General features: G+C 34.6%; 20 protein-coding genes, 1 long non-coding RNA gene and 3 pseudogenes across 31 annotated transcripts; 12 read left to right on the forward strand and 12 right to left on the reverse strand.

The window, feature by feature from the left end:
- Nucleotides 1–2,545: 2,545 nt before the first annotated feature.
- LOC117133504 lies at nt 2,546–16,779 on the reverse strand. The gene is made up of 3 exons (XR_004457354.1): nt 16,769–16,779; nt 16,126–16,132; nt 2,546–3,221 (listed from the first exon to the last, which is right to left on the reverse strand). It is a non-coding gene; the product is annotated as an uncharacterized LOC117133504 (long non-coding RNA).
- Nucleotides 3,229–7,217, forward strand: LOC103864585 (F-box/kelch-repeat protein At1g64840-like). The gene has a single exon (XM_033289839.1). It carries the CDS (start codon nt 3,582–3,584, stop codon nt 4,776–4,778), a length of 1,197 nt encoding a protein of 398 aa, XP_033145730.1. The 5' UTR covers nt 3,229–3,581; the 3' UTR covers nt 4,779–7,217.
- Nucleotides 16,780–17,186: 407 nt separating the features above from the next.
- LOC103864586 (ADP-ribosylation factor 1) lies at nt 17,187–19,473 on the forward strand. The gene is made up of 8 exons (XM_009142348.3): nt 17,187–17,438; nt 17,533–17,571; nt 17,639–17,701; nt 18,289–18,307; nt 18,382–18,493; nt 18,795–18,842; nt 18,998–19,128; nt 19,208–19,473. The coding sequence occupies exons 1-8, from the start codon at nt 17,336–17,338 to the stop codon at nt 19,239–19,241; spliced, it is 549 nt and encodes a 182-aa protein (XP_009140596.1). The 5' UTR covers nt 17,187–17,335; the 3' UTR covers nt 19,242–19,473.
- Nucleotides 19,474–21,104: 1,631 nt separating this feature from the next.
- LOC103864587 (zinc finger protein CONSTANS-LIKE 3) lies at nt 21,105–22,281 on the forward strand. The gene is made up of 2 exons (XM_009142349.3): nt 21,105–21,733; nt 21,807–22,281. The coding sequence occupies exons 1-2, from the start codon at nt 21,170–21,172 to the stop codon at nt 22,110–22,112; spliced, it is 870 nt and encodes a 289-aa protein (XP_009140597.1). The 5' UTR covers nt 21,105–21,169; the 3' UTR covers nt 22,113–22,281.
- A 557-nt stretch (nt 22,282–22,838) lies between these two features.
- LOC117133503 (UPF0329 protein ECU05_1680/ECU11_0050-like) lies at nt 22,839–24,314 on the reverse strand. Its single transcript, XM_033289840.1, has 2 exons — nt 23,234–24,314; nt 22,839–23,146 (listed from the first exon to the last, which is right to left on the reverse strand). Exons 1-2 carry the CDS (start codon nt 23,462–23,464, stop codon nt 22,952–22,954), a joined length of 426 nt encoding a protein of 141 aa, XP_033145731.1. The 5' UTR covers nt 23,465–24,314; the 3' UTR covers nt 22,839–22,951.
- Nucleotides 24,315–24,565: 251 nt separating this feature from the next.
- Nucleotides 24,566–28,105, reverse strand: LOC103864588 (eukaryotic translation initiation factor 3 subunit B). 2 transcript variants are annotated; one of them, XM_009142351.3, is made up of 10 exons: nt 27,640–28,081; nt 27,265–27,502; nt 27,049–27,195; nt 26,763–26,891; nt 26,554–26,682; nt 26,365–26,448; nt 26,164–26,288; nt 25,892–26,090; nt 25,286–25,818; nt 24,566–25,204 (listed from the first exon to the last, which is right to left on the reverse strand). In XM_009142351.3, exons 1-10 carry the CDS (start codon nt 27,747–27,749, stop codon nt 24,754–24,756), a joined length of 2,145 nt encoding a protein of 714 aa, XP_009140599.1. In that variant the 5' UTR covers nt 27,750–28,081; the 3' UTR covers nt 24,566–24,753. The 2 variants fall into 2 exon arrangements, with proteins under 2 accessions (XP_009140599.1, XP_009140598.1); XM_009142350.3 differs by having other exon boundaries at nt 27,049–27,502; nt 27,640–28,105.
- Nucleotides 28,106–29,669: 1,564 nt separating this feature from the next.
- LOC117133688 (F-box/kelch-repeat protein At3g27150-like) lies at nt 29,670–37,777 on the reverse strand. The gene has a single exon (XM_033290485.1). It carries the CDS (start codon nt 33,734–33,736, stop codon nt 32,435–32,437), a length of 1,302 nt encoding a protein of 433 aa, XP_033146376.1. The 5' UTR covers nt 33,737–37,777; the 3' UTR covers nt 29,670–32,434.
- A 749-nt stretch (nt 37,778–38,526) lies between these two features.
- Nucleotides 38,527–46,362, reverse strand: LOC103864652 (annotated as a pseudogene).
- A 1,290-nt stretch (nt 46,363–47,652) lies between these two features.
- Nucleotides 47,653–51,490, reverse strand: LOC103864589 (receptor like protein 21-like). Of its 5 annotated transcripts, XR_004457355.1 has the most exons (8): nt 50,978–51,490; nt 50,697–50,852; nt 50,477–50,551; nt 50,319–50,387; nt 50,151–50,219; nt 48,652–50,028; nt 48,501–48,581; nt 48,170–48,373 (listed from the first exon to the last, which is right to left on the reverse strand). XR_004457355.1 is itself a non-coding variant. In XM_018658250.2 (7 exons), the coding sequence occupies exons 1-7, from the start codon at nt 51,432–51,434 to the stop codon at nt 48,316–48,318; spliced, it is 2,412 nt and encodes an 803-aa protein (XP_018513766.1). In that variant the 5' UTR covers nt 51,435–51,490; the 3' UTR covers nt 48,069–48,315. The 5 variants fall into 5 exon arrangements, 4 of the variants coding, with proteins under 4 accessions (XP_009140600.1, XP_033145732.1, XP_018513766.1 ...); XM_018658250.2 differs by having other exon boundaries at nt 48,069–48,373; nt 48,501–50,028; XM_033289842.1 differs by having other exon boundaries at nt 48,326–48,581.
- A 1,279-nt stretch (nt 51,491–52,769) lies between these two features.
- Nucleotides 52,770–54,862, forward strand: LOC103864653 (agamous-like MADS-box protein AGL61). Its single transcript, XM_018658503.2, has one exon. It carries the CDS (start codon nt 52,898–52,900, stop codon nt 53,438–53,440), a length of 543 nt encoding a protein of 180 aa, XP_018514019.2. The 5' UTR covers nt 52,770–52,897; the 3' UTR covers nt 53,441–54,862.
- LOC103864590 lies at nt 54,493–55,543 on the reverse strand. Its single transcript, XM_009142353.3, has 3 exons — nt 55,207–55,543; nt 54,903–55,052; nt 54,493–54,799 (listed from the first exon to the last, which is right to left on the reverse strand). The coding sequence occupies exons 1-3, from the start codon at nt 55,423–55,425 to the stop codon at nt 54,722–54,724; spliced, it is 447 nt and encodes a 148-aa protein (XP_009140601.1). The 5' UTR covers nt 55,426–55,543; the 3' UTR covers nt 54,493–54,721.
- A 1,608-nt stretch (nt 55,544–57,151) lies between these two features.
- Nucleotides 57,152–57,702, forward strand: LOC103864592 (probable steroid-binding protein 3). The gene has a single exon (XM_009142355.3). The coding sequence runs from the start codon at nt 57,232–57,234 to the stop codon at nt 57,532–57,534; it is 303 nt and encodes a 100-aa protein (XP_009140603.1). The 5' UTR covers nt 57,152–57,231; the 3' UTR covers nt 57,535–57,702.
- Nucleotides 57,703–57,946: 244 nt separating this feature from the next.
- LOC103864591 (L10-interacting MYB domain-containing protein) lies at nt 57,947–64,375 on the forward strand. Of its 2 annotated transcripts, XR_004457356.1 has the most exons (7): nt 57,947–59,293; nt 59,633–59,976; nt 60,052–60,495; nt 60,609–60,759; nt 60,837–61,234; nt 61,316–63,109; nt 63,178–64,375. XR_004457356.1 is itself a non-coding variant. In XM_009142354.3 (6 exons), the coding sequence occupies exons 1-6, from the start codon at nt 58,810–58,812 to the stop codon at nt 61,826–61,828; spliced, it is 2,334 nt and encodes a 777-aa protein (XP_009140602.1). In that variant the 5' UTR covers nt 57,947–58,809; the 3' UTR covers nt 61,829–64,375. The 2 variants fall into 2 exon arrangements, 1 of the variants encoding a protein (XP_009140602.1); XM_009142354.3 differs by having other exon boundaries at nt 61,316–64,375.
- A 332-nt stretch (nt 64,376–64,707) lies between these two features.
- Nucleotides 64,708–70,288, reverse strand: LOC103864655 (F-box/kelch-repeat protein At3g27150-like). The gene has a single exon (XM_033289844.1). The coding sequence runs from the start codon at nt 69,613–69,615 to the stop codon at nt 68,314–68,316; it is 1,302 nt and encodes a 433-aa protein (XP_033145735.1). The 5' UTR covers nt 69,616–70,288; the 3' UTR covers nt 64,708–68,313.
- Nucleotides 70,289–70,530: 242 nt separating this feature from the next.
- LOC117133505 (F-box/kelch-repeat protein At3g27150-like) lies at nt 70,531–76,701 on the reverse strand. The gene has a single exon (XM_033289843.1). It carries the CDS (start codon nt 73,174–73,176, stop codon nt 71,833–71,835), a length of 1,344 nt encoding a protein of 447 aa, XP_033145734.1. The 5' UTR covers nt 73,177–76,701; the 3' UTR covers nt 70,531–71,832.
- On the reverse strand, nt 74,106–76,744 carry LOC103864594 (annotated as a pseudogene).
- A 5,995-nt stretch (nt 76,745–82,739) lies between these two features.
- LOC103864596 (serine/threonine-protein kinase RIO1) lies at nt 82,740–85,519 on the forward strand. The gene is made up of 11 exons (XM_009142358.3): nt 82,740–83,231; nt 83,309–83,401; nt 83,473–83,552; nt 83,658–83,771; nt 83,935–84,008; nt 84,121–84,197; nt 84,290–84,373; nt 84,459–84,551; nt 84,639–84,746; nt 84,817–84,888; nt 84,974–85,519. Exons 1-11 carry the CDS (start codon nt 82,797–82,799, stop codon nt 85,361–85,363), a joined length of 1,620 nt encoding a protein of 539 aa, XP_009140606.1. The 5' UTR covers nt 82,740–82,796; the 3' UTR covers nt 85,364–85,519.
- Nucleotides 85,520–88,407: 2,888 nt separating this feature from the next.
- LOC103864597 (NF-kappa-B-activating protein-like) lies at nt 88,408–89,827 on the forward strand. Its single transcript, XM_009142359.3, has one exon. It carries the CDS (start codon nt 88,451–88,453, stop codon nt 89,594–89,596), a length of 1,146 nt encoding a protein of 381 aa, XP_009140607.1. The 5' UTR covers nt 88,408–88,450; the 3' UTR covers nt 89,597–89,827.
- Nucleotides 89,828–90,658: 831 nt separating this feature from the next.
- LOC103864657 (FBD-associated F-box protein At2g26860) lies at nt 90,659–92,383 on the reverse strand. Its single transcript, XM_033289690.1, has 3 exons — nt 91,457–92,383; nt 91,231–91,368; nt 90,659–91,138 (listed from the first exon to the last, which is right to left on the reverse strand). Exons 1-3 carry the CDS (start codon nt 92,324–92,326, stop codon nt 90,902–90,904), a joined length of 1,245 nt encoding a protein of 414 aa, XP_033145581.1. The 5' UTR covers nt 92,327–92,383; the 3' UTR covers nt 90,659–90,901.
- Nucleotides 92,384–92,690: 307 nt separating this feature from the next.
- On the forward strand, nt 92,691–93,875 carry LOC103864598 (putative E3 ubiquitin-protein ligase SINA-like 9). The gene is made up of 2 exons (XM_009142360.3): nt 92,691–92,922; nt 92,989–93,875. Exons 1-2 carry the CDS (start codon nt 92,758–92,760, stop codon nt 93,514–93,516), a joined length of 693 nt encoding a protein of 230 aa, XP_009140608.1. The 5' UTR covers nt 92,691–92,757; the 3' UTR covers nt 93,517–93,875.
- Nucleotides 93,876–94,163: 288 nt separating this feature from the next.
- Nucleotides 94,164–96,374, forward strand: LOC103864601 (protein MAIN-LIKE 1). 2 transcript variants are annotated; one of them, XM_009142362.3, is made up of 5 exons: nt 94,164–94,367; nt 94,455–95,111; nt 95,192–95,341; nt 95,526–95,918; nt 95,993–96,374. In XM_009142362.3, the coding sequence occupies exons 1-5, from the start codon at nt 94,284–94,286 to the stop codon at nt 96,242–96,244; spliced, it is 1,536 nt and encodes a 511-aa protein (XP_009140610.1). In that variant the 5' UTR covers nt 94,164–94,283; the 3' UTR covers nt 96,245–96,374. The 2 variants fall into 2 exon arrangements, with proteins under 2 accessions (XP_009140610.1, XP_009140611.1); XM_009142363.3 differs by having other exon boundaries at nt 95,532–95,918.
- A 3,086-nt stretch (nt 96,375–99,460) lies between these two features.
- On the forward strand, nt 99,461–103,392 carry LOC103864602 (disease resistance protein RML1B-like). The gene is made up of 4 exons (XM_009142364.3): nt 99,461–100,071; nt 100,189–101,281; nt 101,400–101,699; nt 101,789–103,392. The coding sequence occupies exons 1-4, from the start codon at nt 99,518–99,520 to the stop codon at nt 103,202–103,204; spliced, it is 3,363 nt and encodes a 1,120-aa protein (XP_009140612.2). The 5' UTR covers nt 99,461–99,517; the 3' UTR covers nt 103,205–103,392.
- Nucleotides 103,393–127,677: 24,285 nt separating this feature from the next.
- Nucleotides 127,678–131,231, forward strand: LOC103864658 (annotated as a pseudogene).
- Nucleotides 131,232–132,201: 970 nt separating this feature from the next.
- LOC103864603 (probable protein phosphatase 2C 21) lies at nt 132,202–134,517 on the reverse strand. 4 transcript variants are annotated; one of them, XM_009142367.2, is made up of 8 exons: nt 134,329–134,512; nt 133,966–134,089; nt 133,550–133,879; nt 133,230–133,479; nt 133,089–133,165; nt 132,949–133,001; nt 132,809–132,863; nt 132,202–132,733 (listed from the first exon to the last, which is right to left on the reverse strand). In XM_009142367.2, the coding sequence occupies exons 2-8, from the start codon at nt 134,080–134,082 to the stop codon at nt 132,521–132,523; spliced, it is 1,095 nt and encodes a 364-aa protein (XP_009140615.1). In that variant the 5' UTR covers nt 134,083–134,089; nt 134,329–134,512; the 3' UTR covers nt 132,202–132,520. The 4 variants fall into 4 exon arrangements, with proteins under 4 accessions (XP_009140615.1, XP_009140613.1, XP_033145859.1 ...); XM_009142365.3 differs by having other exon boundaries at nt 134,351–134,464; XM_033289968.1 differs by having other exon boundaries at nt 133,966–134,088; nt 134,321–134,446.
- Nucleotides 134,518–139,762: the final 5,245 nt, after the last annotated feature.

Here is a 139,762-nt window from a genome sequence, read left to right on the forward strand (position 1 = left end):
CTATTATTGTATGAGCAATCTTTCATCTTTGTTTCGTATTTCAAAATCCATATATATAACTATTTTACTAACATTCAAATATTAAAATAGATTGTACAACCAATGAATATTACAGTATTTTATTTTTTGTTTGCAAACTATCGACGAAGAGGTTATTTAGTGTTGTTTACTTTATACTTGGGATTCAGTTCCCATAGAATACAAATTTTGCAGAACCACAAAAACATATTTGATAATTATTTTCAATATGATGTAAATACCCATGTTTCTCGTAGCTTTTAATCCCCCCTCCTGGTGTAAAAATATTAATGAACCCTTAGTCTAGTGGTTTAACCATAAGTATTAACCAGTGAGCTTCCAGAAACTTTCTTAATTTTAATTTTTTTTATATAGTATTAACCATAAGAAACATAAGGGCGTTTAATTTTCAAAAGCCATTAAACTTGAATTTATGGTAAACCAGGGGGTGTCCGCGCTTCGCGCAGAATATTGTTTGATCTTGAGCCGTCATCATCTATGTATTTTGTTTACTTTTCTAGTGTGCAGTGCTTCTCACCATCAATGGAAAAAAAAACTCACCTATGTGTAGAGCTGGAAATTTGAATCATTCCCCGCGGGCCCCGCCTCGTTTGACCCACCGCGGGGCGGGTGCGGGTTGAACCATTTGAAATTTTTAAATCGCGGGTGCGGGTTCGGGGCGAGATTATATTGAGCGGGACGGGTGTGGGTCAGCCAATATTATCTGGTATTTATTATAGATCAAACATATTAGTTCCATGTTGTGCAGTTGTTTCTTACGGTGTTGTATGTTATTTCGGTCAATATTAATCCTCTTTTTCCTTAGATTTTGGCTAAGGTAATTATAAAACTGCATTCTCATTGGGTTGAGTCAGAGTTTAGTTGTCATTGATGTTGTTTTCCTCGTCGTTGGTTTGCCGTCGATAGTCTCTGCTCGTCTTGGTTTTTAAAATCTGGTTTTTGGTGATCTTACTTCTATGCTTTTTTTCATAGCTCGATGATGGCTCCACGGTTTATTGATTTCATTTTGTCTATTTTTATCTCTTTTTTTCTCTCATCTCGTTGCACCTTTCATCGCTGATCACGTCTTTGGTGGCTCTCCCTTTTGCCATATTTGCTACTCCAGGTTTAGATAGTGTTTTTCTCTATATATGCTTTGTGCACTTAGAAGGTTATTTATGTTCTCAAGCTTAAGCTTTAGTTTCTCGGTGGTTGGCTTCCATTCTCTCCCGCTCAGATTATTTATCTTCTTCTCATGTATCTCTTGGTGTAGGTGTGATGAGTTAGTCTTTTGGAGCTTTGGTTTCTTCTATTCAGAGTTTTGTGGTTCTTCGCTGGCATGGACGCTTTGTATGTGCTTGTTTAGTTTGTGAAGTGTTCCTTATCTTTTAGCTGGTGGTTGTGCTTCCGGTGCTTTAGACATGCGTCTTTTTGTTTCGTGGTGACTTTGTTCTTCTGATAATTATTATTTCTCTGATCCGCTTTTTTGGCTTTTTCGCTGGTGCTTGATCATGATCCTTTGTGTTCCGGAGATTGATTTGTCTCATATTTTATCTTTTTTACCTTTTTGTGACATCTGCTTATTTTAGCCAAGACATTCTATGGTAAGATGAGATATGTTATCTTTTTTGTTGACTTTTTTTCAGCTTCAAACATTTATTGAGTTAGTTTTAATATGGTATTTTGCTCTCTTTTTAAATGACCGTGGAAGTTTTATGTTTAGATTATATATTGCATTCTAATTTCTTCTTATTAGTTTGGTCATTTTATATTTTTAATAGTTAAATAAATATATAATTTGTAAATTAAATAATAGAAAATGGTAAAAAGTAATAAAATAACAAAAGTTTATGTTATTTTTAGTTGTGGATAATTTAAATATGTAAAATAAATTTCTATTTTTTTATTCATCTTGAATTTTTGTGAACAATAAAATAGATTATCAAACTTCATACGATAACAATTAGTGCGAAAAAATTAGATAGTGCATCATTAGAAAATACTTGGCAAAATTGCAATAATCTAAAGAAGAATGACCTAAAATGTAAAAAAAAAATATGGATAACACGTGTTGAAAACCCCTCATGTCACTTATGAGAAGAAGGAAAAAAGCCAACTATATATATATATAGATGAACAACAATAAGGTTTTCCATTTTTAGGAAATTTCCTAGTTAATCAATTTCTGAAAGTTTTTTGGGAAAATTGATAAAAGAGAACAAAAAAACAAAGTTGTTGTCTCTTTGGTATAAAACCAACATAAAGTTGTCTCAATAGTATAATTTTTCTCATAATCCCAAAACTATCCCTATATTTAATCTAATTAAACACAATTTAAAATTTAATTTGAATTTAAAAAAGAAGTTAATGGAAAAAATGAAAAAAAAATTGAAAGGCAATCGAAAAAAAAAAAAACGGTATAGATATGCATCATAGAGAACAAGAGTTTGTGAGAAGAATCAAAAGAAAAACTATGGGAAAACCGTAGATTGATGAAGAAGAGAAGGGAGAATCATTTTTTCTTTAATTTTTTCAAGTAAAATCGACCATAACACGTTTTAGGAAGTTAGAATATTTTTAGGAGATTTTTATAATATTTCCTTAACTGAAATTTCATTAATTTTCGCAAAAAATCAGGTATTCTTATCCGTAGAAGGCGACTTCTAAAAGTTTAGAAGAATGATAAAAATTTTGAATACATTTTCTACTTTGAGTAGACGTAAGAGTACATTGTAGAAAACACATTCCCTAAAATTTAGAATACTTTATAAACGTAGAAGATGCATTCGGAAGGAAAGTGGATACCTTTACGATTAGTAGAATGCACATTCCTCTTTTTTAGAAATTTAGTAAATAGTAAAATGGACGTTCTAAAAGAAGTAGATGAACGTGTTTATTTTAGAAATTGTTTTCTACTATACTATTTTATGTTGAAGACGCATTCTACTTTTAGTAGAACGTATCTTAAAAATCTTATTTACCAAGTTTTTGAACAAAACAAAATTAACAGCTTGTGTATATGGATGTTTTATTAATTGTTTATATTTTTAATAATTTTTTTGATTCTCAAAATTATTTATTTCATTAGTTTTCAGAAATACAAAGGGTAAAAAGGAGAAAAAATGGACAAAACTAGCTTTATACCAAAGGGACAACAACCTGGTTTTTTTATTCTCTTTTGGCAATTTTCCCAAGTTTTTTTTCTTTTTTTTGCTAAAAAGTTTTCTGAAAGTTTCCTTCAATAAAAGGAAATTACGTTTGTGAGAAGTTAACCAATCTCCACCGTTGTAGTAATCCCAAAAATCTGTAGAAAATAGAAATTGAGATTTTCTCCCACTTGAATCGTTCACAAACTAAGAAACAATTATCTCGGTCAACCAATCTCTTCTTTATTTTTCGTTGGTTTTCAAAATCGGACCGTTACGGAAAAGAACTCAGAGAAGTCGTTACCGCATGAAGAGCATCACAGTTTAAAAAGTGTTTACACATATCTTTCTCTTTTATCTGGTTTTAGGCTTCTTTACTTTTCTAGGGTTTAGGGTTCAAGTTTCGAAAATAACAGTATGTTTCCATTACCAAACATGGAAGAACCTGCCGCTAAAAAGAAGAGATCATCAGCGTTATTGCCAGACTGGTCTCAGCTCCCTAAAGAGCTACTTGAGATTATCACCGACAATGTGAACTGTTTCGATATTGTTCATGCTCGCTCTGTTTGCACCTCGTGGCGATCCACGTTTCCCTTTCCATCTTGCCTTTTACGCTCCAGTTACTCTCTTCCCACTTTCGATAAGCTCTCTCTCGAGACAAACGAAGAAGGCTCGTACATCCTCGGGAAGATCCCTTATTTCCTCTTCAGAGTCCCAGCTCTTACTGCTGAGTCGCCTTCCGAGTATTTCTTTGGAGGGATAGGACGAGATGAGTCAGAGGAGCTTCCATGTTCTATTCAGTGCTCAGTGAAGGTGAAGATTCAAGGATCTGACCCAACCTTCATGAAGATGAATGATTGCCAGATCTTTCCTCTAGGCCATCAGTACAGAATGTTTGGTTGGGAACTTAAAGATTACAGAGGTGTTGCGTTTCTTCCGCTCTACAAGGAAGGACGTGGAGGAGAATTCGTTGTGCTTCTCAACTACTATTATGGAAAGCTAATGGTGTTAACAAGTGTGGAAATGAAGTGGAAACGGTTTGAGAAACTCTCAGAGACTTTATGCTCGAATGTGGTCACTTTCAGAGGTCGATTTTACGTATCTTTTCTTAGCAGAAGAACCGTTGTTGGTATCGACCCTCATTCGCTGGAGGTGACTGACCTGATGCCCTTACCACAAAGTGGTTTAAACTTTCTGGTTCCATCTGGCGACGATGAGCTTTTCCTGGTTGAGGTAATGGTACCGTCTGGGGACTTCGATTTTAACCGGTTCACATGTAACGTTAGCAGGCTAGATGAGGAGGCTGGTAAATGGGTCAAGGTCAGTGATTTGGGAGACCGTGTTTTGGTTATTGCACGCTTGGGAAATGTCTCATTCTCGGCTAAAGAGCTTCCTGATGGGTGTGGTGTGAGTGGGAACTCAATTGTGTTCACCAATTGGCCACAAGATGTAACATTATTCTATAAATATGGACCATACAAAGGAAGTGCGGAAGAGCTTCCTGATGGGTATGGTGTGAATGGGAACATCAAGACTGTTTGGAGAACCTCAAGAGAGAATAGTGGGGTGATCCTCAACACATTTCCGGTTGTGGCTCTCCGGGTTGAGCGCTGAACTTGCTTTGGTTACCTAAGACATTCTCTTGCTTTTGTTTTTTTTTTCATATCTTAAACAAACTTATCTTTGAGTTTAGGTTTAGGTTATGTGATCTCTGATGTTAGCCATTCTTCTGGATTGTGTATCTTGTGACATGGTGATATGGTTAAGATAACACAAGTCGTCTTAATAAAAAAAAGATGTTTCAAAACTATTCCTCACAACCTTGTTGTTACCACACAGACAGCTTTGTTTATGGAAATAATTAATCGTCTCATGAAGTCTTTCAAACGTGTCTGGCAGTGTTCTTGGCCTGGTCATGTGTTTGAAAAACATCAGTTTTAGTCCCAAATCGTATGAAAACCTTGAACTCCATGTACTCGATCAGCAGCAGATGCACAATGGTGGATTGTTTGGACTTCCGAGCCACCTTCATGGCTACAACAAACATGTAATAATTTACATTGCATTATCGTAAGATGTGTCATGTCTATCTCTTGATTTATGCCTTGGACTTGGAGACTAAAGTTAAGCACACAAAACTAAAGTTAAAGACAAGTTTGGTATGTTTGAGATTCTGTTTTCGTTACATTTGTACGTATAGTAAATTTGACATTTAGGCGGCTGTGATTCAGCTCAACTTTCAAGAAATAAACAAGTGGAGAGGAAGAAAAATCAATAAACTGAAGCATTGTATTCGTCACAAAAAGAGTGATGATCAGAACAACACACTAATAAAATAATCGGCTATAGCCATGGTTTTTCGTGGCTATAAGCCAAATTTCGTGGTTGTAAGCCAATTTTTTTGTTGTATGAACTAAAAGCCACAAAAAGAAAATGTGGGGTTATACGTTCATACCAATTTCAAATTGTATCTTAATGTGGCTGAAAGCTCTGATTTTGCCACGACATGTTAGTGGTTAAATATGCTACGTTTTGTCATGAATATTAGATATATAAGAGCATCATTAGTGGTAGATACCTTCTTATTAGTACCTGATGTATATAATAATTATATCATTTATTTTTGTAATTAAAATTCAAAACAAAAGAAAACTAAGAGCAAGAGCATTGGAGGTTCAAGGGGGAGGTTCACACGTTTTACGAAAAAAAAAAATATTAAAAAAAGCAAAAGTGATGAACTCACCCCTTCTCACCTCTTCTGCATGATACCCTCTCTCCTAAAGTTCATCACTGTAGCGCGGGCCCCACGACATGTGGCAGCCCGCGATTGGTCAATTTTTTTTTTTTTTTAAAAAAAAAAAAAAATCAAAATGAAAAAAATAAAAAATTTAATAATAAAAAATTAAGAAGATAAACCCCAAAGGGGGGTTCACTGATGCTCATGCTCTAAGTTAATAAGAAATAAACACGTTGGCTTAAGTTTCTCAACTGTCAGAAAGTTAATTTTTATTCTCTTTCTACATTTCGTACTCGATTTTATTATTATAATAATTGTGAGAGATTGGATCAGAGCCTGCCTCTGCCCATGTTCTAAGGGCAACATCATCTGTCAAGAGACCACAAGAGTTTTTTCTCTACTATAATACTATTATGTTTTATACAGTTTAATTATCTAATTAATTTTTAAATCAAAAACAAAATTGAACAAATAATAAAATGATAAGTGTTTAAATGGTCTCTCACAAGCATATATATTGCTTAAGAAACTGTCTTAGATACTACCACTACTAGTGCTCTAAGAACATGCGCGAGATACCTAAGCAAGTGCCTAATGAATATAAAATTCAGAAAAAAAAAACAAAAAGTGGAGGAAAATGGAGAGAGAAACAAAGAGTCGATTGTTCCCGGAGAGACTTCAACAAATGCTTGAGAGACTTTTAGAATACATGGCATCTTCTTAGTAAACAATTATTGCATTAGTTATATTTTTAGTGATTATTGGCATTTGTTTAATAAAATACTCATTAAAAAAACTCATTATCGACTCTAACTATTGTGGATGGCCTAAGAGATGATTCAACTTAAGAATCACAGATGAAAAAATTGCATGTTAATGTTTTATTTTAAAAAGAAAGATTTTGAAACTATTGGGTTACAGAGTTTTAAAGTTTTGAAATACCCAACTAATATTTAATAATTATTTTTATTTTACTATTTTAAGAACTTTCTTTACATCTTTGGGATGAAGTGCTCTAAACGAGGTCAACAGAAACTCATAAACCTATTAAATAATATCACCGTATCCGTACATACCAACGGATAGTCCATTAATTCCCATCCTTAAGCACATTCATCTCAAAAAAAGAGGAAACAAAAACTTCAATACTTTTGGTAAACGAAAGGTAGAACGATGAAGAGAAACAAGAGCCTTTTGGTCTTCTTCATATCTATCTTCATCTTGGTGGAACTTAGCAGAGGGCAGAACAATAGGAAAACCGAAGTCAATGTGGGTGTTGTAACAGATGTCGGAACAGTGCTCTCGGACATTGAAATGCGCTGCATCAATTTGTCTCTCGCCGATTTCTACTCTTCTCGTCCCCAATTTCAGACAAGGCTTATTCCAAACATTGCGGACTCCAGAAACGACGTTGTTGGTGCTGCCGCCGCAGGTACCTTATATGTATATACACAACCAAATATATGTATTTTTTCTTATTTTCTTAACAACGTTCATTCTATCGGATTTGAATAAGGTTGGTTGAAACAAGGACGTAGTCTTTTTTTATTTTTATTTTTTTTGAACTAAATTTGGTCTTTTTTATTTGAGAAATATTTTAACAGTTTTTGTTTTCTTTTTGTCAATTTTAACAGTTATTGTTAGTTTGTTAAAATTCTACATGTGAAAATTAGGCTTAGTTTCTTCTCCTCAATATATGACAAAATTCTCTTTTTGAAAGTGACAAAAGATGTCTTTTTGAAAGAGACAAAAAATGTCTTTCTACTTTTAGATTTGTTTGGTGACCCTAAAAGCCGTTGTATTAGTTACTAAATATAGTTATATTTAAAAATGAATTAATTTTTAATGAAATTTTTTATATCATTGTCCCTTACTCCCTCCGTTCTGTTTTAAAAGACGTTTTGGAGAGAAAAAAATGTTTCAATATACTTGTCGTATTTCAGAAAACAATGCAAATGATAGTGACAAAAGACTATGGTTACCCTATATTTATTCTATTTCACGTGCTTTAGTATACAAAATAATCAATTAATGAAGGATAAGAAAGGAAATACACTTAGTGCATTAATCTGTGTGAAAGTATTTATAACGACATATAAAAGAAAACAGAGGGAGTATTTATTAATTGAGGAAGATTGAGAAAGAATAACCTTGCTTTTGTATGTTAATAACAACTAAACCAGCTGATGCCCTTAAATTACTAGATTATGCCCTTAGAGCATCTCCAAAAAGAAACTCTATTTTGAAGTTTCAAAAACTCTATATTTGAAGTTTCAATGTGTTCTTCTCCAAAAGTAAAACTTCAAACCTAACTTCAAAATTATTTATATTTTACACTATGGTCCTTATATTTGTCATAGTTGATGTAAATTCATAAAACTTCTATAAATAACTAGTACATATATATAAATATTACAGAAATATTAATTAAAAAAATCTTACACTAAAATATAAAACTATAAATAAAAGTACATAATTAAATATTAAACTGCAAGCAAATATTACATTATTCCATAAAATTATTTCCATAATGTTTCCATATATGATCAACTAGTGCATTTCGAAGTAAGAAATGATTCTCTTTATTTTTATTTGTAGATTATGAGCCAAAAATTGTTGAAATCGGATATCCTCACAATATGGCTACTGATAGTTTGATATCATCAAACGAAAAAATCCTTGATCTTTTAAACGAAAGTACAACAAGCAAGGAAAAAGGTCATGAGATGATTGAATTACGACTGCAAAATGAAGCAAAAAAGTTAGCTTTTAAAGAAGTAAAAGAGGAAAATAAAATATTGCTAAAAAACTTAGCTTCTATCAATGATGTTAATATTCGTGAATACATTCGATATGAACAAAAAAGAATCATACGAAAAATGCGTCAAGAGCAACAACAACAATCATCTTTGGTTACACAAAATTTGTTTGGACAATATTTTGGAGAATTTGGAGGTTCCGGAGCAAATTTACCATACTATTAGTGTTGTTATAATATTTAAATTCGAGTAATAATTATGTCTTCATGTGTCTTTTTAATAAGTTTGTATTATGGTTTTTGTAATATTCTTGTTGTTTAATTCTAGTTTTAAAATATTATAAATCTTGTTTTAAATTTTTTTATTTAATTTCAAATTTAAAATATTTATGAGATATAAAAGTTTTAAGGATTAAAACAATAAACAAAAAATATTAAAGAATTATAAATATGATGTATAATTGTAAGGATCAAAATGCAAATAAAAAAATGAAACTTCAAATTTGAAGTTTTGAAAAGTGAAACTCTATATTTGGAGTTTCACTCTTCAAAACTTCAAATTTGAAGTTTTGAAATTCCTTTTTGGAGAGCAAAAAACTCTATATTTAGAGTTATAGAGTTTCTTTTGGAGATGCTCTTAAACCGGTTCATATAAAGTCAACTTATCATTAATACTATGATTCATTAAAGAATAATCCCACGTTATTATTATACTGTCCTCATCGCTTTATATAATCATTTAGACCACTATAAAGAATCATAAACAACACACTAGAAAACCCTCATAATCATAAACCAGTCAAATACAAACGTAAGAAATTGTTAAATGTTCAAATGTGTAACTTGGTCTGGAGAAAGAACACAAAAATATGAGTTGAAAATATAATTTATGAACTGTTCTAATTGATCATACAGTTAGCCATACAAGCATGTTCATTAATACATTGCTACAGCTGAATAAATATTTCTGTTCTAGTTTATCGGTTCTTAATATTCTTTGGACCATGGTTTACATCAAACTAAATAGCATATTATATAGACATATTCATATTCATTAATATTTACAACATACTATTTATAATTGAAAAAGGAGAAGCAATTTTTAAAACTATTCTTGCTTTTATTTTAGTTACAGCTGTGTCATTTGATGATATGTCGCTTTCTCATGTTTTCTCAGCCAACATTTATAACTACCATTTTTCACTAGACTAATTATGAATAATGCCATTGGTACTACTTAAAAGTTAAAAGCATTGTATTGTACTCTCTCTGTATCATTTTAATTTTTTTGATAAAATGTTTCATTTTAATTGTTGGTTTAAATTTGTAAACACAAATTAAAAAAAAAAGTTGTATATTTTCTAAACAAAAATATCTTTAATGATACATTAATATCATATTTAAACCAATAGAAAAATAAACTGAAATATAAATAGTCATATATCATATAAAGTTAATAATTTTTTTATTAAAATTCTAAAATGACAGTTATTTTATAATGAAAAATTTATTTTACAATAGCAATTAAACTGAAACGGAAGAAGCATTATATAGTAGATTGGTGTTTGGAGTCATCTTGATCATGTCAACAATTAGAGTTTGAAGGTAAAAGTAATTAAAATCAATTTTTTTACGTGATTCGAGATTAGTATTGACGTACTTTTATTCTACTATAGATATCCATTTACTACCTTTTAGATTTAAAATGTATTATTATGTAACAATATATATATATATATCATGAATTATTATGTAACTTTTGTGGTTTAGTAATCGTCTCACCCTGATTCTCACCCTGCGCTTGTCTTGACCTAGTTAAATCTTAAATAGCAAACGGTCATGTTTTGACGAATGAATTAAAGGTTGACTTGACCGATGACAATCAATCATATATAATAATAAGTGGCGGTTAGGAAATCAAAGCAAGATTTTCATGCACGTAGAACGTTGACGAGACAAAACCGGTGGATTTGACTTATTTCTTTTATTTCAATGACTCTTTTCTTAAGCTTCTTGTTTCCAACTCCAATGGACCACGCATGGCCGATCTGGATAAATATATGATTTTGTTCCCAATTTTTTTGGGAGTTGTATAAACAAATATAAGTTTTCTAATTATTAAAAAAAAATTTTTTATCAAAGTTCTTATTTATAACCTCAGAGATCCGGTCCTGGGACCACGTGCTCATTAATCATTATCTTAACAATCCAATCGTTTGGGGTGGGAAAATATTTTTTCCATTAAGTGGCAAATACTCTTATACTTTTGTTTTCTACATATATAATAAATTATTATTTAAATAAAAAAATTATGGTTTCGAATTATATTTTTTCAAATTCGAACTTTTTATAATTTTTATTTTGATTTTCTTTTTTGAAATTTCGTTTTTTTTTAATTCTTTTTGAAAATTAAAAATTATGTTTGGAACTATTTTTAAGTATTTATTTATATATTTATTAGAATCATAAATTTCACATTCTAAAAATTCTATTTCACCATTCATCTCTAAATCTTAAGTCTATTAGTTAACCCTAATGATATAAAGTATCTTTTATCATTCATTAAAAATAAGGTTAAAGCAGTTAGTGTAAACATAAAAAATGATATTATGAATGTGGTATCTTTGAGAATTTCCATTTTTGCATAGTGAAAATAGAATATTTTCTTGCTTATTTGTCTTATGGGTTCTCCGATATACATTTCTATTTTCACCCAAATATATATATTCTATTTTTTCTTAAATACAGAATCTCTAAAATAGAATTGAATGTTTCAATATATTTGTTTTTCTCTCCAAAAAAATATATTCCAAATATAGTATATTTTGTTTTACAACTAGAACTTTTTATTTATAAGCCATATTTTTAGGTTTCGTCTGGATTTCTTTGGGAATTCCCGAATTTTTTTTTCCGTTGGGAATGCCGTAGAAAAATCCCTTGTTTTCTTATAGTGTTAGCAAAAGGAGGTTTGGGTTTTATGTAAAAAACAAACATTACGGGGCTAAAGAGTTGAGGGGTTTTTAGGTTTTTTATGGACCTTTGATGTCAAAGCGTGTCTTGAAGTTATTGAAAATTATTTAATGTGAACCTTGTAAGTGCACTAAAAGATCAACATCATCTTTTTCTTCTTCCTTTGTATTTAAATTATCTCCAAAATCTATATCAAGAATACATTCATTCTAGCAAATATGACATAACTAGGTAAAAATACTATGTTCTATATAAGAACTTGATCGAGAAACATTTGCTAATCAAAGTTTCAAAGAAACAAAACATTTGCTATCACCAATCCAACCAGAACACCTCACTGATAGTGAGAAACAAAATTTTAGGGGACGAACGATAATGCATGTTCATGAATGACCTTGAACCATAAAAATAATTTATAGATGATACAAGACTTTTGAAACATATGTAGGTTGAGTTGATTGCTATGATCTCGTGTTCTACAGATTACATTTCATGGTTGTACTGCAGGTTCTTCTATTTGAAGTAAGGGAAATTTTCTCACATAACATTTTTTAAGTTTTTATCACAAAAATAACATTCAATAAAAAAACAAAATAGTCCTTTTTTATTTTAAAATTTTCAATATTTATTTTCTTTTCTAAAATTTGAAACTATATCCCAAAAACTTATTATTTAACTCTAAACCTTAAATCTAAATTAATTTACTTTTTAATAAAACTTATTTTGTCATTTTCTTCATTGAACACTATTTTTATGACAAAAACTTAAAAAGCTATCCTAGAAAAAAATTCTCGAATTAATTATAGTTGTCAAAATGTTTGTTTCTATATTTCTTTCCTCGTCATGACATGCTTGTTTCTATATTTCTTTTTGATTAATGTTTGGTCAACCCTCCTCTAATCAACCAATGTTTTCTTCCTTTTGATGTGGTAATAGCTCTTAAGCTGATAAAGAACAAGCAAGTTGTGGCGATTTTGGGGCCGCAGACATCCATGCAAGCTCATTTTATGATTGATATTGGGCAAAAATCGCAGGTGCCAATTGTTTCCTACTCAGCAACAAGTCCCTCTCTCACTTCTCTTCGCAGTCCATACTTCTTCCGAGCTACATATGAGGACTCATTTCAAGTAAACGCCATAAGTTCTATCATCAAGCTGTTCGGGTGGAGAGAGGTTGTCATTGTTTACGTCGACAACACGTTTGGTGAAGGTATAATGCCACATCTTACTGATGCTTTGCAAGAGATCAACGTTCGAATACCATACCGTTCTGTAATATCTCTCAATGCCACTGATCATGAAATCTCTTTGGAGCTTTCTAAGATGATGACCATGCCCACAAGAGTGTTTATTGTCCACATGTCCACTTCTCTTGCCTCGAGAATCTTCACTAAAATTAATGAGATCGGTTTAATGAAGGCAGGATATGTCTGGATTCTTACCAATGGAATTGCCGATCAATTAAGTTCAATAAATGAGACGGGCATTGAGGCTATGCAGGGGGTTTTGGGTGTTAAAACTTATGTTCGAAAATTTAAAGAGCTTGAAAAGTTTAGAGCTCGTTGGAGGAAGATGTTTCCAGAGGTGGAGCTGAATGCTTTTGGATTGTGGGCTTATGATGCTGCCACCGCGCTGGCAATAGCCATTGAAGAAGCTGGAACAAATAATATGACTTTTAGTAATGTGGATCTTGGAAGGAATGTTTCTGAACTTGAAGCTCTTGGTTTATCTCAATACGGTCCAAAGCTTATTCAGATACTCTCACAAGTTCAGTTCAAAGGACTTGCCGGAGATTTTTGCTTTTTCAAGGGGCAGCTGCAACCATCAGTGCTTGAGATTGTAAATGTAATTGGAACCAGAGAAAGGTCTATAGGATTCTGGACGGAAGAAAATGGTCTTGTGAAGAAACTAGACCAAGAACAGCAAAGCGTGGGAGCTTTATCCACTTGGAAAGATCATCTTAAACATATTATATGGCCTGGAGAGGCTAATTCTGTTCCCAAAGGATGGGAGATCCCAACAAACGGGAAGAGGTTACGCATTGGAGTTCCAAAGAGAACTGGTTACACCGATCTTGTAGAGGTCAAAAAGGATCCTATCACAAATTCACAAAAAGTCAAAGGTTTTTGCATAGATTTTTTTAAGGCTGTGACCGAAGCAATGCCTTATGACGTCTCCTATGATTTCTTTCCTTTCGAGAAATCTGATGGCACACCAGCCGGGGATCACAACGACCTGGTCTACCAAGTGTATCTCGGGGTGAGTTTTGACCATCACTTCCCAACAGATTGTTTATCCTTATATATAGTAAAAACTCTATAAATCTATAATGTTGGGATTATGAAATTTTATCAATTAATAGAGTTTTTATTTTACAATTTTATATTTTTTAGAATTATATATTTCAATCATGTTTTATGTGAAGGAGAATAATTGTATTCAGGGTTTATAGCTAGATTGATGAAATTTTATAATTATTTTGGTTTTACTATTGTTATTATTAGATTATTTCCTGTATAAAAATAATATATATATGATAGAATGTGAAAATCATGTTAAGATGTTTTGAAGAGGGGAGAAAAAAATAAGTTATGAATTCCTTTGAAATAAAAAAGAAACAATATGCTGACAAAAAAAAAATTTATTCAAATTTTAGATATAATTATTATTATGATTTAAATATGACTATACATTACAAAAAAAAACACTTATTTATCTTATCGTATTGTATCATATATTGTGAACCGATGTAATTTGACAGTAGTAAAATTTATTAATTTATCGTGTTTACTATTTTATCGAGTTAGATATTACATTATTCATGTTAGTATGTTCTCTTTCCTTTACTTTGTATCAGAAATATGACGCGGTTGTAGGAGATACGACTATACTGGCAAATAGGTCGTCTTATGTCGACTTCACGTTTCCCTACACTAAATCAGGAATGGGGTTGATTGTCCCTGTAGAAGACCAAGTTAAACGAAACAGTATCAGTTTCTTGAAGCCTTTAACGTGGAAACTGTGGATGACTTCCTTTTTCTTCTTCTTCCTTATTGGCTTTACTGTTTGGTTTGTTGAACATAGAATTAACCCGGACTTTCGCGGACCAGCTAAGTACCAAGCTAGTACAATCTTCTGGTTTGCCTTCTCTACCATGGTTTTTGCTCCAAGTAAATTCTCTACATCTCAGTATATCATTCTGAATATATCATGAATTTCCTTATTAATGCTTACTCTTCCGGTTTGCAGGAGAAAGAGTGTTGAGCTTTGGAGCTAGGCTTCTTGTTATCACATGGTACTTTATTGTGCTCGTGTTGACCCAAAGTTACACGGCCAGCTTGGCGTCCCTTTTGACAACAAGACAACTTGATCCAACCATAACAAGCATGAGAAGTTTGATTGAGAAAGGAGAAAAGGTGGGATATACAAGGACGTCTTTCATCTTTGGAAAACTTACAGAAGCAGGTTTCGCTCGATCTAGCCTCATACCCTTTGATACCGCAGACGACTGCGATGAACTATTGAGAAAAGGACCAGAAAATGGCGGTGTCTCTGCAGCTTTCATGGAAGTACCCTATATGAGGCTCTTTCTTGGACAATACTGCACTTATCAAGTGGTTGAAGAACCCTTCAGCGTTGATGGATTTGGCTTTGTAAGTCTTGTCTCCATTAAAACTTCTGTGGAACTTTCTAAACTAAATGCTCCCATTTTTTTGGCAGGTTTTTCCAATTGGATCACCTCTGGTTGCTGATGTATCAAGGGCCATCCTAAAAGTGGCAGAGTCAACCAAAGGGAGGGATCTTGAGCAAGCATGGTTCAAAAAGAAAGACGAAACCTGCCCTGATCCTGTCACCAACCCGGATCCAAATCCTTCTACAAAATCTAGGCAGCTCGGTGTAGACAGTTTCTGGGTTCTATTTCTTGTTGCCTTTGCCATGTGTGTTTTCACCCTCGGGAAATTCAGCTTCTTTTTCTTCAAGAAGACTCAAGTGAATAATCTGTGGCAAGAGTTTAATCAACCAGACATGGATTCGTACCTCAACAGGGTGGAGAAATGTTCGTGTTCATCAAGCCGACACATGCCTGACAACAACACTCAGGAAGTAAACCAAGCAAATAACCAACCAGACACAAGTAACCCAACCAGTCTGTCTGAATGTTTGTTGTGTATGGACTATGGAGAACATCAATAAAAGATTCGTTAGTCCCAGGCAATTTTAATTTTACCACAAACTTGATATCATTTTTCCAATTTATTTTTATATGTTGACTGTTTTCATAAGTTCTCTAAATATTTAATAATCATTTATAAGATTTTATAAACTCAACTCCACATATACTAAATCGTAAACATCTATACTATTAAAGCATGATTCTATTGTCCTTTTTACTTTAGCATGCCATTTTTTTTACTAACATTACATGTTTCATTAACGGCAATCAAGTAATATTAATAACACATCTATACTGGGTCATTTTTTTCAGATCCAACCCACATCATATCTCTCTTGAGCCATTTGGACCGATTAAGAAATCAGATCCAATTCTCACATTTTTTTCCTTTGGGCCTTTGAGTCCAAGTTCAAATAATTTTTTTTCAACTATTTTTAATTATTATTTTTTCTTTTCTTAATATAATTTAAGCATTCATAAAAAAAATTAATTTTTTCATTGAAAAATATAAATTTTTATTAAAAGTATAAAATGTTTTTATTAAAATATTAAATACATAATAAAATTAATTTATCAGAGTTATACCAACTTAATTCATTAAAGAAATAAAGTTTAAAAATAGTCATTTAAAATAAAAAACGATAAATAAAGATAAAAAGTTTAAGTCTTTTATAAAATAAAATACAAATATATGAAAATATGACATTTACTAAATATTTATCAATTGAAAAAAAAAAAAAATAAACCCGCGCTTTGAAAGCGCGGATCAAAATCTAGTAATCATTAAACTCTAAACCCAAATGTTAAAATATTTTTGGTTAAATGTATTTTTTTAAATGGTAGCCAATACATAGTATTTCAGACAATTTATTTGATGTTAACCTACTAAAACTTAAACTTAATATATTGTTAATTTCTTAGGTTTAGTGAAAGTTAGGTTTCGATTGGTTTGCTACTATCATCCACAAACATTACATTTGTGAATAGTAGCAGTTGTTGGCGGTGTCACAGAAATTGTTAGAGTTATGATGGATAAATTAAAAAGTAGGTTTTCCAAAAAATATTTTGAAATATATATAATAAATTACAATATTAAAATTTTTGAAATTTAGATATTATAATTATAAATATATTTTATATTTTCTAATTTATATACACTGTAGCATAATTTATACTTTTAAGAACTTTAAACCAAAATATTCTATAAATATTACCTAACAACTATAATATATGTATATATATATATATATAACAAAAATTTGAAAATCTAATATTAATATTTATAAAAAGATCCTTTAAATTAAAACTTTTATCTAACTAAGAAATTAAATAAAATTTTAATATTATTATTAGTTACATTTAATTCATAATTTATACTATTTCATTATAATAATATGATTTTGAAAACGTATATTGTCGTCCTTTTCTGGGGGGATTGTTTTCAGTAACTCTCAAAGAAGAGAAAGATCTGAAGAAGGTCGAATGGTCGAGGAGAATCTCTCTTAGACCGTTTGATCTGATCCGAAGAAGAAGATGGGAATCCTGTTCACGCGGATGTTCTCTTCAGTGTTTGGCAACAAAGAAGCTCGTATCCTCGTCCTCGGTCTCGACAATGCTGGCAAAACTACAATCCTCTGTAAAACATCACTCCCACCCCTCTCCATTTATATTGTATTTGGTTTTGATTTAGATTTGTCTATTTTAGTGAATTTGATTTTTTTTAATTACAGATCGGCTTCAGATGGGGGAAGTTGTCTCCACGATTCCGAGTATGTACTCTGGATCTGGTTTTTTTGATAATTGTTAAATTTTGAGATTGCTATTATTGGTTTGCAGCTATTGGGTTTAACGTGGAGACTGTGCAGTACAACAATATCAAGTTTCAGGTCTGGGATTTAGGTTCGTTTCCTAACAAAATGTATGCTTTATTTTTTGTTAAGCATTTTCTGATGGACCCAGTTTGATACTCTTACTTCCATGTTGACTGGATCCATGCTTAGCAGATCATGCTGTGACACATTTTGATGTACTGGAACCCTTGGATAATATATCCTTCATGATGATGAGTAGTTTCAGTTTGTGTTCCATGATATTGAATAATCAGGCATAAAATATTCTATATATTTGGATATGGGTCGACAAAAAGCTCTGTATTTATCTAAGAAAAAGTGATGACTTGATCAGTACCACGTTTTGCTTGCTCTTTAGGTTGTTGAATGCTCTGCAGAAATGCATATATTGTTTGTATATACTCTTAGTTCCTGAGTCTTCCTTCCATGTTAACTGGCTACTTATGATGATTAGTAGCTGCTGTATATCTTCCATTACATTGCTGTGTGTTAATTTAAGGTGATGACTAACATTTTGCTTGTTCTTTTCTTGTTGATTACTCCTATATTGTGGTTGCTAGATTACGTTTCACATTTTAGGATAAATAAATTGGTTCCTCAGATGACAGTACATTAACTAGAGTTTTCCTGTGGCAGGTGGACAAACGAGCATCAGGTAACAGAAATGGCTCCATCAATATTGTAATGTTTACATTTTATATTCATAATTTCTAATGATTTTTGTGACAGACCATACTGGCGATGCTATTTTCCGAATACACAAGCAGTGATCTACGTTGTTGACTCCAGCGATACAGATCGAATCGGGGTGGCAAAAGAGGAGTTTCATGCAATTTTGGAGGTAAACTGCTGCTGAGGCTTCCTCTTCCTATACTGTTTAACTATTTTTATGATAATTTAGGAAGACCTTTCTGGCCACGTATTTATTGGTTTAGTTTCTTGTTAGGAATTGTTATAGACGCTTGAAAAGTTTTTCCTATCAAATAGCCCTGCTAATAGGTTAGTGCTGGAAGTGATAGAAAGGAACAAATGATCATTTCTCTCCATAGATATCACGATCTAATCTTAAAATCTTTCATTATGCGTCAAAGCGTCCATTTTCATCATCTAACTCTGGCTCTCTTCTGAACCTTGATTTACAGGAAGAGGAATTGAAAGGTGCGGTGGTTCTCATATTTGCAAACAAGCAGGTTAGTAATGGTAGCTCTTCTGAATAATTTTTTGGTTGATTCATCTGGAAGTTGTATTGATTCCTGTAAGTGAAGAAGAATATTTATTTTCATTCTCTGTAAGCATTTACGGTGATAAAACTTCTTACTGAGTTTCCCTTAAACAAATTGGACAGGATCTTCCTGGTGCACTCGATGATGCCGCTGTGACAGAAGCCTTGGAGTTGCATAAGATAAAGAGTCGCCAGTGGGCAATCTTCAAAACTTGTGCTGTTAAAGGGGAGGGACTTTTCGAAGGATTGGACTGGTAAGCACATTTTTCAGCACGACAATATTCGTTTTGTTTTTCAAATATTCATCTTTCTTGTCCATCTTTTGATCTTCAGGTTGAGTAATACATTGAAGTCAGGAAGTGGGTAGAGTCTTCTTCATACACTTTCTCGTCATCCCCTCAACATTGTATCTTATCTTCTTTACTTATGTTTAGTAATTTGCTTAGTTCTTAATCTTAAAGAGTTAATATCAACGACATGTTCACTTATTACTCTTTTTTTGTTTCCTTTTGAGAGAAAAAAAAAACACTCTACACGGATATGTGATTAGAACCCTTGAGAGATATAACATGTTTTACTTTATTAACATGTTTACTTTATCTAAGAAAATTTTCTGCAGATTTAAAGAATAGCCCCAAAAGTTATACTTTATAATCTAAATTATATAATAAACTTTTTTTATTACCAAAACACATTTGAGTGCTTAGCCGCTATAGCTCAGGGTAACACATTTTTTACTGTATTGACGACAAGTTAAGAACCTATTTAAGTTCTTAGGAGTGAGTTGACAATGAAGAACCGCTCCTTCCTATTATATGTGATGATCGAGATACTCACGAAATTGCCGGCGAAAATATTGATTCCCTTTATTTCCCAACTGAAAGTATAGTTCCTTTTTATAAGCTTCTTAACAATGGAATGATGCCTTTTTACTATGAAGAATCATATTGGTAATATTCTCTAGGTTGAGTAATGCATTGAAGTCGGGAAGTGGCTAAAGTCATCTTCATTTACTCAACGGCTTCGCCCTTTAAAATGATTTCGCTCTGTTAACCATGACATATATACAGCTTAGAGGTTTGTACTAGTGGTCTTCGTCTTCGATGTGTTACCACCCGAGTCCAAACATGATATGATGCATGTTGTTGACCCCGATTCTCAGAGTAAAATGTCTGCACGTTTAAGTGACCATTGTTACCAAACAACATTGTTAATCAAACGATGACTTAAATCAGGTTTTCTACGCTTATAAATACGAGTTTAAGAATTTGTAACTTATTGACACATTAATTAAAAAACTTATACAAGTGTTTGCCTCATCAAGTTTTTCTCCACTTTTCTTTCTTTTTCGAATTAAATTTGCCGGTTACAACATAATTCAATAGCTTAAGTTTACATTAATATAAACTTGTAAACTGGAGAATGTAAAACATACTTAAATGTGTTAATTGAACACTAAACAAATAATTTAGGAAACTACTTCATATGATTTTTGAAAATTAGGATTGATGTGAAAATGGGTCACTGGTATAAGAACTTTAAAAGTGTTTTAGCAGTTTTTTTAATATATTTTCTAAATTATATTGTTTGCAGTCCAGTAGAAGGATAATAAGAAGACGTTTAGATAGCAAAATCCACTATAAACCTAAAAATGATTTAAATTAAAACACGAACACCGACAGTTCTTGCCTTAAAGATCGGTGTGGCCTTTACACATGCTTCTGTTCCACATTAAATCTCAATGGACCACTTGATTTTATCAATCAGTTACATATTCTCTCTTATTTTTCACTCATCCAAAAAAGGTTTTAAAATTACCAAATGAATATAATTACACGAAAAAGTTTAATCAATATGTTTAAAAACACTTTGAAGTTACTGGTAATGCAGACAAAGATGGTACTACAATGAACTCATATCTAACAGCTACGCTGTCTAATTTTCATTTACGTCGGCAAACAAAATTTAAGCAAAGAGTAGATTTAATCATCTTCCACACCTCCATTTTCCTTGCGTGAGAGTCCGTGAAAAGAACACGAAACCGATACATGTACTTTCACATGATTATGCCCCACTTCTCCGCAATGTCTAAATTTTCAACTATTCGGCTAAGGTTTGCTGACATGTCATCACTCTATTTGCTACTCTTAGATCTCCATGGGCCCACTTGAACCCAGCGCGTACGCCACAAGCGCCACTTTCAGACCATGAAGAGTCAGGAGTCGTAGAAACTGACTCTATTTTATGATTCCTCAGTCTTTAATAGAGAGAGAAAGGGAGAAGAAACGTTAATCAATGGCGTCGAGACCGTGCGATTCGTGCAGATCCGCGGCCGCGACTCTGTTCTGCCGCGCGGACGCGGCGTTTCTCTGCGGCGAATGCGACGGAAAAATCCACACAGCTAACAAACTCGCCTCGCGCCACGAGCGAGTCTTGCTCTGCCAAGTCTGCGAGCAATCTCCCGCGCACGTCACGTGCAAAGCCGACGCAGCCGCGCTCTGCGTCACGTGCGACCGTGACATCCACTCCGCTAATCCACTCTCCCGCCGCCACGAGCGCGTCCCCGTCACGCCTTTCTACGACGCTCCTTCAAATGCTGACGTTAGCATGGAGGCTGCGTCTTGGCTCTTGCGCAACCCGAGCGTCAAGGAAGGAGGTGTAGAGATCCCTAACTTGTTTGCTGATCTTGATTACTCGGGGGTTGATCCGAAGATGGAGGCGTCGGAGAATAGCTCCGGCAACGACGGAGTCGTTCCTGTTCAGACCAGAGCTCTGTTTCTCAGCGAAGATTACTTCAACTTCGACATCTCAGCTTCCAAAACAACTTTCCCACACGGATTCAGCTGCATTAATCAAACTGTAAGGTCCCTCTCTCTCACGTGGAGATGAAACTAGTCAGATCTTGAAAACTTTGTGTTTTGTTAAATGTTAGGTTTCGTCAACATCGTTAGATGTACCGTTGGTGCCCGAAGGTGGAGCTGTGGCGGAGATGTCAAGAACGACGGCAGCACCAGCTCTGCAGCTATCTCCTGCGGAGAGAGAGGCTAGGGTTTTGAGGTATAGGGAGAAGAGGAAGAATCGGAAGTTCGAGAAGACTATTAGGTATGCATCACGTAAAGCATACGCCGAGGTGAGGCCGAGGATTAAAGGACGTTTTGCTAAGCGAACTGATTCAAGAGTTAATGATGGAGGAGAGGTCGGAGTCTACGGCGGGTTTGGAGTGGTCCCGAGTTTCTGAGTCTTTCTTCAGTGTCATGTTGTAAGAAACATTGATGATGGTAGCTAAAGTAACGGTTATTAGAGAAATGTTTAATAGTTGAAATGTTTTTTTATTAACGTCGAACAACTGATATGTGTCACTCCAAAACCATATCAAATCAGCAAATATAAATTATAAATTACTTCCATCATCTCGCAAAATCATAATATGGCAGAAGATTCAACGCCACCAGGTTTCACTGCGGTCCCACCAAACGGATCTCTATTTAAGATACATCAAACACTCTTTTTTGCTTATCTTTTTACAAACGGTAAATCTTTGAACCAATATAGACGAGGACAACTAGAGATCCGGGATGTTCCTAAGGAAAAGCATGTATTGGTACCATTTCCTGTTTGGTAATTGGGGCAAGTGCGAACCAACAAGGTTTAGGGTCTTTGTCGAAACAGAGATAGAGGAGCGATCAGAAACTCTTGCGAGAGATAGAGATAAGTAACCTTTATGCTACGGTATGTTTCATTACTGCAATCAGTGATCTTGCCTTTCTCCTGAACTGACCCAACCTTACTGAAAGTTTGTTATTCATTTTCTTGAGTTTACTCACTTTGCCAATTAACACTAATTGTTGAAATGCACTTGGGTGTATTGCCTTAAACATCACTGGATATTGTGCAAGGTTAACAGAAGTAGAAGACTTGGCCTCATGGTCTTAGTTGAATCAATTTATCAACGTAAGAAAACATCTGTCTCAAAAGTTTCTCAATTATTTTATTAATAATTTTTTAAAAAAAATAATTATTGCATTTTACTTATTAAAAACCAATTGATGGTCTCACTCTTCACAGCCTTAAACCCACTCAGGGCCCTTTGTATATTGGATTCGGTTTTCTCACTCGCTTGGAACGCCGGTTTGGCACTTGTGCAATTGCAGATGCATCAGCTGGATCCTTGAGGGCTTCCTCCAATTTCAAGCAAGACATAGCCTGTTCCAAGGGCTTTTCATCAGCTTCTGCAATCTTCTTTACTCCATCACCTGATAAATCTCTCAATTCCTGCAATCATAAGAAGAAAGATATAGATTAATGAAACACACATAATAAAAACATATATTAGCTCTCGAGAAGATGAAATTTATGTACCCTATCCAATACTTCTTGTGCTTGTTGTATTGTATCCTCGAACTCCTTCAGTTTTTTATTCATCTCCTTGGTTATTTTCTTCAGATCTTCATCCATTTCCTTGGTTACTTTCTTCAGCTCTTCCTTCTTCTCTTTCAGTACTTTCTTAACCTCTTCTTTCTTCTCTTTCAAAACTTCTTCCATCTCTTCAATCATTTCCTTCGATATCTTCTTTTGCTCTTTATCCATCATGAATAAATCTATTTTTCTTTGGTTGCTTTTCTCTTCCGACTTCAGTGTGGTTTCCAAGCTTTATATACAAGTCTTTTTCGTTGTTGTACTCTGCATGCACAAACGTAATTAAAAGGTAGTCGTGTCGCTTTGAATTTATAGATATCTTAATGATTAGTTTTGTTTTCCAGGTTCTTGGAACTCTCCATGTGCGAATAAAATGTTCTATTGCACCACACAAGCTTAATGAAAAGCAATCCGAGTGGTAAACAGTTGTACTATCGTTTTTCATATTAAGATTTCGTGATAATTAGTTTCTTTTCCAATAAGAAGATGAAATGTGGTCAAACGTTTCTTCTGTTTTAAATGTGAGAGCCTATCAAAGTCTCCAAATCCTTAATTCACTCAGACGCTTTGTATCTTGGATTCAGTTTTGGTACTCGCCAACTTTCCTCATCTTCTTTACTCCACTTGATAAATATCTCAATCCGTGAACAGATAATAAGAAAGATAAATTTTGAAATCCACATAAAAGAAAAACATATTAGAATCTCAAAAGGCAGCATAGAGACATTTGCAGATATGCCAAAAGTTAATTTGATGATCAATTGACAAGGAAAGTTATACTGAAATCCGAATGAAGTTGTTCATCATGTTACAATCTATTAGTATCATTTCATTAAAAGTTGGATGAACTTTAATAAAGTAATGAAGAAGATGAATGAAAAGCTGGAGAGAATATAAATCCTAAAAGCACAGAAGAGTATAAATTCCATGTTCTATAGAGCTAATATGTTTTTTTTTCTTTTATGTGGCTCACATATTTATGTCATTATCTATGCATGGATTGAGAAAGTTATCAGGTAGAGAAAATAGGATAGGAGAAGTAATATGATTAGTTATGCTTCCTCTTTAGCTTCGCAAGCTCTTCTTTAGTTTTGCTTTTCAATTTTTCATGCAGAGGTTGCATTGACGTACATAATTTTTTTATTGCACCATTTGTTCAAACTTGTGTTATAGAATTGAGTTGGCCACTAATTATTCTCCATAACGAAAGGTTATCTAGTGGACTAATACTATACAGACCGGCTACGGTGGGTTTTATGGACTAGTCTTACTCAATTACGGTTTCTGACCAATCAAGCCAGGTCCTAACGAAAAAGGGAATGTTTGTTTAACAATAAACAGAGTGCAATTAATATCCAAGGAACCAAAATTGAAAATTCTCTTAAAAAATTCAAGGAGAAGAAAAAAAGGAAACATTTTATGTCTAGAGACTAAAAAGAAAAGAGAAGTGAGAAGCGTTACATTCATTCTTGGACGATTTCTTCAGTGACATCGATAACATCCTCAAACTCGACTTCTTTAACTTCTTTGGCTTCCTCATCATCTTCTTCCTCATCACTAATCTCACCATCCCTAAGGTTTTGCCTCTCTAGTTTCTCCTCTTCGTGCAGCGACTTCCACTGCATCACCCACTTCTCCCATTCTTCCTTCAACGCCTTTCTCTTCTCCCTGTCTTGTTCACTCAAAAGCAACGACACGTCCTGATCCTCTGCCTCGTACTTCTTGCTGTACTTCCTCAGGTTCTTTGCTATCTCTTCTTCCTTCTCTGGAGACAAGAATGATGCCGGTCTTGGCCGCCATGCTAGCTGGAAGAAATGGTCCTTCAGTACACGGTAAAGCAACTTCCCATTGAATGACCAGACCGTGAACCCATTCTCCATCTCATGGACTGATGTCACTGCGGTTGCAACGTACCTATGAAAGAAAAAAAGAGAAAACCAATGTAAAACAAAACATGGAAACAAAGAGAAACAACCAATGGACTGTAACTAGTACCTTCCAGTTGGGTCCCATTCGATGTCTGTGGCCATGAAGTGTTCAGTTGTGGCCATAGTCTCCATCTCATCCACATTGAAAAATTCAAGCTGCCCATTGAAATTCTTTAACCCAGCAAGAATGATGTACTTCCCTGAGGGAGACCAGAAGAGTGCATTGGCTTGTTTGGCCTTCAAAGTACCGAGCTTTGTAACCCTTCCACCGTGCTGTGCAGTCTTCATCGTGTAGAAACTGACGTCTGGTCTCGGTTGGTCACCGTGTATCACAGCAAACCTGTGACCCTTAGGCTCCCACGCGAAGGCGATGATCTTGTCGTTCTTGTTGTCCAGCTCAAGGACTTCGATGGGAATATCCCTCTCTTTGATGCGGAAAAGCTCGAATCCAGAGTACGTGCTCTTCTTTGTCTTTGTGTATCGATCAACCTTGACTGCGAGATACTCTCCGCTGCTCTGCCAGTACATCTTGCAGTCGCTTACGCTGAAGAGATTCTTCTGCCTCAGCTCCACCTTGCTAGGGATTTGGACAAGAGCGACCTGAAGACAATGATATGTAAGTAAATTGCTGTTTTAGGGCTTTTTACTTGCATACGAAGTAATAGAAGCATACCTTGGCAGGCTGGTTCCCACCGCCTTGTTCAGGAACGAACAGTGAGAGGATGGAGTCAGTTGGAGACCAACAGATGTCCACCACATTATCAACCTTCATGGACTTCTTGTCTATTAGGCCGAATGTCTCAGTCTCATAGACAGAGATAGTGTTTTTGCTGAGCTTGGCAAAGTATTTATCCTCTTTTCCACCACCCCATCTGCAGAACAAGTTAACAAGATATCAACATATGTGGAAAGATACATTTTGATTGTATACTTTTAGGAAATTACCTGAAAACAGGCCAAGAGGCACCAGCAACACCACCAGGTCCTCCAATTGAAAACTCATCAGCACTACCCTTGAAGTCTCTCATCATCCTCCCGGTTCTCACATCAAACACCTTTATCTCTACTTTCTGAAAGTTTGAAAATAAATCAGAATCTCTTGCTTATATATAAAAATACAAATAAAAATAGGAAGGCTGCACTCACACTTGCATCTCGCGGGTTACTTGGTTCCTGACTGTGGTAAGTTACGAGGTATTTCTCACCTGGCGAGAAATCAACTAGTTTTACCTTCAATGGAATCAACAAGAAAAGAAAAATGTCAAACTTCAGGACAACGAAGAAAAAACAAAGGCACTACGTGACAACTGACAGTAAAGAGGAAAGGCAACGAACAATATTATGCTGATAGCGCATGAGACGAGTGAAAGTATCAGCACCGCCCCAAACAGCTGCACCCTGCTTGTGAAGTGTCACAAGGTACGTACCCAGAGGAGACCACTGCACATAGCTCTCTGTCCAATACTGCATACAAAGAGAACATAATACGTTCAGATGATGGTGAAATTGTATAGAGCATTGCACTAAACAGTCAAGTAACTTACAGGACGCTTATGAACAGGTTCAGTATTCTTCTGCCTAGGATCATTCCATAAAACTTCAGTATCAGGGCCAGAACGAATGACAAGCTGATCCCTCGCTTTTTCATCTGTAAGCCACTTTTGCAAGTTTTCCTGAAAACGTAACGAAAACAAAACACCTCAAAAAGGCTGCAGCGAATACACAAATCAACAAGAGAACATCCAAAACAAAGAACTAGCTGCACAGAACAGATACAAGACAAGTTTCACGGTGGAAACACTGCTAGTCATTAATGAAAACTAGACATACCCCAGGGACATACGGCTTGGTCTGAGGAGCCTCCCACTCCTCCTTCACATTCATCAACCTGTCAAAATCATCGAACATGTTCACAGCAAAGATGTGAGACTTGTCCAACTTGTAGCCATGAGTCTTCTCCTTAGCGTTTTGAGCTTCCTGCAAACCAACCCATATATCAACAACATACATGTGACATAAGCTAACATAAAAGGTTAGATAAGTAACCTGAGGGGTATTAAACTCAATAAAACAGTATCCCAGCGTCACACCGGTGTCCGGATCAACTGGCATCCAGAGTCCATTCTCCTTGATAACACCCAACTGGTTGTAAATCTTCTTCAGGACATTTTCAAGTTTCTCAAACTTTGCCTTCGGGACAACAGGGAGGTTATCAACCACGATGATATTACCGAACCCAGTGTCGAACTCTAGCTGGTCGTCGTGGTAAACACCTTCATCATCACTACACAACCACCACACAAAAAAAAAACAAGACAAATAATGAATCAGTTCCTGTCGTTCAGATATGAATAAGCATAAATAAGATTCGGACCATTAAAACCATTTCATTACAAGAGATCTAATAGAAAAAAGTCTCACCTTTGGATCCCAAAGTCTTCTCCAGGAGGGAGATGGATGGAATCGAGATTAACCTGAGACCAATCTATACCTAACTGAGCCGCACGGGAATCAATGTCAATGTTCGCCATGATTTTCAGAAGCTTAGATTCTCTCTATAGGTATCGAGAGAGAAGCGCTTCAAGAGAAGGAGAATAGTGCCTTAGGGTTTTTAGTTTTTTTTTTCTTTTTCTTTTTCCTTATGCGGTTTCTGATAAGAATATCTTTTTGGTGGATCAGAAAAGTAATGATGTATTATATCTTAAGCCCACTATTATAACGGTCCGTTTATATAAGTATTTTTTTCAAAACTAAATCTAATAAAATATAGTCCCAAAAATCGGTAAGACACCGCCTAAACGGTAAATCGCTTCTAACGCTATGTTTTGCCCAAATTTACGGGCTTAGTAATTTTACAAAAAAAATGTAAATAGATATCTATATATATATAAATATCTTCGCTTCTCTCCTGTGATGTCACGTCATCAAGTCGTGCGTTATGGAACTGACACGTGTTCCATTTTATATTTGGGGCTAAAATAAATGAATGCAGTCAGGGGTAATTGAACCCAGCACCTCTAGCACTGGTAATTTCTCTTAAAACTACTAGGCTAAAGTCACTTTTTATAAATATGTGGCTGCGAAAATACTTATTATCGTGTCGGCTGGAAGTCCATGCTTCTTCTGCTTGTGGCCAGGACCGACACTGAACTGACGTCAAGATGAATATCGTGAAGTTAAAAACTTTGCTCCAAATAGTTTTGCAATGTTTCCAACATTTATAACTTGATGCATATAATATATATCAAAATACATTTGTTGTACACACTTTTATTAGTTTTGCTTTTAAAAGAAGGTATTTACAGTTATAAATGTTTTGTGCCAGTGAAGTAATGGTTGAAAAACCTCTATACATATGTCATTTTAAAATAACACTCAACTTCTATATATAGTCAATACATATGTCCATGTTATATTCTAGACTAAATATTTTATCTTTTAAAAATATAGAAAACAGTTTTTTTAGTCTACAAGCAAATGTTGTAGAGCAAACATGCATTATACAAAATAATATATATTTAAAATCCATACGCAAAAACATAAAAAATTGTTATAGGCCTTTTTCTGACACATGCACACTCCACTATGAATAAGAATAAAAAAAAAACAGTATTGTCATCAAACTTTATCATAAATCCACATTTGTACATCTATAATTATGAGTTGAACAATTAGTTAATTTGATACAATACCAAAACAAGAATGATCGAAAAACAACTATACCACCGCCTACTAATAACCAAATTCTTGAATCTTAAAACAAATTTTAACTCGAGCATTTAGTGAATATCAAATTAACTAATATCCCGCCCGTAAGGCGGACCGACCCTAGTATTATCTGTTCAATAGCAATGGGCAAAAGATGTTCTAACCAAAACAATTTTCTTAAAATCCAATTTAGATGACTAAAATCAGTCTAAACCATTATAATCGATTTAAACTGTTTTAAAGTGATTTAATTTAGTTGAAATCAATCAAAATTAGAATAAATCTGGTAAATTAAATAATAATATTAGTACAGTTCCACAAATTGAAATATTTTTGTTTTATATATCTAATTTTGACATTTCATTAAAATGATTTTGTAATTAAACTCAAAACTAAAACATCTTAGATACAAGTGAAATGAAATGTATATATAATCTATAATATTATTTTGAAAAATGAATTGATTACTTGTCATCTTCTCCATGATTTTAGTTAATTTGATTACTTGTCATATTTTCCATGATTTTAATATAAGTCATTAGCTTAATTAATATTATTATTTAAAACTTTATTTTGATATCTATATATTTATCATGATATTTAAGATAGTTAATAAACATTAACCTATTCTACTGATATATATACTATTATTTTTTTTAAAAATTTAATATATAATTACAAATGATATTTAAGAAATTTAATTAATAAATAGATATTAACAATTTATATTAACAATATCTACCGATAATATCATCATTGCTTTTATCTTATTTTTAGTATATGATTTTAATGACTAATATTGTAATCAGTTTCTCTGATTTTTATTGGAAATATTGATCAATTTCAGATTATTATAAAATTCATATACAAGTATACTAATATATCTGAATTAATCGGCTTTTTGGTTTATTTGGTTTAATCATTGAATATACTGAACCATATCCATATAATGCGGGGTTTTTTAAATAACATACATTCGCTTTATTCGGTACTACCAAATCCAGACCAATTTCTCTACTTCGGTTTGGTTTTAAATGGTTTTGTTTTACCGGATTGAACACTCCTAGATATAGGTGTCAAAATGGGTAAAAGTTAATGGATCAACCCAAACCAATCCAAACCAATCCAAACCATGTATCTTAATGGATAGAATAATTGGGTCCAAATGGATTAATGGATTAAATGGGTTAATGATTTTAATGGATTGGGTTAAAATGGTTTGGATTGTAATGCATAATGAGTTATCCATAACTAAACCAATAACAATTTATAACAAACAAAAACTCAAATCAAATATATAAACGAAAAAACAAACCAAATTTCTAAACCAATTTTACTACACCAAATGTTTTTTTTCATATATATATATATATATATAACTCAATTTAATAAACTAAATCTAACCCAATTATTCACATATACATATATATATATATGGGAAATACCATAGGATAGCACTAAAAAAATTTCTGTCACAAATATAAACTCTATGGATCAAAATGACTAAAATGTTTCACTAAAGAGGTAAATATACACTTATACATCTAGGGTTAACTAATCTAAACCTTAGGGTTTAGAGTTAAGGGGTGGAGATTTGGGATTGAGATTTAAAATTTTATAAAAATAAAAAATAAATATTAAAAATTTGAAAATAATTTTTTTTAAATAGTTTCAAAAAGTATTTTCGAATTACAAAAAGAAAATTTGAAAAAAAAATAAAAAAAATTTTGAAATTTTTTCAAATTTTTTTTTTGTATAAAAAAGTTGAAATTTGAAAACATATAATCTAAAACTATAAAAAAATATTTTTTTATTTTTTTATATATAGGGTATTAGGGTGAGTCCTTTTACCTATTAAATGAAACATTATGGCCATTTTCCTCCTTGAGATCTATTTTTGTAACCAAAACTTGAAAATTGTCTATTTAGAAGAATTTTCCTATATATATATATATATTTGTTAACACCCAACTTTTAATATATATAAAACTATTATATCTTGATTTTTTAATAAGCCAAATTTAATCATAAATTTTGCCAAATCATAAAATCAAGTTTTCCACCAGAACGCTAAATCTCATTTCCCCACAGGAACGACAAAATCATGTTTTTTCGTCAAAACCGCAAAGTCATGTTTTTTCTGCCAAAACCGTAAAATTGAGTTTTCCGCCAAAACCGCAAAGTCGTGTTTTCCCGCCAAAACCGTAAAATCAAGTTTTTCCGCCAAACCGCAAAGTTATGTTTTCCCGCCAAAGCCGTAAATTCAAAATTTCCAGCCAAAACGACAAAGTCGTATTTTCCCGCCAAAACCGTGAAATCGAGTTTTCCCGGCCAACCCGTAAAATTGAGTTCTCCGCTAAAACCCTAAAATTGAGTTTCCTGCCAAAACCGCAAGATTGAGTTTTTCCGCCGAAATAAAAAAATTGAGTTTTCCCGCCAAAACTGCAAAATCGTGTTTTCCCGTGAAACCCGTAAAATTGACATTACTGCCAAAACCGTGAACTCAAGTTTTTCCGCCAAAACCATAAAATCGAGTTTCCCGCCAAAACCGCAAAATTGAGTTTTCTCGCTAAAATTGTAAAATTGAGTTTTTCCGCCAAAACTGCAAAATCGTGTTTACTCGTAAAAACCGTAAAATTGAATTTACTGCCAAAATCGTAAAATTGAGTTTTCCCGCCAAATTGCAATATTGCATTTTTCCGGCTAAAACCGTAATACTATGTTTTCTTGCCAAAACCGTAAAATTGAGTTTACCCACCAAAACCACAAAATTAAATTTTCTCGTCAAAACCGCAAAATTGTGTTTTCCCACCAAAATTGCAATATTGTATTTTCTGGCCAAAACCGTAATACTGTTTTTTTCTAGCCAAAACCATAAAATTGTATTTCCGCTAAAACAGAAAATCTTGTTTTTCCGCAAAAACGTTAAAAGCAGTTTTCTCACTAAAATCACAAAATTATCTTCTCTGCTAAAATAATAAAATGATTTTTACCACCAAAACCATATAATTGTATGTATCAAAAGTCTAAGTATTCTTTTTGTTTTCAACCCCAAAGTAATATTGTTACTTAGTAACCATTTAAGCTATATAATTATTGTTCATGGCTTAACCATTAAAACCATTCAATCATTAACTTAAATGAGTTATGGATTGACCCAATCCATTTGTCAAATGGATTGGATTGGTTAAAACCATAACCCATATAAGCTTAAAACCATTTGGATATGGTTTGGTTTGGGTTGGTTTACCTATTTTGTCAGTGACATTTTTGGCTGAAGAGGAAAAAAACAAAACCAAAATAAATAAATAATCATTACATAGACAACATTAGTATTTTTTGACAAACATAAGCACTTAAAACAAACAAAAAACAACAACATTTTTATCCCAAATGAAAAACAAAAAAAATCAGAAAAACACACACCAAACAACTTAAAACCAAATGCAACAACTTTAAGCACAAATGCAAAAACAAATAAGTTTCCAAGTTTTCCATGGAGAAAACTTTAAGCAAACATCACACAACAGTTATGAATAAACTGTGGGAGCTCAGCACCAACACACCAATGTTTTATTTCTTCCCAGTGCTGCTCTTCCACGTCTGGAGAAGGACGGCATGAGTGAACTACTGTCTTCCTATGCCAAGAGTGAGAAGTTCCAATCACCAGAAGTCTGTCTCCTATCGATTTAAACGCAATCCCCCAACCGAAGGCAGCGTTTGCGCTCACAGGGACAACACCAAGTTTCTTCCAATTATTTGTGTTTATATCATATACCCGAAGCTCGTTCAAAGATGTTTCTAACATGTATAGATTGTCATCAACCACAGCAATAAGGGGCGGAGATTGGGAATGCGCAATGACTGTCATGTCTTTTAGCATGTCAGGTATCAACTCCCAAGAATTGGTCGTCTCATCATAACTTTCTCCACAAGTGAGGTGTTTATCATTATCATCTCGGCCACCGAGGACGTAAAATTTTCCACGCAAGAAACATCCTGAGCTGAACTTCCTTGCTTTATGCATTCCATTAATCATAGTCCACCTTTTTGTATCAGCATTATACTTTTCTACAGTTTGCACAACAACAGGGTTTCCATTTTCATCCATTTTAATGCCTCCTGCAAAAAATGCGGTTTTACCATGGCTTGCAGAACCGTACATGGCCCTCGGTGTGATCATTGAAGGACCTTTGAACCACTTATGATTCTCTAGCTCATAGCGAAACACCACAATTCCATCTATTTCTCTCCCTATGACAATTAGTTGAGTACCCACACTAATTGTTTCCTTATCGCTGTGGAAAAAGCAATAGTCAGAAGAAGGAACTTTAGGAAGTCTCCGAAAGGTTTTAAAATCCTTATCAAACATTTCCCAATTAGATACAGCCCCTGAATGCAAAATCACATAGGGTTTCACAAGTCCTTTTTCTTGTCTCACCCTGAAAATTTCACAACTCTTTAATAACTGCAAGAATTTCTTGTTAAGAAACTGCAGTTTCCAGTATTCAAAGCATGGTAGACGAGCAATGATCTCAACCTCAAGCTCGTACAAAAGCTTATGATCAACGTAATAGGCATCATGAGTTTTTAAACCTGCAAGATTCTGAAATTCTTTTGCAATTTCTCCTTTTTCTTCCTCGTCGGAATCAGAACAAGGTTTCACATTCAAGTCAAGTATTTGAGGTTTAATGCCAACCATTGAAATATTCCTTGGTTCAGATCGGCTCAAGCTTGCTCCAACTTTAGGAGCCTGATCTTCTCTTAGCATTAGCACATCACGATTTATTTTAGCCATCTCTTTTGACATCAATTCCTGTGAATTTCAAAATAATACTATGAATAACAGCATTCAATTCCAAGAATCTAACAAAATTTGTTTTACTACATATAATTACAAACAATTTTAAGTATTTGAACTCCCAAATTTTATTTAAAAAACAATAATGAGATTCTGTTATATGAACTGGGAAATCAAAGAGATTCAAAAACTGCATTAAGTAATACTAGATTTTGACCCGAGTTTTTTTTAAAGCGCGGGATTAATTTTCTTTTAAAATTCTATAAATTTTTTAATTATAAGATTTTTTTAATTATAAGATTATGTGTTTTTATATATGATACCTATATACATTTAAAATTTATTGATTGTTTATGTTATAATTATAGATATTAGATATGCTATAAAAATTATATTTATATTTATGAAATTATTTTTAAAGAAGTTAATTTTTTAGAAAAATATTGTATTAATTTTAATTTATTCTAAAGTATTATATTTATATACTAAATATATTTTCTCATTACATAATCTAATATTATTCTTTGCAGATTTTTTTTTTCTTTTCAGATTTTAACTATTAGTTATTATTTACTTAGATGCATATATTTGTTTCAACCATATAAAACTCAACTATAAAAATTGTAAAAAGGAAATTTTATGATTTTGTTATTTCTCAGAATTAGGAAAATACACTACAAAAAAAAAACACATCAATTCATTTGTATCTCATAAATAAATTATATTAGTTTAATTTATTTATTACCCGCAAAATTAAGTATACTTCATATGATTAGAAATATCTAATTATTCAAAACAAAAAAAAATCTGGTCGAAAAAAGAATTGTTATGGGTATGATAAAGTTTTACCGAAAGTAAATTCTAATAGTTAACTAGCATTTATGGTTTTGTTTTGGTTTGTAAAGAAATTTATTTGTTACTATAAATATAAAATATCTCTAATATTTTGTAAATATGATAAAAATCTTAAGGCAGAATCCTAAACTTTTAAAATAGAATCCTGCTTTAATAGTATAGATAAACTCAAAAATTGCAAGCAAATAATTAATTAATGCTTCTATATAATTTATTGTTTTGAAAATTTAATATTTCAAGAGATTAAGAAAATATTTCCTTAGTCTATACAATAATGTGAGCCACTAGAAAAATGTAATTTAAATTTATGCAACACGACAGAAATGTACAAGCACTGTTCTAAAACATATAATTGCATGCCTTTTACGATTATAATTTTTCTATTTAAAGAACTTTCAAAATATCAAATTGGGAATATGTATTATTTCTTATAAGTAAATCAATATAATTTCAAAACTAAGCATATTATGACAAAGATTAATATATTTTGTGATAGTGATGCAATATAAAAATCTGATATGTAATAATATCACTAGTGATTAGATTTATCATAAAATTTGCATGTGTACCTTAAAAACTGATAGAAATTCTTTATTGAATGCTCTCTTGAATCCCAGTTATATTTAGTTAGTTGAAAAGATGCATAAGAAATTTTGACTAAGTTACTCAGATATATATAGCATATGTGTTTTGATTTTTAGCTCTACCCTATTATAATGTTTTGTTTAATATTCTTACCATATTAATATAATATCCTTATTCAACCTTCAACCATAAATACAAGTAATAAATTATCTGGAAATTTTGACTAAACTTTTATGAGTTTATTTAAATCTTTACCATACACGATAAGACTACTAATTAGTGATTGTTTGCAGTTTTGACTAACTTTTTGTTAATTGTTTGAGAATATTTATTAGGTTTTCAAAGAAATGTTTTGAATAATTTTTGGCTTTTAATTAAATTAATTATTTTATTTTATTGCAATTTTTTTTTAAATGTATGCATTATTAAAAAACAATAAATAACAAAGTTGATACTTGCAAAATAAAATAGTTTCATTTTAAAATAAAAGATTACTTTCCATTTATAATGAAAGTCCAGTTTGTATATTTTCTTTGATCAAAGTCTATTGTGTATATAACACATTAAATTTATAAATCGAAAGTCGAGTATTAATTTAATACCCTATGATTAATCTGATTCGAACCAAACTGTATTTGGTTACTCTGAGAATATAAAGAAAATTAATTTATGCTACAATGCAATGGATATTTATTGTTTCTCCGATACCTTTTAAGTAGCTTACAATGTTTACTTCTCAGAAGAAAAATTTGATGCTCCTATATCTTCAGAGAGTTCTTTAAATCGGCTTCAAGGAAATAAAATATTGCGAACTCAAATCATTGATCTTGGAGCTAATAAATAGTTACAGAGATCAACCCGCTAATATCGAACTGACATGTAATAATATTAAGAAATAACAACCTTATCCTTATTATTATTTGTAGATAAATAAGCACATATTTATAAATGTTGGTCTTTTTTTAACGTTGGGTAACACATTACATCATCATGTAATCTCTAAATCTATTACATAAGATGATCAACTACCTGCAACATATGCGATATTGATGAACAGCTTCACGAATAATGATTCCACGATGAAGCTCTCTCTGAAACACTTGAAACCACAGACGGCTCTGCATGTACGACATCCTCGATGGACAGGCTCTCACCGCAACAGGCGATCAGAACGAACGGCTCTGCTTACATTACTCTGGAACCTCCGAAAGCTTCGCATCCTATAATCTGCAAGAAATTGCATAATCTAGGATTCGAACCCCAAGCATGGGTGTAGAAGACTTTAAACCTTAACCAATAGGCTAGGGTGCTTCCACATAAATTTTGCTCTTTTATTTCTAACTATTTACAACTCCATTATTTTTCCGCACCTCTGTGTAAATAATAAATATTGGGTTTCGATAAAATGATATATTAAAATTACCAAAACTAAATTAGTTTATTCTCTGTTTTAGTAAAATCTTATAGAAAATCCATTATGTAACCATATAAAATAAAATAGAGATTTTTTAAATAAAAATAGATACAACCATAGTTTATGGTTAATTAAAAGCCAAATGACCTTACAAACTCTAGTTATCCGAACTAAAAAAATAAATTAAGATACAATTTTAATGTGTTATAACTTTTACAAACCTAAAATTTTGAAAAATAAATTGAAACCAGATAGCGATTTTAACTGAACATATGACATAATTTCCCGCCAAAGCCGTAAAATCCAAAATTTCCCGCCAAAACGGCAAAGCCGTGTTTTCCTGCCAAAATCGTGAAATCGAGTTTTCCCGCCAAAACCGTAAAATTGAATTTTCCGCCAAAACCATAAAATCGAGTTTCCCGCCAAAACCGCAAGATTGGGTTTTTTTCCCAAAATCGAAAATTGAGTTTTCTCGCCAAAACTGCAAAATCGTGTTTTCTCGTGAAAACCATAAAATTGAAATTACTGCCAAAACCCTGAACTCGAATTTTTCCGCCAAACCCGTAATATTGAGTTTTCCGCCAAAACCATAAAATCGAGTTTCCCACCAAAACCGCAAAATTAATTTTTCCCGCCAAAATTGTAACATTGAGTTTTTCCGCCAAAACTGCAAAATCGCGTTTTCTCGTGAAAACCGTAAAATTGAATTTACTGCCGAAATCGTAAAATTGAGTTTTCCCGCCAAAACCATAAAATTGATTTTTCCCGCCAAAACCGCAAACTTGAAATTTCCTGCCAAAATCTCAAAATCGGTTTTTCCGCCAAAAGCGCAAAATCGTGTTTTCCCGCCAAAACTGCAATATTGTATTTTCTGGCCAAAACCTTAATACTAGGGGTGTTCAATCCGGATATCGGTTCGGTTTAGGTTCGATTTTTTTCGGTTTTCGGTATTTCGGTTATAAGTACCTTTCTAAATCCATGTTTACTTCGGTTTGGTTCGGTTTATATTCCGTCGGTTTTTGGTATTGTCAACACAGTCATTTATTAAAAATATATTACATGTTCAAATAAATGAACAAAAACGTAAAAATGTTTCTACCATCAAATAAAATCATCAAATCTATAATTAAAATCAGAGCCTGAAATTTTGAAAATAAAAATATGAAACAAAACATAAACATGAAAGAAAAGTTTTTCCACTCTTCCATATTTAGTGTTCATTAAAGTCATGCTTTTTTGATTGAACACGAAACTCTGTTTGTTTATAGATAAGAAAAAAGTTGTGAAAATTTTCATTTTCCATCAAATTTATCATCTTCATATTAATTTAGTGAATACTAAAATAAAGCAAAAAGATAAAAATAAATAAAAGACTTAGAAAATAAGATGTATGAATTCCGATGTATTGTTATTTAATTATAGTTCAAGTGTTTTTACAAATTATATAAGGTTCTTTATTACTATAACATTATGGTAATAGTTATTAACACAAATTTAACTTATATAACAAATAGATTTTCATGTATTGTTATAAAATAGATACATATTTACATGTTTCTACTTTTAATCGGTTTTGTTCGGTTTATTCGGTTTAATCGGTTATATACCAAACCATATCCAAATCCTATGGTTTTTATAAAATTATATCCATTCGGTTTATATGGTATATACCAAAACCAAACCATATTGTCTATTTCGGTTCGGTTCGGTACGTTTCGGTTTTACCATATTGAACAGCCCTACTTAATACTATGTTTTCTTGGAAAAACCGTAAAATTGAGTTTTGCCACCAAAACCACAAAATTGAATTTCTCGCCAAAACCGCAAAATCACCTTTTTCTCACCAAAACTGCAATATTGTATTTTCCGGCCAAAACCGTAATATTGTGTTTTCTTGCCAGAACCATAAAATTGTATTTCCACTAAAACAGAACATCTTGTTTTCCCGCAAAAATGTTAAAAGTAGTTTTCGCACTAAAATCACAAAATTATCTTCTCTGCTAAAATAATAAAATTGTTTTTAACACCAAAACCATATAATTGTATTTATCAAAAGTCTAAGTATTCTTTTTGTTTTCAGCCCCAAAGTAATATTTTTACTTAGTAACCATTTAAGCTATAAAATTATTGTTCATGAGTTAGCCATTAAAACCATTAAGTCATTAACTTAAATGAGTTATGGATTTACCCAATCCATTTGTCAAATGGATTGGTTAAAACCATAACCCATATAAGTTTAAAACCATTTGGATATGGTTTGGTTTGGATTGGTTTACCTATTTTGACACCCCTACTCCTAGACTATCTTTATTTTGGTGATGTTTTATAGTCTTGATTATTTAGAATCCTTTCAGTGCCACATGATTTATTTTCAGTCCAAATACAATATGTGTTTAATTTCAAATACAAATTTCCTAATTTAATTATTACTATAGAAAATTGATCCAAAATCTACACATAAATAAAACTATGAAATGACGTAAAATAAAATAAAAATAAAAAAATAAAACTATGAAATAAAAGAATATAATTTAATACCTTAATTAACAATACGAATATTGAAGTTTTATAATTTATAATAACTAATTTATATCTAATTTAAATATTGTTTTAAATAAAAATAAACATTGGAATTAAATATTTTTAGGTAAAGTGGGGGACATCAACTAGTAATAGTATTTTAAGCAATCGACAATTCTCTCAAATAGTAAATTTTTAAAATTTTGTCATCATAACAACCCACAAAAAAAAGAAAATGATTAAAAGATGTTTCATTAAAGAGGTAAAAAAAATTCTACCTGTCGATTTATAGATATATCAATATAACTAATTATTTAGAAAAATAATAAAAAAATATTTTTTTATATTTTTCGAATTATATGCTTTCAAATGTATCTTTTATAATTTTTCGATTTTTTCTTTGAAATTTGAAAATGCTTTTTGAAACTATTTTTTAAAAATTTATTTTAGCAGTTTAATATTTATTTATTTATTTATTAAAATTCTAAATTCCGTCCCTTAACTTTAACCCTAACTTTATTTACTATTTATTGAAACATTTTTGATCATTTTCCTCTTTGGGGACTCTTTTAGTGAAAAAAAAACTTTTATCCCAAAAATTTCTCTTAAGCAATCTTCCTCCACAAAAAAAAAAAAAAAGTTCTAACATTTGTTATTGGTATGAAGTATCCCACATCGTTTATATGGCTATTGGCACGATTTTACTTGAACATGATAGGTTCTATAAGCATACAGCTCGAGTTAGGCTTAGTCTTGGTGGAAGGAAGATCTAAGACTGCTAGATCAGAATGTGATGATCTATGGTTTGAGTTTTTGACAATATAGTTTTTGAATTAGTTCTTTTGAAATAGATAATTTCATTGGAATACATAAACTATTGAAAGTATGAAGTACAAGCTGTAAGTAACTTAACCCAAAGCATTTTCCATGATTTCTTCTGTTACTGACTTCATTTGTGCGTAGGTTCTGCTTCATTGATGATGCGAGAACAACTTTCTTTGAGAAGACGAGGGAAGAATGTATTTAGTGGAAACATATGTGGCCAGCATTTCGCATCCACAGCCAAAGCTGCCTTACAACACATTGGTCCAACATTATCAAACTTTCCTGTGGACACTAATTTGAAGATTTCAGTTACACAGCCTTAAACACTGGTAAGTGATGACCAACATTTTGTGAGATTGATTGGAGAAATAAAATTATATTTTACTGGTAATGGTAAAAAGTAAATTTATTTTACTGGAATTTTTTAAACTAAATATTTTATCACACCTGACAAAAAAAAAACGTAATCAACTACTACAAATTAAATATGTTTCCAGCTAGAAAAATACAAAATTAATAATTAACATAATTGTTAATTTGTTTTGTGTCCATTAGTAGTTCATATTTTGATACTTGCGATCAATTCCAATTAAATAAAATATTTTAAAAAAAAAACTTAGTTCCGATAGGTTTTTTTTTTTTGGTAAAAGAGTTCCAATAGGGTATTTACGTCTGAAAACTATATGATTGTGATCCTTAGATCATGAGAAATGGTAGATACAATTGTGAATTTCTCAAAATATTAAAATATTAACTTTTAGTTGTAGCTAGGGTTGCCTTGACATTCCCCCCTCAGTTACATGAACCCACGCTCAAAACACCCTAGATTTCCACTTCATCGATAAACCTAGAGCTGTGAATTTTAATCAATACCCGCGGGCCTTGGCCCGTTTGATCCGCCACAAAATGGGTGCGGGACGAACAAATAGAAAAATTTGAATTGCGGATGCGGATACGGTTGAGATTATTTTAAGCAGAACGGGTGGATCAGCCGAATTTGAGTCACAGATACGCGGCAACATGCAAATTAAAAAAAAAAGTTTTTTTTAAGAAACAAAAATTTTCGAAAAATATATAAAATATCATAAATGTTTATATATCTATATTATTATTTGAGAAGTGATTTTGCTTATTTGTCATCTTCTCCCTGATTTTATAAAATTATTGTAGTCTATTTTATCCATGTACACTATTTTTTGCGAAGTGAATTTTTGCATTGGATCTCTCACAATAAAAATTAAAGCGGTTAAAGTTGTTGAAAACCTTAATGAATAATTAGCTTAATCATTAGTTAATCATAAAATAATTAAAATAAAATAAAAATTAACCAAAAAAAAACAGAAACATACTTTAAGAAAAAATTATAGTTAGTGTATATCTCAATGCTCCCATTGATGTAATAATGTCATACATATTTTAATGGTTTATTTAACGAACTTATATTATCAGGATAAACATGTTGTTACAGTTTTTATTTTCAATATGTTCTCACAAAACTCATTGTAATTCCTTCTTTTTATTAGGTTCAAAAACAAAGATGTGTAATTAAATATTAGTGAAAAATAAAATTTTGTATATAATTCATTATAGAATATAAAATTAATATTAATAATATTAGATTTATAGGTTAAATAATTGATTATAAATTAATATAATAAAAATTTCTAAAGTAAAACATATTTTGATAACTAAGATAATTATTATATATATTGTGTTGTTATCTGGAAATAATATTTTAAAATTAAATTTTTTAGTCTAATTAATATTACCTAGGAGTTTGGCCGGTTTTGGCGAAGCGGGTACGTGTATAAAAAATATTCTTTGCGGGTTATACTCTTATGCAGGTCAAAATTTCGAATAAAAAGAAAATGATTCGACCTGCCACGGAGCAGGCTGACAACGAATCCATCACTAGATCTGATTTGGTTGGTTTTGTCTGTCTAGCCGGCAAGAGTTCTCTCTGCTAGATCTGATTTTTCTCTGTTATGTTTTGTTTCATCGAGTGTGGTGGCTCGTCTATTCATCCGGTGTGGTGGACTGGTAGTTGCAGGGGTTGGGGTTGGAGCCTTGTCCCATATGCTTCATGCTGTCTTTTCTGTGCAGGTATGTTTCTTACAGATTTTATTCTCGGTTCTTATGAAAGGGATTAGACCTTGCTATATCTTTCATGTTCTCTGCCGCATTATGAAGCCATGAGTTTTGGTTGTGGAGAGGTCTCTCAACAGTTTTGAGAGGAGATATGCATTGTTTCTCTGTTACACGAGAGATGTTGAAAAGTAATTCCATTGGTTTTTGTTTGTTTGGCTCTCCTTCACAATTTCACTATTTTCCTTTGCATTTACTATTATCCACATGTGTATGGGGTTAATTTACGGTTCCTACTGGTATACCTTTTCTTTTATATTTTGTTTCTGGTCTGTTTGATTCATTATTGTAAGAACACTTATGAATGAAATATATGCATTAAAAAAACAAAAAAAAAAATTAGGGGGGGAATATGAAGGCAACCTATATAGCTAACTTTACTTTCTTTTAAAAAGAATTGAATAATCATATGGTGACAAGTGTGGTGAGAGATCATTGAGAGATAAAAGTTACTCAAAAGAAACCCTTTTTACTATCTTTGAGACTTTTTGATCAAATTTAAACGTTTTAGTGGTGAGAAACTATGTGAGACACCACAATTAAGGGCATCTCCATCTCTACTCCATTTTTTCTTTTAAAATGGAGTAAAAGTGAATATTGAGTAAGAAATGCTACAATCCAACTCCATATCTCATTCAATAATGAAATTTACTTCATAAATGGAGTAATCTATTTTTTGTTTGTTCATCACTCCATTATGGAATGAAAAATGGAGTAGGGTTGGAGCAATTTTACTCCATTTTTATTTTTACTCTATTTTGGAGGAAAAATAGAGTTTTTCATTGGAGATGTTCTAACGATGGCAATTCTATACTGCTTTGAGGACTTTAATCTCGTCACTTACGTCTATTCAAAGCATTATTTTTTCTTGATTCTTCTGTTTTGTCGTTGACATTGAAGTGAACTTGAGCTTAGTCAAATTGCAAGTTCAAGCTTGAATAATGCATTTTGACTTCGGACATAAAACAAATGACAACCAAAACCAGTCCATACAGAACATGTTGAATTTTCAACGAGGAGTAACATCGGTGATTGTTGCTTCATCTACGGAACAAGGAATAGACTTACTACTCGACTGACCTGGCTCCAATCCATGGGCTAAAGGGTTTGATCTTGGTCCGTTCCCAAAAAAAAATCCAGGTGGCCTAGGCACAAGCAGATTTACTGAGCTGTTTGTGAGCATTTGGTGTATAGTCGACAATGTTGGACGATCTACAGGATTTTCTTGAACACATAACATCCCAATATGAATATATCTAATGACTTCATCGCGTTTACAATCTTCTTTGATACCATTATCTACAAGCTCAATCAATGATTTGTTTTCCCAAAGTCTCCAGACCTGTTGAAGTTATGTAAATGCATATATTCATAACTATGATCACCGTTTGAAAGAATCCAACAAAATTTGGAACTTAATTAGTTTATGATTTCTCACGTATGTGACTAAGTTGTTAACCAAACCATCCATTTGGTAAAAGCTGCTGTTCTTTCTGCCACTAATGATCTCAAGAATCAAGACTCCAAAGCTATAAACATCTGATTTCGTCGAGAATTGGCCATGCGTCACATATTCAGGTGGCATGTAACCACTGCAAAAACACAGGTTAAATTGGCAGAAGAATGGCACATTAAAATAACTTTGTCAACTTCATTTAAGGATATTCTTACAAGGTCCCAACTACTCTTGCTGTATTGGCTACAGTTTGGTCCACTCCAAAGATCTTTGCCATTCCGAAATCAGCGATTTTCGGATTCATGTGAGCATCTAAGAGAATGTTACTTGCTTTGAGGTCGCGGTGTATAATTTTTAGCCGTGAATCTTGATGAAGATATAGAACTCCTCGAGTGATTCCCACAATGATGTTGCGTCTCACTGTCCAGTTCAACTGAACTCTCTTACTAGGATCTGTATATTCATATATAATCACACTTACCTATCTATAAGAAGAATAAATAACAGACAAGGGTATGCCAAAACTGAAGTTAACTTACCAAAGAGGAAATAATAGAGGCTTTGGTTAGGAACAAACTCATAGACGAGTAATTTCTCTTCTCCGTGTAGCGAAAATCCAAGAAGTCTAACAAGATTTCTGTGCTGAAGCTTTGCAACAACTACAACCTCGTTCTTGAACTCTACTTCGCCTTGTCCTGATGTTTTTGAGAGCCTCTTTACTGCAACTTCAGTTCCATTCATAAGCATACCCTTAAAATTAATTGCATATTAGGTATTAGGGGTGGGCGTCGGGTACCCGTTCGGGTTCAGGTCGGGTATTTCAGATTTTCGGGTATTTTGGTATAGAGGTGTAGAACCCGTTCAGGTATTTCTGTACTTCGGATCGGGTTCGGGTATTTTTAGTTCGGATTCGGTTATTTCGGATCGGGTTCGGATATTTAGATTTTGAAAAAAAAATTAAAATTTTCATTTCTCAAGTTTCTTTTATTTAAAAATATAACTTTCTGTTAACTAATTTTTTATTTTTAATAGATTGAATGGTTAATAGATTTGGACATAACATTTTAAAACTAAAAAGGCATTAACTTAGTTATTTTTTTTAAATTTTGGATGTAACTTTTTGTTAATTTTTGAAATAAAAAACTTGACATGCATTTTAAGTGAGTAGCAAATCATTTTTTTCGTAATTATATGTATATCATATGAACTTAAAGTATGTGTGGTATCAATATAAATATTTTATATAAAATGAGAGATGTAAACTAGAAATATAAGATTAATTATACATATGTTCGGTTATCTTCGGATTTTCATTCAGGTTTGGGTATTATCCGTTCGGGTTCGGGTATCCAATCTCTCCTTATTCAATACCCGTTTGGGTACTTTGCTACTTCGGTTCGGATTTCGGTTCGAATTTTTCGGATCGGGTTCGGGTGCCACTTCGAATATCGGGTAAAGTGCCCAACCGTATTAGGTATCATCATTTCATTGTTTCTCCACAAAAGAAGAAAGTAGGGTGGACATATAAGGTAAATACCTTGTAAACCTCACCAAATCCACCTTCACCAAGCTTGTTATGCTCTGAAAAGTTGTTTGTCGCAGCTTCAATTATTTTTAAATCGAATTGAACAGATTCCGCTTCATGTATGACCATCAAACAAGTTCCTTAAGCCGTGGGATTCTTTAATTTGAAATACCAAAATCAATCAAGACTTCTATAAACAAACAAAAAACTCACTTGGAAGTTCAATGTCTTGCTTTCGCTTTCTTCTCTTGATAGCTAAGCCTACGACAATTACTATTATGGCAACGAAAACAACAATGACTGTTGCAGCGATTTTTTTCCCGAGAACCCTTTATCTGCACCACCAGTTCACCATAAACATAGCTAACACAAAACCAACAAAAAAAGAAACAAGAATTGCCGGAAAATATTTCCAACGAAGACTTGCCTTTTGTTTTGGTTTTACTGGCCAGGTCGGCTTCAGAACGCTGCGGTGAAGGCGGCAGCGAAGGCGCCAATGATGGCCGAAACTGAAGATTAATATTATCAAAAACACCAGAGAATGGAAACAATTCCCACCGGAAAAAGCAACTTGGCCGCATTATAATACTGCCTTTCCTCCCATGGAGCTCTTTCTTATAGTAATCAACGCTTGTCTGTAAGCAAATTTTACAATCATTTGAAGATATATCTGGAGTGCATTGCATCAAGACCGTAATGTTCCCGTAAATCGGCACCGGCGATACATCCTTTGCATAGTATTTACTACTAGACAATGGCAACGGAGAAGAAGAATTAGACGAACTGTTTCTCACCGACGAAGAAGCTGATGTGATCATACGAGTCATTAACCTGTCCCACACACTATCAAACCCCTTCTGGTCTTCATTTTTTATGTAGAAATTATTATAAAATCTACTAAAAGGCTTCAAGGATAGGACCCCGAAGGACTTGCTAGAGTAGCGAACAAGGCAAAGGATCTCTTGACCGAGCCATGAGAAAGCGTCTGACTGGTTCGAACAGGCCTGTAGTAAACTGTCGAATGCGTCGTTGATACAGGAGGAGAAAGAGTCTGGTCCAGCACCTGGAGAGCACATTCCCATGTCGTAGACTATGTTGGGGCCTAACCCTATCGAACCGTTGACCCAGCCGTTATGGTTCGTGATGTTAGAAGCTAGAGTAGAGTTGATGAGACGGCGGTTCTTGTCATATGGACTACCGGGTTTGAAATTCCCAGCAGTATCATCACAAGTTTGTGCAGAAACATAAATGGCACTGGAGCTTATGATAAAGAAGCGAGGATTAATACAATGTCTTCCTTTCCCATTTTTTTAATATAATTTAGATCGTGTGTGTGTGTGTATGTTGTTGATCTTACCAATTTATACAGAACTTTGACCAAAAAAAAAAACCAATTTATACAGAACTTTGAATTCTACCAGTAAATATGCGCTGTATATATAATAAATAGGCTTACTTTGGATTTCAGTGGGAGACTGACTTTGCTACTTTGGATTTAAGTGGAAGTGGAAGACATTCTTAGATAAAAAAAGTAGGCTACATCGAATTTCGGTGGAAGACTTAGACACACCAAGTCAACATCATTATTTCATTGTTTGTTTCTGCTTATTACCAACATGGAACACTATTTCACCATATCATTCTTAGAGCATTCCCATTGCTCACATATCTCAACTTCTCACCCATTTTTTCTTTTCATTAATAAATATTGTCGATACTTTACTGATAATACATGGGATAGAGTTTGATCTTAGAACATCTCTATCAAGATATTCTATGCGTACACTAACATTAAAAAAGAAATAAAAAATGAGCGAGAAGGAAGAGGATCTCTAAAGAAAAATGTATAGATATTCTTGTCATACCAATGAGAGTCTAAAAATGCTGGTAACACTGTGCATGAACAAAGTCACCAGTTTTTGTTGGCAGCAACTTTCACAGATTATCCTAGATATATGAAGAATAAATATATAGATGAAATGAGCATATGTAAAGAATCGTATGATGACAGACCATACATTATTTGTAGGATGTTTGAGATGAAACTCGACTCTTTGATGAATAACTTAATAAAAAAAGAAACTCTTAGGAAAGACTGCATCATGTTAATGTTATTTTAGACATGATTTTCGTGTTTTGGTATTTTTATATTATTATCTAACCAATGGTTTTTACGTTAAATTTAATAATTTAATGAAGAAGAAACTCTTATGAAAGACTGCATCTTGTAGAAGTTATTTTAGACATGATTTTCGTGTTTTGGTATTTTTATATCATTAGGTAACCAATGGTTTTATGTTAAATTTCAGCAATGTACCATATTGAGTTCTAAAACCATGGTCTACTACATTTCTCACATTCTACTTTTCATGCATATTGATTCAAAATTTCCCACTACAGATAACATAGTCAAGATCATATCTGCAAAAATTCCTGATGAAAATGAAAAGCCACAGCTTTATAATATTATTAAAGACATGATGATTCATGGACTATGGGGAGCTGCTATTATGAAGCTCTCTTTAGAAAAAATGTGCTTGTTATCGTTTACTTTGAATTGTTTGATAAGACTTCAAAGTCTTTCCAGAAAACACTCAACGGAAGCAATAAACAAATTTATTTTATTTTTTTTGCTTGGACATGAATTAAAAGTACAAACACTTACACGAACACAGTAGACTCAAGATTAGGTTTGGATAGAAATATCCAAGAAATTGAGCTGAAAATATTTTAAAACAACATATTTTTTGCTGAAGCGATGAAAGCGTCGACAATGCGGAGCCATGCTCGACGCCAAGGACAATCAAAGCACATAAGTACAACGATACACACCAATGTGGTCACATAAACTGAGACAGTCCCATAATAGAATACAACTCTATTCATGTCAGCTTCATTTTCTTCCTCTCCTCCTCCTTTATTTGCTTCCTCTGAGCTCTTCTTAGCCTCACAACTTATATGGGTCGGTGGTCCACAGAGAAGTGGATTGCCTAAGTATCTACTCTCGTTGAAAGTGTTAAATTGCCTTCCTTGGGGAATGATTCCTGATATATTGTTGTGAGACACGTCAAACACTTCAAGAAATGTAAGGCTGGTTAGCTGTTGAGGAATGCTTCCGTGCAGCATGTTGTAAGAAAGATCAAGGCTCTCAATATCCTTCAGATTGGAGAAGCTGGATGGTATAGAACTCGACAAGAAATTGTGAGATAGATTCAAGGACCGCAGTTTCCAGAGACCTCCAAGCTCTGTTGGGATAACACCACTTAACTCATTGTTTGACAGATCCATCCCATACATATAATCAAGTATTCCTCTTCTGAACTGAGATGTATTAGTACCAGGATCACTTAACCAAGATTCTTCAGGACTATAAGAATCACTATATAAAGATTCTCCAGGAGTGTAAGAATCACTATACCAAGATTCTCCAGGACTATAGGAATCGTACCTTTGCTTTGTTGCAAATTTTATTTCAATTTCCTGAAAGGCAGAGGAGTATACTTGGAACTCCTCTACTAGAAATATCGATCTGTAATATTCAGAATGAAAAGTCAGTGTACGATAATATTGCCCATAGATAATATCACTCTCCTTTCCACCTCGTAAGACTGATGATTTGTAGAGGCATGAAGGTATGAAGCCATTGAGCTTGTTATCTGAAAGATCTAAAAGCCTGATGTTGCTGAGATCACACAGCTGCCTTGGAATGGATCCTGTTAAATTGTTCCCCCTCAACAAAAGAAACTTTATGTCTTGTGTGTTGACAAACTGGGGAATACTCCCAGAGAGTTTATTGTTCCGAAGATCAAGTATCTGGACACCTTCCAACAATGTGTCTGGAATTGACCCTGTCAAGTTGTTGTTGTTGAGGAAGAATATTCTACCTTGTACCTGTGACGACGGTAAGGCTCCCGACAATAGGTTTCCAGAGAGGTCCAGAAACTCAACGAGCAACAAGGAAGGTGGCATGGTACCTTCTAAGAAATTGTTTGCTAACAATAAGAAATCCAAATTAGAAAACTCAGATATCCAACTTGGAATAGCACCAGTGAAACAATTGTGGGACATGTCAAGCATTGACAAATAAGTAAAGCCAAGCAAACCAACTCCAATCTTCCCAGTAAATAAGTTGTTATCTATTCTCAACACTTCTAGTAAAGTGAAGCTTGTTCTTCTTGGAAGAAAAGGGCCGCTGAAGTTGTTGTGAGAGAGCTTCAGGTACTTTAGTTGAAAACAACCCCTGAGAAACCTTCTTGGTAGCTTCCCAGATAAGTTATTATAGGATAGGTCGAGGAATGAAATGTTCTTCATCTCGCCCATAGACGATGGAAAATTCCCTTGGAACCAGTTACTTGAGGCATTTAGATGTACCAGATTCGGAAGTGCAAGACCAATACTATCAGGTAATATCCCACCAATATTATTGGAAGAAAAATCAAAAACCTGCAAACTATGCACCATTGTGGGCATTTGAAAGATTGTGAATGAATTCTTCTGCAACAGTAAGACTTCAAGTTGTGTATTATTCAGCAACAGCCACGTAGGAGGGTTTCCGGATAATCTATTGCTGGATAGATCAACTAGACGCAAGTTCTTTTGGTAGACGAGAAATGAAGGGATTTTCTCCAAGCTGCAAGATCGTAGTACAGCAACTCTCAGTTGAAATTTTGGCTGCCAATTACCCTCCGTCTCTACTTGTACCTTATCAGATGTTGATGAAACTTTGAACACCTTGAGATTTGTGAGGTTGGTGAGTGGATTGAGAGAGAATACGCTTGAAAAGTTGTTGTTTAACAATGATAGATACTCTAGGGACTCCAAGCTACTGAAACTTGATGGTATATTTCCGCTAAACTGGTTGGATGATAGGTCGAGAACCCGTAGCTTTTTCAAGCTACCTAGACAAAGAGGAAGTTGGCCAACAAAATGATTTTCACTGAGATCGAGCTCCCGCAGATTCTTCATTTCACAAACAGCTTCAAAAAAATATTGATTTGAAACCAAAAAGATAATGAGAACAATTTTGTCTAAAGAATTCATGAGACAATAAAAATATAATGTTGTTCACATAAATAATATAGAGGTGAAGGTAACACACCTGTTATAGGCCCGCTGAAATTATTCCGAGCAAGATTCAGCAGTTCCAGTTTCGGCAAATTCGTTAGTTCTGAAATAAAGTAAGTTCATATAATGTACGTTAGTAAAATTCTGTTATATAAAGTTATCTTCTGCCGACCCAAAAAAAAAACGGTTACAATTATGTTACCTGAAATGAAGCCGTGAAGTCTATTTCCACTTAGATCCAGAAGTTCAAAGTTTTTCAAGTTTTTTAGTTCTGAGATAACGTAAAGGCCAAAAGATTGAATATCACAATATTATCATCCTACACTCTTTTTTTTTCCAAAGAGAAAAAAGAAAGCTTACCTTGTAATTCCATTGAGCCAGAAAATTTATTTAAACTTAGATCCAGAGCTTTCAGCTTTGTCAGGTGACTAAATTCTGCCATAATACGAAGAGATACAAAAGCAAGACTCTTCTAATTAATATGTAAGAAAATGATATTTGAAATGGCATAAACTAACTCAACAATAGGACCATCTCACAAGTTACCCCGGAGAAGGGTCATGGCAAATGGAAAACACACCTTTAATAGGAAAAGGGCCATCTCTGAAGTTACCCCGTAGAAACAAAGTTGTAAGTGATGTTGCGGCATTTAGAAAAGGAAAGATACTGTTATTGAGATCATTCCATGAGACATCCAGAATCTCCAGGTTCCTTAATCTCCTTAAACTTTTGTAACCTGCAAAGAAATATCTCATTAATAGACTATACAAAAATAAGATATAACTCATCTAACATTCTAAATTATTTGAAGTAACGTTTCCAGATACAGGTAAACTAAACACTGTAAAAAGCCTGGAATACCTTCAACATCATCAAAGAAGCCACTATATGACTGGACGTATCTTTCCCCGGATAAGTTCAGACTTTGAACCTCATCAAAGGGATTCAGAAAGGAAAGATTAAGGAGAGACTTAGGCTCTCTGAAGTACACAGAACCAACAGAAAGACCAATGACACGCCCGCTCGTACGATTGCACTTAATGCCATTCCACCGGCAGCAATCGCTCTTTGTGTCATTAGTCCAAGTTTCATAATTAGAGAGAACAGGTATTGCCTCCCCGTATTCGAGGTCCGGTTCTTCAGGCCGTGCTTTGAGGACCGATCCCACCAGGGATTCCGAACTCTTTGAGATCAGGTAATCCTTGAGCTCCAACAAAGCCTTCCTTTCTTTCAGAATGCAGCTTTTGTATCCGTGTATCTGCCACAGCAATAACATCACCCATATTAAGTAGTGGCCAAAGAAAAACTTCCATTCCATTGCAAATCAGATAAAAACCAAATAGAGAAAAATAAAATCCAGAGCAAATTGGGAGTCACGAAGAAGTATTTATTGATAAAAACATTGAAAAGGTGATGTGACAAGCGTTCAGTAAGTAACCACTATCGTTTACTTTGAATTTATGATAAGGCACAAGTCAAAGTCTTTGTGGCAAACACCCATAATCGTATAATATGAAAAACTCAAAATAACTCTCTCCCATCATTTTGACTTGATGAACACCACCGACAGCGACGGCATTATAGATTGTGGCTCTTCATCGATGGTTTGAACCAGAGCTTGGCTGAAACATAGCTGTTGCCCAAGAAAATTGATGAAGCCGAAGCTATAACATACAAGAGTGATTTACATTTACAGTCACTTTATGACTTTTTATTACTATAAAATACAACGATCCATGTTCATTTTTTATGCTTGTCTATTTGTTTAGTTACGTTTTTCATCATGATTAGAGGATTATTATGACAGCAATTATGATTATAAAATCATATACACAAGAGAATAATACAACTCCTAATACAAGAGAAAGAAAAAAGTTCACTGCATTGCCAAACTAAAATTTTATAACAAACACAAATCTTTAGGATTTTATTAACATACACAAATTTTATAACATACACAAAATCTTTAGGATTTTATTATACAACTCTGATTTTTTTACCTTTTTGGATTATTATACTATTCTCCTAATTACTGTATTCTTTTTGCATCATGATTTTTAGAGCATTGTATCATGTTTATAATAAATTTTGCATTTACGTAAGACAAATTTATTAAGACAATAAATTTGAACACTAGTGATTAGAAAATCATGCATTTCTGCACAAGAAAATAATACAAGAAGATGAAGAAGAAATCAGTGCATTGCCAAACTATGAATTTTCATATATCTACAAAAAAAAATTAAAACAAACTGACTAATTACAAGCTTGCTGTTACAAGAAAAATATATCATTTCTTACTTTTAGTTTATTTCATCCCTATGAGCTAACCTGTAAACTATTATAACTAAGGTAATTCCGATCCTTTCACCTAGTTGTAGATTATTATATTACTATCAAATTAGTTTTTTTTTTGCATCATGATGGGTGGATCATACACTTTTATGAAATATATCTAAGATACTGACTTTTAACAATTAATGATTAGAAAATCATGTATTTATATACAAGACAATAACACAATGAAAACGTTGTATTGCCAAACTTAGATTTTATAACATACAGAAATCTTTAGAATTTTATTATCTATCTTCAACATTAATAACAAACTGAATAATTACAAGCTTGCTGTTACAAAAAATAAGAAAATAAATTGCCAACTATGCAACTAGATTTCATAATAATGTCACACATACTCAAACATGTATATAAACACACAATTTCTCTACCAAATTGTCTAACAAAGCAAAACAACTAAAACCCCTTGACATAAAGAAAACTATGATGTCGAAGAAGAAAGAAACCCTGGGACGACAGAAAATTCCGATGGTTAGGATTAAGAAAGAGACCCACCGGCAGGTCACATTCTCAAAACGTAGAGCCGGTCTATTCAAGAAAGCTAGCGAGCTTTGCACATTGTGCGGCGCAGAGGTTGGGATCATCGTGTATTCTCCAGCCAAAAAGCCTTTCTCTTTCGGCCATCCCAGCGTCGAATCCGTATTGGACCGTTATTTGTCCCGCAACAATTTGTCCATAACGCAGACGGAGAAACCGCAGGGAAACGCTGCAGCGAGCAGCGGCGTGCTGAACGTGGAGCTGACGCAGATCGTGAGCCAGTTAGAGGAAGAGAAGAAGAAGGGTCAAGCGATGGCGGACATGAGAAAAGCGAATGCGGTGAGGTGGTCGATGACGAATTGGTGGGAAAGGCCAGTGGAGGAGATGAGTATGGTTCAGTTACGGGAAATGAAATCTGCGTTAGAGGAGTTGTGGAAGATTGTTGTGTCAGAGACAAGTATGGCTCGCCAGCTCGGTTTAAGGATGTGATAGAGGATGTGTTACGGCTCCCTCTCCTTCTTACATGAATATGCCCTTTGCTTTTTTCTAATGTTTACAATGGTTGTTTCGGATTAACACATATTATAAGCCAATATCTTCCTAGCTAGCTTTTTTTAATTATCTCAGATTGTTTTTGTTTCTTTGGCAACATGGAAAAATATTAATGTTATCCGGTTAAGGTACTTTAATGAATTGATTATATACTATAACCGACAATATAGCTTAAACTTATAAGTTATAATTCTTAAAAGTAACGGATCTAGTTTTCACCTGGCATCCATTGGGGGTTGCCTTTCTCACTCACTGGACCATTTCAACACCATCACCTCAATACTTTCTAGCTTGTGCTTCACTAAAAACGCCAACGCTGGCAGTCTCTGGTGATCGGTTGGTGGTGACGTGAAATACTCTGTTTCATCTAGCTACGTGCTAAGTTCCTCGGTTTGAACCTTAAAAATCCATATTCTGATCTTGCTCCCGGAGTGATTCATTTTTGATCAGGCAAGAGGCTGGGGACGGATTAGAATAAATTCAATCGATTTTGATCATGGGTCTTATTGATACTCCTACAATCGGAGCAATGAGTAGTCAAACATATATTCCACTAATCATCAGTCTGAAACCGATTTCATTACAAGAACAAAATATATTTTACAAAATTTAGTAAATACACAATCAAATATGGTTATAAGGTTTCACTCGTGCAAATGCTATTATCTAAACCTATTGAAAAATAGTTTAAAAGACACTCTATCATTCTATGTAGCAAGCTCTTTCAGGTGCGACAGCGGTTAATGAAAGGTTAACCCAACAATTTTTTTTTTGTGGGGGGGGGGGGGGGGGTTTGAATGATGAGAACGACCAACCATGCTCTATTGACATGACTGCGTTGTTTTTCAGTGTTGGGTTAGTATATCCCTAAGATATAGTGATGATATGGCTTGGAGGATTCATAAAAAGGAGAGGAAACAATAGCTGGTGCTGAAGTGGAAGAAGGCTCACGTGGAGTAAGTCTTGGAAAAGTAAAGCAAAAGAGAGGATACAGAAAAGAGACCGAGTATATACATGAAGTAGCCTTAAGAGGAAATCACAATTAGTACAGACAGAACAATGGGAAATGAATAATAAATGAACATACATTGATATATTTATACACAATACATGTACAAAGAAATGTATTCATATTACGCTTGAATCAATGTAAACATTTGTACTCCGTATAAAAATCATCAAATGCCAAAACACTTAACTTGCTTTTGTTCATATCAACTACAATGGCACTGGAGGCTTTTCCAACCACTTGGCACGAAACCCAGTTCCCTTGCAATCGCTACAGCAAGCAGAACCCTTAAACCCACACACAAAAAAAGAATCGAATATTCATAACTTGTAAGGTACTTTTTGGGTGGACAGAGAAAACGATTAAACAGTATCTGATTAGATAACTAACCTGGCCGGAGCAGATAACACAAGAAGTATTCCTAGAAGGAACCTGGCAAAGCATGTTATCACCGAGGATGAAGAATCCAGTACCCGCACACCATTTGCATTCAACATGACCCTTTGAATTGCACGATGAACACCCAACGGGTCTTGGTTGCTTCAGTGAAATAGAAAAACAAATCATTAAACACATTCCTTGTAACATCTAGCAACAAGAGAGACCTAACAATAAACTTGATCGATGTGAAGTTCACATATCAAATCGTCAAACAAAATTGCATATATATGGGAGAGAATAAATTAGCAGGTACCTGAGAGATAAGCCAGGCTTGTTCCATACGCTTAGCGAAATTGGAAGAGCTCTCGGGGGAATCAACCGCCGATGCTCTGACGGTGGCCGGAGAACGGCGAATCGTGGTTGAACTCGGACTGATCGCTACGAAACCTAGCTTCGTTCTCCTCGGGGATATCCATGGATTCACTATCGATTTCGGTACGATCCGCGACTCGCAACACATGCAAATCGTCATTTCTCTTCTTCTTCTTCTTCTTCTTCTTCCTCGCCGAGAGGTTTGAATAATTCAGCAGTAATTAAAAGACTTTGAAATTGTTTTTTGCATAGCAAATTGGAGGACGGTTTGCGGAGGAGAAATGTTTTGGAAATTGTGTTATTGGACCCTGGGCCCACAAATTACACAGTTCTGTCTTGGTTTTTTTCGATTCAATTTTGAAGTATCTTAACCGGTGGGAAAATCCCGGTTGAGACAACAAATGATTACTTATCCGAATCAATCACAGACGTGGTCTATGGATTTTGTTGAAGCTAATCTTGCTACAATATGAGTTAATATCTTGTGAAACAATCTACTTTTGCTCCACAACCTCACACTTTAGTTCTTTTCTCTTTCCCAAGATAACCTTGATGCTAATTAGAAAGATGCTAACATTAATGAAAGCTAATACTACGTTCTTTGTAACTAAATGTGGATCTTCTCTCCTTTTTGAAGAATCTCATGTCAATATCAACTCCGAGACGTCCTTGTAAAAGTCGTCCGAAAATTAATGAAAGCTAATACGTTCTTTGTAATCTACCATCTTTTAATTTGACGCCCAATCAACAGATCTGCAACAGAAAAGGGAAGATAAATGAATAATAAATTAATTTTTTTTTGTTCAGCCTAATAATAAATTAATAGTTTAATACTAAGCCACACACCACACAATCTAGCATGCTTAAACAACCATCAACCTATAACCTATTCATGAGATAGCATCTTTACCTCTATCTTACAAGTTACAACCACCAAGTTCACATAGTTTGGGGAGTCCAAACTAGTCTCCTTTTACCAGACACTAGCTTCATGAATCATGACTCTACCATGTCTCATTTCATTTCAAGACGTAATTAACTCGTGTTGGTTGCGAAAAGGTCGCTTTCTCACTTGTCACTTTCTTGGTGTGTTGAGTTACAATTACGGCTTCATTACTCATCCTTTTATTCCGGTCTGCAACAATCTTCTGTTTTCTGAAGAAATTTTGGTGAAGGTTTCTTGTACACTTTGGTTACCAGTCATTGCTTCTTTTGGTGTTGAAGTTTAAACTAACCAACCTCCTCTTTCTAGCGCTAACAGAAACTACAAATGTCAAAAATAAGAAATAGGAATAGTTGAAAGAGCAGGTTCATTGACACAAATGAAATAAGAAGGCTTTTCGGATAAATATGCAAAAAAATTAAGCAAAATATGAGATATACTGATATAGTGAAGTAATGTTTGACATGCTATACTAGATTTTGATCCGCTTTTGGTTTTCAATTTTTTTTGTAAAAAATATATAGTATAAATAAGTTATGTATTTTAATTTTTTTCTATAATATATTTAAACTTATGTATATTATTGAGTGAAAAAAATATTTCGTGAATATATACCTAATCCATTTTTGAATCTTTAAATTTATGGTTTTCCGAATTTTAATTTATGGACTAATATTTACACCTTAACAATAAACTTCAAAATATATACCTAATTTATATTCGAATTGACTTCCAGAAACAAACAAAAAGTGACACTATTTCACTTTATAAATGATTCGAAAGTGACGTAGAAAAAGATGATTCGAAAGTAAAATGTTAAGTGGAATAAATTCAATAAAAGATTATTCCACTAATTAGCCAAACAAAAATATAATTTCCACTATATTCGAAAGTAAATGCTCTCAAGTCGAATAACAATGTCATTTTCCACTATAAATATCCCTCCCACCTAATCCATCATCTCCCTCATCTTATCACTTGGATCTTTCCAGAAAAAATTCGATTCCGAGAGAGAGAGAGAGAATGGAGTTCACGGCAGAGCAGCTTAGCCAGTACAACGGGACCGACTCATCGAAGCCGATCTACGTGGCGATCAAGGGCCGAGTATTCGACGTCACCACCGGCAAATCCTTCTACGGCGTAGGAGGCGATTACGCGATGTTCGCGGGAAAAGACGCGAGCAGAGCTCTGGGGAAGATGAGCAAGAACGAAGAAGACGTGTCTCCTTCTCTCGAAGGTCTCACCGAGAAAGAGATGACCACTCTTAATGATTGGGAGAAGAAGTTTGAAGCCAAGTATCCCGTCGTTGGCCGCGTTATCTCCTAAGCTCAATCATATCCTTCCGATCTCTCGTGTGAGGATCTGTGTGTGTTTGTGTTTGATATGATCGTTTGATGACGATTGGAAATCTAATAATGTAATAAATTGGTGTTTCTTACTCTTTTAATCCTTGTATTACTGATTTTAGTTTTGTGATTGCTCTCTCTACGGATAGATCTGCGTGGTATCACTTATCAGATCAAAATTGATGACCTGGGTTAGGGATTCCCCCAAATCTTTGGTTGTATTCTTAATCCGGTTTAGTGAATTTAGAGTTATGGTTTAAATGAAATCGTCACAGAGCTCAAAGTTTTAGTGTGGCATGGAGATCGATTGTGTTGATTTGTGTAGTTTTCAAAATAGAGAAGATAAATTAATGGGGGTGGGGGTGTTCTTGGACTTCTTCTCCACGCTCTCTTATGGCTAGTTCTGCAAGCAACTAAGTTAAGACAGGAAATGAGAGACAAAAGAGTGTCACTATATTCTGCAGCAGAACTGTTGGCTTGAAATGTAAATCTGGCAACTTATATTGTCTTTTGGATCATTTAAAAAAATATGGGTAAAGCTTACTTTGTATGTTATTGTTGGCTTTCAAGATTTTGAGCTGGGTTAGGAGTTGTATGTATCTCATAGTCATAGACATGTCAGCTTGTTGTTGGCGACATATAGCTGTTAAAGAGATGTAACTGGGTTTGTAGACCAGATAAAAGCTTGAGCACAACGTGTTTACAGCTATAGATGTGTTCTAGATCACAGAAAACAAACAAAAGCTTGAGCACATCATTGATCAAACCATCATGCTCGTTTCATTGGATAGTTCCCAGTGCCACTCTCTGTAGGTTTAGTAGTTTTCTTCGTCTTCTTTGGCTCACCTAGAGTTAAACAATTAACAAGAACATGTCAGTAAACATCAGAAGTAAAAAGAGAATGCTCTGCTTTCTTACATCTAATATCTTCTAATATCTAATACGCTAATTAAAACCTATAAATTTCAAAAAACCAAACAAAATTGGGAGTAATTCTTCAAAATGTGTATATTCGTTGGACCCATAGAGCGCCTTAAAAACGAAAGGCTAAGCCCAAACATAGAAGGCGATAGATAGATAAACCAGAGGAGAGAAGGAGCACTGAGAGCCAAACAGAAATAATTCGGGATTAGGGTTAATCTCTCTCCCAAACTCCGCCCAATCTCTCTTTCTCTCTCTCACCGCCGCGCGCAACTATAACCGCTACCTATATATTCACACACACACACACACTGGTTACTGCTTCTCAGCTATCATGAGCGGTCAAACCTCTTGTAATAATGACCGAACGAGAACGTACTGGACCCCAACGATGGAGCGTTTCTTCATAGATCTAATGCTCGACCATCTCCACAGAGGCAACAGAACCGGCCACACTTTCAACAAGCAAGCCTGGAACGAGATGCTCTCCGTTTTCAACTCCAAGTTCGAGTCACAGTACGACAAAGACGTGTTGAAGATCCGGTACACGACTCTTTGGAAACAGTACAACGACGTCAAGAGCCTTCTTGATCACGGAGGGTTCTCTTGGGACCAGAGTCATGAGATGGTGGTCGGAGATGAGAGTCTGTGGAGTTGTTATCTCAAGTCTCATCCTGAGGCTCGTGCGTACAAGACCAAACCTGTGTTGAATTTTGATGATCTGTGTTTGGTCTATGGGTATACGGTTGCAGATGGGAGGTACAGTAGGTCAAGCCATGATGTAGAGTTTGAGGATGAGATCAATGGAGTTAACATTGGTGTGTTCTGCTCTTTCTTGATTTTATTACAAATTGTGTTTTGTCTGTAGGTGAAAGTAGTAGTGGAAGTCTTATTTAGTGATATTTTACTGCAGTGTTTAGTTAGTTTGCTGTTTAGTTGCTTTTAGGATCCGAATAGGAATCAGGTGCGGTAGTAATAGTAACAAAAACATATAGATACATATGTATATTTAAAGATTTTTGTTACTATTAACTGCTGTGTGATTTGTAAACATTCGAAGCCTTAATTTCTTTCTGTAACAAGTCCTCTTTGTATAACATTTAACCAAAAGAAAAAAGGAAATACTTACAATGAGTGATGCTTTCTATGTTCTGTAGGTGAAAGTAGTAGTGGGAGTCTTGTTATGTCAAGTAAAGAAACCTCGAAAACCGAGTGGACTCCGGTAATGGACCAATACTTCATCAGCCTTATGCTTGATCAAATCGGAAGAGGTAACAAGACTGGCAATGCTTTCAGCAAACAAGCCTGGACAGATATGTTAGCTTTGTTCAATGCTAGGTTCAGTGGTCAGTATGGTAAAAGAGTCTTAAGGCATAGGTACAACAAGTTGTCTAAATACCACAAAGACATGGGAGCTATCTTGAAACAAGACGGGTTTTCGTGGGACGAAACTCTTCAAATGATAGCTGCAGATGATGTCTTTTGGAACTCTTACATCAAGGTTTGAAACTCTCAAGTCTTGTAATAAATAAATCTAGATGTAATGAAACAGGCACTTATGATGTGATGAAAGCAGGAGCATCCACTTGCTAGAACATATAGGATGAGGTCATTACCAAGCTACAACGACTTGGAGTTAATATTTGCTAATCCAGTCCAAGGCAAAGATGATGCTGTGCCAGATGAGAATAAGGCGAGCCAAGCTCAGAGTTCTGATCGTACAAGGACGTTTTGGACACCGCCGATGGACAACTATCTGATCGATTTGTTATATGACCAAGTGAACAAAGGGAACAGAGTTGGACAAACTTTCATAACAAGCGCTTGGAACGAAATGATTACATCGTTTAATACCAAGTTCGAGTCTCAGCACGGCAGAGACGTTCTGAAGAACCGGTATAAACACTTGAGGAGGTTGTACAACGACATAAGGTTTATTCTCGAGCAAAACGGGTTCTCGTGGGATGCAAGGAGAGATATGGTTGTTGCTGATGATAGCGTTTGGTGTTCATATATAAAGGTATGCAACATTCTTTCCCCTTTTTAAGATATAAGTTATATTTGCTTATAATTCAAAAAAAATAAGTTATAGTTGCTTGTGTGGTCTAAATTAATAAAATGAAACGTGTGTAGGGACATCCAGAAGCTCGACCATATCGAGTGAAAACTATTCCAATTTACCCAAATCTTTGCTTCATTTTTGGTAAGGAAGTGTCTGATGGGAGATACACACGCTTGGCTCAAGATTTTGATCCTACTCCGGCAGAAACTGTGCGCATAAACGGTAAGTTTCTCTATATATATTGGCTTTTGATTCATTAAGTGTTCATTTGTGTTCTTATTTATCTGAATCCATGGCAGAAAGTGAAAGCGAAGATGGATTCAAGGAAACTTTCCAGATGGTGGTGCATGCCGCCGGTGAAGAGAAAGATGATTACCTCTGTAGCAGCAGTGGTCCTTCTCCTGTAGAATGGACAGCGGTCATGGACCGTTGTCTTATTGATCTCATGCTTGAGCAGGTCAATAGAGGAAATAAAGTTGGTGAGACATTCACAGAACAAGCTTGGGGGGAGATGGCAGAATCCTTCAATGCAAAGTTCGGATTGCAGGCTGACATGTTTACTCTGGAGAATCGTTACATATTGATGATGAAAGAGCGTGACGACGTCAACAACATCCTTAATCTTGATGGCTTTGTTTGGGATGGAGAGAAGCAAACCATTGTTGCAGAAGATGAACATTGGGATGCATATATTAAGGTAAGGAGGCTAATCTAATGATGTTTTCTTACAAGGTGTGTGTGTGTGATTCTGAGAGATTTAGTGTCTGGATTTTGGCAGGAACATCCAGATGCAACTATATATAAAGGCAAAACCTTGGATAGTTACGGTGATTTGTGCAAGCTATATGAACATCTCTCACACGAAGGGTTCAACTGTGAGAATCTCATGATAGAGTTGGATAACTATGGCCATGAGATTGATATAGTTGATGACTTTAGTTCTTCTACTCAAAAGCAGCATTGTAAGCGAGCCAACCCAACTCCACATCTTGGGATAAATGCACGCAAGGCTCAGAAGACGGGAGGAGAGATGATGAGGAAGCCTCAGAGTGAGACAGAAGGTGAAGGCGGTGATTACGTGGAGGCCATGCCTCAGGAGGATAATTTCACAAGAATACAGAACGCTGTTGATGCACTGCAAGCTTTACCAGACATGGATGATGAGCTTCTGCTGGATGCTTGTGATCTTTTAGAAGATGAGAAGAAAGCAAAGACGTTCTTGGCATTGGACGTCTCTTTAAGAAGAAAATGGCTGGTGAGGAAGCTTCGGCCTCCTTCGTCTAACGTTTAAGCAGTTTGTGTCTCTCTATTTCTACCCAAATTTGTAAGCGCAGCAGAATAGTTTATGTAACGTTGTAAAAGTATGTGGTGATCTTAGATACACAATCTTTAGGGTTGGGCAAAATATCCGGAACCAAAAAACTGACCCGAAAATCAAGGTCCCGAACCTGATCGGACCGGGCTAAATAACTGAATGGGTTCTAAATTGATGTATCCAAAGAACTGGTATCTAATCCGATCTGAATCGAGAATAGAATGAGTATCAGAAGATATCAGAAATATAAATATATATCTATAAATATTATGTATAAATATATGAATAATTATTTAAATTAAATATATTAGTTATTTTCAATATTTTTGTGTATTTTCTGGATAAAATATGATAGTTGAATAGAAATATTCAAACAAAACCGTATTTAATGAATATTTTTGGTTATTTTTTGGTACATTTAGATAGTTTAGATATAAAATATCCGAACCGAATCGGATAATAAGGTTACTTTGGATACTATTATCCGAACCCGTTTCAGATATATTCGGTTATTTTCATGTTCCATTACATCAGAACCGAATCCATCCAGATCCAGAAAGATCCGACTCGAACCCGACCCAAAATTTTATAACATCTAAATGAGGTCTAATTTCCAAACCTGGAAACATAATACCTGAAAAAACCGATCAGTACCCGAATGGATACTCGAATGCCCAGACCTATATAAGATAACATAACTTTATTTAGTGAAATTTAACGTGTGGTGAAAGTAAAGAAAGAGAGCATAGTGCCTTGGATGAAGACAGAGGGTTTCAAGGACAAGTCTAACCCGTAAACCCATCTCTCTCTCACACACACAGATGAGACAAAGAAAGCATGCTGGTAGTTAGTTGGGTGTGCTCTCTCAAGTCTCATAGACGACAATAAAAAGAGAGAGAGAGAGAGAGAGAGAAAATGAAAAGCGATCAAACAATGGCGATAAAACACCTCACTGCTACCGCATATGGCGCTGTCTACGGAGCTATTTCCGGCGGTATAATAGGAATGGTCATGACCCCACTGCTCCAGCCTCACTTTCGAGTCCTAGGCCTCGCCCCACTGAGTCAAAATGTGTTTATGCTTTCAAAATGTGTGTTCTTTGGTTAAACCAAACCCTGTTTATGTTTTGACAGCTTGCTCCTAGCATCAGGTGCTGGGTTGGCATACTCTTTTGTGAGACAAGGCTTGAAAGTCCGACCTGCAAACGCACTCTTCAACGTTGCTGCTTTCACTTTTGTGTCAGGACCAACGTTTCAGGTGATTCATCCTTCATTAGATTATATACCTTCTTCTTACTTAGCACGGTTTTTTTGTTTTTCCTTCAGCTGAGGGAAACAATCAGAGCAAGAAGTGGAGATTCCACCAGGGGCAAGGCTTTTGATACTTGATCATATCAAAAGCTTTGAATACAAGCTTCTCTACTCTCACATGGATCAAAATATAGGAATTGAATCCAACCATGGTCTGCTGTTTTGAGTGCAGGTACCTTAAGATGAGGAAAGCACTAATTTGACCCCCTACCCTTTTGTCTAATATGGTGGTGATGTAGAATCTTAGATGTTGTTTGTAATAATAAACTTGCTAGTTTGTAATAATAACCTTAAGACTTAACCACCTATGAATGTTCGAAGCCAAGAACATAACTTTTTTCACTGAAATTTTATGTCTGCTTAAAGTAAAAAAAAAACAACTTTATTGAAATATCAAGCATCAACGAACCTCTTAGTCTAACATCCAACGATTTCTTCAATCGTTTTCGCCATTTGTGGAGTGAGAGGATTCTTCCAATCACCAATGATACAAGAAATGAATAACCCAAGGCATTGGTCTTTTAGGAAAGTCCCATCTTCATGCATCTTTCACCCAAAGAAGATTACCTCTGTAGCAGCAGTGGTCTTTCTTACAAGGTGTGTCTGAATTTTGGCAGGAACATCCAGATGCAACTATATATAAAGGTAGAACCTTGGAGAGTTATGGTGATTTGTGCAAGCTATATGAACATCTCTCACACGAAGGCTTCAACTGTGAGAATCTTATGATCGAGTTGGATAACTATGGCCATGAGATTGATATGGTCGATGACTTTAGTTCTTCTACTCACAAGCAGCATTGTAAGCGAACCAACCCAATTTCAAATCCGGGGATAGATGCACGTAAGGCTCAGAAGACGGGAGTGGAGCTGATGAGGAAGCCTCTAAGTGAGGCAGAAGGTGAAGGCGAGGATAAATTCACAAGAATATAGAAGGCCGTTGATGCACTACAAGCTTTACCAGACATGGATGATGAGCTTCTACTGGATGCTTGTGATCTTTTAGAAGATGAGAAGAGAGCAAAGACGTTCTTGGCTTTGGACGTCTCTTTAAGAAGGAAATGGCTAGTGAGGAAGCTCCGTCCTCCTTCGTCTAACGCCTAACGTTTAAGCAGTGTGTGTGTCTCTCTATTTCTACTCAAATTTGTAAGCACAGCAGAATAGTTTATGTAATGTTGTAAAAGTATGTGGTGATCTTAGATACACGATCAAAAGCAAGAGTTTAGGTTATCTAACTTGCATTGTTAGATATGAATAGTTCAAGGCATTGGTATTTAGGACAGTCCCATCTGGCCATCTTTAAACAACATAACAAACAATCATTAACTAGACCATATCGAATTCAAACCGAAGATTATGCAATCAAAACTGAATAAACCAAAATTTGCACTATTCCAAAAACGGGTCCAATGGTTAAACTTTCAATTGTTAACAAGGATAAATAAGATCCAGCCTGATGAGTTTATTTGTATATATTATCGACATTTTTTTTTATATATATTTCATCATTTTATACTTCACTTGTGTCAGAATCACCATTGTTCCATTATACATATACAATGTTTTTTGTTGTTATTATATAATTTTTTCCGATGGACCGGATCAATTTTTATTAAAAATTGTGGAACTAAATTATAGTTAATATATCATGGATTGATCGGATTGGACATAAAACAAATTATGACACAAAAACTTTATTTTTTTCCACCAAACACATTTTGAAAATAATAAACAGAGTTTAATTATTTTGACATTTATCTTCCATATGGTTTTGAAAAGTTTCAGATCAACCATCGAATTAATACATGTCATTTTAATGCTTTTAGTCGTATGTTTAAGTAAAACTTACATTTTTGTAATTTACAGTCGTTTAAAGAAAATCAAAATATAACATATAAGAAAAATCTAACATATAAGAAAAATATAACATGTACGGTTGCCTCATTTTTGTAATTTAAAGTCGTTTAAAAAAATTAAAATATAACATATAAGGTTTCTCCATTTTTGTAATTTAAAGTCATTTAAAAAAATTCAAAATATAACATATAAGAAAAAAATCTAATTTTTTATTATATGGTTAAAGTGATTGTTTAATCTTTTAATAATATAAAATTAAAAAAAAATGAAGAAAGATGCAAAAATTGTTAACAAATCTTTATTATTTATAGTCATTAATTACCACATATATGTTAATCATATTAGGTAATTTTGTAGCTTTTACTTAAAGAAAAAATATACGCTTCTTATATTTTGGGTTAATATAATGTTCTATAGTAATTGAATTTGGACCAGCATTTTTTTTTCAATTGATTCTTAAGATACCATGTAAGCTAAATTGATATCTTAATTAAATAACATTTAAATAAAGTCTTTTTTTAATTAGTACAACTTTTTAAATGATGTTCAATTAATATATACGGGATTGTGAGCCAATGGCTAAACTTCAATACTTACAATCCAATTCAATGGCCTAAATGTCATCATTATTCTAGAAAATCAGACAATACATTATTATTTTATCTTTCAAGTTATTCACATATATCTTCTTTTCTTCTACGTTCAAACTTCATTTTCAAGAAACTCCCTCTTTGACATTAAACTCCTTAATTCACTACCTTCATCAATAAATATTTCTCTCTCTCTGAAATTCAAAGCACATATTTGGAAACACTTCCATGTGTACAAGTACAAGTTCGATATCAGTGGTGGTTACTCTCAAAATATAAAGAAATGTATTTATGTTACAATGCAATAGATATTTACTGTTTTCTGTTAACCTTTTAAGTAGCTCACAATATTCACTTCTCAGAAGAATAAAATCTGATACTTCTATAGCTTCAGAGACTGCCCTAAATCGCCTTCAAGGAAAGAAAATATATAGTGAAGTCAAATCGTTGATCATGGATAAACGATTATGACTTTTAAAAATTGAGATTATCTAGTAACTAGTTACGGAGATCAAGCTGCTAATATCAAACTGACAAGTAATATTAAAAAGATTAACAATCTTATTCTTATTATTATTTATAGATAAATAAGAACACCTTTATAAGTGTTGCTTTTTTTATTTTTAATTATTTATAACTCCATTATTTTGCCACTCCTCTTTGTAAATAAAACAATATGGTTCACACAAAATACAATACAATGATATATCAAAATTACCAAAAGTAAATTACTTTATTCGATGTTGTAGTAAAATCATTTAGAAAATCCATCATCTAATCATATTAAATAAAATAGGCAATGTTCTATAAGAACAGAAACTACCATGGTTTATGGTTATAAACCAAATAACCTGAAACTCTATATATCCAAACCAAGCAAATGAAATTAGATATTATTTTAATCTGGTATATAACTTTTGTAAACCAAATTTTTTGGAAAGATTAACTGAAAAACCATATAGAGACTTTAACTCATCATGACTAGGTGACATTTATAGCTTACAGGGACAACACCAAGTTTCTTTCAAATATTTGTGTTTATATCATATACCCGAAGCTCATCAAAGATGTTTTTAACAAGTATAGATTGTCATCAACCACATCAATAAGGGGCGGAGATTGGGAAGGCGCAATGAATGTCATGTATTTTAGCATGTCAGGTATAAACTCCCAAGAATTTGTCGCCTCATCATACCTTTCTCCACAAGTAAGGTGTTTATCATTATCATCTCGCCCGCCGAGGACATAAAATTTTTCACACAAGAAACATCCTGAGTTGAACTTCCTTGCTTTATGCATTCCATGAATCATCATCCACATTTTTGTATCAGCATTATACTTTTCTACAGTTTGCACAACAACAGGGGTCCCATTTTCATCCATTTAAATTAGTGATTGTTTGAAGTTTTTGAGTAAGTTTTTGTTAATTTTTTGAGAATATTTATTAGGTTTTTAAAGAAATGTTTTGAATACTTTTTGGCTTTAAATTAAATTAGTTATTTTATTTCATTGCAATTTATAAAAAAAATATGTATGCATTATTAAAGAACAATAAATAACAAAGTTGATACATGCGAAATAAAATGATTTAAAAGATAACTTTCATTCTATAATGAAAGTCCAGTTTGTATATTTTCTTCGATCAAAGTCTATTTGTGTATATAACACATTAAATTTATAAATCGAAAGTCGAGTATTAATTTAATACCCTATGATTAACCTGATTCGAACCAAACTGTATTTGGCTACTCTGAGAATATAAAGAAATGAATTTATGTTACAATGCAACATATATTTTATTGTTTCTCCGGTACCTTTTAAGTAGCTTACAATGTTCACTTCTCAGAAGAAAAATTCGATTCTCCTATAGCTTCAGAGATTCTTTAAATCGGCTTCAAGGAAATAAAATATTGCGAACTCAAATCATTGATCTTGGATAAACAATAAAGAGTTTTGAAATTGAGATGATCTAATAAATAGTTACAGAGATCAAGCCGCTAATATCGAACTGACATGTAATAATATTAAGAAATAACAACCCTATCCTTATTATTATTTGTAGATAAATATGCACATATTTATAAATGTTGTTTTTTTATTTCTAACTATTTACAACTCTATTATTTTTCCGCACCTCTGTGTAAATAATAAATATTGGATTTACACAAAATACGATAAAATGATATATTAAAATTACCAAAACTAAATTACTTTATTCCCTATTTTAGTAAAATCTTATAGAAAATCCATTATGTAACCATATAAAATTAAATAAGGAATTTTTAAATAAAAATAGATACAGCCATGGTTTATGGTTGAAAAGCCAAATGACCTTAAACTTCTAGTTATCCGAACTAAAAAAATAAATTAAGATACGATTTTAATGTGTTATAACTTTTACAAACCTAAAATTTTGGAAAATAAACTGAAACCAGATGGCGATTTTAACTGAACATGACATTTATGGCTGAAGAGGGAAAAAGAAAAACCAAAATAAATAAATAACCATTACATAGACAACATTAGTATTTTTTCACAAACATAAGCACTTAAAACAAGCGAAAAACAACAACATTTTTATCCCAAATGAAAAACAAAAAAAATCAGAAAAACACAAACCAAACAACTTAAAACCAAATGCAACAACTTTAAGCACAAATGCAAAAACAAATTAATAAGTTTCCAAGCTTTCCTTGGAAAAAACTTTAAGCAAACATCACACAACAGTTATGAATAAACTGTGGGAGCTCAGCACCAACACACCAATGTTTTATTTCTTCCCAGTGCTGCTCTTCCACGTCTGGAGAAGGACGGCATGAGTGAACTACTGTCTTCCTATGCCAAGAGTGAGAAGTTCCAATCACCAGAAGTCTGTCTCCCATCGATTTAAACGCAATCCCCCAACCGAAGGCAGCGTTTGCGCTCACAGGGACAACACCAACTTTCTTCCAAATATTTGTGTTTATATCATATACCCGAAGCTCGCTCAAAGATATTTCTAACATGTATAGATTGTCATCAACCACAGCAATAAGGGGCGGAGATTGGGAATGCGCAATGACTGTCATGTCTTTTAGCATGTCAGGTATCAACTCCCAAGAATCTGTCGTCTCATCATAACTTTCTCCACAAGTGAGGTGTTTATCATTATCATCTCGGCCACCGAGGACGTAAAATTTTCCACGCAAGAAACATTCCGAGCTGAACTTCCTTGTTTTATGCATTCCATTAATCATAGTCCACCTTTTTGTATCAGCATTATATTTTTCTACAGTTTGCACAACAACATGGTTTCCATTTTCATCCATTTTAATGCCTCCTGCAAAAAATGCGGTTTTACCGTGGCTCGCAGAACCGTACATGGCCCTCGGTGTGATCATTGAAGGACCTTTGAACCACTTATGATTCTCTAGCTCATAACAAAACACCACAATTTCATCTCTTTCTTTCCCTATGACAATTAGTTGAGTACCCACACTAACTGTTTCCTTACCGCTGTAGAAAAAGCAATAGTCAGAAGAAGGAATTTTAGGAAGTCTCCGAAAGGTTTTAAAATCCTTATCAAACATTTCCCAATTAGATACAGCTCCTGAATGCAAAATCACATAGGGTTTCACAAGTCCCCTTTCTTGTCTCACCCTGAAAATTTCACAGCTCTTTAATAACTGCAAGAATTTCTTGTTAAGAAACTGCAGTTTCCAGTATTCAAAGCATGGCAGACGAGCAATGATCTCGACCTCAAGCTCGTACAAAAGTTTATGATCAACATAACAGGCATCATGAGTTTTTAAACCTGCAAGATTCTGAAATGCTTTTCCAATTTCTCCTTTTTCTTCCTCGTCGGAATCAGAACAAGGTTTCACATTTAAGTCAGGTATGTGAGGTTTAATGCCAACCATTGAAATCTTCCTTGGTTCAGATTGGCTCAAGCTTGCTCCAACTTTAGGAGCCTGATCTTCTCTTAGCATTAGCACATCTCGATTTATTTTAGCCATCTCTTTTGACATCAATTCCTGTAAATTCAAAAATAATATATGAATAACAACATTCAATTCCAAGAATCTAACATAATTTTTTTACAACATATAATTACAAACAATTTTAAGTATTTGAACTCCCAAAATTTATTTAAACAAACAATAATGAGATTATGTTATATAAACTGGGAAATCAAACAAAAGCTGCATTAACTAATATAAACTCAAAAATTGCAAGCAAATAATTAATTAATGCTTCTATATAATTTAATGCTTTGAAAATTTAATATTTCAAGAGATTAAGAAAAATTATTTCCTTAGTCTATACAATAATGTGAGCCACTAGAAAAATGAAATTTAAATTTATGCAACACGACATAAATGGACAAACACTGTTCTAAAACATATAATTACATGCCTTTAACGATTATAATTTTTCTATTTAAAGAACTTTCAAAATATCAAATTGGGAATATGTATTATATCTTATAAGTAAATCAATATAATTTCAAAACTAAGCATATTATGACAAAGATTAATATATTCTATGATAGTGATGCAATATAAAAAATCTGATATGTAATAATATCACTAGTGATTAGATTTATCATAAAATTTGAATGTGTACCTTAAAAATGGATAGAAATTCTTTATTGAATGCTCTCTTGAATCCCAGTTATATTTAGTTAGTTGAAAAGATGCATAAGAAATCTTGACTAAGTTACTCAGATATATATAGCATATGTGTTTTAAATTTTAGCTCTACCATATTTATACTGCTTTGTTTAATTTTATTACCATATTAATACAATATCCTTATTCAACCATCTACCATAAATACAAGTAATAAATTATCTGGGAGCTTTGAATAAACTTTTATGAGTTTATTTAAATCTTTACCATACACGATAAGACTACTAATTAGTGATTGTTTGCAGTTTGGACTAAGTTTTTGTTAATTGTTTGAGAATATTTATTAGGTTTTCAAAGAAATGTTTTGAATACTTTTTGGCTTTCAATTAAATTAATTATTTTATTTCATTGCAATTTTTTTTTAAAAAAATGTTTGCGTTATTAAAGAACAATAAATAACAAAGTTGATACTTGCAAAATAAAATGGTTCCATTTTAAATTAAAAGATTACTTTCCATCTATAATGAAAGTCCATTTTTTATATTTTCTTCAGATCAAAGTCTATTTGTGTATATAACACAATAGATTTATAAATCGAAAGTCGAGTATTAATTTAATACCCTATGACTAACCTGATTCGAACCAAACTGTATTTGGTTACTCTAAGAGTATATAAAGAAATGAACTTATGTTACAATGCAACGGATATTTATTATTTCTCCGGTACCTTTTAAGTAGCTTACAATGTTCACTTTCCAGAAGAAAAAATTGATGCTCCTATAGCTTCAGAGAGTTCTTTAAATCGGCTTCAATGAAAAAAATATTGCGAACTCCAATCATTGATCTTGGATAAACAATAAAGAGTTTTGAAATAGGGATGATTTAATAAATAGTTACAGAGATCAAGCCGCTAATATCGAACTGACATGTAATAATATTAAGAAATAACAACCTTATCCTTATTATTATTTGTAGATAAATATGCACATATTTATAAATGTTGTTCTTTTATTTCTACCTATTTGCAACTCCATTATTTTTTCGCACCTCTGTGTAAATAATAAATATTGGGTTCACACAAAATACGATAAAATGATATATGAAAATTACCAAAACTAAATTAATTTATTCCCTGTTTTAGTAAAATCTTATAGAAAATCCATTATGTAACCATATAAAATCAAATAAGGAATTTTTAAATAAAAATAGATACAGCCATGGTTTACGGTTGAAAAGCCAAATGACCTTAAAACTCTAGTTATCCGAACTAAAAAAATAAATTAAGATACGATTTTAATGTGTTATAACTTTTACAAACCTAAAATTTTGGAAAATAAACTGAAACCAGATAGCGATTTTAACTGAACATGACATTTATGGCTGAAGAGGGAAAAAACAAAACCAAAATAAATAAATAACCATTACATAAACAACATTAGTATTTTTTTCACAAACATAAGCACTTAAAACAAACGAAAAACAACAACATTTTTATCCTAAATGAAAAACAAAAAATTCAGAAAAACACAAACCAAACAACTTAAAACCAAAAGCAACAACTTTAAGCACAAATGCAAAAACAAATAAGTTTCCAAGCTTTCCTTGGAAAAAACTTTAAGCAAACATCACACAACAGTTATGAATAAACTGTGGGAGCTCAGCACCAACACACCAATGTCTTATTTCTTCCCAGTGCTGCTCTTCCACGTCTGGAGAAGGACAGCATGAGTGAACTACTCTCTTCCTATGCCAAGAGTGAGAAGTTCCAATCACCAGAAGTCTGTCTCCCATCGATTTAAACGCAATCCCCCAACCGAAGGCAGCGTTTGCGCTCACAGGGACAACACCAACTTTCTTCCAAATATTTGTGTTTATATCATATACCCGAAGCTCGTTCAAAGATGTTTTTAACATGTATAGATTGTCATCAACCACAGCAATAAGGGGCGGAGATTGGGAATGCGCAATGACTGTCATGTCTTTTAGCATGTCAGGTATCAACTCCCAAGAATCTGTCGTCTCATCATAACTTTCTCCACAAGTGAGGTGTTTATCATTATCATCTCGGCCACCGAGGACATAAAATTTTCCACGCAAGAAACATCCTGAGCTGAACTTCCTTGCTTTATGCATTCCATTAATCATAGTCCACCTTTTTGTATCAGCATTATACTTTTCTACAGTTTGCACAACAACATGGTTTCCATTTTCATCCATTTTAATGCCTCCTGCAAAAAATGCGGTTTTACCATGGCTCGCAGAACCGTACATGGCCCTCGGTGTGATCATTGAAGGACCTTTGAACCACTTATGATTCTCTAGCTCATAACGAAACACCACAATTTCATATCTTTCTTTCCCTATGATAATTAGTTGAGTACCCACACTAACTGCTTCCTTACCGCTGTAGAAAAAGCAATAGTCAGAAAAAGGAATTTTAGGAAGTCTCCGAAAGGTTTTAAAATCCTTATCAAACATTTCCCAATTAGATACAGCACCTGAATGCAAAATCACATAGGGTTTCACAAGTCCTCTTTCTTGTCTCACCCTGAAAATTTCACAGCTCTTTAATAACTGCAAGAATTTCTTGTTAAGAAACTGCAGTTTCCAGTATTCAAAGCATGGTAGACGAGCAATGATCTCGACCTTAAGCTCGTACAAAAGCTTATGATCAACATAACAGGCATCATGAGTTTTTAAACCTGCAAGATTCTGAAATGCTTTTCCAATTTCTCCTTTTTCTTCCTCGTTGGAATCAGAACAAGGTTTCACATTTAAGTCAGGTATGTGAGGTTTAATGCCAACCATTGAAATCTTCCTTGGTTCAGATTGGCTCAAGCTTGCTCCAATTTTAGGAGCCTGGTCTTCTCTTACCGTTAGCACATTTCGATTTATTTTAGCCATCTCTTTTGACATCAATTCCTGTAAATTCAAAAATAATACTATGAATAACAACATTCAATTCCAAGAATCTAACAGAATTTTTTTACAACATATAATTACAAACAATTTTAAGTATTTGAACTCCCAAAATTTATTTAAACAAACAATAATGAGATTATGTTATATAAACTGGGAAATCAAACAAAAATTGCATTAACTAATATAAACTCAAAAATTGCAAGCAAATAATTAATTAATGCTTCTATATAATTTAATGCTTTGAAAATTTAATATTTCAAGAGATTAAGAAAAATTATTTCCTTAGTCTATACAATAATGTGAGCCACTAGAAAAATGAAATTTAAATTTATGCAACACGACATAAATGGACAAACACTGTTCTAAAACATATAATTACATGCCTTTAACGATTATAATTTTTCTATTTAAAGAACTTTCAAAATATCAAATTGGGAATATGTACTATATCTTATAAGTAAATCAATATAATTTCAAAACTAAGCATATTATGACAAAGATTAATATATTCTATGATAGTGATGCAATATAAAAAATCTGATATGTAATAATATCACTAGTGATTAGATTTATCATAAAATTTGAATGTGTATCTTAAAAATGGATAGAAATTCTTTATTGAATGCTCTCTTGAATCCCAGTTATATTTAGTTAGTTGAAAAGATGCATAAGAAATCTTGACTAAGTTACTCAGATATATATAGCATATGTGTTTTAAATTTTAGCTCTACCATAATTATACTGCTTTGTTTAATTTTATTACCATATTAATACAATATCCTTATTCAACCATCTACCATAAATACAAGTAATAAATTATCTGGAAGTTTTGAATAAACTTTTATGAGTTTATTTAAATCTTTACCATACACGATAAGACTACTAATTAGTGATTGTTTGCAGTTTGGACTAAGTTTTTGTTAATTGTTTGAGAATATTTATTAGGTTTTCAAAGAAATGTTTTGAATACTTTTTGGCTTTCAATTAAATTAATTATTTTATTTCATTGCAATTTTTTTTTTTAAATGTTTGCATTATTAAAGAACAATAAATAACAAAGTTGATACTTGCAAAATAAAATGGTTCCATTTTAAATTAAAAGATTACTTTCCATCTATAATGAAAGTCCATTTTTTATATTTTCTTCGATCAAAGTCTATTTGTGTATATAACACAATAGATTTATAAATCGAAAGTCGAGTATTAATTTAATACCCTATGACTAACCTGAATCGAACCATACTGTATTTGGTTACTCTAAGAGTATATAAAGAAATGAACTTATTTATGTTACAATGCAACGGATATTTATTGTTTCTCTGGTACCTTTTAAGTAGCTTACAATGTTCACTTTCCAGAAGAAAAAATTGATGCTCCTATAGCTTCAGAGAGTTCTTTAAATCGGTTTCAATGAATAAAATATTGCGAACTCAAATCATTGATCTTGGATAAACAATAAAGAGTTTTAAAATTGGGATGATCTAATAAATAGTTACAGAGATCAAGCCGCTAATATCGAACTGACATGTAATAATATTAAGAAATAACAACGTTATCTTTATTATTATTTGTAGATAAATAAGTACATATTTATAAGTGTTGTTCTTTTATTTCTAACTATTTACAACTCCATTATTTTTCTGCACCTCTGTGTAAATAATAAATATTGGGTTAACACAAAATACGATAAAATGATATATTAAAATTACCAAAACTAAATTACTTTATTCCCTATTTTAGTAAAATCTCATAGAAAATCCATTATGTAACCATATAAAATCAAATCAGGAATTTTTAAATAAAAATAGATACAACCATGGTTTATTGTTTAAAAGCCAAATGACCTTAAAACTCTCATTATCCGAACTAAAAAATAATAAATTAAGATACGATTTTAATGTGCTATAACTTTTACAAACCTATAAATTTGGAAAATAAACTGAAAACAGATAGCAATTTTAACTGAACATGACATTTATGGCTGAAGAGGGAAAAAACAAAACCAAAATAAATAAATAACCATTACATAGACAACATTAGTATTTTTTTCACAAACATAAGCACTTAAAACAAACGAAAAACAACAACATTTTTATCCCAAATGAAAAACAAAAAATTCAGAAAAACACAAACCAAAAAACTTAAAACCAAATGCAACAACTTTAAGCACAAATGCAAAAAACAAATAAGTTTCCAAGCTTTCCTTGGAAAAAACTTTAAGCAAACATCACACAACAGTTATGAATAAACTGTGGGAGCTCAGCACCAATACACCAATGTTTTATTTCTTCCCAGTGCTGCTCTTTCACGTCTGGAGAAGGACGGCATGAGTGAACTACTGTCTTTCTTTGCCAAGAGTGAGAAGTTCCAATCACCAAAAGTCTGTCTCCCATCGATTTAAACGCAATCCCCCAACCGAAGGCAGCGTTTGCGCTCACATGGACAACACCAACTTTCTTCCAAATATTTGTGTTTATATCATATACCCGAAGCTCGTTCAAAGATGTTTCTAACATGTATAGATTGTCATCAACCACAGCAATAAGGGGCGGAGATTGGGAATGCACAATGATTGTCATGTCTTTTAGCATGTCAGGTATCAACTCCCAAGAATCTGTTGTCTCATCATAACTTTCTCCACAAGTGAGGTGTTTATCATTATCATCTCGGCCACCGAGGACGTAAAATTTTTCACGCAAGAAACATCCTGAGCTGAACTTCCTTGCTTTATACATTCCATTAATCATAGACTACCTTTTTGTATCAGCATTATATTTTTCTACAGTTTGCACAACAATAGGGTTTCCATTTTCATCCATTTTAATGTCTCCTGCAAAAAATGTTGTTTTACCATGGCTCGCAGAACCGTACATGGCCCTCGGTGTGATCATTGAAGGACCTTTGAACCACTTATGATTCTCTAGCTCATAAGAAAACACCACAATTTCGTCTCTTTCTCTCCCTATGACAGTTAGTTGAGTACTCACACTAACTGTTTCCTTACCGCTGTAGAAAAAGCAATAATCAGAAGAAGGAACTTTAGGAAGTCTCCGAAAGGTTTTAAAATCCTTATCAAACATTTCCCAATTAGATACAGCTCCTGAATGCAAAATCACATAGGGTGTCACAAGTCCCCTTTCTTGTCTCACCCTGAAAATTTCACAGCTTTTTAATAACTGCAAGAATTTCTTGTTAAGAAACTGCAGTTTCCAGTATTCAAAGCATGGTAGACGAGCAATGATCTCGACCTCAAGCTCGTACAAAAGCTTATGATCAACATAACAGGCATCATGAGGTTTTAAACCTGCAAGATTCTGAAATGCTTTTCCAATTTCTCCTTTTTCTTCCTCGTCGGAATCAGAACAAGGTTTCACATTCAAATCAGGTATGTGAGGTTTAATGCCAACCATTAAAATCTTCCTTGGTTCAGATTGGCTCAAGCTTGCTCCAACTTTAGGAGCCTGATCTTCTCTTAGCATTAGCACATCTCGATTTATTTTAGTCATCTCTTTTGACATCAGTTCCTGTAAATTCAAAAATAATACTATGAATAACAACATTCAATTCCAAGAGTCTAACATAATTTTTTTCACTACACATAATTATAATCCCCTATAAATTAATTGAAAAACATAGTTTAAGTTGTAACACTGTTATCTATGGTATGGTGTCATCACCACAATTCAATTCACAGCCCCAGTTAAATGCACTAAATTTCCTAGAGAAATTATATGGACCGTTGCCATAAATATTTGTTCGACAATTCTCTTATATCTATGTTTCAAAAGTATTGATGTTAATATATGCATCGTGACTATTTGTGCATAGTCGGTTTACACATTATGTAGTCATAATTTGATTTGAAAGTTGGTTTTCACAGGAAAAAAAAACACAAACTTTGTTTACTGAAGTACAATTAACAATAGAAGAACAATTACACATACAACCTTACGTGATTCGAGGACCATTACACATTAATTTGAAGATCGACACCTATTTAAAATATGCACGATATGTTATATAACTGTATGACAGGGCTGAACAAACCATTAATTTGATGAATCAACGTCATACTCCATAGACAGAAAAAATCACAATTATAACTAATGGAGTTCACATAGTATTTTCGTGTTTATGTAATTAAGGTAATAAATTATGTCAATACTAATATTTGGAAATACAAGAAATAGAATTCATTGCTAAGAGGGTCTTTCTTAATATGGCTGAAGGAATATTTACGTGATGAATTGAAAAAAATGCTACTCTCTTGAATAAAAATGTTACTCTCTAGGAGGCGTCGCAGCCCTTATATAAATATTTGATGACACTTTCTATCATATTTGTTTAATTTTATATTATTAAAACAAATTAAAAAAATACCATTAACAAGATAATAAAAACTTCAAATCTTCAAATTTTCATTTATGTTGTATTTTTAATTTTATAAAACGACAATAAATTACTAAAACTGTTAAAATCTCACATTAAAAAACTTGTGATTAATATTTTAAATTTTTGTTATAAAAAAACTACAAATGATCATAAAACCATATGAGTATGAAGTATCATTTAATAGATATTTTGATTAAAAATATAAATATTTTTTAATATCATTAAAATTAAACTGTATACCATATAACATAGTTAAAATTTTAATTTCAAATTTTGCATTGAACAAGTAATGAGAACTTAATATTTTTAATTTCAAATTTTTTATTCAATTTTATAAATTATTATAAAATACTAAAATTATTAAATTGTTACATTGAATTTTTTGTGATCAATTATTTATTAATTTTGTTATATCAAAGATACAAATGATCATAAAACCATGTGAGTAGGAATTAAATGTAATAAATCAATATTAAAAATATACTACACCTCCATGTTAATGTTATATACAATATAAAATAAATAAAAATGATTTTTTACATGAAATTATTATAAATAATATTGTTTTGATTTATGTATTTACTCCAATTTAATTATATACGTAGTAGTTACAGTTTTTTAATTATTTAATATATATTTATTATTTTATTATTTCATAATATATAAATAAATGCAAAATAAATAACAGTATGTGAAAATTGTATAAATATATAATATTCATTCCGCGCAATCCTATATAATAGGTCACATACATAGTAAAATGTGCTTTGGCTTAAAAATTGTTGCATACCCAAAATCAATATGAACCACCATCATTTTCGTTTAAATTTTTTTCACAATAAAAATATAAGGTTGGCCAAAAAGTCCCATCCAAAAAACTAAACCAAGGCCGATCCAAATACTAGTACTGAATGTTAACCAAAATTGGATAGATATACGAATGGATTTAAAAATTTTGTATCTAGAGAACTAAAACTGAAAACCAAAATATTTTAGGTATCCGAATATATCCAAACAAGATTTATATACTTAAATATATTTATTATTTTAAAATTTAATATCCAACAGAATATAGAAAATATATAAGCCGCTTTTAAAGTACTTGGAAATATATATAAAAAATAGTTATAAGTACATGTTTAAAATAGCTAAACGATACTTATAATACCTAAATTACTTAAAATATCTATTGATTTCCTATCCAAATATTTAAGTTAAACCAATTTTTATGTTAAGTTTAAATATTTTGGCATACATTATTCAAAATTATATGTTATATATTGTTTTTATTTTTAGGTTTTGAAAAATTTAAAGTATATATGAACTTTTATTTTTGAAAAAAAAAATTAAATAGGTTATCCGAACCCAAATCCAAACTAAACACACAAAGATCCGAACCGAACCGAACCAACCCTCAAGGATCTGAATCGAACCAAACCCTCAAGGATTCGAATCGAACCAAATCTTCAAGGACCCGAATCGAACCAAATGGTACCCGAATATCCACATCTAATAAAATGTAAAAACAATTATTGATAACAAAATGTATATTGTTTATAATATTTATGTACAATATATTTTAAAAAATATTATTTTTAAAAAAATTCTCCACGCGCAGAGCGCAGGTTATCATCTAGTTTTAAGTATTTGAACTCCCAAAACTTATTTACAGAAACAATAATGAGATTTTGTTATATAAACTGGGAAATCAAAGAGATTCAAAAATTGCATTAATTAATATAAACTCAAACATTTCAAGCAAATAATTAATTAATGCTTTTGTATAATTTAATGTTTTGAGAAATTGATATTTCAAGAGATTAAGAAAAAATATTTCATTAGTTTAAACAATAAAGATAGCCACTATAAACAAAAGAAAAAAATAAAATGTAATTTTAATTTATGTAACACGATGGAAATGGACAATCAATGTTTTAAAACATATAATTACAGGTTTTTTACGATTATAATATTACTATTTAAAGAAATTTCAAAATATTAAATTGGGAATATGTATTATTTCTCGTAAGTTAATCAATATAATTTCAAAACTAAGCATATTATGACAAAGATAACTATATATTATGATGGTGATGCAATATAAAAATCTGATATGTTATAATATCACTAGTGATTAGATTTATTATAAAAAATTTCTGGTGTACCTTAAAAACTGATAGAAATGTTTTATTGAATGCGCAATTGAATCCCAATTATATTTAGTCAACCGAAAGGATACATAAGAAATCTTGACTCAGGTATTCAGATATATCATATATGTTTTGAATTATCTACCATAATTATTATCCTTTGTTTAATTTTCTTACCATAGTAATGCAATATCCTTAGACAACCTTCTACCATAAATACAAGTAATAAATTATCTGAAAAGTTTGACTAAAATTTTATGAGTCTATTTAAATATTTACCATACATGATAATACTAATAATTAGTGAATATTTGCAGTTTCGACTAAGTTTTTGTTAATTATTTGAGAATATTTATTAGGTTTACAAAGAAATATTTTGAATACTTTTTGGCTTTCAATTAAATACTTATTTTAATTCATTGCAATTTTTTTCTAAAAATTATATGTATGCATTGTTAAAGAACAATAAATAACAAAGTTGGTATTTTCAAAATAAAATGGTTCCATTTTAAATTAGAAGATTACTTTCCATCTATAATGAAAGTTCATTTGTATATTTCTTCGATCAAAGTCTATTTTTGTATATAACACATAAAAATTTATAAATCGAAAGTCGAGTACTAATTTAATATTGTATGATTAACCTGATTTGAATCAGACGGTATTTGGTTACTCTCAGAATATACAGAAATGAACTTATGTTATAATGCAACAGATATTTACTGTTTCTCCGATACCTTTTAAGTAGCTAGCTTACAATGTTCACTTCTCTGAAGAAAAATTTGAAGCTCCAATATCTTCAGAGAGTTCTTTAAATCGGCTTCAAGGAAACAAAATATTGTGAACTGAAATAGTTGGTCATGGATAAACGATAAAGAATTTTGAAATTGAGATTATCTAGTAACTAGTTACGAAGATCAAGCCGCTAATATTGAACTGATATGTAATATTAAAAAATAACAACCTTATTCTTATTATTATTTATAGATAAATAAGCATATATTTATAACTGTTGCTTTTTTATTTCTAATTACTTATAACTCCTTTAAATTGCCACACCTCTGTGTAATTAATACAATTTGGGTTCAAACAAAATATGATAAAATGATATATTAAAATTACCAAAATTAAATTAGTTTATTTCTCTGTTTTAGTAAAATATTTTAGAAAATCTACTATGTAACCATATAAAATAAAATTGGCAAAAATTTATAAAAGATACAACCATGGTTTATGGTCAAAAGCCAAATGACCTCAAAAACTCTCTAGTTATCCGAATTAAGCAAATAAATTAGGTACGTACCTTTTGTAAATCTAAAATTTTGGAAAACAAACTGAAACATGACTTGTTGATATTTATGGCTGAAGATGGAAAAAACACAAAACCAAAGCGAGAAGTTTGATATTATGATTACGACCTTCCTCTTAGTTTAGATTAATCACATGTCTGCAACCTAGACGCTATGATACGACTTTGTAACATTTTAGCCTCGTGTTATTGAACGAAGCCTTATCCATCAACTATTAGTTGTATTGTAAGTAACTGAACACAAGCAACTTTAACAATTTCACGGCCTCTAACTAGTATGTCTCGTGGGAGACACTTACTCATAAATTCCACTAGATCAATAAAATTTACAAGAACAAATAACTTATAGAACTACGATGGTTTAGACTATCAAGAGAATATATTAGTAAAAGACCTCTGAACTAGAACAAGAATATGCTCAAATATGTTCTATATGTTTTGTCATATATTAACGCGTCTTCTTTCTCCTATACAACTTCAAAACCTGATCTCTGTTGTTGATCACAAACTGTGTTGAGCACTTGACCTAGGGCATACCATATGTACATCATCGAGTAATTAGAACTCGTCGTCTAGACCCATTATTATCTAGTGTATCATGGAGGCCCAACTGCTTTAACGAAAGGGCTGGAGCCTAATCCACACAACCCAAATCAGTTTTAAAATAACAAAACCAACAATCATCAACTAAACATCGATTTCGAACCAAAGGTAGATTTGTGCAATCAAAACTGAATAAATAAAAATTATCTTTTTAACGAAAAAAACATCTGAGCATACCAAACTAGGGGTGGGCACTTTACCCGATATCCGAAGTGGCACCCGAACCCGATCCGAAAAAACCGAACCGAAATCCGAACCGAAGTAGCAAAATATCCGAACGGGTATTGAATAAGGAGAGATTGGATACCCGAACCCGAACGGATAATACCCGAACCCGAATGGATATCCGAAGATAACCGAACATATGTATAATTAACCTTATGTTTCTAGTTTATATCTCTCATTTTATATAAAATATTTATATTGATACTACACATAATTTAAGTTCATATGATATACATACAATTCCGGAAAAAAAGATTTGCTACTCACTTAAAATGCATGTCAAGTTTTTTATTTCAAAAATTAACAAAAAGTTATATCCAAAATTAAAAAAAAAAATAACTAAATTAGTGTCTTTTTAGTTTTAAAATGTTATGTCCAAATCTATTAACCATTCAATCTATTAAAAATAAAAAAATAGTTAACTAAAAGTTATATTTTTAAATACAATAAACTTGAGAAATGAAAATTTTAATATTTTTTTTTTCAAAATCTAAATATCCGAACCCGATCCGAAATAACCGAATCCGAACTAAAAATACCCGAACCCGACCTGAAGTACAGAAATACCCGAACGGGTTCTAGACCTCTATACCGAAATACCCGAAAATCCGAAATACCCGACCCGAACCCGAACGGATACCCGAACGCCCACCCCTATACCAAACCCTTTAACAAAATGAAAACATCTGAACATACCAAAATTAGTTTTGTAGAATGAGTAATCGCTATTTTTGTTTGTGTGTACTACTCATATTCTATATTTTCCCCCAATAGAATGCAAAACCAAATCTAACCAAATAGAATTTGTTACGGGATAAAGCCAAATCGACCAAACTTTCAAACCGAGCACGAACCAAAGACCTAGACCAATTTAATTGAAAACCGGTTTAGGCTAGCTGATAAATAAAGAAAAAAAGGGTTTCGATATCTTCCTCTGAATCTTTCTCGCCGCTTCTCTTAACAAACAAAACAAAAAGATGGAGGAAGTTATAGCAGAGCCGCCTCCGACTATCTCTCCGGCGATTGTGGATTACGACGAGCAGATTGAAGACGAAGACGAAGAGTCCGATCTATCTATCTCGTCAGACTCCGACATAGGCGAAGCTCTAGACTGGCTAGACGGCAAAGACGACGACGAGCTCATCGGCGGCGGCTTCTCTCTCCACGCTCGTCGTCCCAACGCACACGGCGGAAATGGAGCTAGGCCTAACTCAGGCGCTCTTCAGCCTCTCTCGAACAAAGCTCAGAAGCTCTCTAGCCATGTCCGTGCTTCCCCTTTGGAGGCGTGGGAAGGTAGAGTCGAAGTTGGGATGTCGAACTCTGTGACGACTGCGATTCGTGGGAGTCTCAGAGACACGGAGATTGGGAGGAGCAGGAACACTGATAAAGCAGACAGGGCGACAGTTGAACAGGTGTGAAAGTTTCTTAGTTGTTTAAAAAAAACACAATCTTGTCGGAATGTGCTGATGTTGTTTTTTGTTTTGACCAGGCGCTTGATCCGAGGACACGTATGGTGTTGTTTAGGATGCTTAATCGTGGTGTGTTTAATGATGTTAATGGATGTATATCCACAGGCAAAGAAGTATGTCACTCATTTTTGATAATTATTATTTAAGTAGCACCACCAACGTGTAACAGCGCTCTCTTATATAGGCTAATGTTTATCATGCTACAAAATCTGATGGTGCGGAACTTGCAATAAAAGTGTACAAGACATCAGTTCTGGTCTTCAAGTGAGTTTAATACATGTTAGTTCAAGTGTTTTAAAAGTTTTGGACTTTGAGACCATATTGTTATTGACCCTTTGAAACACTGTTTTTAACTTTTGATGATTCTAGGGATCGAGATAGATATGTACAAGGAGATTACCGTTTCAGACATGGCTACTGTAAGCATAATCCCCGGAAGATGGTGAAGACCTGGGCTGAGAAAGAACACAGAAATCTTAAGAGGTAAAAAAATCTACATACAGTTCGTCATCGATGTGTGCTACATTGTAAGACATGAGTGAAATTAGAATAAGGAATTTTGGTAGTATACTTGGTACATATGAAACATGATAACTGTAGGTTAACATATCTTGTTTTCCAAACATAATCCTTAGTTCGTTTGCAGGCTTCAGGCAGCAGGAATTAGATGTCCAGTTCCCATACTTCTACGACTTCATGTTCTTGTCATGGAGTTTATAGGTTAGCGCTGATTCATTATATGGTGTTTTGGTTACTTGTTCAAGAGTTCTCTTCTTTTTCAGATAGCTAGTCAAACTAAGATTTTATTTTATTTTATTATATAAATTTGCAGGAAGAGATGGCTGGGCTGCACCGCGTCTCAAGGATGCTGCACTATCACTAGACAAGTTACGCGAGTCTTATCTAGAGGTATGCGAGTTGCTTAATCTCTTTATTGGTCTCATTGCTATCATATGGGAAGTTTGCTGACATCTTTTCGTTCGATTTTTTTGTGTGTACAGTTGATAATCCAAATGAGAACATTGTATCAGAAGTGCAAACTGGTGCATGGAGATCTCAGTGAGTATAACATTCTTTATTTCGAGGTGAGTTTTGAGTTAATTTGTTCTTAAAGTACCTCTTTTGGGTTTACATGACTCACTTATTGATGTTATCTTGATCTTTTCTCAGGGGCACCTTTATATAATTGATGTTTCACAATCTGTGGACCTGGACCATCCTCTTGCCCTCACTTTTCTACGGGAAGATTGTGACCATGTTTCAGTAAGTGCTTGACGATTTTAACAATACTTGATTTGACTGGATAATGGTGTATCTCATGTATGTTTTATTTCGACATTTCACGTGCAGGATTTTTTCAAGAAACATGGTGTTGCTGTGATGACCATAAGGGAGCTATTTGACTTCATAGTCGACCCAACGATTTCAGACGAGAATGTTGATAGCTATTTGGAAGAGGTATGTAACGTTTAACCAGTGGAAGCCTTCACGTTTACGCTAAACTAATGAAGTGCGTAATATTTGTCAGGTCCAACGGAAAGTGATAGAGCGAGGAGAGCTATCCGTAGAGGATGAGATCGCGGATTCAGTATTCATGAAGGTAAGTGAAAGTATATATCTAGTCATTAGAAATAATGTCTGAAAGATTATTTCAATCTTATTGTTTTGGTCGTTATGGTGATCAGTCATACATACCGAAGTCTCTGGACGCTGTGAAGAACCCGGAAGCTGATGTGGAGAAGATAACAAGCGGGCAGGACACAGGAGACATGTTGTACCAAACAATAACGGGGCTTAAGGATGCTCTTCCTAAAGTAGATGAGCAGCTAGTAAAGGTTGATGTTGAAGATAAGATAGAGGAAGGAGGAGGTGAAAAAGAAGAAGAAAGTGAAAACGAAGAAGAGGAAAGTGAAAGTGAGAGTGAAGAAGAGTTGGGTCCTGAAGACAAGAAAGCAGCAAGGAAAGAGCACAAGAAGAAAGTAAAAGAAGAGAAGAGAGAGGCTAGGAAGAACAAGACACCCAAATCTGTCAAGAAGAGAAAGAAGAAAATCTCTAAACCCCACAAGACCCGTTAGTTTATTTATGTTCCAGATCGACTCTATTTACTTGTCCTTTTGTTATTTATAATTATTTTATGAGTTTCTTTCTTACAATCTAATAGAATTGTGAGAGGATTTGTGTTAGATTCTTGAATTTGAGTATAAACGTGGGATCGTTTCTCTTTTCTTTCATGTGGTTAAAATAGCAATATATGCAACATATAACCATTATAACCAGACAGTAGTAGAATCAAACACATGATATAAAGTCATGAAGATATTTCGTTCAAGAGCAGGTTCACATTCAAAGTAAAAACCTAATTGTTTAGGACATTAAGACAAGCCCAATAGCACTCGGTAATAAGAGTACACCGTAGGTTGCTTGTACACAGGATCATTCTCAAGGAAGAGACTACAGAAGGAGGAGGAGAAGGAGAAATTGTTGTTGTGGAGTGTTTCCAGATGCCTCAAGGTCGAATTATATATGCTAGCTGTATTGGCCCAGGAACAGACGTGTTCTCCTGTAAATTCGAGCTGTATCCAGCTTCGGGTAGGCGTTTGTCTTCTGAATCAAAACTCGAAAGAGTCCGTGAAGTAAGCGATGAACTACCAGGTGGGTCTGTTATGTTTGTTCCTTCATTCACGTGCCCTGACTACAAGTTTTTCATAACCATCAAGAGAGGAGACTTGCTAGGATCATGAAGAAGCTACGACTTCTTCAATATAAGCCACGCACTTACCTACTCTATATGTTTGTGCTTAAGAGTTTGAAAAGGAGCTTTTGAGTGTTCTTTTGGAAAAATTACAATCGGAAATGTATATCTAATGCAACATCTACTTTTTTTTATTAGGTTTCCTTTGTAAACTATATCATCTAGCACTTTAAAATTTTATGTGTTGATGTGAACCTAATTTCATATTAGTCCTATGCGCAAAGGAATAGGAGAAACGTTATGCTATCTGAATCACAAGACAAATCAGAAATGCTTGAAGAACTGTAAAAGCATTTGTCAATACTCTGTAGTTGTGTACCCCAAAGGGCCAAAGCCAATTAACAGATGGTAACTTCAACCAATAAGAGATAAAAGCTAACCAAATAAATAGTGACCTGCAGGATGAAGGTGAGACGATCAAACAAACCTGTGAGTAGACGATGCATTGTGGTATCCCAGTCCAGGTGGGTCCAAGCCAAACAGATTGTCCCACCACTCGTAACCAAAGCGTGAAAGTATAAGGACATGCAAAAAAGAGGTGATCCCGCGCCTCATCCGATTCTCCACAGCAAACAAGTCTGATTCTATTGCAAGTCTGTCGCTAAGTAATGAAAACATAGAATGCCTTGAGAAAATCAGACGAATTTATTCCACTGAACCTCTACCTTGCGCCCACGGAGCTGATGCCAAGTTTCAGCCGCTATAAATTTGTCACTATATTCATCTTCTCCACACTTTTAAGACAGACCATCAGCTTCATATGCGGACGGAAAAGAGGGAAGCGAGTAATATCTTGAAAAGAGGGAAAAATCATGCTTCTCCGCCAAAACCGAGAAATCATGTTTTCTCGCCAAAACCGAAAAATCGCGTTTTCCCGCCAAAACCGAGAAATCATGTTTTCCCGCCAAAATCGAAAAAATACATTTTTCGCCAAAAACCGAGAAATCATGTTTTCCCGTCAAAACCGAAAAATCACGTTTCCCCCCCCCCTCCCCCAAAACTGAAAAATCACGTTTTCCTGCCAAAACCGAGATATCATGCTTTTCCGCCAAAACCGAGAAATCACGTTTGCTCGCCAAAACCGAGAAATCACGTTTGCTCGCCAAAACCGAGAAATTGCGTTTTCCCGCCAAAACTAGAAAATCACTTTTCCCGCCAAACCGAGAAATTACATTTTTCCATCAAAACCGAAAAATCACGTTTTCCCGCCAAAACCGAAAAATCATATTTTCCGTTGAAACCGAGCAATCATGGTTTCCCGCCAAAATTGTGTTTTCCCGTCAAAAACGTAAAGTTACATTTTCCGCTAAAACCGTAAAATTATAGTTTTCCGAAAAAAATGTAAAATAATATATTCCCGCCATAACTATAAAATTATGTTTTTTTTTTACAATTTTGATTTTTACGTTAAAATGGTGTTTTCTCAATAAATAGTAAAACTATATTTTTTTTCCAAATCATGAAAATATGTTTTTAAAAAACCCATGAATACCCATTGTCCATTTGGTCTTTGCCTAATTAGATCATAGACCAATTGGTCTTTTGTCTAATTGGACCATTTACTATTTGGTCGCGTCCATAGTCCACCCAAACTCCATTGGACTGGTCTAGTCCATGGGTGGACCGCCCATTTAACACCTCTACCTGTGAGTAGACGATGCATTGTGGTATCCCAGTTCAGGTGGGTCCAAGCCAAACAGGTTGCCCCACCACTCGTAACCAAAGCCTGAAAGTATAAGGACATGCAAAGAAGAGGTGATCCCGCGTCTCATCCTATTCTCCACAGAAAACACGTCTGATTCGGTTGTCGAGTACGATGACCTGTTGCAAGTCTGTCTTTTACAGCCAGCTAAGTAATGAAAACATAACGAAGAATGCCTCGAGGAAACCAGACGAATTTATTCCACTGAACATCTGCCTTGCGCCCACTGAGTTGATGCCAAGTTTCAACCGCTAGAAATTTGTCACTATATTCATCTTCTCCACACTTTCGAAACAGACCATCAGCTTCAGATGCGGACAGAAAAGAGAGAAGCTAGTAATATCTTGGATCGCTCCTCTAAAATGTTGGTCACAATATGATAGGTTTTTGAGATTGCTAATTTTTCAAAAGAAACATGATGCAGTTGCGGTAAAAAAAACTAATTTATTTTGAATAAATTTAACATATATTAGAAAAAAACGTTCAAAAGAATTTTATATATTCACCTGATTCGAATTGGTGGAAAATAATTTAGGTAATGGGTTTTCAAAATTATAGGCAGAAGAAATAAAATCCCACTAATTTACAATAATAGATGTTTAGTAAAAAGTAAAAAACCACAATTAAATAAAAAGCCCACAGTTAAAAAAAAAGGCCAAATGTTAGCTGGAGTTATAAAATACTCACGTCGTGGCCCTAGGGATCAAGATGTCACCTCCTCCGAATCAAGGGCAAGTTTATGAAGGTCGGCGTAGAGGATGGGACTCCTCATCGGGGCTGAGCTACGAGGAGTACCGGAGGCTCAAACGCATCAAGATGAGGAACACGCCGAGAGATCCGAACGAGGACGAGAGGGATCATGATGATGATGATAACCTGCCGAAAGCCAAAGGCGAATCTGATTCTGGTAAGTCGCAATCTGAAACTGATCGATCTAGGAAGCGTAGGGGGAGGAGATCTTATGATAGCGATAGCGAATCTGTAGAGAGTGATTCTGCTGATGAGGAAGATAGGAGGAGACAACGTAGTAGAAGGAAGATTAAGAGTAAGAGCTCTAGGAGATCTTCTTATGATAGCACAAGTATTAGGAAGAAGAGAAGATACAGTGATTCTGAATCTGAGATTAGTGGTGATGAACAGCAACACACCAAGTCAAAGATCAAGAGGCGGAAGAAGCTCCTCTCAGGCGACGAGGAAGATAGGGGACGTAGAACAAGTAAGAAGAAGAAAACAAGCACAAAGAAGCGAGGACATAGGAGTGCTTCTGGGGAAGAACGTAGCAAGAGGCGCAAGAAGCTGTCAGGCGATGGTTCTGACACTGATCTGAAGGCGAAACTTGAAGAAAAGGTGAAGGATACTGAGCTTGGTGAAGAGGAGGAGTCGAAGAAGTTCAGAGAGATGGTTAATAATGAATCAAAGAAGAAATATTTAGCTCCTGAAGATGAAGAAACTGAGGTGGGTCCTAAAGCTGAAGGACATAGGGGCTACGGTCCTGCGTTAAGACCCGGTGAAGGAGACGCTATAGCACAGTACGTTCAGCAAGGGAAACGTATCCCACGTAGAGGAGAAGTGGGTCTTAACGCTGATGAGATTCAGAGGTTTGAGGATCTTGGGTATGTCATGAGTGGGAGTAGGCATCAAAGGATGAATGCTATTCGTATCAGGAAAGAGAACCAGGTTTACAGTGCTGAAGACAAACGTGCGTTGGCTATGTTTAACTATGAGGAGAAAGCCAAGCGTGAGGCTAAGGTCATGTCTGATCTTTCCAGGCTGGTGCAGCGCCATATGGGAGAGGAGTTGGGTCCGAACCATGACCCTTTCGGTGCTGGAAAGGCTGTTGGAGCTGACGACTGAGTGGGACATACAGAAGCTGCTGCTCCGCTCTGCTTTTGATGCTTCATCCTACTTCTTTGTCTCTCACCAATCTTTGGTTATGTTTTTTTTTAATTGTCTATATGCTGCGTGAAGCTTTTCTACAAACGTATGTTTCTTCATCTTCTAGTTTGCGACCGTGTTGTAGAGACGTCGTTTTGCTATCTTGTTTTGGGTTTTAATATTGAAGGAGAAAAAATAAAATAAAAAAAAGGACAAATGGAACCAGACAATGAGACAATCAGCTAGGGTTTCCAGATGGATCATTCTCAAGGAAGAGACTACAGAAGGAGAAGGAGAAACTGTGGTTGTAGAGTGTTCGACATGCCTCAAGGTCGAATTATATATGCTAGCTGTATTGGACCAGGAACAGACGAGTTCTCCTGTAAATTCGAAGTGTATCCAGCTTCGGGTAAGTGTTTGTCTTCTAAATCAAAACTCGAAAGAGTCCGTGAGGTAAGCGATAAACTACCAGGTGGGTCTGTTATGTTTGTTCCTTCATCCACGTCCTCTCAGTACAAGTTTTTCATAACCATCAAGCGGGAGACTTACTAGGATCATGAAGAAGCTACGACTTCTTCACTCATAAGCCACGCACTTACCTACTCTATATGTTTGTGCTCAAGAGTTTGAAAAGGAGCTTTTGAGTTTTGTTCTTTTTGGAAAGATTACAATCGGAAATGTATATCTAATGCAACATCTACTATTGTTTAGTAGGTTGCCTTTGTAAACTATATCATCTAACAGTTTTAAAATTAATGTGTGATGTGAACCTAATTTCATATTAGTCATATGGGCAAAGAATAGGAGAGACGTTCTGCTATCTGAATCACAAGACAAATCAGAAACGCTTGAAGAACTGTGAAAGAATTTGTCAATACTCTGTATTATTACCCATTTCGTCTACAAAATATTGCAGAGCTACTTTACACTTGTTTTACTACTAGAAATTTTAGGTTCTGATGATTCTCTGTTTCCAGATATTTCTACTCTTGTTTTTATTTTTTAAACTTATTAAAACAAGCCTAATAACTCGGTAATAAGAGAACAACGTAGATTGCTTTTAGTCAGAAAAACAGGGAACAGCCAAAAGAGTAACTTCAACCAATAAGAGACAAAAGCTAACCAAACCGAAAATAGTAACACTTGAAAAACATTTAAAAAAAAAGACAGTAGTGTAGAAATGTGTTCCAAAAAAAAGACAGTAGTGTAGAATCAACACATGATATAAGCTCCTAACTGTTCTTGGACAACAAAACAAAACAAGCCTAACAATTCATAATCACCTTAATCATCAGAACTATCTGTTGAGGAACAAGTTTCCATTCTGCTACAAGGCGTGATTGTTGAGGACTTCAAGTGACGAGCATTTTTGATGATAAAACTCACGAAGTCTCTCTCTTCTTGCATTCCCCTGTAGTCTGCAAACTCGAAAGTTTCAAGGCTCTCCAGCACACATGTAGGAACAGCACTCGGGTCATTGTTCCAGCTAATCGGCTCATACTTCTTGAAACGTCCACCACTCTGAGTTAAACAAAAAAAAGAAAGAAAGAGAGAACTATATATGAAGACTACAACAAAGAATACAGAAAATTAGTCAAAAGGAAGAAACTTACATAGACGTAGAGTTTGAGGACTCGCAGCTTAGGAGCATCCCGGAGCAACCGAAAAAGCAACTTGGACCAATAATCAAAGCTTATACCTAACTTCAGATGTTCAAGCTGACTAAAGAATATACCATCATGATACATATACTGCACACATGAGATGCAATGTAATAACAAAAGGTAAGTAAAATTACATAATAGAGAGTGTGTACTTGAAGTTGATAGAAGAATATACCCTTTCCTCAAAGTCGAACAAGACGCAAAGCGAAAGGCGTTTGACAGATGTGATCGATTCAAAGACCATCTCAAGATATTCATCAACAGTGATATCTGCCTCTTCAACCTTAGGCATATGAGCGACAAAGTAAGAGTACCTCGCGTTGTAATCCTCAACATTGAAATACTTCAAAGAAGGGGTTACTATAACAAACTCATCAGTCGAAGAAGTTCCACCATCTAACGGTAAGGTTAGCCTCTGCAGGGACGGACTGATAACAACTATGGCTTTCGCTTTGTCACGACCACTTCGTCTAATAACCAGATCTTCAAGAACAGGGCAGTAGGACAAAAGCAGTCGGAAAGTATCTTCTTTTGAGTAAGTAACACATCCAAGATGCAGAGTTTTCAACGAAGGTAGAGAGACAGTCCGAGGAACATCCAACAGAATCATCTCGCCGTTGAGTTTCAAAGTCACTAGGGACTCGCAGGTAAACAAGCTGCTCGGCAATAACAAACAAGGCTCTCCCGACCAACAGTATACACAGTCGATATCTAGCTCAACGATGCGGCGAGAAACCGTAGTGGCAACCCACTGAGTGATCTCCTCAGGTTGAAAAAATGAATAATAACATTTGAGGAGAAAGCTCTCTATGACCGGAGCTTTGAGTAACGGCAGATTCTTGTTAATGAAATCCTTAATGGCAAGGTATGATTCGTACTTGTTATCCACGAACTCGAGTTTAGGCACCCACGTCCAAAGAAACTCCCATCGTTTAGACAAAAGGCTAGTGGACACAGCAACTTTTGTCGGAACAAATGTTAGTATCCACTGATTCTGTCCATCACCTTTTACAAAACAATAGAAAAGAGTTGAAATGTTGAACATGACAAAACCCCAGAGAAAGAAAAGACAGAGTTTTGATCGCTAAAACAAGACAGAACCCTAGAAACGTCTGTATTTTTACTACACGGGAAGAAGACAAAGCTAACAATTTGAAAACATAGCCACACAGAGGAATGAAGCTAAACCCTACAAAAAGCCTGAAATGTTGGGGAAGAAAATAACCTGTTAAGCTTAGTGGAGAATACGATCTCTGCTCAGGAGAAAAGACAAAGTCAGAAACACTCGGATAACTGTGAAGACATTTGTCGCCTTAAAATTCAGAAAGAGAGAATGACGAAGAAGAATGAAGTGAAAAGCAGAAGAAACTGTAATGGGCTTCAACAAACGGAACCAAGACTATCAGCTAGGGCTTCGAGATGCAGAGCTCTTTGGATTGACCAACGACGCTTGTCTCTGAGACCTCTCTCTCGAAAATGGTGAGCGGAGAGTCCGACGACGACCGACCGATTGTACGCACCAACAGAACAACTTCGCAAAAGAGGCAACGTTCTCCGACCGAACGCACTGCGACGCTGCTGGATCTGGATGTTACAGACTGTCCCATTTGCTTTCATCCTCTCACCATCCCCATCTTCCAGGTTACATTTCTCAATCTGTTTCTACCTCAACCGCACTTCTCCTCTCACATTCTCTTCTTTTTATAGTGTGATAATGGCCATATAGTATGCTCTACTTGCTGTGAAAAGTTGAGCCAGAAGTGTGCAACATGCTCCTTACCCACTCTTTCCCGAAACAGAGCCATGGAGCGGGTTATTGAACTACTTAGAGTTCCATGTCCCAATGCTGGTTGCTCTGTGGTCGTCTCTTTTTCTGAAACATCAGCACATGTGAATCATTGTCCTTTCACCCAGCGTACTTGCCCTTTTAGCAGCTGTGACTTTACTTGCTCCTTCAAGGATTTATGTAAACACAGCGTTACTGAACACAGCATTGCGGCACCTAGCGTTGATGGCGTGTCCTTTTCCTTGAGCATGTTTAAATGTGGAACGGTCATGCGTTTGCTTATCTCAGTGGCTAAGAGGATCATTCTCAAGGAACGGACTACGGAAGGAGAAGGAGAAGGAGAAGTTGTGGTTGTGGAGTGGTTCGACATGCCAGACGGTCGGATTTTCTATGCCTGCTGTATTGGACCAGGAACAGACAAGTTCTCCTACTGTATTAGATTCCGGTGATTACTTGTCGTTTAATTCAAACCTCCAAAGAGTCCGTGAAGTGAGCGATGAACCACCACGTGCGCATTTTATGTTGGTTCCTTCATGTATGTTGCCTTGCCGCGAGTGTTACATATGCATCAAGCCGAAGACTAACTAGGATTATCAAAACGCTACTACTTCATCACTCATCATCAGCCACACTGATGCTCTTAGGTCTTAACTAATGTATGTTTTGTAGAAGCTGAAAAATTGGCACAACATGTTTTGTACTTTAATCGCTATCTAATGCGTGATAATGATCTAAATTTAAGTTGTGTGATATTTGTCCTGCAAACGAACTTTATCTAATACGATCAAAATCGAAATTTATCTTCGCACTTGCTCTCCTCATCTAACTTCTGATTTCTTCCTCATTTCGTCTTCCAACCTCTTTTCTCACTACTCATTTCTCTGAGTTTGTAATTAGTAGTAGAGCTACCAAATTTTACAACTTCAAAATTACAGAAAATACTGATAGAGCTGAAAGAGCGACATGAACTTATGCAACCTGAAGGGTGCTGGTTCACATACTCGGTTTAACTCAGATAGCTCACTTTTGGATGTTATTTTGGTTTTGGTTCGGTTAGTCTAAATTGAACAATCCATTACCATGGTTTGCATATTCGGTTTAACTTAACCAAACCAAAATAACCGGTTACAGCTGATATGACCCAGACACCGAGTCGAATCTAGGGTACAATTAGCTTTCCATCCCCAAACTACTACTTCTTCATCTGCAATTCTCCATGGATATTGATGTCGGACCCGTTGATCCATCTGTCCTTTACGAACAAGAACTCCATGTTTCTTCTGCTGTCTGGGAAGCACAGGTTCCTGTCCGAACTCCCTTTTATCTTTCAATTTTCAATTCTTAGTTTTTTTTCTATTCAAATATCTTCTCTTTCCTTCCCCCATAGGAACGAGGTCTCCTCCGTTGCCAAGAACACACTTCACTCCTCCACCAATGGAAGCTCACAGACCAACAAACCAAGCTCGTCGACAAAGCAGGCTTCGGCCTCTTCCGCAGAATCGGCCCAATGACGCTAAACAACTCCTTAATCTCCGCTCTCGTCGAGCGGTGGAGAAGAGAAACCAACACATTCCATCTCCCCTTAGGCGAAACGACGATCACCCTCGACGAAGTATCCTTAGTCCTCGGCCTCCAGATCGACGGAGACCCCGTCGTGGGTCCCAAAGTAGGCGACGAGGCTGCGATGGATATGTGCGGGAAACTCCTCGGGAAGCTCCCGTCTGCAGCCAACAAGGAAGTGAACTGCTCGAGGGTGAAGCTTAACTGGCTCAAGAGGACGTTCTCCGAGTGTCCTGAAGACGCTTCTTCCGACGTTGTGAAGTGTCACACTCGGGCTTATCTTTTGTATCTGATTGGGAGTACGATCTTCGCTACTACCGATGGTGATAAAGTCTCGGTGAAGTATTTGCCTTTGTTTGAGGATTTTGATCGAGCTGGGAGGTACGCTTGGGGAGCTGCTGCGTTGGCTTGTCTTTATAGGGCGCTTGGTAACGCGTCGCTTAAGTCTCAGAGTAATATTTGTGGATGCTTGACTCTGCTTCAGGTTTGGTTTTTGCTCGTTTTAATGTAGAGCCTTTTGAGTTCTTGGTTTTGATTGTTTCGTGTGTGTGTGTGTATGTGTAGTGTTGGAGTTACTTTCATTTGGATATTGGTAGGCCGGAGAAGGCCGAAGCGAGTTTCCCGCTCGCTCTTTTGTGGAAAGGTAAAGGAAGTAGATCCAAAACTGATCTCTCTGAGTACCGGAGAGAGCTTGATGATCTAGATCCAACCAAGGTAACAAACACCTCATCAGTTCATCTTTTAAGAATGTTTGTAGTTAGGGGCCGTAGACGATTTAGTAAAGATTTTAATAGTTTGGGGCCTGAATTTTTTTTTTTTCAAAAATTTTGGGGGACTGAGACGAATGTTTCATCAGGCTTGGCCTAGGACCGGTTGTTGATTTTTGAGTGTTGTGAAGATGCAGATCTGTTGGTGCCCGTATGAAAGATATGAGAACATGATCCCTCCTCATGTTAAAGCCAAGCTGAGTCTAGGAAGATCGAAGACGACTCTTGTATGCTTCGAGAAGATTGAGTTGCATTTTCCTGACAGGTGTTTGAGGCAATTTGGGAAACGACAGCCGATACCTCAGAAAGTGAAACGCCGTGACAGGAAGAACCGGCGGCATGACGACTTGGACACGTCAATGACTGCAGCGTGCGAGGAATGGGCTGAGCGTGGAGACCATATTGTGGATGGCCCTGGAGGTGGCAATGTGGTGGATGATGGAGCTTACATGGAGTGGTACGCTCGGATCAGTATCACGAAACTAAACAGAGAAGCGTTTCTCGAGAACCAAGTCATGAATATGGTAAGAAAAAAAGGACGAGTCATCTTGTATTTTGGAACTAGCGGAAGTTGATTTTGTATTTGGTTTTTGTGTAGATTGCTTGTATGAGGGAGTTTGAGGAAGCTGCTTCAGGGATATCGATGGAGAGATTGTCTCCGGTAGAGAGGGAAGTGATGGAGAGTGTAAAGGATACGTTTTCTAGTAGTTTGACGTTTGGAGGATGGCAAGAGGTGGCGGTTAATAGTAGTTATGGGAAGCGCCGGCGTCGGAATGAACAAACTTCGACGATGAATAATTTTGGTGGTGGTAGTGATCTTTCATCTCTACTGCTTCAGAAGGATTCATGAAGCTCTTGTTGCAGTGTTTATGCATATGTTATTGGGCACTAGGTGCTAAGAATATTACAATTTCGAATTTTTTATTCAAACTGCATTGAAATAAATAAAAGAAAAAAACACACAAGGGCAGTGACCATGATAAGCTTATTTCTAAGAAAGGAACATGAAAAGTCCAATCAGAACCAACTTCGTAATCTGGGATCCAAATATAACTTTGCCGCTAATATAGACTTGGGCGGCTGAAAAATGAGAGTGAAACCTTTCGATTTCACAGCTTCATAAACAGTGATGAAAAGAGGGTCTTCAAGAATGTCTTCTGAGAGTACAAGCAAGGTTGTTGGTTTGCTACGATGAGTCAATGCATTGAAAAGAATGAACTTTGCAATTTTTTGAATTCTGACACGCATATTTCCTTTGGGGATGATATCGACATGGAGACTGGAACCTAGATATTCTGTGATGAGATGTTGAGGGAGGGCATCCTCATCAGCAAACACCTTGGTAAAATTAGGAGGAGGAAGACCTCTAAGCATAAAAAATGCATCGATATTGGCAGCAGAGATGACAGGTTCCAAATCTTGAAGTGCTGCGGAATCCACGGCGTCCCAGATGGCATGTGTAGTATGAACCCGTGATCTGACGAAGCTTCCGGGTACGTCTAAGGTCGGCATTGGGGTGTTGATGATTCTGATGGTGGTCTTCCCCTTTTTGTCAACATGTTGGCCGCCTTGCAAGACACTTTCATAAAGCCACCGTGGGCTTTCAGTACAAAGGCTTGGTTCTACTTGCTGTTGGTATGCTAAGAAGATATTTTGTTTTCTATGGTGCAAAAGGTAAATATTATAGACTGCATCTTCCTCTTTGAAGTCCTCTGAGAGTACCATCAGATTTGAAGATGGATGATCCAGTGCACATATTAGCATGTCCACTGACATTCTATAATCTCTCGTGTCTGCAGGTTCGAAACAGAATCTGAATCCAGCAGACTCATAATCCTCCTTATAATCCTTCTGTATCTGGGATTCATGATTCGCGTACACCCATATAGACACGGGTCCCGAGTAACCCTTATTGAGAAGGGTTGACTTGATATTCTCATAAACCACATGGGGATCGAGACATGGAATTGGGAAATCATTGAGGTCCTAGAAGACACCTGTGTGTGCGGCTGCGAATGTATTGGCATAGTGAGCAGAAGGCAACACCGGCGGCAAATAGGACATGGTTTCTGGCTAAGGGCTGAGAGAAACTTCTGTGAATGAAAAGATAGAAACAACCTAATCTGTGGCCGCGGCAGATCTCTATTTGCTCTTTTCTTCTTTTTTTCTTTTTTAGGGTTAGCTATAAACCATGTCTCTATATATGCGTTGCTTCATATTCTTTGAATCATTACAATTTCGATTTATACAAGAGAAACTTTTTCAAAAATACTCATAATTGATTCGTTATAAATACAAAATTACTAAAAATGTATAGTCAATGTCACATTTAATTATAAACCATATTATAATTGTTGATATGTTATGTAATTTTTTATTGAAAGTGTTTATAAAGAGAATATATAAACAGAATTAAAAAATCACTTTGCAAAAGACTAGGGAATGTCGATAAAGAATTTAAAAATCAATCATTTAACCTCACCTGATTTTTTTAACATTTTCATCTATCTTATTAAAAAAGAAGCACAAATAAAAAATACCTTTAAAACTTACAATTTATTTACAATGCAATTTCACTGAATTAATTATTTAACCTACCCTAAACAAACAAAATCAATATATTCAAAATCCAAACAAACTAGACAAATCAATATATTCATACTTTTATCCAAATTTTTCGTGGCCTTTCTAAAAACAAAATCAATATATGAAAATCCAAACCATAATATATTTCTTAGTCCCTACATATAATCAATGAGGAATCTTTATTATAACAATAAGATTGGGAAAGTAAAACACATAAAAACAATTATAATGTTACCTATTAAAATCACATAATTTGTTTCCAAACTCATTTTTTCCTTTGACATGTCTATCAATCTACTTTAATTTTGAAAATTTAATGTATAAAATCTATCCAAAAAACCTACACCTTATGTATATCGATAAATTAGTTCCAAAAATATCTACATCGGATATTATGAATTATTAGCATCCAAACTATTGGCTAAATTTGTGCTAACCAATATATTTTATATTAAATTCACGTGATTTCCTTTGTAAAGTGGTTGAGGTATATTTTCTACTCTAAGGTTTTATATCCCTATTATATATAGTTTCACTCGATTTACACCGAAAAAGAAGATAGAGAGAGAGAGTATTCCAAAAAAAAGTTCAATAATAGATACATTAAAAAAAGTATTTAGTTATTAAGGTTTTTTTTGCTAAATAACCAAAAAAAGATAAATTAGATTTTGGGAAAGAGAGTAGAGAGAGATAGGAAGAGAAAGTATGAGAAAAAGGGAGGATTTTGGTTAGATTTTTAATTTTGTTTTTTTTTTCTTAGCTACTTGGCCTAATTTTCCTAGTTATTAACTCTGACGCAAAGACACGTTTTGTTATTAGGTTTTCCGGACAACAATCGGTTATAAATAGGTTTTGAACTAATGTACCATTAACAGTTTAATATTACTAAAACTATCAAATGAAATATACACAAACTAATTAAGCCCATTGTTAATTTCTTATCTGTTAAATTAAATTTATATTTTCATTTTATTTTCTTACAAATTATAATCGTTACTTGTTTTATGTTATAAATTTGATAGAAGTTGAACAATCATTTTATTTTCTTACAAATGTTATAACTAATGTATCATTTTTAATATATACTAACTCGTAGCTGTCTATTGTTAGTACTTTTAATTCTGAAAATTTTGTTTTCTATATATCCTAGACAAAAGTCTAATTATATAAATTCTGAATTTTTTTATATGATATCCAATATAGGTGATATAATTTACTGTAAAACGCAAATAAAAAAATTATTCGATGTAGTTCAAAAAGTGTTATCTTTCAAATGTTATATTATAACAATTATATAATACGGCTAAATTTTATAGCTATAACATTTAATACAAACAAAAATTGAAAATGAAAAATAAATACACGCGCGGTTCTGCGGATCAAATTTTAGTATTATTTCAAATTCACAAATCAGTAGCACTATTAAAACTTTTTGAAACATTTTAAAGAATCAGTCAAAAGTCAACACATAACAACGAAACGCGTTTCCTATTTTTTACTCCATGTATAACGAAACGCGTTTCCTATTTTTTACTCCATGTATAACGAAACGCTTTCAATCTGTGATCTTGAAGACTTGAACCACTCACGAAGTCACGAGTTACAACATTCTCTCATGGCTTCTCTTCCTGCTTCTTCTCTGTCTAAAACCTTGAGATACCACGTGTTCCCGAGCTTCCACGGACCAGACGTCCGTAAAACATTTCTAAGTCACGTGCGCAAGCAGTTTAACAATAGCGGGATTATGATGTTTGATGATCAAGGGATCGAAAGAAGCCAAACCTTAGCCCCATCCCTCACACAAGCTATTATAAATTCGAGGATATCAATCGTGGTGCTCTCAAAAAACTATGCTTCATCAAGCTGGTGTTTGGATGAATTGGTGAAAATTCTAGAGTGCAAGAGAGTCAATGGACAAACAGTGATGACCATCTTCTATGGAGTAGATCCATCAGATGTACGGAAACAGGCCGGTAATTTTGGGAGGGCTTTCAACGACACCTGTGTAGGTAAAACGGACGAAGAGAGGCAGAGATGGACTCAAGCTTTGACCGATGTGAGCAACATACTCGGGGAACACTTCCTAAACTGGTTTGTTTGTTTGTTAGTGTTACTTTCGCAACATATGAATATTTTGTGTGGTCTGAATATCTACATCTCATTGACTGTTTCCTGAAACTATGGTTTTTTTTTTTCCAATCTTGGTAGGGACAATGAATCGAATTTGATTGAAAAAGTTACGAGAGATGTTTCGCACAAATTAAATGTATCACAATCGAGGGATTTTGAAGGCATGGTGGGACTTGGAGTTCACATCACAGAAATTAATTCTCTTTTATTTCTAGAAGACAATGGAGTGAGGATGGTGGGAATCTGTGGCCATGCCGGCATTGGTAAAACTACAATTGCTAGAGCTTTACATAGTCTACTCTCTAGTACTTTTCAACTTAGTTGTTTTGTAGAAAACGTTAGGGGGAGCCATCACACTGGCCTTGATGAGTATGGTTTGAAACTTTGTTTACAAGAACTACTTCTTTCTAAGATTTTGAACCAAAGTGGTACTAGGATATTCCAATTAGGTGCAATAAAAGAAAGGCTTTGCCACCAAAAAGTGCTCATCATTATCGATGATGTCGACCATCTAGAGCAGTTGGAGGCTTTGGCTAATGATACTACGTGGTTTGGTCCTGGAAGCAGGATCATTGTGACCACAGAAGATCAAGAACTTCTGAAGCAACATGGTATCAACGACACGTACCATGTGAATTTTCCATCGGATGAAGAAGCTCTTGAGATTTTTTGTCGATATGCGTTTAGACAAAGCTCTCCGTTTAATGGTTTTAAAAAGTTTGCAGAAAGAATAACACGGCTTTGTGGAAATCTCCCACTCGGTCTTCGTGTTGTGGGTTCATCTTTACGCGGGAAGAGTGAGGACGAGTGGGAAGTTGTAACGCAGAGGCTAGAAACAAGTCTTGATCGAGATATTGAGAGAGTACTAAGAGTTGGCTTTGAGAGTTTACACGAGAAAGATCAAGCCTTATTTCTACAAATTGCATTCTTCTTCAATTACAAAGATGATAATCACGTGAAGGTCATGCTTGATGACAGTAACTTTAATGTCAGTCACGGGCTAAAAACCCTAGTCAATAAATCTCTCATATTTATTTCTATCAAAGGAAAAATAGTGATGCACAAGTTACTACAACAACTGGGAAGACAAGCGATTCATAGACAAGACCCTTGGAAACGCTACATCTTAATAGATGCTCCGGAGATTTCTGATGTCCTTGAAAATGATACAGTAAGTGCATTACTTTGTGTTTAATATATATTTATGACATGTCCTAGGCTATATTTGGTGACACTTGTTACCTACTGTGCTAACATTTTTATTTTTCTACTTGGTCTTTGGATAAAAGGGCACTAGAAGTGTGACGGGTATATCATTTGATATATCTAGACTAAGCAACGACGTTTTTATAAGTGAGGGAGCATTTAAAAGAATGAAAAATCTGCAGTTCCTCAATGTCTACAACACAACATTTCATGGTACAAAAAGCTTGCACATACCTAAGGACATGGAATTTCCACGTCGTCTTAGGTCACTACGTTGGGAGGCATACCCAAGAAAGAGCCTCCCTCCTGAATTTCACCCGGAATATCTTGTCGAACTTATAATGAGAGAGAGCCAGCTCCAGAAGCTCTGGGAAGGAACTCAGGTTCGTTAATCATAACCACTATTGTTAGTTCAAATTAGGAAACTCAAAATTTAAAACTAAAAAAATATCTTAATTATGATGTCATTCAGCCACTTACAAATCTCAAGAAGATGGACCTGGAAGGATCTTGCCATTTGAAAGAACTCCCAGACCTTTCAAAAGCTACAAATCTTGAGCGATTGGTTCTGAATGATTGCGAGAGTTTAATAGAACTTCCCTCCTCTTTTTCAAGTCTCCATAAACTGAGAGTGTTAAAGATGGTTTACTGCGTAAAGCTACAAGTTGTTCCAAACCTCAACTTGGCATCTCTTGAAATGGTTGACATGGATGGATGCTCAGGATTGAGAAGCTTCCCAGATATTTCTAGAAACATCACAACACTTGTTATAGCATACACATCAGTAGAAGAATTGTCAGCATCATCCATCAGGTTATTGTCTCGTCTTTGTCACCTTGATATAAGCGGAAGTCGAAACCTCAAGACGTTAACACATGTCCCAGAAAGTGTAACGCATCTAGACCTGAGCTATACTAGTATTGAAATGATTCCGGACTGCATCAAATGTCTTCATGGTCTACAACATCTTTATCTAGCTGGCTGTAGAAAACTCAGATCACTGCCAGAGCTTCCAATTTCACTCATGACCGTACTAGCAGAAGGTTGTGAATCGCTAGTGGCCGTATCTTGCTTTCTCGACACTCCAAATGCGCAACTCAATCTCAGTAGCTGCTTTAAACTGAGCCGAGAAGCACGGAGAGCAATTATCCAACAACGGTTTCTGCGAGGGTGGGGATGCTTACCCGGAAGGAAAATCCCAGCTGAGTTCAGTCACCGAGGTAAAGGAGATCATTTGGTGATCGGTACAGAGGGTAAGAGTCCATTTTCTGTATCATCTGGGTTTCAGGTTTGTCTTGTGATCTCCCCTAACCAGCATACTGGTGAAGGAATGTTTCCGGAACTATTGTGTCATCGTATAGGCAGAAGCGGTTGGCCTGTTGAAAATCTCCATGTTTACTATATCCCCACGTTTCGGACAGAACATATGTTTATATTTCAATCTGAATTGCTTGACAAAGACAGATGTCTCGATGTGGACAACGAGATACTGTTTCAGTTCAGCTGCGAGTTCCACGACATCATTGAATGTGGTATCCGGATCAATGCAGATGAAGCAGTCAAAAGTAGCGGTGAAGACGATGACTGTAGCTATGAGTATGAACACAGTGAAGCGTCTGAATGCACTGAAAAATATGACACAACATTTGGACTAACCTGTGATAAGGTATCCAAAGAAGAAGAAGACAATGCGAGAGGGAACAACCACACAGATTGCTGGAATTGGATAGTCCTCTGTTTTGATATCTCTGATATCTTAAGAAACTTCGGAAGATTGGTTTGGGAGAGAGTACAACCGAATCATGATGCGTTCAAAACAAAAGATAAGATAGATGATGAGGAGGAGGCCACTGATCAATCCAATGTGTTGGATGACTTCACAATCTAGTTCGTACCAGCAAGAGAAGATCATTGGTGTGAGATGTCGTCCTCTTGGACTTGGAAACTGGGACCATTACAGTAGTTTGTTGTGCTTTTGACCGAACATATATCATTCACTGTAATTGGCAAAATTCTAATTTTACCACAAATTTGATATCATTTTAAAAATTTATCAGGATAATCATTTTTCATAAATATCTTATATTAACATCATAAATTATTTATAAATTTTAAAATTATTTATAGAATTTTATAAAGTCAACTTCGTCCCCTAAATACTAGATCCTAACCAAATAGGATATTCATCGTATAGTATTTCAAGTAAACTTTCATAATTTTACTCAAAAATAATTGAAATGTGTAGAAAATTTATGGGGTTTTTGCCAAAACTAACCCACAACTTGATTTTAATCCCAAACCTATACTCAAACTTGAATCAAATGCAAAACTAACCTAAAAGCCTAGTGAAATTACAGCTCAGCCCCTTGTGACCAAACAAAAAAACAGAAGCCATTTTTACGAATATAGCCCCAGTAAATCGTCTGAGTCGTCTGAGATGTTGGAAGTCGTCTGGACGACTGAAGTGTAAGTCGTCTGGTACCAGTTTACTTTAAAAATAATTTATAAATCTTGTAAAAAAATATTTTGATGCTTAAAAAATAAAAATCAAGTAATTATAAACAGTTTTAACTGATATAAATTAAGATATGATAAAATTGATTTGTTTTGAAGATAGATGAGTGGAAGTAGTGAATCATGAAATACTTTGGTTTAGGAGTTTGGCAAACATATGTTGTAGTATTGTATGTATTGTTAGGGTTAGATTTTGGAAAACTAAAATGTTTTTTTCAAAAATTAGTTTTCACTTATATGTGTTTATTTCTGTGTATAGTAAACACTTTTCAAGTTTGATTTGGTTTTATGAAGTGTTTAATTAGATAATTAAGTTTAGGGGTTATGTTTAGGGTGTGGACGACTTATATTTCAGTCGTCTGTTGAATAATTTACCCGGACGACGTATATTTCAGTCGTCCAGACGACTTACTTGTAAGTCGTCTGGAAAGTTTCAGTCGTCTGTTGAATAATTTACCCGGACGACGTATATTTCAGTCGTCCAGATGACTTACTTGTAAGTCGTCTGGAAAGTCTTCTATTTTAGTTTCCCGCTAAAAATATTTAATTTCCCGCTAAAAATATTAAACTCTTCTGGACGACTTACATGTAAGTCGTCTGTTTTAATTTCTTCACCAGACGACTGAAATGTAAGTCGTCCAGGAAGTCGTCTGAGTCAAAAATATTTAATCTAATTGGATTTTTTGTCTCCCTATATAAAGAAAAATTTACACATTCTCTCTCCTCCTCTCAAATGGCTGCAACAAAAATGTAATGTTCATCATTCTAAAACTCTCCAACCTCTCTCTAATCTCTTTGACTTGAAAACACCAAACTTTATATAAATTTTTCAGTTTTGTCTCATGTATTTCTTACTAATCTATCTCTTTTGCAGGTTTTTAATCAAGTGGTACTCATCTTCCACTAATTTAGAGGTAGATCTATTAATTTTAGATATGTATTTTTGTGTGTTCTATAAATGTAGATTTATCTAATCTTCCACTCATTTTCTCTATTTTTAAGTCATTTGAACGTTTTTGGATATGCAGGTTTTTCAGATCTGGATTTGATGTGCAGGTTTTTCAGATCTGGAAGACTTCTGGGACGACTTACCTGTTAGTCGTCTGGAAGTCGTCTGGAAGTCGTCTGGACTTCTTGGAAGTCTTCTGACAAAGTCGTCTGGACTTCCACGAAGTCGTCTGGACTTCCAGGAAGTCGTCTGGACTTCCAGGAAGTCGTCTGGACTTCCAGGAAGTCGTCTGGACTTCTAGGAAGTTGTCTGGATTTTTCTGAGCGTTTTGGTAAGTTCTTATGTCTGATTTTTCTTCATTTGGTAACTTCTTGTTGTATAAAGTTCTTACTTTTTTCCCAAACTAAAACTCTCCAAACCCACTCTAATCTCTTTGACTTGAAAACACCAAACTTTATATGAATTTTTCAATTTTGTCTCATGTCTTTGTTACTAATCTATTTTTTTTTTGCAGGTTTTTAATTAGATGTACTCATCTTCCACTAATTTAAAGGTAGATCAATTATTTTTTGATATGTATTTTTGTGTGTTCTGTAAAGGTAGATTTATCTAATCTTCCATTCATTTTTTCTGTTTTTAAGCCATTTGAACGTTTTTGAATATGCAGGTTTTTCAGATCTGGATTTAAAATGCAGGTTTTTCACATCTGGAAGACTTCTGGGACGACTTACTTGTTAGTCGTCTAGAAGTCGTCTGGAAGTCGTCTGGAAGTCGTCTGGACTTTCTAAAAGTCGTCTGGACTTCCTGTAAAGTCATCTGGAAGTCGTCTGAACTTCCTAAAAGTCTTCTGGCAAAGTCGTTTGAACTTCCTGGAAGTCGTCTGGACTTCTTAGAAGTCGTCTGGACTTCTTAAAAGTTGTCTGGTCTTGTCTACTCAAGTGGAATCCAAGCTTGTCTTTGTAGATGAATGATCTATAATAGTTTTGTTTGTGGTCTGTTTTGTGAATTGCATGTATACTCTTTTAGTTGTGAATTTTTTGTAAAATCAGTAATAATGTTTTCCAAGATGTATTAAATGTGCTAACAATGTGTTTACACATTTACAAATCAATGAAATAATAGACTTCAGTAGCCTTTTTCTTATCTTTGGATCTCTCATATGCAATAATAAACTCCAATGGCCTTTTTCTCATCATAATAAACAAGAATGTTGGTAAGAGATGGAAACAAACAATAGTAACTAGTCAAAGCATATCATATTTTTTATAAGTTTGCATTGAAAAACTTAGTCAAATTTAGTAAAACTAAGGAAGAGAACATATTTTGTAAATATGAGTTTTACATATCTTGAAGTTACTTATCACTCTTAAAAATACAAGTTATTCAAAAACTAATGTAGAAGACTTAAAAACTAGTGGAGAAGACGCGGACGACTTCAATCTAAGTTGTCTAGACGACTAAACTATATGTCGTCTGGTCAACGCAGAGGTTATTTTTGCAATTGACTTTGAAATCTGTTATTTCGGACGACTGAAAGTTAAGTCGTCTACTATTGTTTGGTTAAAAAAAAACTCCAAAAAAGCTAGACGACTTACATTTCAGTCGTCAGAAGTTAGTTTTGCATTTGACTGGATTATTTCAGAAGTTTAACTTTTTGGACGACTTACATTTCAGTCGTCTAGTGAAAATTAAAATAATAATATTTTTTTAAAAGTAGACGACTTAAAGTTAAGTCGTCATAGGTTAGTTTTGCAATTGAAAAAAAAACTTCAAGATTTAATTATATACAGACGACTTATAATTCAGTCGTCCACGAGACGACTGAAATGTAAGTCGTCCAGGATTTACGAGGTTTGACCAGAATCTCGGAAAAAAGTCCTGGACGACTTACAATTAAGTCGTCTGGTGGACGACTGAATTATAAGTCGTCTGTGTATAATTAAATCTTGAAGTTTTTTTTTTCAATTGCAAAACTAACCTATGACGACTTAACTTTAAGTCGTCTACTTTTAAAAAATATTATTATTTTAATTTTTGCCAGACGACTGAAATGTAAGTCGTCTGGGGAAGTCAAACTTCTGAAATTATCCAGTCAAATGCAAAACTAACCTATGACGACTGAAATGTAAGTCGTCTAGGTTCTTTGGAATTTTTTTTGAAACCAAACAATAGTAGACGACTTAACTTTCAGTCGTCTCAGGTTACAGATTTCAAAGTCAATTGCAAAAATAACCTCTGCGTTGACCAGACGACTTCCAGGTAAGTCGTCTACAGCCAGACGACTGAAAGGTAAGTCGTCTACAGCCAGACGACTTCCCAAGTAAGTCGTCTGACGAACAGATCTGGAAAAAAACTCGATGTCATACCTTAAATTGGTGAGATAAGTTCCTTAGCATACATAAGGCTTCTCCAAGCCCACAGAATCACAAACGAAAGTCACCCACCCATAATCGTTAGCTTCTATGACTCTATGAACCATAAAAATTTTAGAATCAAAATCTTGGGTTTTTTTAGCTCATTGTTGAGAGAAAGTGAGAGATATGTTGTGTTTAGTTCACAAGAATGGAAAAAGAAGAAGGGTAAATCGATTTTGGGAGCATTAAGAGCTTCAAATTGGTTGTTCATGGTGGTTGTGGTATTGATGACAATGGCAATCTTGTAATTACTTGAAGATGATGAGGGTGAGAGAGTAAAAATGTCATTTTCGAAAAAAAAAGAAAAAAAAAATTGATGGCATTTTCGTAAATTATTTGAACTTGTGGGGTGAATAGGGCAAAACCAATTTTCAAAAAAAAGGGAGGTTAGTTTTGTGTTTGACTTTAAGTTGTAGGTCAATTTTGCAAAAATCCCAAAATTTATTGCAACATGTGTATAGAACATATATCTTCTCTATTAAAAGAGAAGTACCATTTTTATCTACAATAAAATAGTCATACTAGGTCTATATAATCAATTACATCTATTTGATTATTTACATTAATTTATTAAATATATAATATTCCTAATGTATCTAAATAATTATAAGGATATTAATAATAAATTAATTTTAACTGTAATATTTTATTTTATTTTTAGTTATAACCAAATCTGTTGAGAAAAAAATCTAACAAATATTACCAAATTTTTTAAAATATTTTTTTTAATAAATGCATTGATTAATTTTGTAATTAGTAATATAATAATAGTAAATTTGATTTTAGTTAAAAAAATTTATAATAAAATTAAATACAATGTATCTATACTATTAAATTGAAGTGCATTTTTTACATCATCTTGATTTTGTTTAGTATTTAAAGATTTTGCCACTGATACTTAATTATCATTATATTTAATATATTAATAGCACATATTAATAGTTAATAAACGTTATGTTGTAACATTTTCTATATTCCATACGATGACCAAAAGTGAATATTTGATTGCCATATTATATAAATGGTTACATTAATACAGTTTGTTTCATTAGTCGACAGATCACCTATGTAATGTCTATTAATATTATCATAATTCATTAATTTGTATGTTACTTATATAGTTACCATATAATATAACCACACTATAAATCGTATAACATATATCATCAAATGTTTTATTCTTTTTCAAACTAAAGTTCTCACCAATACATATTATCATAAACATTCAATTATTTCGTACAAATGGTTTTGAAAACTTGTGTCGAAAAAAACCCATTATAATCTACATGAGACCGTAGTCTATGATAGATAACATGTCATATTTTAAAAGTATCCTGTTTTTTTCAAAGATAGTATATAGTTTTCATATAATAAAACAAAAATAAAATCCAAAACCTAATAAAAATTGTTAAATTCTATATATCCGCAGAATTTATTGCTACATTATAAAATAAGTAAACAAAAAAATCAAAATCAACCATTTATGGTATATTTCTGTTTTAGATATCCAAACTAACAGAATCCCTTTTCGAATTAATTTTTATGCTTACAATATTTCTTTATGTTGTATAACAGATTTTTCTCATACACTTTTGGAATATTCATGCTATATACGAGTATAAATTATGAAATTTAAAGCATCTAAATAATAACGGGTAAAGTGTTGTAAATATCTAATCTATTAATTTAAATCCTATTTTTATCTACTGATAGAAGTTGTCACTTAATTTATTTTTAGACTCTTTCATAAATGTTTAGATAATATAACATGCTACTTAGAAATGGGACCTACTTACTTAAATTAAACCAACTTCGGCTAATAAAGCTGAATATACGGTGTGTACAATAATAATACAAAATTAATTTACTCTTATACTAACTCAACCCACGAAGAGTTATTATATACCTTTGATGTCCAGTTTATACATTTGTTTAGATGTTCTACATGGGACTAATGTGAAGATGATCTATATAAAAAACTTTAATATAGATAATCAATATATGCCATTTTACTATACATACGGAATAGGTTGTATTTTGTGTTCTAATCAATTGTATTTATAGACTTGTGTTTAATATTTTCAATGTGTACATATTATTTATTTGTATAAAGTTTAGTGATTATAATTAGTTTATATTAAAGTTGAGGACTAAAACGTAAATTACACAAAATTTTAAAGATAAATTTGAAGTTTTTTTCTTGGAGTAACTTACTCTCAAACTCTTATTTTGAAGATTATAACTAGAAAACAAACTAAATTCAAATTCATAAGAACCGAACTATTACTATATTTCTATTTCTTGAACCAAAAACTTATATCCACAATCGAATCATAACCAAAAGGAAAATCAAATGCGAACCGAAATTTATAAAATATCATCAAATTTTAAATTTTATTTTAAAACCATAAATTATAAATATAAATATACATAATCCCGCGCAATCGCGCGGGTCAGAATCTAGTTGTATATGTTATTAAGCATGATTTTGGATAGGTAACGTATTATAATATATGTTACCTATACTAGTAGACTATATATAGTTTCTTTACTAAAAAGTATAGCAATCATATCATAAATTTCAATAGACAATAGGTGAGCGAATGTGAAGGTTAAATAATATAACACGAATTGGGATTGGTAGATATGATGGGTGGGTTGTTCCAATTATACATTTAATAAAATTATTATATTATAAGTATATGATAATGGTATAAAAAGTAATATTCCAAAGAAAGTCAAAGGTATTTTCACAAAGAGATCATGTTTCACAAAGAGATCATGTTTTAATTATATTGATATACTAGTTTAAGACCGCACGAGAGTAACCATATGAGAGACGACGGCGACAGCGTTTCTCCACCATCGCTCAGCGAGGCAACGGCGAAGGGGATTGAACCAGATCCACCCGATGACCGATCTCGCGTCAGCCCTCCCTTGGCTGTGGGGACAGGCCCAGTTGGGAATCGGGAAAGGGTTTCCTATTCTTCGGTTCTTGTGGAGAGCTCGGCGGGGCCGGCTCTGAACCCTAATTTTGTTCTGAAAGATGGTGTGGCCGCAGTTGATATTCCTGCAGAGCTTCTGGAGGACTCTGAACCCCTATGGAAGTGTTGTTTGGTAGGGTACTTTATGAATGAAGCGCCTCATATTGGTACGATTCACGCTACTGTTAATCGGATTTGGGGCCAGCCAGGAAGGAAATCAAGGATTGATGTTCAGTTTATTGGTAAGACAACGGTTTTGTTCAGGATTGAGGATGCAGGAACGAGAAACAGAGTTCTGAGTAGGAAGTTTTGGCATATTTCTGAGGTTCCGTTGATGGTGGGGGTTTGGACTCCCGAGACTGCAAGCTCTCCTCCGGACCTCTCCGCGATGCCCCTTTGGGTTGATTTAGCAAATGTTCCAGGGTACCTATATTCAAAAAAGGGGCTCAGTTTCCTGTCGCGCACTGCAGGAAAGTTCATTAAACTCCATCCGCACACTGAAAGATGTATACGTTTGGATGTTGCTCGCGTCTTGGTGGAACTAGATTTGACCAAACCTTTACCAAGCAAGATCAGTTTTAAGGACCAAAAAGGCACTGACACCCTTGTCTCCATCACCTACCCTTGGCTTCCTCCTCGGTGTAGTGTGTGTGCTAAGTGGGGACACAACGAGCAGAACTGTATGGGGATTAAGAATTCGAATCCTAAGCCCCAGCAGGAAGGGAACGGGGGGGAGGCGCCAAGTGACAGTGTGGTGTTGGAGGGTTTCTCTTCGAAAGATGTCCCTGATGCTTCTGGTGCAGTGATCATGTCTACACTGATGACAGAGCTTGAGCTGTTGTCTGCAACAGATAATTTATCGGCTGTCTCGCCTCATGGTAGTGGAGTCCCTCACAAGGTATTGGGTCATGATGAGTGTAATGTGGTGGAGACTGTGGAAGTAGTCCAGGGGGACTTGGTTGCGCCCCTGAGTGTGGCTATGACACAGGCTAGGGAAGGTACAAACCAATTTCAATGTGTTTCTCCAAACGGGTTCCATGTGCTACAAGATTTACGCGAGGAGGGTGAGATAGATAGTGAAGATGAGGAAGTGTTGGGGAGAGATGTTGCAGTTAATGGGGAGGAAAGCAGAGAGGAAATAGAGCATGTTGCTCATAACACTGAGGAGTTTCCAGTTTCACGTGAGGAGGTTCCGGATTCTGTTCTGAAAACCTTGCAGAGACATGGCAGTTCTCAGCGTAACCGTGGTAGAGGTCTGAAGAAAGTGTTTGCTAACTCAAGGAGTATGGTACAAGCAGCGACTCTACATCAGAAGGGGCCTCATCAAGTTAAGAAAGCTTCCAACCGGAAGCTCTGATGTCGTCCATTTTCGCTTGGAACATGCGTGGGTTCAATATGCCACGCAAACAAAAGGCAGTCAAACAATGGGTTAGAGCTGCAAAGCTGTCTATTGGATGTCTGTTAGAAACAAAGGTGAAGGTTGGAAATTTCCAGAAGGTGTTTGATCTGACTTTTCCAGGATGGGGATATTTACACAATTATTCTCATCATGGTTTGGGAAGGATTTGGGTGTGTTGGTCTGATGAAGTTGAGGTGTGCCATGTTTTCACCAGTGCACAGATGATTACGGCATGGGTAAAGTACAAGAGTTCGGGTGATACTTTTTTGTGCACTTTTGTCTATGCATCAAATTGTGCTATTGAGAGAAGGCAACTTTGGAAGGAGATGGAGTGGGTTAGTAATGCAGTGGCGGGTACTACTAATCCTTGGATTATACATGGTGATTTCAATGTCGCTCTATCCGTGCAGGAGCACTCTAAGGCACTAGCTACTCGGCCTGGTCTTAGTGCAATCCGCGAGTTTCAAGAGGTGGTCCAGTCGTGCGACTTAATGGACTTAGCCCAAGTTGGTCCTTCTTTTACTTGGACGAATTGTCAAGATGATAATCCTATTAGCAAGAAGCTGGATCGAGTTTTAGTGAACAGTTGCTGGATTAATGCGTTTCCACTTTCTTATGCAACTTTTGAGTCTGGTGGGGTATCGGACCACATGCGTATGCACACGCAAATCCGTGAAGTCCCCCCTCGAAATATGAAGCCGTTCAAGTTCTTCAATCATGTTGCCACGCACCCTCGTTTCCTTGATGTCGTGGCTCGGGTTTGGAATGAGACTGCTTCCATCTTCCATTCTCGATCAGCTCTCCGTCTGTTTCATGAGAAACTTAAGTCCCTGAAGTTCGAGATGAGAAGCCTCAATAGAGATCTGTTTGGCGATCTACCTGGTCGTGTGAAAGCAGCCTATGAAGATTTGTGTGTTAAGCAAACAGCAGCGATGCAGAATCCAGATACGCCCTCGTTTGAAGCAGCATCGGATGCGTGGGAACATTGGCACCATATTTCTGGTATAGAGGAGCAATTTTTCTACCAAAAGTCGAGAGTGCAGTGGCTGGGGTTGGGAGATAGAAACTCGCGTTTCTTCCATAGAGTCACGCAGAGTAGGAATGTGAAGAATACCATCAGGAGGATTATTGCTGAGGATGGTAGGATCCTAACATCCCTCCCCGATATTAAGAAAGAAGCAGCCACACATTTTGAGTCTTTTTTAAATGGATCTCCACACAGCAGCTCCCGGATGTCCCAAGAGGATCTTTCAGAGCTTATAGGCCATCATTGCTCCACTGAGGATGCTCGTAAGCTTATGGAACCAATCCGAGCAGCGGAGATTAAAGAGGTACTGTTTTCCATGCCTAGTAACAAGACACCTGGGCCTGATGGTTACCCAGTGGAGTTCTATAAGGCTGCTTGGTCCGTGATAGAGAAAGATTTTGTAACAGCTGTGCAGTCTTTCTTCATATATGGTTTTATGCCTCGTAGCATTAATGCCACACTTCTCTCTCTTGTGCCGAAAACTACTGAAGCTGAGAAGATGTCCGACTTCAGGCCGATTGCATGTTGCAATGTAATCTACAAAGTCATATCCAAGTTAATTGCTACCAGGCTCAAAGCTACTCTTCCGGAAGCCATTGAGCTAAACCAGTGTGCTTTTGTAGAGGGACGACTGCTACTGGAGAACGTCCTACTAGCTACTGAGCTTGTCAAGGACTACCATAAGCCATTGATCTCATCTCGCGCAACAATAAAACTGGACATATCTAAAGCTTTTGACACAGTTAGTTGGTCGTTCATTGAAGATACTCTGCGTGCCATGCGGTACCCGGATATGTTTGTTGCCTGGATTATGCGTTGTATCGACACAGCGGCGTTCTCGGTCTCCGTAAATGGGGAGCTTGAGGGTTTCTTTGCTAGTAGCAGGGGGATTAGACAGGGATGCTCATTGTCTCCATATCTCTATGTCATCATTAGTAATGTGCTATCGAAGCTTCTAAACAAGGCGGCCGGGGAAGATCTTATTGGCTATCATCCTCAGTGTAAAGATGTGAATTTGTCCCATCTGAGTTTTGCGGACGACATTGTTGTGTTCACAAATGGCTCACCCTCATCACTTCGTCACACTCTCTCTGTCTTCCAGCAGTTCGGGGATTTATCAGGGTTGAGAATCAACATCGCAAAGTCTACGGTGTTTGCAGCTGGCCGGGAGAAACATGCTTTGGAAAATGAAGCAGCAGTGGTGGGGCTGTCGATCTCTGCGTTGCCTATTAAGTATTTGGGCCTTCCCCTCACCTCTAAAATCATGTCTAAGAATGATTATGAGCCTTTAATATCAAAGGTTAGGAAACGCTTTCTCTCCTGGACAAGTAAAGCTCTTTCCTACGCAGGTAGGCTTCAGCTCATTAAGTCAGTAATTGCGAGTATGACCAACTTTTGGTGTGCTGCTTTCTGTCTTCCTCAAGCATGTATTGATGAAATAGAGAGTATGTGCTCGGCTTTCCTATGGAGTGGCTCGCCCCATGATTCCTCCAAGGCCAAAATCGCCTGGGAAGAAGTGTGTTACCCGTATGCAGAAGGTGGTTTGGGTATACGACGGGTGCGTGAAGTTAGTACTGTGCTCATGCTAAAGCTTATATGGAGGCTGTTCTCGTGCACCTCTTCTCTGTGGGGAGACTGGGTGAAGAAATATCTTTTGAGAGGGGAGACATTCTGGGATGCAAAGGATACAGGGCTGGGATCATGGGTTTGGAGGAAATTGTTACGGCTTAAACCTTTGGTGAAAGGCTTTCTAAGAATGGATATTAAGGATGGATGCAGTGTGAGGTTCTGGACTGATATATGGCACCCACTAGGCCGCCTGATTGAGATCACAGGAGAGGTCGGTACGCAAAAGCTTGGTATAGCAAGGGAGTCTAAAATCTGCGAGGTCTTGCGTGATGGTGTATGGAGGTTTCGAACCTGTCGTGATCAACACATTAGAGATGTAGTTCTGAGTGTCTCCGGCCTTCCGCTCTCTCTATCAGCAGTCCCTGATGGTGTGTTGTGGAAGTATGGAGAAGATAACTATAAGGATGTGTTTGTAGCGTCGGAGGTCTGGCAACAGCTACGTGGGCGAAAGGAGGAAGTAAGGTGGAGCAAGCTAGTCTGGTTTCCCCAAGGAGTTCCCCGCTATGCATTTATAACCTGGTTGGCCATTAGAGACAGACTAGCTACGGGTCATCGTACTAGACAATGGGGGCATGTGCAATGGTGTGTTTACTGTGGTGAGCCGGATGAGACAAGAGACCATCTTTTTTTCGCTTGTCCATATACTTTCACACTCTGGTTACAGGTTGTAGGCAATCTGTTTGGTTCAGACCCTGACCCGGACTGGGAAATCACGCTGCAAAGTATGCTTTTGGGTTCTTATGATCGGCTTACTTCTATCTTATTGCGTCTGGCCCTGCAAACCTCTGTTTACTTCATATGGAGGGAGCGGAACGACCGGCGACACAACGGGACGGGGAAGACTGTAGATCAGCTGGCTCGGCTAATTGATAAGTCAATAAGGAATAGGATTACTGCTGCAAACTACCGCTCGAATCTAAAGCTATATGGACTGATGCAGAGATGGTTTAGTGCTCATCTATAGTCTAGAGTTTATGCAGTAGCCTTTAGTAGCCTAAAAACTCATTCTTTGTACATATATTCTTTTAAAGTTGATCAATAAATTTAACATTTCATCAAAATCAAAAAAAAAAAAAAAAAAAAAAAAAGTTTAAGACCGCACGATGAATATTTTATTTAGACATTATTTTATTTATTATTATTTGTTTAATATTTCTTAGATATTATAAAACAAATTAATAAATATATATTAATAATTAAAAACTATTAATTGTTATGTGTATAATTAAATTGACAAACATGCATAAATTATATAACAAGTTCTTTCAAAAATGATTCAAAATTTCAAGTCAAACACAAAAATAATTTATGCATTTTTTAAACTTTGTTTTGTCCTATTCACCCTAGAAGTTCTAGTTATTCACTAAAATGCCATTACTTTTTTTTCCGAAAATAATGTTTTTACCTTACCATCCTCATCTTCACCAAATATTTACAATTTTGTCATTAACATCAGTCCTTCAATCACCATGAACTACAAAATTAAGAGTGTTAATGTCCTAAAATTTCGATTTTTTCTCATCCTTTCTCATTTCATATCTATACAAAGTTTACAAACCACATATCTTACACTTTCTCTCGAAATTCATCAAAAGAATTGAAGATTATTACAAATTATGTAAGGTTCATAAGTTCACGATTCTTGGTGATTAACGAGTGGGTATCTGTTGTGGTGAAGCTCTGGGTGAATGGAGAAACCACACAAGTCATCTCACGAGTTCAAGGTATGAAATCGCGAACCACATTTTATTTTTCAGATATGTTCAACGAAGAAGACTTCTTTTCTTCATCGAGAAGACTTCTTGAGAAGTCTTTGGTCAATGCATAGTTAGTTTTGCAATTGATCTTTTGTGTGTGTTTTAATAGAAGACTTCTAGGAAGTCTTCTAACTTTCCTTTGTAAACAAAAAATTTCGAAATTTCTAGAGAAGACTTCTTTAAAGTAACATGTTCATCCGAGAAGACTTCTAAAAGACTTCTCTAGGAATTTTGAAAAAAATTCAATTTCAAAACTAAACCAATATTTACAAATGAAGACTTCCGAAGATGTCTTCTGTAGAGTAGACTTCTTAAGAAGTCTTCCTCCGTAAATTTGCAATTGCAAAAATGACCTAAGGAGAAGACTTCTTTTGAAGTCTACACAAGGTATACTTCTTTGAAGTCTACTTCAAAGGTATACTTCAAAGAAGTATACTTCAAAAATGACAAGGTATACTTCAAATAAGTATACCTTGTGTAGACTTCAAAAGAAGTCTTCCATGGATGATTTCAAAAGAAGTTTCTACGTAAATATTTATTAAACTTCAAATTTATCCAAAATTAAAATGAATTTTAAATATTTTCTTGCTAATTCATGTTTATTAGTCAATATTTGGACTACTGAGTCGAACTCATAACTTAATTGGTGATAATTATGAAGTTCCAAACATTGATGTTTAATAATGTTTATAGCTAAACGAATAAGTCTTTTGTAAGTCTTCCTCATAAGTGTTAACTTTCAAAAGTGTTAAGTAACTTCAATAATATCAAGTTATGTTGTTTAATGTGTCTTTTCAGATCATAAGATATAATTTTTAACTTACATGAAATTTAAAAAATTTCAACTTTCACTTAAAATTCAAGTTTGATCTTTTGTGAATTTGACTAAGTTTTTTTGTGAATTCTTCTCTCTTAGTTTTAGTAAATTTGACTAAGTTTATGTGTTGTTGTATTTTGTTATGAGTGGGTGATTGGTTAAAAAAAATCTTTTGATCTTTAAGTTTACAAAAGAATTCACAACTAAATGGTGCAAATACAAATCATAAAACAGACTATAAACAAAACTATTACACATGAAACTAGATATCATTCCTCAACATAGATAAGTTTGGTCTCCACTTGACACCATTTCTTTGTAGCACTTTGGGCAGAAGACTTTGGAAGACTTCGTGGGAAGTCTTCTAGCATAAAATACATTAGAAGTCTTCAAGAAGTCTGCCAAGAGTCTTCCGAGAGTTTATGAGAGTCTTCCAAGAGTCTTCTGAGAAATCTTCCAAAGTCTAACTCATATCTGAAAAATATGTATATTCAAAAGCATTCAAATGGCGAGAAATCTTTAAAAAAAAATTTTTATGCTTTAATAATAAATAAATCAAGTTAGGTTGAATCTATAATTTTTTTAAATCTAATATATAAAACACACAATACATATCCAAAATTTGAATAACTTTGAGCATAAAACTTTGGAAGACTTCGTGGGACATCTTCTAGCATAAAATGCGTTAGAAGACTTCCCAAGAAGTCTTCTGAGAAGTCCTCCAAAGTCTTATTTAAATCTGAAATTTTACATATTCAAAAGCATTCAAATAGCTTCAAAACAGAGAAAGCTTCAAAAACAATTTTTTATGCTTAATAATAAACAAAAAACTGTCACATTAGGTTGAATTTATAACTTTTTAGAATCCAATATATAATACACAAAAAATACATATCTAAAATTTGAACCACTTTCGGCAGAAGATGCATTAGAAGACTTGTCTAGAAGACTTCCGAGAGTCGTCTGAGAAGTTTTTCAATATCAGTATCGGATCTGAAAAACCTGCAAATTCAAAAACATTCAAATAGCTTCAAACTGATAAAAACTTCAAAAATATAATTTTAGTGCTCAAATAATAAACAAAACAGTCACAATATGTTGAATCTATAGCTTTTTAGAATATAATATATAAAACACACAATAATACATATCCAACATTTATAGATCTACCTTTGAATGAGTGAAAGATGAGAACCATGTAATAAAAACCTGCAAAAAAAAAGATAAATTTGTGAGAAGACATAAGACAAAATGAGAAATGGATTTAAATTTGGTGTTTTGATGTTCAAAGAGATTAGAGAGAGGTTAGAAAGTTTTAGAGTTAGAAATATTACATTTTTGTTGCAGCCATTTGTGAGAAAAAAAATGTGTAAATTTTCTTTATATATAGAGACAAAATTCCAATGAGGTTAAATATTTTTGATATAGAAGACTTCCTAAGAAATCTTCTAAGAGAAGACTTCTTATGAAGTCTACTAAGAAAGTCTTCTAAGAGAAGACTTCTTAGGAAGTCTCTAGATCCTACATTTACTCATTTATGTTAAAAATAATTCAAATTTAGTAAAACTAAATTTCCATTGTTTTTAAATGTTTATTAATACATGATTTCTATTTTTCTCTTTCAAAATATTTTTTATTAAATTTATTAATTATTTTTAAGATCTAATACATGAGAAGACTTTCCCTAGAAGACTTCGATTTAGGCATGAAACCTATTTTTCAAAATTTAGGCGGGAACTCTAAATTCTACTAAAATTTAGGCAGGATATGTCAAAAGACTTCTTGGGAAGTCTTCTGTGAGTCTTCCAGACCATATAATCAAATAACTAAGCAAAAAACACTTTCTTAAACTTTTAAGATATCTAGAAAATATTTAAATCAAGTTATTAGATAGTCACTAATCACATATAAGTCAAATTTAAATTTAAAAAAGGATGAGATTTCAAAATCTAACCCTAAAAATACTAACAATACTAGGGCTGAGCAAATAAACCGAACCCAAAAATTCGAACCGAACCAGATCCGATAAAAATGGATCCGAACCGATCTGAACCCGACATATATACCGAATGGATCCTTTTTTGGTATTTTGGGTTATGGGTATTATACGAACCGAACCCGAACCTAAATGGATATCCGATAAAACCTGAACCATTTAAAATGACAAAAAGAACTTCTACCAAATATGATCTTAATTCTTAATATGTATGCAAAATACTTTAAGATATTATTGAACTTTTAAAATAATCATCTATTACATGAAGGTTGATGGTGGAATGTGGCGGTTGAAGCCTAAAGCCTAAACAATACTACAACATATGTTACCATACCTTAAACCAAAGACTATCATGACTCAATCGACATTCACTCATCTATGTAAAAAATAATTCAATTTCAGTAAACCTAAATTTCCATCTTTTAGAAATGTTTACATGATTTTGACTTTTTCCCTTTGAAAATATTTTTTATAAAATTATTAATTATTTTTAAGATCTAATCTATGAGAAGACTTCCTCTGGAAGACTCCTGGATGACTTATGTAAAACTTTTGATTTAGGCGGGAAACCTAATTTTTTTCAAAATTTAGGCGGAAACCCTAAATTCTATTAAAATTTAGGCAAGATATGTGAGAAGACTTCTTTTTAAGTCTTCTGTGAGTCTTCCAGACCCTAAAATCAACCAACTATGTAAAAAAAAAAAAAAAACACTTTCTTAAACTTAAAAGAAACTTAGAAAGTCTTTAAATCAAGTTATTAAATAGTTACTAAAGATATATGTGTCAATTTGAAAAAAAAAATGAAGGTAAGATTTCAGAATTTAACCCTAAAGATACATACAATACTATATAACATATGTTACCAAACCCTAAAACAATGACTCATGAGCCAATATACATTCACTCATCTATGTTGAAAATAATTCAATTTGAGATGAACTAAATTTACATCATTGAGAAATGTTTATTATTACATGATTTCAATTTTTTACCTATCAAAATATTTTTTATAAAATTATTTTTAAGATTTACTGAACGAGAAGATTTACAAAGAAGACATCATAGAGAAGACTTATTTGTAAGTCTTCTCTAACCGAAAGTTATAATGGTAAAACTGAATACATGTTTTTTGTTTGTTCATGATGTGTTGCAATTTCACTAGGCTTTTTAGTTACTTTTGCATTTGATTGAATTTGGGGTACACTTTTGTATTCAAAATCAAGTTTTGAGTCACTTTTGGCAAATACCCATTATAAAAATAACTTTTGTTTATTTACAATCATTTTGTGGTAAATATATTTAAACAATTATTTTCTCTATTTTGTATTGTATGTAATTTTATTTAAAAATATTAACATAAATATATAGTATATTTTTATTATGACTATCTATTAACTTTCTAATCATATGACTTTATGATATTTTTAACAAAACTTTTAAAACATTAATAATAAAAAATTTAGTGTGGCATTTTTACTATTTTTTAATAATTTATAATATTTTTGTTTTGAAAATTCCATGTGAATTTCAAAATTAAAATATTAAGCTCTCAATTTCAAAAAATTTAAACCATTGATCGCCAAATTTTTAATGTGAGACTTTTAACAGTTTCGTAATTTATAGTCATTTTTTAAAATTCAAAATATGACATATATAAAAAAATCTTAAGTTTTATTATATGGTTAATATGATTGCTTAAGCTATTTTAATAATATAAAATTAAACAAAAATAATTGAAGATATGTAAATTGTTATCAAATCTTTATTATTAAAATTATTAATTGTCAAATATATTATATTCACATTTGGTAATTCTGTAGCTTTTATTTAAAAAAAGAATGAAAAATAGTAATGGTAAATTGTTAATTAATTTATGGTTAGTTTATTTGGAAAAGACATCCGGGTGATGGCGAGTTCAAATTAGGGTTTGGATGTTCGATCGAGATTGGGATCCGGGTGCTCATAGGAATTTCACGATTCGAGGAGAATCATATGGAGATGGGAAATTAGGGGAACTCAGCGGAGATCTGCGAATCAATTACCTAATAACGAGTTCGATAGAGTTTCAATCGAAAGGGGTTGGGAATGGAGATACGATTGGGCTTTTTAGGATATGGTTATCATTCAGATCCTCGGAGTGGATGCGGAATCCAGAAGATCAAGCACAATCATTAAGGGGTCGAACTGGAAATATCTTACAGATGGAGAAGGAACAGATATGGATCAGGTGGGGACAACAGAAGTTGTCGAAGAAGATAGAACTGGAGGCATTGTTGAGGGTAAGGGGGAAACGGCGGCGGAGAAGAAAACGGGGCTGCGCAAGCCTTTGTTTTCAGTTACTGGTGGACACAACTCCAAGTTTGCTCAAGTGCTTATGTAGCCTCGCAAACGGGTACAAGCTAAACAGAGCCTCCACAGGGGTGGTGGTGCTAAGCAAGTGGAAGAAAAGGGTACCTCACACCCGAAACAGCTACCCAAGCCTTAACTGTTTATGGATTGTGGGTGTTTTGAAGACAGCTATATTACGGGTTTGTTTGTTTTTTTTTACTTTCAGTTTTTTTGTTGGTTCAATAAGCTCTACGAGCAGTTCAAGTTTTATTTGGTATGTCTGGGTTTTAAATGGGCATTTATTAAAATGTGGTTTGTTTGGTCTTTGGAACGTATGGAATAATATTTTTGGTATTGGTTTTTGGATTTGGTTTATTTTGTTGAGCGTATGTGATCATAACAGGAGGGTTGGTATTCTCGAAGCGGTATTATTTATGCTGGTTATTGTTCTTAAAAGACAAATAAATGATTTGGCACTTGTGTGTTTTGTTGGTTTTGGGAAGTGGCTCACGACAGAACATAACGTTCTTGTTGTATCGACTCGAGACCTGTGGCTGGTCTCTTTAAACCAGTCGCAGATGGTTTATTTGGTGAAGATTAGAGTGGTTACTTTGGAAATAAAGGAATTGATATTTGGTATAGATATTGAAGATGATTTAGAAATGTATACAGATTATTCTTCTCTGCTTTACGTGAAGAACAAGTCTCATATGTTTGTTTTTTCTATCATGGTGTTTATTGGTTTCAAACTAGATGATGAGGTGGATTTGGAAATAATGTATATCATTGGAATAGGGACAGGGCGTACCATTATTATATTGAAGCCGTTTTATTGTGACGGGTGGAGTGAAAGTTTGGTGTTTTATGGGGTTATGGTGTTTTGGTGGTTGGGATTTCAGGGTATCATTAAACCCAATTTTGCTAACTCTTGGGAGTATTTTTATATTTTTTAATGAGAGCACTAAGTTGGAACTGTAGAGGAATGGGAAGTAAATGGACAATGAGTTATCTGCGAGAGATATGGCACAAACATAAACCAGATTTTCTTTTTTTATCAGAGACCAAACAGGAGTATGACTTTGTACACAGATTTCAATTACATTCGGGTTTTGATAATCTGGTTACAGTGGAACCAAATGGAAGGAGTGGTGGTCTAGCACTTTTCTATAATAATGAGTATCAAGTTAATATACTCTATTCAAGTAATCGAATGATAGATGTGGAGGCGGTGGCTTTGGGGAAAAAGGTGTTTCTCACATTTGTTTATGGAGATCCGGTTCAACAAATGAGGGAACAAGTGTGGGAAAGATTAACTAGGTATGGCATTGCAAGATCTGAGCCCTGGTTTATTATTGGTGATTTAAACGAGATTACGGGAAATCATGAAAAAGATGGAGGAGCTTTGAGAAGTGCGGATTCTTTTATCCCTTTTAATAACATGATAAGAAATACTGGACTTCTGGAATTTCCGGCTAGAGGGAACAAAATGTCGTGGCAGGGGAGAAGAGGAAAAGGAAAAGGGGCTGTGACTGTAAGGTGTCGGTTAGATCGCGCTCTAGCAAATGAGGAGTGGCATACTCTATTTCCCTGTTCTTACACAGAATATCTAGGTTTGGTGGCATCCGATCATCGACCAGTGGTGGCGTATCTAGACGATAAAGTTCACAGAAGGAAAGGGCAATTTCGGTTTGATAAGAGGTGGGTAGGGCAAGAGGGGCTTCTGGAATCCATTACGACGGGTTGGTCAGATGATAGGATTCGTAGCGAGGATGATATAGTAGCAAAAATTAGCAATTGTCGACATGAAATTGCAAAATGGCGGAAAAATAATCCACCTTATGGCAAGGAGAAAATAAGCGATTTACAAAAGGCCCTCGAGGAGGTTCAGACAGATAATGCTAGGTCACAGGAGGATATTGTGGAGGTCTCCAGAAAGTTACAAGAAGCTTATAAGGATGAAGAAGATTATTGGCACCAGAAAAGTAGGAATATGTGGTACTCTTCGGGGGATCTAAATACCAAGTTCTATCATGCCTTAACTAAGCAACGACGAGTTCGGAATAGGATTGTTGGCTTACATGATGCTGCGGGGAACTGGATTACAGAAGATATTGGAGTGGAAAAGGTGGCTGTTGACTATTTTGAAGAGCTGTTTAGTACCACTTCGCCGACAGGATTTGATAGTTTTCTCTCAGAGGTAACAACGGGTATCACTCCTCAGATGAATCAACGATTGTTGAGAGTGGCGACTGAGAGTGAGGTAAAAGAGGCTTTGTTTATGATGCATCCAGAGAAGGCGCCAGGACCGGATGGTATGACGGCTCTTTTTTTCCAGCATTCCTGGCATATCATTAAGAATGATTTGGTAACAATGGTAAATAATTTTTTGGTGTCTGGGGACTTGGATCCACGGTTAAATATTACTAATATATGTATGATCCCAAAGACGGAGAGGCCTACTAGGATGACGGAATTGAGACCCATTAGTCTATGTAATGTCGGGTATAAAATTATCTCGAAGGTTCTGTGCCAGCGGCTGAAACTTTGTCTGCCGTCTCTTATTTCGGAAACGCAATCGGCATTCGTGGCAGGGAGGTTGATAACTGATAATATTCTTATAGCTCAGGAGATGTTTCATGGATTACGGACTAACAAATCATGTCAAGGAAAATATATGGCAATTAAAACGGATATGAGCAAAGCGTATGATAGAGTGGAATGGGACTTTATTAAAGCTTTACTAGAGAAGATGGGTTTTGATCTTCATTGGATTAAATTAATGATGGAATGCATATCATCGGTTCAATATCGGGTTTTACTAAATGGACAACCAAGAGGCCTTATTATTCCGAATAGAGGGTTACGGCAAGGAGATCCGTTATCTCCTTATTTATTTATTTTGTGCACTGAGGCTTTGATTGCAAATATTAAAAAGGCGGAGGATGGGAAACAATTGACAGGAATGAAGGTAGCTCGAGCATGTCCTTCCATTTCACATCTACTGTTTGCGGATGATAGTCTTTTCTTTTGCAAAGCCCAGAGAGAGGAATGTCAAACTATTCTCAGAATCTTAAAGGAATATGAGATGGTGTCAGGTCAACTCATTAATTTTGAGAAGTCTTCGATCCAATTTGGACATAAAATTGAAGAGTCCAACAGACAGGAAATGAGAGACATCCTGGGCATTCAGAATCATGGAGGAATGGGAACTTATCTAGGATTACCAGAAAATCTTGGGGGTTCAAAGGTTCAGGTTTTTAGTTTTGTGCAGGATAGACTAAACAAACGGGTTAATGGTTGGACTTTTAAGTTCTTTACAAAAGGAGGAAAAGAGGTGATTATTAAATCGGTGATTACGGCATTACCAAATCATGTGATGTCTTGCTATCGATTGCCTAAGGCAACCGTAAAGAAACTGACAGGTGCGGTAGCCCAATTTTGGTGGAGCCCCGGGGGAAGTACGAGAGGTATGCATTGGAAATCTTGGGATAAAGTATGTGTTAGCAAGGAGGAAGGAGGACTGGGTTTTAAAGACATCACTGATTTCAATACAGCGATGCTTGGTAAACAGTTTTGGCGATTGATCGAGAAGCCAAATACTTTATTTTCTCGAGTTTTTAAAGGTCGATATTTCAGGAATGCCTCACCCCTGGAACCGATTCGCTCATACTCTCCGTCATATGGATGGCGGAGTATTACATCAGCTAGATCTCTGGTTAGCAAAGGACTAATCAAACGGGTGGGATCAGGATCTTCTATCTCTGTATGGAATGATCCTTGGCTCCCAACCACTCGCCCGAGACCAGCAAATAAAAACCAACACAATCTTTACCCTGACCTCACAGTGGCTTCTCTTATAGACCCCACTTTGGGAATTTGGAACTCGCAGGCACTTCAGGCTCTAGTGGATCCACAGGATGTGAAAATTATCGAGAGTATACGACTGAGTAGATATCAGTTGGAGGACAAAGATGGATGGCATTTCACAACAACTGGGAAATACACGGTTAAATCGGGATATCAGGTAGAACGAGTTTACCCGGATAGAGCAAAACCACCAGCATTTTTTGGACCTACGGTCGATGGTTTGAAATCATTCTGCTGGAAAGTCAGGTGTCCACCAAAGCTTAAACATTTTCTCTGGCAGTTGGTGACAGGGTGTATAGCGGTTAAGAAAAATTTACAAGCGAGAGGGATAACTGGCGATATATGTTGTACAAGATGCGGAGCTGAGGAGGAATCGATAAATCATGTGTTTTTCGAATGTCCTCCAGCACTTCAGGTTTGGGCTCTCTCAAAGATACCATCAAATCCAACTACATTTCCCACACAATCCCTTTTTGCAAATATGGATCATCTTTTCTGGAGAGTCTTTCCGCAGTTAGATGATCATCAGTTCGCATGGATACTATGGTATATCTGGAAAGGAAGGAATAGTAAGGTTTTTAGTAATCTGGATATTGATCCTAGGGATACGCTCAAATTGGCGGAAACAGAATCAACCCTTTGGGCTGAAGCCCAACTAGTGAATGAACAGAGAATGGTCCCACAGGAAGAGATTAGGTCTTCACTGTTAAATCCAGGACGATGGTGTTTCACAGATGGTTCCTGGAAAGAGAAAGATACTTTCTCCGGCCAGGGTTGGCACAGCACTTTAGAAGGCTTCGCTGGGTTGCTGGGGGCGAGGAATGTTCGGGCTAGCCTTTCTCCTCTACATGCGGAGATGGAAGCACTACTATGGGCTATGGAATGTATGAGGAATTTACGTCAATCTCAGGTTACGTTTGCAACGGATTGTTCTCAATTGGTGAAGATGGTTTCGGAACCAGAAGAGTGGCCAGCGTTTGCAAGTTATTTGGAAGACATCAAAAGTCTGAGAGCAAGTTTCCTACAATCAGAGATCGTCCATGTACCAAGAGCGCAGAATACAAAGGCGGATAGCCTAGCACGCAGTGTTAGGATTCAGCCGTCTTTCGTCGTTCACATGGATCAATATCTTCCGGCTTGGTTTACAGAGTCTATATGAGTCTGTAAAGTTGACGACAAAAAAAAAAATATAATATATGTTTAGTGGACCAATGTATTTCTATAGAGATTTTGAGAAGCATTCTAGTGATGACACATGTCATAGCTAAAACGTTGTAATGATTCTCGTTCAATATATACTAGAATTCGACCCGCACGTTCGTGCAGATATATTTTTATTTTATATATATTTAACATTATTGTAAACAGTTTAAATATATGATTTACATTTTAGTGTTTTATATTGTGTACTTTCATAATTTTCTTATTTATTTTTTATTCAGCATTAGTAATATATAATCATTTGTTTTATACTTTTTACTTTGTTATAGACACCATTGTCGAATGATAAAAAAAACACGCAATGAACCATACTTGTAATGAAAAACATAGAGATATCAATAGGTTCCACAACATAAAATATATAAAAAGATCACTCTCAATAAATTTGTAGTTAAAATAGATTTTCATTAATATCTTTTGAGTTATTATTTTTTTCTGATATCCTATTTTGTAAATATCGCATGAACTAAAAGTTAGCTATGACTTTTATATTTTGTATATAATCATTTTAGATAATATATTGTTATGAAATTCAAATTAATTAAATAATATATAGTTGTAGATATAGAAGTTTAACATATGCTAATATGTTTTGTATAAAATATACATACTTTATGAATTTTAACCATTTTTGACGGTGAATGATAGTTAATTTTATTTATTTAAATGAAAGCAATGATATTTTATTTTATTTATTTAAATTAAAGCAATTTTAAAATAAAATAGGTTAATTTGCCAATTTTATATAGTTTAGTTTTATTTAATTCTATAGTACTTCTATTTTATATAATATATTATAAAATTTATTAAATTATAAATATTTTTTTTGGTTTATAATAAAAATTTAAATAATATTAATGTATAATCATATTATATTACTAATTAAGAAATTAATTATTGCATGATTTAAAAAAAAACTTAAAAACTTTTAATAAGATTTGGGTAGATATTTTCTCAACAGATTTTATTATAATTAAAAATAGATTTTAAATCTATAGTTTCTCAACAGATTTATTAGACTAATAATAATCATTATGTCATATTAAATAATTAATCAGATGGTCCTACTAAGACTTTTAAATAGTAGATAAAAATTAGGACCTTAAATTAGTAGATTAGATGGGATATATATATAATTGTCATATTTTATATATTATTAAATTTTATATTATTTATAAATTTATATTATAACCCAAATTAAGTTCATTACCTAATAACTTCTTTATATTTCTGATATAATCTTTAGTTACATTTTCAACTTTCTATTTTTTCTGTTATTGTGTTTCCTTTGTAACGTTACTAACGTATGTACCAAAATCTTCCCATTCATTGAAACACTAATTTGCGTCTTCTCCAAACACTCGTTTGCTTCTTGACCAAGCACCCTAAAACCTTTGTCTTCGTCCTCTTTATAAAAAAAAAAATCAAACACTCTTTTCCTTGTTCAATTAAGCTTGGCATGGCGTACAGAAGGTTGTCGAAGTCTGTTTCTGCAGCCATCAAGGTTCACAATGCTTTGTCGAGACCCTCTCTCCTCCTCCGTTCTCGCGCTCTCTCTGCCTCTGCTCACATCATCAGCTCAACTTCCTTTCTTCGCCAGCCAAGTTCCTTCATCGGAGCTCCAAGGAACGGCATAACTTCAGCCACTCAAGAAGCTCCTCGTGGCCAACTGTTACCTCTTTCTCTCCAGCTCCCTTTTCTGCGCCGCTTCATGTCTACGGTTCGTGGTCTCGGTCATAAGTAGATTTTTCAGTGTAGGCAACCTCAAAGGTTGATATCTAAAAATCAGTTTCTCATCTTAAAAATAGTAATATTCTTGTAATACAATTTTTTAATTAAATTTCTTTTCTTTTTTTTAAGAAAATGTACCTCTGAAAATGATTGAATCTGTAGAGTTTCTTGCAGGTTCTTTTTTGAGAATATTATTTCATCTTCTCTCCTCCTATTTTATTTTTTTTAATATTAGTTTTTAGAAACTTAACTAGAAACTCTCATTGGACGTGCTCTAGTGTTTCGATTTTAATTCATTAATTCGATGATCATTTGTTTTGTCTTTCATTAAGGATGGAGATGTAAGTGCACTTAAACAGTATGGAACTGATTTAACTGAGATGGCTAGACAAGGAAAGCTCCCTCCTCTCATTGGACGTGATGATGAGATCAAGCGTTGCATCCAGATACTATGCAGGATGACAAAAAGCAATCCTGTTATCATCGGTGAACCTGGTGTAGGAAAAACTGCTATAGCAGAAGGGTAAGGCTTGTAATTATTTATATAATTGAAATTTTACCGAGAGATGGTTCTGAGCTAAATGCCAAATTTTATATAAGAGTTGTTATAAAAAATTTAGTATAATGGCTTACATGCATATATATTTTATGTATAGACGCCCAACTACATAAGCTGAGAGGTACTAATCTTTTTCAGGTTGGCCCAGCGAATTGTAAAAGGGGAAGTCCCTGAACCTCTCTTGAATCGGAAGGTTGCTCCATATTTCGTTTTAACTTATTTTTTTTCCTTTAGAGGGCCAAAAGAAGATTGTTGTTACATTGTTGCTTAATGTAACGTAGGTGATATCTCTTGACATGGGTTCGTTGGTTGCTGGCACCTCATACCGAGGCGAATTTGAGGAAAAACTGAAAGCAGTAGTCAAGGAAATAACTGCTTCCAATGGGAAGACACTCTTGTTCATTGATGAAATCCACACTCTCGTTGGTGCAGGTGCTTGTTTATATATTAGTAAATGATAAAACGTCTCACTGCCAATACTATGATCTTATAGGAGTTGGAAGTTAATGAATAGTATCTTTGTGTAGGAGCTTGTGAAGGTGATTCAATGGATGCGAGCAACCTCTTGAAACCAATGCTTGCAAGAGGTGAACTGCGATGCATTGGTGCAACTACCCTAAGTGAATACCGCAAATACATAGAGAAAGATCCAGCGCTGGAACGTAGGTTTCAGCAAGTGTTCTGTGGTCAGCCATCTGTTGAAGACACCGTCTCGATTCTTCGGGGGTTAAGACAGCGGTACGAGAAGCACCATGGTGTTAAGATATCAGATGGTTCCCTTGTTTCGGCAGCAGTTTTGTCAGACCGCTACATAACTGAACGCTTTCTTCCGGACAAAGGTATGAAACTTGCACTTCACGTAATCATTTTTTATTGTGAAAATGTTTGTGTGTTTACAATAAGATGTCTTTGTTTCAGCTATTGATCTGGTTGACGAAGCTGCTGCAAAGCTGAAGATGGAGACCACTTCAAAACCAACTGAACTCGAAGAAGTAGACAAAGCTGTGATCAAACTGGAGATGGAGAAGCTTTCTTTGAGAAAAGATACGTTTAAATCATCTGAAGCTTTCTTTAAAAAGGAAAAGGAGATGGAGAATGATTTGACCAAGCTCAAGGATAAACAGAAAGAACTCATTAAGCAATGGGAGGAAGACAAGTCTCTCATTACTAAACTACGTTCCCTTAGAGAAGAGGTAAATAAAATTCCACTATTCGGTTTAGCGTTTACACATTCTTAGAATATACATACTTGATTTGATTGAAAAAAATTTTACATTTATTCATAAAAAATAAATTCCAGTATTCGGTCTAGGGTTTACAAAATGCTTAATGTACTCCTAACACTTTAAATGTTTTTTTTTAACAGATTGATGTATCTTCTAAACGTGAATATAGTCAAAACCGTACTGCTGAGCTTAAGTATGGAACACTTATGTCCCTCCAAAGCCAGTTAGATGAAGCTGAGAAGAATCTCACCAAGTCAGGAGGGTCTGAACTGCCACTACTCAAAGAAGGGGTAACCGATCGCCACATAGCAGAGATAATAAGCAAGTGGACAGGTATTCCACTATCAAATCTTCAGCAATCAGAGAAAAGAAAAACTGGTTCTCTTAGAAGACGTGCTTCACAAGAAAGTTATCGGTCAAGGAAAGGCTGTAGAATCAATAGCAGATGCTATCCGCTGTTCAAAGGCCGGTCTCTCAGACCCTAACCGCCCAATAGCAAGTTTCATGTTCATGGGTCCAACAGGTGTTGGTAAAACCGAGCTTGCCAAGGCCCTAGCTGGATACCTTTTCAACACTGACAACGCGATAGTGAGGATCGATATGAGTGAGTACATGGAAAAATCCAACGTCTCGCGGCTCATTGGTGCATCTCCTGGCTTTGTCGGTTATGAAGAAGGTGGGCAGTTAACCGAAGCTGTGCGCAGGAGACCTTACTCGGTGGTTCTGTTTGATGAGATCGAGAAAGCCCACCCTGACGTCTTCAATATCTTGCTTCAGCTACTAGACGATGGTAGAGTAACTGATTCTCAAGGGAAGACGGTGAGTTTCAGAAACTGCTTTGTGATAATGACGTCTAACATAGGAGCTCAAAGCATACTCGATACTTTCCGGGGCAATGAAGACCGCAAAGAGGCTGTTTATGAGACGATGAAGCAACAAGTTGTGGAGTTAGCAAGAAAAACTTTCAAGCCAGAGTTTATGAACAGAATCGACGAATACATTGTGTTCCAGCCTTTGGATACAAAAGAAATATCCAAAATCGTGGAGATTCAGGTATGTAATTTATTTTTAGTCTTTTTAGGTTTTACATATTTTTAGTTTTTTTAGTTTTGGTATAAATGAATTGTTTCCAATGGGTGCAGATGAAACGGGTCAAGAATAGGTTGGAAGAGAATAAAATAAAACTTGAGTACACACAAGAAGCAGTGGACCACCTTGCTCAGCTTGGGTTTGATCCCAACAATGGTGCAAGACCTGTGAAGCGAGTGATTGAGAAGATTGTGAAGAAGGAGATCGCCAACAAAGTTCTGAAAGGAGAATTTGCTGCGGATGACACTATTCTTCTCGATGTTGACCAGACAAGCAATGAACTGGTGGTCATCAAGAAGCTCGAGAGTGATGCTCCTGTTGAAGAAATGGCTGCTTGATCATACAAACAAAGTTAAGAAGATTTGGTTACATGAGTAGATCTAGCGAACGTGACAACATGTGGCATACCATTTTAGATAACAAAGTTTTCAACCGAATGTGCATGGGGCAGGCATTTCCTCAATTTTCAATAAAACTAATGAAAATATATTTGCTCCACCCAATTCTCGCCTAGTTCCGCCAGTGTGTGTAACTCTTTGTTCTAATTTTTTTTTTTCCGACAAAAGCAAATGGGAGAACACACTGACTTCTTCTTTGACCACGAGCATTTAAATGAATTTGTGTTCATGATAATCTTTTGAGCGTTTTATATGACATACTGCATACGTACAAAAAAAGTTAGTCTCCGATCCTTTATTCTTGGACACCACTTTCTCCAACAAATTCTTTTTTATTTGTTGTGTGGAATGTCTACTGCTTACACCTTTGATCCATAATGCTTCAACTGATGTCTCATCATTGTGTCTCATCATTGCAGAAACATTGAGTTCTTTGACTTGTGTTTTAATAGTTTTGAAAGATAATTAAAAAAAATTACGCATAAAAAATTATGACTTCTGTTTTAATAACTAAGATGACATAAAAAAATTCTCGATTAGGAAGAAAGTTTATAAAGATTTCAAATATTTTAAGATTCCTTTAGATCCAAATATTTTATTAAAGGATACTAAAAACATAATTTAATAATTTTCCGTCTGTCCCCACAAAAGATATTGTATATCATAATTTTTATTCGTGGTCTCAAGTTTTTGGAGATCAAAATAAGCTCCAACTAACTTATGAAATTAAATATTTGTTGTTTAGAAAGAAAACTAGGTCATTGTACAAAAATTGATCTTACAGGAAGTTAATGTTTACCTAAGACAATTTTGTTGATTTTATTAGAGATTATTGTTCCGTCTGTCCCAGTAAGATCTTTTCAAATATTTAATTAAGCAAAATGAAAGAGACTGTTGAAATTAATTTTGAGACAAATATGCTACTAGTTCCACGAAAATGTTGTTAGATACCATCTAGAGAATTAGAAGCAGTAGAACTCTTTGATGAACCAACATTTTGCCAATCTCATTAATAGTTTTGCGTACATCAGAATATGAAAGTATCCTAAAACAACACTTTTCCCCACAAATCACAAGACAAACTATACAAAGTCGTTTTCTGATTACAGGAACCGTTTAGAACCAGAGTCTGTTGAGTAAAGAGAAGCAGTGAAAACTGAGGTGAAAAAAAAAACAGTTAAATCCCAATAAATACCAGCTTCTGGTTCTCTAACCCACTCAAAAGCATTTTAAATGTTGAACCAAAGACAATGATATAAAGACTTTCAAATCTCTCCCTCTTGGCTCTTTTAAAGACAACTAGCTTGATGAGCTCGGCTCGTCCTGGGCCTCCTGGCTTGGTTCTTGTTTGGCTTCTTCTTCTTTTGCTTCTTCTGCTTCGGTCTCAGATGGGTTAGGCTTCTTGAACTGGATCAAGATGATGGTCATATTATCACAACCTTCACCACTCGCAGTGTCTGGAGCCAAACATCTATCAACAATCTTTTCGCAAACCGTCGAAAGCTTTGTTTCCTGAAAGTTATATCAAATGTTCAGTAAAAAAACTGCAATATAGAGAGGAAGAGAAGGAAACAGATTTTAACTTACAGATTTTAACTGCTCATGGATAAAATCCACCAGCTGCTGGCTTGTCATACAATCCCTGAGGAAGATGAGATCAAACTCAAATTCATCATCAAGAAACTAACTTATATATACAAAACGAAAACACTAGGATAATTATTTACCAGATTCCATCACATGCAACAACAAGAAAGTCATCATCATCACATAGGTCAATCTGAGGAGAGAAAAAACAATCACAAATCAGCTAAAAGAAGAAAAAAAATCGAACACAAAAATAACAAAAAGTCAGTTACATTCTTACAGTGTTTATATCTGGATTAGCAGTGACCATTTGCTTATCAGATGGTAAGAATTTATTCTGCTTGAACTCCATGTCACCTGTAAAAAACCATAAGTGATGCTCAAAAACAAAATCTCTAATAGAAGTAAAAAAGAAGCTTACCAATGGCTCTTGTGAGATTCAAGCTTCCATTAATACGCCCAGCATGAATAAAGCCACCAGCGTTTAATATCCTTTCCTTTTCAGCTTCAAGATCAGGCTTGTGATCTTTCGAAAGATCATAAGCCTGACCTTTCCTCGAGATCACACAACGTGAGTCACCAGCATTAGCAACAAAGAGCTTCTTATCTTTAATAAGAGCTACACATGCTGTGCACCCGCAATTAGGTCCGGTGAAATCAGAATGAGGACCCTGCACAAGTTTATAACCTTTAGAGTTCCCTATTCAAGATATAGCAAACATTAAAGAATGGTCTACATACATCCTCAAGAGGCCAATTATCAGGCTGGTTATTGACGTCACCACCGCTTCTCGGTGACCATATGAATCCTTCAATCATGCCGCTAAACTTATTCATCTTGTCGCCAAGTGCAGCCAGCTCTCTCCATCCTCTCTGTCCTTGCATCATGTCATCCATTCTAAAGAATGCTCTTTGAAGAGATGTTTCAATGTCTCCAGCTCCATACGCTTGGTTACTCAGAACCTGCTGGTGTAGATACTTTGCACAGAACTTTGCTACAACCTTACCTCCATGACCATCGTACACACCGAAGAAGGATGTCTTATCATCCACATCAAGAATTGCGGCATGCTAGCAACCAGTTACAGTCGAGAGAAAACAAGATCAGTCAAGTAAATAAAACCAAAGGTTACAGTAAACGGTGCCGTTTGACTCACCGCATCTTCCATGGTGGCACGCCAACCTTGCATAGAGGATAAACCATATCTGAGCGTATCATTCTCACCTTCTTCTGATAGCTTCTCAGTTTTGGGAGAACTTAGGTAAGTCCCCATCTCTTTTCTGCAACCAAACAAGCTTGAACCAATTAGAATCTTACAGAATCTTTCCTCAATAATCAAAATCCAGAAAAGAATCTAAGCTTTAAAGAATCCATGTACAACAGAACCTAATCAAACTAAGAACTAGCTACTCAGGACAGAGACCAAGACAAAAAGGGGTTTGAACTGATTCGAAGACAACGATTCAACCAAAAAAGATTCAGATACTAAAGGTTTATGGAAGAAAGATAGCAAACTTACAGGTAGAAGAAAAAGGAAAGACCTTTCTGATAACCAAAGAAACTCGATCGGGACGAGAAGACCAACCAACTTGAAGCTACTTTGAGATAGATCAGATGTACAAAATTCTTTTTTTAAGGAAATAAAAAGGAAATTCGAGAAAGTGTTTTCCTTTTTCTTTTTTTTTTTTTCTTTGCCGAAACGAAAGGTTTTAACTTTTTAAACCCTTTTTCTTGTTTCAACTTTAACTAAATCTTTACAGCTTCTTTTCTTCGTCATTACAGCTTCCAGAATGTGTGTGTTTTATCAAAGGAAACAGCCAAATAAAAATAACTAATTGTGGGTTTGCTGGATGTGGTAAATAGTAATGTCTTTTTCTGGGGCATTACTCAATCTTACCTTTCATATAAACGGTTTGTCGTTGCTTTAAACCTATATGGTATGAAAGCACGTATTGTGAAAAGTATTTTAACTAAAACCACTAATATAAAGTATGGATCTAAGACCAACACATTTTGTCTTGTATAAATATATGTACATTGGGAAATTTGCAAAAATTAGGTTCTCCTGCAGAAGTTAGTCAAACTCATCAACTGCCTAATGCTATTGAAACTTGAAAGTGCCATTTTTTTTCATAAAACTATATTCCCGCGAGACTCAATTTTAAATACAGCTATATATATATATAAGATTTAAATTATAAAACGCAAATTTTTAAAGAATGTATACAACTGAGATATTTTTAGAAAAAAGTATTATGAAGTGCTTGGTGGTAAAAATATTTATTCAAAACTCTTATAGAAAGAAGAAATTGTATTAATGACCACTTGTTCAAGAGAAAAATGTGCAAAAGAGCAAATCACTTGTATGATATATGCTACTGCTTTGTCGTGGTATTAGATATTTGTGTTCACCCAGACGGATGACCTTCTATGATAACAAAGTAATTTAATTATGTATATTTTTATTTTTCATCTATAAAAATAACAAAGTTTTAATAAAAAAAATAATACTAACAAAGTAATTGTGGTTATTCTTAAAAACGCATGGAAATCCTCCACACATTACACTAAATCTAAACATTTTTTCATAAATGTTTGAAGATGTTGGAAAGCATATTCACAATGCTTGCCAATAATGATTCACATCATAAATAATCCATCATTTGTTTTAAAAGCATCTCCAATGTAAAATTTTATTTTTTTTTCATTCAAAATAGAGTAAAAGTGAATATGGAGTAAAAATGCTTTAACGCTATTACATTTCTCACTCTATAATGGACTGATGAATAAACAAAAAACAGATATGAAGTTGGGTTGGAGCATTTATTACTCCATATTCACTTTTACTTTATTTTAGAGGAAAAAAATAGAGTTGAGATGTCCTAATGCATGTAAATGGAATGAATAATCTAACATGCCAAATAGTGCTATAACATACAACATATGCCCTAGTATAACATGAAGTATTAGGGACAGAGGACTTAGGCTTTTGGAGATGATACATAGTGCTGGGTTCGCGGGTCAACCCGCCCCGACCCGCCCCGTCCCGCCGCAGGTTGAATCATTTTTCCGATTCAAAAACTCGACCCGCATAATCCGCAACCAAAAAATTTCATATCCGCATCCGCCCCGCCAAAACCCACGGGTAACCCGCCAAACCCGCGGGTAATATTAATTATATTAAAAATAGTTATTTTAATGAAAAATGATTATTTTCTAATTATATAATAATTTTTAATTAAAAATAATTATTTTTTATTTATATAATAATTATTTTTTAAAAATAATATTAAAATAATATATTTATAATTAAAATTATATAAATATTTATTGTATTTTTATATATTTTACGAAAATTGTTTTTTTTTGAAAAAAAAACTTTTTTTTAATTTGCGGGTTGGCGGGTACCCGTGACTCAAATTCGGTTGACCTGCACCCGCCCCGCTCAAAATAATCTCGACCCGCACCCACACTCACAATTTAAAAATTTCAAATGGTTTGACCCGTACCCGCCCCGCGGCGGATCAAACGGGGTGGGGCCTGCGGGTAATGATTAAAATTTCCAGCTCTAATGATACAGATCATCCTTAGTGGAGGCAGGATCGGCTTAGATAGGGGGACGAGAGGTGCGACCGCTCCGGGTCCAATCCGTTGTCTCTCTATTTTTTAATAGATAAGGGTCTAATTTTTTTTAAAAAAAATACATGTATTTTTATATTAAAAATAAAAAAAAAGGAGTCCAATTTTTTTATATGAAAGTATTTTTTTATTTTCATAGATTTAATTTTAAAAATACTTCTGGTATTTTAAAAATATATATATATCTATCAGATTTTTTAAAGAAAATAATAGTTTGAAAATTAAAAAAAAAAATTTGCCCCAGGGCCCATGACACCATTGAACTGGCCCTGAATGGAGAACTTAGGCCTAATGATATAGATCATCCTTAGTGACTCCTACTCCAAATACCTTCTATATCCTAAGATTTTGCAACTCTACATTAGGCCAAAGATAGCTTGAAAATTAAAATTAGATATTGCTTCCCTTATTAAAAGTACATTTGAGGTAAAACTAAGCATATAGAATGGACTAGATTCTCTATTGAACAAATGTAAAAAACTACGCAAATAGAATGAACTAGATTCTATATCAAACAAACTTAAGTTTCTTATCCCTTTTATATTATCTCCATTACTACAACACTACCATTGGCTGGCCTAATATCCTTGATAAGATTCTGATCACTATATATGAGTGACTCTCTTGAATCTATAACAAGTTTCCTAGGTGTGTTAAGAAGAGCAAGATAACGTTTATCAGACTTCTTAGAAGATAGGATGTCCTTGAGGGCTTTGATGAGAGGTGCTAGATCACTCATTATTACCACCTCATCTTGACAGGATTGTGTGGCATTTGTCTCTCCTTTCACGATCATTGTGAAGGAAGTGTACATGGCTTGCTTGCATTCAATAGTAGTATTTGTTTCCACAACTTTATATTTCTTCAAGAAATTAAGGCTTGGTGTGTTTGACATGTCTCTTGATAATCTTCTTGTTTCCACACCATCCTATCCTTCTGCTTGTACATCTCCTTGTTGGTAGTGACTGGCTTTCTTCTCCCACCAAAGAGTTCATGCGATCCTTATTTTCTTTGAACATCTGCACTCAATTCAACAAGGGTTGGAAGTTAATTTGTCTGCTCTCAGGAGATGTTTGATATCAAGACATTGTAGGCTAGTTTAGGGTCATGCGAAGGTTCATGAAGACCTTGTTGCCAACACAATAACATCACATTTGAATTTGAATTATTCCTTGGGCAGCTTCCAACGTCAACTTAATGAAATCTTCTTTATTTTAATAGCTGAGTTTGATGTCTGTCTTTGGTGCAACTTGATAAAAACTTCTTTCATCTCAATAGGGTAATGATTAAATGGAACTTTGAGAAGTTCTTGACTGATAAAAAGGGAAACGGTCGTTGAGAGGTATCCACATCCCCTTTCCAAATCGAGGTGCAATTAACACGCTAATATTTCCGGTTCAGTTCATTTTGGTTTGATTCCTGATTTGTAACAAAACATTTTCGTTTTGTTTTGCAGGGAATTGATATCTTGCATATTTGCATTGTTTTATCCATTCATCCATGAGCATTTTCATCATATAGATTAGGTTTCAGACATGTTTAGGTTGCATTTTGCATACATGGGTCTCTATTAGGTACTGGAATACCACATGAGGCTATTTGGAGCTCAAAAGAGGTGAAAAGGTGACCATTGAACGAACCGAGCATGGGAGCGACCTCCCGGAGCGACATCACTAAGTCGCTGTGTCCCACTTCTCAGAGCGACCTTCCTAAAGCGACGCCACGAAGTCGCTCGCGTTCTCATTACTCCGAACAGTCTTAGATGACCCTGGAGCGACCTCTCAGAGCGACCTACCAAGGTCGCTCCCGATCCAGAGTGACTGCACAAAGTCGCTCGCGTTTTCACGTCCGGAGACACACAACTCGCTCTCGGAGCGACCTCTCGCAGCGACCCAGCGAGGTCGCTCCCGAAGCTTGGAGCGACCTGTCCAGAGCGACAGGGAGAAGTCGCTCGCCATCTTGGTTCCCGGAGATAAGAAATCGCTCTCAGAGCGACCTCTCGCAGCGACCCAGCGAGGTCGCTCCCGAAGCCTGGAGCGACTTGTCGGAGCGACGAGCCGAGGTCGCTCCGTGTTTTGTTTCTGCTCGAACTTGTGATTTTTCAAGGGCATTTTGGTCATTTCATTATGCACGTTTTTATTTTCTAAACCTATGTTTTATTACTTTTGTAAGCCATGGAAGGCAAGATAATCTCTTTTCTAGAGAAGAACTAATAAAAAACCTCTTTAGATTCAGATTTCATTGCTTTCATCTTGTGTTCTTGTTGATTTCTTATCTATTTCTCTACATGGTTAATCTAAATCCAATATGGGTTTAAGAGGAATCATGGAGATTAGTGAGTAATCACCTTTTGAATTCATGGGTTAGGGAGATTAAGGGTGATTAGGTTAGAGCTAGGATGTTTTAGTGTAGATCATTCATATTTCCTTGCTAGTAGAGTAATCATAATGCATCTTCTGAGTTGGCCACTCAGTTGTTGATCCTTAGGCATTTCTCACCCGAAAGGTGTTCGATGAAATGCCCGAGACAACTCTCCTAGGCTTTTAGTATACTTTGCCAAAGACATTTGTTGTTAAAGGTACTAAGATAGCTAATAGACTTGTTAGTAATGATTGCTTTCATATTATTCAACCAAAGACATTTGATGTTTGAGATATGTTAGCAAATGAGCATTCATCTAGACATAGAGCTTGCTTAGAATTGTGTCTAGGCTTAAGGTTGATAGTTTGATTGATCATTTGCCATCCTTAGTTCGATACTTGATCACCCAAGGTCTAATCCCTATACCCATGAGTTCTCTTTTCCTTTAGTCAAGAAAGTATCATTCTGTTATTGCTTTCTAGTTTTAGTCATAGTTTAAAACCCATTCTAAATCATTGGTTGCACTTAGATTAAGTGAGTACTTGCATTCTCAGTGCTTTGATATCCCTCAGAACTGGTTCGACAATCTTCTATACTACAACATTTGTCTTAGGAGCCTTGAAAACTCCTAACATCAAATTGGCGCCGTTGCCAAATTCTGAGTAGATTTGAACATTGAGATTTAGTCACTTGCTTGAGACTAAGTCATTTTTATTTTCTTTTGTTACTGATTCTCTTTCTTCACCTCCCTTTAATCTACAGGTGTATGAACTTGAGGAGCAGGGGTCCATCAAACCTAGTTCCAATAGCTGCAGACATCAGAGCTTTAGAGAGAGAGTGTGCTAGAAATAGAAGAGAAGAAGAGCAACAGGCTCACTTGCAGAGATTGAGTACTGATATGGGAGACATACCTCAAAACCAACAGCGAGCAGCTCGACCCATTGGCACTTACG

Source organism: Brassica rapa, chromosome A04 (assembly GCF_000309985.2).
Source record: "Brassica rapa cultivar Chiifu-401-42 chromosome A04, CAAS_Brap_v3.01, whole genome shotgun sequence".
Classification (NCBI taxonomy): Eukaryota; Viridiplantae; Streptophyta; class Magnoliopsida; order Brassicales; family Brassicaceae; genus Brassica; species Brassica rapa.

Excerpts from the sequence above, each read along its gene's own strand:
- LOC103864585 (XM_033289839.1), top strand. The coding sequence starts at position 3,582 with ATGTTTCCATTACCAAACATGGAAGAACCTGCCGCTAAAAAGAAGAGA.
- LOC103864586 (XM_009142348.3), top strand. The coding sequence starts at position 17,336 with ATGGGAATCCTGTTCACGCGGATGTTCTCTTCAGTGTTTGGCAACAAA. Across the intron at positions 17,439-17,532 it reads TGGCAAAACTACAATCCTCT|ATCGGCTTCAGATGGGGGAA; the intron begins GTAAAACATCAC and ends TTTTAATTACAG. Across the intron at positions 17,572-17,638 it reads AGTTGTCTCCACGATTCCGA|CTATTGGGTTTAACGTGGAG; the intron begins GTATGTACTCTG and ends ATTGGTTTGCAG.
- LOC103864587 (XM_009142349.3), top strand. The coding sequence starts at position 21,170 with ATGGCGTCGAGACCGTGCGATTCGTGCAGATCCGCGGCCGCGACTCTG. Across the intron at positions 21,734-21,806 it reads TCAGCTGCATTAATCAAACT|GTTTCGTCAACATCGTTAGA; the intron begins GTAAGGTCCCTC and ends GTTAAATGTTAG.
- LOC117133503 (XM_033289840.1), bottom strand. The coding sequence starts at position 23,464 with ATGATGGATAAAGAGCAAAAGAAGATATCGAAGGAAATGATTGAAGAG. Across the intron at positions 23,147-23,233 it reads CACAAGAAGTATTGGATAGG|GAATTGAGAGATTTATCAGG; the intron begins GTACATAAATTT and ends TTATGATTGCAG.
- LOC103864588 (XM_009142350.3), bottom strand. The coding sequence starts at position 27,749 with ATGGCGAACATTGACATTGATTCCCGTGCGGCTCAGTTAGGTATAGAT. Across the intron at positions 26,289-26,364 it reads GTAACCCGCGAGATGCAAGT|AAAGTAGAGATAAAGGTGTT; the intron begins GTGAGTGCAGCC and ends TCAAACTTTCAG. Across the intron at positions 25,819-25,891 it reads GTGGGAACCAGCCTGCCAAG|GTCGCTCTTGTCCAAATCCC; the intron begins GTATGCTTCTAT and ends CATTGTCTTCAG.
- LOC117133688 (XM_033290485.1), bottom strand. The coding sequence starts at position 33,736 with ATGTCAAAAGAGATGGCTAAAATAAATCGTGATGTGCTAATGCTAAGA.
- LOC103864589 (XM_009142352.3), bottom strand. The coding sequence starts at position 51,434 with ATGGAATGGAAGTTTTTCTTTGGCCACTACTTAATATGGGTGATGTTA. Across the intron at positions 50,853-50,977 it reads CTTCTTTGATGATGTTGAAG|GTTACAAAAGTTTAAGGAGA; the intron begins GTATTCCAGGCT and ends ATTTCTTTGCAG. Across the intron at positions 50,388-50,476 it reads TGGCTCAATGGAATTACAAG|AACTAAAAAACTTGAAAAAC; the intron begins GTAAGCTTTCTT and ends ACGTTATCTCAG.
- LOC103864653 (XM_018658503.2), top strand. The coding sequence starts at position 52,898 with ATGATGTCGAAGAAGAAAGAAACCCTGGGACGACAGAAAATTCCGATG.
- LOC103864590 (XM_009142353.3), bottom strand. The coding sequence starts at position 55,425 with ATGACGATTTGCATGTGTTGCGAGTCGCGGATCGTACCGAAATCGATA. Across the intron at positions 55,053-55,206 it reads AAGCCTGGCTTATCTCTCAG|CAACCAAGACCCGTTGGGTG; the intron begins GTACCTGCTAAT and ends ATTTCACTGAAG. Across the intron at positions 54,800-54,902 it reads GTGTTATCTGCTCCGGCCAG|GGTTCTGCTTGCTGTAGCGA; the intron begins GTTAGTTATCTA and ends TGTGGGTTTAAG.
- LOC103864592 (XM_009142355.3), top strand. The coding sequence starts at position 57,232 with ATGGAGTTCACGGCAGAGCAGCTTAGCCAGTACAACGGGACCGACTCA.
- LOC103864591 (XM_009142354.3), top strand. The coding sequence starts at position 58,810 with ATGAGCGGTCAAACCTCTTGTAATAATGACCGAACGAGAACGTACTGG. Across the intron at positions 59,977-60,051 it reads TTTGGAACTCTTACATCAAG|GAGCATCCACTTGCTAGAAC; the intron begins GTTTGAAACTCT and ends TGATGAAAGCAG. Across the intron at positions 61,235-61,315 it reads ATTGGGATGCATATATTAAG|GAACATCCAGATGCAACTAT; the intron begins GTAAGGAGGCTA and ends GGATTTTGGCAG.
- LOC103864655 (XM_033289844.1), bottom strand. The coding sequence starts at position 69,615 with ATGTCAAAAGAGATGGCTAAAATAAATCGAGATGTGCTAATGCTAAGA.
- LOC117133505 (XM_033289843.1), bottom strand. The coding sequence starts at position 73,176 with ATGTTGTTATTCATAGTATTATTTTTGAATTTACAGGAATTGATGTCA.
- LOC103864596 (XM_009142358.3), top strand. The coding sequence starts at position 82,797 with ATGGAGGAAGTTATAGCAGAGCCGCCTCCGACTATCTCTCCGGCGATT. Across the intron at positions 83,232-83,308 it reads ACAGGGCGACAGTTGAACAG|GCGCTTGATCCGAGGACACG; the intron begins GTGTGAAAGTTT and ends TGTTTTGACCAG. Across the intron at positions 84,198-84,289 it reads TACGCGAGTCTTATCTAGAG|TTGATAATCCAAATGAGAAC; the intron begins GTATGCGAGTTG and ends TTGTGTGTACAG.
- LOC103864597 (XM_009142359.3), top strand. The coding sequence starts at position 88,451 with ATGTCACCTCCTCCGAATCAAGGGCAAGTTTATGAAGGTCGGCGTAGA.
- LOC103864657 (XM_033289690.1), bottom strand. The coding sequence starts at position 92,326 with ATGTTCAACATTTCAACTCTTTTCTATTGTTTTGTAAAAGGTGATGGA. Across the intron at positions 91,369-91,456 it reads TGTTCGACTTTGAGGAAAGG|TATATGTATCATGATGGTAT; the intron begins GTATATTCTTCT and ends TCATGTGTGCAG. Across the intron at positions 91,139-91,230 it reads TCCTCAAACTCTACGTCTAT|AGTGGTGGACGTTTCAAGAA; the intron begins GTAAGTTTCTTC and ends TGTTTAACTCAG.
- LOC103864598 (XM_009142360.3), top strand. The coding sequence starts at position 92,758 with ATGGTGAGCGGAGAGTCCGACGACGACCGACCGATTGTACGCACCAAC. Across the intron at positions 92,923-92,988 it reads TCACCATCCCCATCTTCCAG|TGTGATAATGGCCATATAGT; the intron begins GTTACATTTCTC and ends TTCTTTTTATAG.
- LOC103864601 (XM_009142362.3), top strand. The coding sequence starts at position 94,284 with ATGGATATTGATGTCGGACCCGTTGATCCATCTGTCCTTTACGAACAA. Across the intron at positions 95,112-95,191 it reads GATGCTTGACTCTGCTTCAG|TGTTGGAGTTACTTTCATTT; the intron begins GTTTGGTTTTTG and ends GTGTATGTGTAG. Across the intron at positions 95,342-95,525 it reads ATGATCTAGATCCAACCAAG|ATGCAGATCTGTTGGTGCCC; the intron begins GTAACAAACACC and ends AGTGTTGTGAAG.
- LOC103864602 (XM_009142364.3), top strand. The coding sequence starts at position 99,518 with ATGTATAACGAAACGCTTTCAATCTGTGATCTTGAAGACTTGAACCAC. Across the intron at positions 100,072-100,188 it reads GGGGAACACTTCCTAAACTG|GGACAATGAATCGAATTTGA; the intron begins GTTTGTTTGTTT and ends CAATCTTGGTAG. Across the intron at positions 101,700-101,788 it reads AGCTCTGGGAAGGAACTCAG|CCACTTACAAATCTCAAGAA; the intron begins GTTCGTTAATCA and ends GATGTCATTCAG.
- LOC103864603 (XM_009142367.2), bottom strand. The coding sequence starts at position 134,082 with ATGGGGACTTACCTAAGTTCTCCCAAAACTGAGAAGCTATCAGAAGAA. Across the intron at positions 133,166-133,229 it reads GAATCTCACAAGAGCCATTG|GTGACATGGAGTTCAAGCAG; the intron begins GTAAGCTTCTTT and ends GGTTTTTTACAG. Across the intron at positions 132,734-132,808 it reads TCCATGAGCAGTTAAAATCT|GAAACAAAGCTTTCGACGGT; the intron begins GTAAGTTAAAAT and ends TATAACTTTCAG.